The sequence below is a fragment of the Durotheca rogersii genome (genome assembly GCF_024521655.1).
Source record: "Durotheca rogersii strain YMJ 92031201 chromosome Unknown GGS23scaffold_5, whole genome shotgun sequence".
Lineage (NCBI taxonomy): Eukaryota > Fungi > Ascomycota > Sordariomycetes > Xylariales > Xylariaceae > Durotheca > Durotheca rogersii.
Window position 1 is genome coordinate 1,975,164 of NW_026251236.1, and position 125,967 is coordinate 2,101,130.

Genomic DNA, 125,967 nt, shown 5'->3' on the forward strand with positions numbered 1-125,967 from the left:
CGGGGGATGAATGGATGGATGAATGAATGAATGAGAGCACCCCCCGAGAGCGAGTGAGTTCCTCCCGCTGCCCCGAGATCTGAACCAGTCGCCATGTCGTGGTATCTGGCACAGCATATGGTAGTCCGTCCTTATGCTGTTCTTCCACACACCAAGATCCAGTTCCCGACAGAGTTCCACTGAGAGTCTCTCTTCCTCCCCCCCCCCCCCCCCCCCTTCTCTCTCCGTGTGTGTCTCTCTACCTCTCTCGTGTACCCGTAGGCGGTGGGAGGGTCGCACCGGACGCAGCAGCCGTCATAAAAAAAAACCCATCCCTTTAGTATGCAGGCTGCGTCCTCGTGCAACCCATCATGCAGTTGTCAGCTCTGAAGTCTCCTTCAACCTCTATTGGGCTCCCCCCTCCCTCTCCCTCTCCCCCCCCTCAAAAGGGGAGAGGGAGGGGGGAGGATCCAAGGTGCACCCATGCAACGGGAGTTGGTGGCTTTTCGAATCGGTACCGCGCGTTTCGCTACAGTAACTTGCATGCCATGTGTGTATTGTACATGCCTATGCTCTATACCCATACTGATACCCGTACCCGTACCCATCCATATCCATACCTATATACCTGTATGTACTTCTTTTCGAAATCGGGTTTGTTTTTTCCTTCTCTCTCGACGAGATAGATGCCCCTAGACTTAGCACGCGCTCTAGAGGCAAGGAAACACGATAGAGGTCAAGATTTTCCGATCTCGACCCGATTTGGACTTCTCTCAGCGGCCGAGTTGCTACGAACCGCCTTTTCCCTGTCTTGTTTGTTTGTTTATGTAACTGGATCCTTCTGTTCCCCTTTACCGCCCGCCCTGGCTGTTCAACCCGGGGGGAGATTAGGCGGTAGAGAGACCCCAGAGGCCTGAGTTTCTAGCTGACTGGACTGAATGAAGGAGTTCCCCATCATCGCACATACACATACCTACATACGCACGCACGCACGCACGCACGCGCACGCATGTATACCCTTTCTTTGCCCCCTTGCCCTCCCCCCGCCCTCCTCTCCTCCCTTGCTCAACTCCCGCCCCTTGCCCACCCCCCGTGCCGACGAGGTGCTGCCTGTTCTTGGGTGAACAGAACCCGCCGACCCGGAGAGGGCGCGCGAGGGGAGGATGCTGGCAAAAGGGGCAGAGAGGAGGATGGCATTGGGTCTTCGCGCGTCTACAATGTCGCATCGAGCGTCGCTCGAGCAGGGAGGGCCGTCTTTGTTAATTGCTAAAACGTGTTCGGGAAATTCTGAGTGGAACGAGATCTCTCCCAAATGAGATTTACCATCTATCGGCGTTACATTCCGATTTTAGGGGCAGAGGCCTCTTCTCGCTGCTACGACCTGGTCCGGTAAGGCAGAGAAAAGACACGCCGGCTCACGGTTGGTATACTGTAGCAGTAGTAGTAAGCCGGCGGGACGCTTTGCTTCGGTAAGTGTATCCTGCCCTTCTCGTTGAGCCGTCTTAGTCAACGATGCGCATCAGCAGTGAGCTCGTGCCTTACTACTCGTGAGCCTCAACATACGGACCCATGGGGTCTCGCAGAGACTAGACTTCGATTTGGAATGCAGATCGGCACCAATCCTCAAATAAGAGGCCCGTGAGGTATTTGCGTAGGTAAAGCATGTAGTAATCCGACTGGCTGTGCTATCGTCTGGGCATACCCCGAGAGAGGTCCAGAGACAGAGAGGCAGAGGGGGCGACGGGAGCAGCCGCCGCACGAATTTCGGAGAACTTCACGAGCTCGTTTTACTGTGCAGATTCGTGATAATGATGGGGCTCGAAGCTCGAATTACAGGTGATAATCTGCCTCAGTTTGACTAGGTGGTTTCTTCTATATACATGTAGTCGAGAGGTAAACGGGGGTCGCTGGCGAAGCGATAGAAAATACGTCAGAATATGCCATCTCTTGATCCCTCCTTTTCCTTCAGTTCCGTCGTCGTGTCTGCCATGCCCTCCTCCCAGTATGTATGTATATGTTCTTTTCTGAAGTCGTAAAATAAAACAAAATAAAACAGTCTGTACCCGCCAAATCGCCGCAATATCAAAACGCTCGACACTCCCAAAGCCTGGTCACACACACATCCACACCGACAAATGCAATGTAACAAGTAAACAGAGAAGAATAAAAAGTAAAACTAAAATGGGGTAGAATGGGGTAGAATGGGGTGGAATGGAATAAAATATATACAGTAGCACATGGTACTCTAAAAATAACCAGGAAAGGCAGAAGAAGAAGGGGGAGGAGAAGAGGAAGAAGAAGCAAAACTTGGGTATTGTTTTTTTTTTCCAAGAGGGGGCCTAGGGTTGAATGGGGAAAATCGCATAGCCTCTTCGACTTCGTCACCGTGGGAATTTTCTTAGTGACTAATGAGCCCTTGGCCACCAGTACACGCTCGAAATCATCTTCTTAAGCCGCGTGTCCGTAAGGCTGAGATGTTTGACCGGACGCGGGGTTGTGGCCGCCCTGCGAGAGGCCGAACGAGCTCCGCTTACGCTTCATGTTCGAGCCGGACGCACCCAGCCCCTCTTGCGAGTAGTCGTCGCTCCTTTCGCTAGACCCCTGTCCCTGGTTCATGCCCAAGGGGCTGCTGCTAAAACTGTCCCTCATAGGCGTCCGAGTGTTCGAACCGCCCATGTTGCTGTGTAATGCTTGGGTGAAGTCCTGGGGAGCCGCGATGGGCGCGCTCATCTGGGGAATCGGATACTCTTGAACCGAACTTCTGTTGATCCCCGATGCCCTGGAAAGCGGGAAATCGATGGGTGCCGTTAGCGGGGTGGTCGGAAAACTAGTAGTGTACGAAGATGACGGTCCGTAAGGGGCCGTGGCAGTGCTTCGGGGAGTGGAAGAATGGCTGGGAGACTGGAGGCTATGGCTAGAAGACATTGGTCGGTATTGGTGTCGTAGGTCGAGGCCGAGTGGGAGATTTGCAGAAGCTGCCCGAAGGCGTGATCGATTTTGCGAAGGCTGCTGCAAACTCGAATAGTTGATGTTGGGTGGAGAGGACTGGACACCTGAAGCTGTAAAAAAAAAATGAGTAACTAACTTAGAGGAGAGGAGGAGAGAGGGGAAAGAGGAACGCCTTACAGGTATAAGAGCCGGAATCGTAGCCTAGCGAACTACCAGAATTGCTTCCCATCTGCTCCGGCTGGTACATAGATCGGTGCCCTGCACCCATGGCAGGGCTGCCGCCTGCGCCGGGATATGTAGTGTAATCTATAGAATCCCCTTTCCACGACATGCTCGAGCGCAAAGGTGATTGCAAGCTTTCTGGCCGCGACCGTGCTATCGTCTCCCGGAGTTGAAGGGGTTGCAAGGGGCGGATATGCTGTCTATTTTGCGAATGCATCTGGACCCCAGAATCGAGGCTGCTTTGCCTCGCAAACGGGTTCGAGGTCCTATGAGGACCCCCGAGGGGGCCAGTCAAGTGGCTCGAGTAATACCCCCGGTCGTTTGAGGGCGGCGATGACAGCGGAGAGAGAAGATCGGAGCTGCCCATCGTGCCCGAGGGTGTGAAGCTAATGCCCCCGAACGCGGGACTCAGGCTGCTGGAGGATATATGATCGTCGCTATCCCCTCTCCGCATGGTGTCTACCATCAATGGTCGCATGATATGATCCGTGTACGAAGAAGTGCCGAAGTCGACAGGAGGAGTAATGGGGGCTCCCACTCCGTGGACCGCGCCGTATGGGGAATGCAATGCCTGGACATTGTCAAAGTCATCTGGCACGGCGCGCATCTTGATCATGCGATCTCGGTCATCGGCTGTAAGCCTCTTGATCTTGGCTCTCCTACGAAGCGTTTAGATATCGTCCCAAAACGAGATAACTTCGGGAGGTATTACCTGTTTTGAAACCAGACCTGAACCTGTCTAGGACTCAAGCCCGGGATCTCTCTAGAGAGCCGCTCTCGATGCGCAGCATCGGGATGGGGTTGCTTCGCAAACTCGCTCATCAAGAATCGCGTTTGCTGGTGGGTAAGCCTGCCTACTGTTAATATGGCTCCCCCTGGAATCGGGTCGTCGTCTCCTACCTAAAACGTTTCATTTTCCTCCGAGCTGCGGTACGCTCAGCTGCGGTCTGCGGTTGTGCGGACGTCTCTCCCTCTGCCTCCCCCATTTCGTCGTCTTCTAGTACCTCGTCCTCTTCATCTTTTCCTACGCCGGTCTCTTCGTTTCCGGCCGTGCTTGAGGTCGTCTCTTGCCCCTGCCCTGACGAAGGCCCTGACCCTGCCGTACTTGTCCCAAGCGGATGCCCTTGGATATCAGTAGAAGCGAGTGACTCCACGTGGGCAGTCTCTGCCTTGACAGCGTAACTCGGGCCCTGTACATCGGACGGCTCCTGCCCAGGAGATTCGGCCTTTGGCTGTCGTAGACCCAGGGGATCCAACGCCCGATGGTGACCCATAGGCGGGCTCAGACTGCTCTGTGTTGTCTGGTTTGCGCTCTCTAGAGTTCTGTTGTGCGCACTCGAGGAGCGCCTCTGGGAGGCTACTTCATTGCTGCTGTTGGATCCCGAAACTTGCTGGAAGGACTGCGCGAAGATACTGTTCTCCCCTGGCGGCAGAAACGAGTATTGCCCCTGCCAGTCGGGCTGTGTCGACAGATGACCGTCGTAGCTCGACATGCGTGGGCTTGTGGGCTTGGGGAACGCGGTCTCAAATTTACTGGACCAGTGGTTTTGCTCCGTATTGAGATGCCTGGTAACGAGCATTGGAAATGTTGTAGGGTTGGATGTCGGGGGGGGGGGATGGTATGATTCAGGAAGGTCTAGAGGATGCTTGCCGAAGTAAGCCGGTTGTTCAAGACCAGCCCCAAAGAGCGTCTTTTCGCGGGCAAGATTGAACGAAGTATCACCGATGACAGCGAAAAAAAAACAAGATTTTCTCCGACCCTTGGGTCAGCAGCGTTTCCAGCTCCCAGGAGTAGACGAGAGAATACAGCTCAAGACTTCGGTATCGGCGCAGCCTAACGTAATAGTAGTAATCGGTAGTTTCCAAGTGCTTGGATTTAGTGCCGGGAGCAATCGAGCATGCTTTCCATATAGCTACGAGATGACTGTCGGCGTTATGTTCTGGTATGTTTAACTGTTGACCCGTATCCTTCAAGGTTGGTCGTAGAGATATGTTGATGTCCGTTCTCGAAGCCCACAGGGCAGTCGTCGCTTTTCAGTAACCAGTACTTCGGGGTATATATCGAGTCGTCGTAAAAGAGCATGAGGCAACAGGAAGCTGTAGTGGTATACAAACCTGTTGTCGAGTCTGGTGGTTGCCAACTGAGCTGTACGGCAAGGGAGGTTGTAGGATATAGAGATGACGCCACCACGTGTATGCTGAGAAGGGAGAAAAGAGTTATCTTTTAAAAAAAAAACCCTTTCCCTAAAATCTGGGACGAGTCTGTGTATATAAATCGAGGATCCTCGAATGATGCTCTGGTGGGGTCGGCCGCCTCAAAACGTCTAGACACTGGCAGGCCTTGCGTTATGTATGTATTGGGCTTTGGAGGTCGTTCGTGGTCGCAACGAGGCACCTTCGAAGAAACCCCTGCTCCTCAGGATGGCAGAGGTGGGATTAATACCGAATGGTACTTCTCATCCTTACGGAGAAATGTCCAGGGGGGTCCGAGGAGAGCACAAGGGCCTGCACGGGCGAGAGAAGAAGGGTGCTCGCGCGAGGATTGGGTCAGCCTGGGACGGTACCTGGCCAGATACGGTAGAGATATTGGGAAAGGACCGGATGTACGTTTTAAGGCTTCGACGACGAGACAGAAACCCGCACGCTTGACGGGCCGGGTGTGGTGATAGGAAAATCCCCCAGCATGGTAAGTAGCTGCTGAGCCACACACCCTGCCTGTCATGGATGATAGTAGATGTAGCAACGTCTATATCGAGTGGGCCGTGACCATTGGGTTTCTCGGCTGAATGGCTAATGCCGTGTTATGGTGGCCTGCCCAAGGGCCAACAGACGGACCCTTGCCGTCGAAGGCCCCAACCGGAAACGTCAACACAAAGAGCAGTTACTGCGGGAAGACAGCCGCTAGACTGTTACTACGTAGTAGGTAGGGCATGGGTTGGAATCCGATTTAGAAAACCAGCTTCGAAGCTCTCCTAGCTCGACGGATTTTGTGGCCCATATAAAATGAAACGAGGGGAGATTTTAGGGCAGCGAAGCCTCTTCTATTTCTTCTTCAAACCCGTAGACACCGCCACGGCTGCCTCAAGTTCTTGAAATTTACCCCATGGTGAAAATGTAGGTAGAGCTCAGGTTCGGCACCGTAGCAGTGGTAACATTGGTAGTAGAAGTGGTAGACAGAGAGCTCCGTCTCTCTCTCCTCTCACCCACTCGCCCCCTTCACTCACTCCCACACGCTCCCCCCCCCCTTCTCTCTCGGAGAAGAGACAAGATAGGGAAGACGACAGAACATCTCGGCTGGGACGTCTGGGAGCTCGTAATTGGCTTTTTATCACATTAGCTCAGCGTAGACTTCGCGAGTGAACGCATGACCGTTGTTGAGACTAGTGGAGGTTTACGCCAATAGGAAGATCGACGCTTCTAGGAGGGTGTGGCTCTCGACGTCTGCGGGGGATGGCCTCAAGGGAACTTGGGGCCAGGGAGCCCAAGACCAGAGAGAGAGGAAGACGGCGAGAGAGAGAGAGAGAATGAGGGAAAGAGAGAGAGCGCGTGTGTGCCTGTGTACGTAGATACTTCCAGAGGGCACTGGGAGGATCACATCCGAATCGGTAGCGAAGTAAGCCTGCAAATAATGTGGGCCAGGCCGCGAGCAAGGGGTATCGATTTGTGATGCCTGACCCTGGCGGTGGCGACAGGGAGTCAAGGGGAGATCCTATAAGATCTTCCTTGCCGACGACCAGTACAATGCATGTACCTCATACAGACAGAGCAGGCATGTACATAATAGAGCAACCCGTTAATGTTCGCGTTTCGAGGTTTCTTAGCATCGCGGGCTAGCATCGATAGAGGGGGAATTGTGCCAAACATTCCCCGCGATAAAAAATAGAACACGATATACTATACACTCAACCTGAAGCTTCCATTAATAGAACCCTAGACGTTCGAGAAATCGAGGTTATCGGGAACGGGCGTATGCCGATACCGAGGTGATCTCCAGACAGGCTGGTCTCGACGAACGGTTGCTATTCACCACTACCGACTTGGGGTTGAGCGAACTAGACGCACAGGGAGCAAGAGAGGGCGGGCAGCAAGCGGGCAGACGGGACGGGCAGAGAGGAAAGGTACACAAGACTACAGGCACACAACAGCTCGAGCAAGATCCGCGGGGGCCGCCGCGAAAGACAAACAAGACAACGGGAGGCGCGTTGGCTGGTCGAACCTCGAAGGGCCCATCCGAGCGCCGATGGGGGGTTGTGGGAATCTGCGCCGAATGAGCCGTAGGCTGATAATGTGTTACCTACAAGAAATCGTGTGGGGCCTGGTGCAACGGTGCGTGAAGGTCAGGTAAGGCCAGGTAGTGTGAGGTAGCAACAACACGGTCTCTCGAGAGAGGGCGAGCTCCCAATGAGGAGCCGCCGCAGGAGAGCGAGAGCGAGCGAGAGCGAGAGAGACACACACAGGGAGAGAGAAGAGTTGCAAAATGGGGAATATGACGGGTGGAGACGGTCCCGGAGAGAGCGATTTCGACATTAGAATGGGAATCGACAGGGGTTATGTAAGGAAGGGTTTGGAAAGAGATCCCCCGTCGGGGAGCTTGGAAACGTTGGACGGTGCCCGGAATCTAGAATACCTTTCTCACCTAGACACTAGAATGTTTGCTGGCCAGCCTGTCTGTCTGTCTGGTGTACGGTAGGGAGGTACGGTGGGAACAGAACGGAGCACGCTTCTGGCGTGGGAGGGCTCTGCGACAAGGATATCAGCCCGTGGTTTCATCAGGGGGGGCTGGCTGGGCGACGACCAGGGCCCCTGACCTTCTCCCCCCCCTCCCCGCCAGGGACGTGAGGACGGCACGATCAGATTTGCATCTCTGCGACCAGACCGTCAGATATTGCTCGACGCCGACGAAAGAGATCCATCAAAGACGCGGCCAGCGCTAACGCCAAGACGGATTTCTCTGATGATGAGCGCAAATTTGGGGATCGGGACGTGGATCGAATTCGAGCAAGACGGATCCTGAGTGACTGAGGAAGTGGCGGCGGTGGAGCCGCACGAGAGCCCTTTCACTCCTCTGCGAGACCGTCCTCATGGAACCAGACTGTCTCATGCTAACGGGCTACGAAGAGCTGGTGGCGATAGACGCCTGACGGTACTGCGTAACCCGTCACGTCTATGGGCAGACCTCTGGCGAGAAACCCGAGGGAAAATCCAAGACCCGGCGCTGCGGGCGCGGCAAGGGTGACACATAGGACAGGAAGGGGATCGGTGCCGAAGAGGTTCACTGTGGCTGGACCGGAGGGGGGGGGGGGAGAGAGGGGAGGGGAGGTCCTAGCCTCGGTCTCCTGGTAGGCAGCGTGCCTCATTCGGCCTCGACGGGTGGAGAGGGGAGGGGGAGGTGAGGCCGTCAGGTGGCTGCTACTCGCTTACTTAGTCGACGGGGCGGTGAATGGGTACGACCGTGGTGGTGCTCACGCGCCTCCTGACGATGCGAGAAGAGAAGGCGAGCTCGCGGCACGGGTGCGCATAAGATGCCGGCATAGACAGAGAGAGATATGCGTAGGGAGGCAGGCAGATTAGCCGTGGGGCGGGGGCGTGGTGTGGTGTTTGCGAGGCCGAGTTCGAGCAGGTTGGCGGTGGTTGAGGGGTGAGAGCGGGCGCGAGAGACAGCGGGCGTGTTGATGGCGCGGATGGAGATCACATTTCGCACTTTGCCAGGATCGTCTCGCAGCTGGTAGATGTACCTGCATACCGGCGCGTCGGGTCGCCTCTCCGGAGGTACAAAGTACATGTGAACCACCCCATACCGCGTAGCGATGCGCCGACATGGTAATATTGGCATCTGTGACCACCTGCGATGATTGGCGCTGGCACCGGCTCGGGCGTCCTCTGCATTTTTTTTGGGGGCGTTTTCTGGCACAGACCTATGTACGCGATGTCTTGCAGCACGGGGACGGGGTGGCTGAGCATGGGCAACAATTCGACGACCTCAACGTCGATCTACATACAGCGCAGCTTGGGCGAATACCACCCTGAGGTTGGGTTGGTCGCCCGTTGCGGTCGACGATGCTACCCCTCCCGCCCTCTGGGACCGGAAATGCGATGCCCACCCCCAGAACCTGCCGCTGCGGGTGCTGCAGTCTACGGTGATACTAACTGCCTACCTCCTCTACCTCCTCTATGGTGGGTTGCGCGTAGGTATAGGTTAGGTAGGTTAGGTACTTTGTCGTCGCCCGTCCGCTGTACGGGCTCCGTGCTCCCTCCTACCCAAGGTGGCATGTAGGCGTGTTAGATACATTAGGTACCGCCCGAAAGGCACCAACCATGCCCACCTACCTCCTACTACGTACCTACCTAGGTACCTAACCTAGGTCACGACCGACCTGATGTGTGAGTAGGCATGTTAGTTCGGTATATGCATATGTGCCTCCTGATGAGTTGAAGAGGGAGGGCGTGGGAGCGCAAGTGAGGGGAACGTGGCTGTGACAGGGATAGCCCGTCCTCTTCCCGCTGTGTATCTTTCTGCCTGTTTATTTCTTCTCCCCCTGCACGCTTCTTCGACGTCAGTCAGTCGAGAGGCTCGCTCTGTTAAAAAAGCAACTGAAACGTTTGATCACGCGCATTGCACAAAGAAACTCTGAGACAGCGGCCCAGAACCAACGCGTTCCTGACTAGCAGTTAGAGCCTAGTCTAGTCGAGTTCCGACGGGATGGATCGCGGCGATGGGCCCAGCTTGTTTGGCTTGGGAATCCGCTGCATCGCCGTCTTCCCCTACGGGGATTCGGGAACTTCCGCTTCCAGCTCTCTACGGGCCAAACTCGCGCGGAGCACCAGCTGGCCAAATTTGCTCTCAATATACATCATACTATACTGCCTGCTCTCTGCGCAGGACGTCGATATCTGAGACGCTTCGCCGCAGCCCCCGCGAAGATGTGAGGGTGGGCGCGGGCTTCTCCTCGCAAAGTATCGCACGGTATTCGGCCTATGCTGCGTCCTGGATCGATGGTGGGCGCCTAGGTACATGAGCATTTGCACCGTGGTTATGTGGTAGGTAATGTGTGGTAGTGGTGGGTGGAGGGCGCAGAGCTGTAGGGCAGTGAAGGGCAGTGGGCATCGCAAACATTTACCTACCTCGACAATGCAACAGGTTGGATAACAGGTTGGATAGTGCCACACCGCGCGAAGGGGAGGCTAAAAAAGGATATGCCGCCTACACCTCTCCCTCTCTCACCAGAACGCGACTCGGCGGCGCATGATACCTCGCAGCCAGTCGCCTCTCCCACGACAGGGGGGGCCGACGCGCGGCGAGATGCCGAATATCACGTCCCATGCCTATGCAAATCAACGAAGAAGCAGGAGAGGAAGAAGAAGAAGAAGAAACAAAAGCCAGAGAGAAAACGGCCCCCACGAGGACGAGGTGCGCTCGGCGTAGGTAAGCAGGTAGCCGAGGGATCGGAAATTGTTGACTCTCGGGTATCAATCGTCTTTCTGCATAAGGTTATGCTGCAGTCCAGTCCGTCTACCCATTGGGTATCTTACCTTACCTATCTCCAGCCTATCCCGAATGCAAAGCCATCGATCACCACCAAGGCGCGCATTACCGGGGGGGGGGGAGGAGAGAAGATGTCCAGGCTGGGCGTGCGCGCACGTCTTTAGGTAGGTAGGTATCGTAGGTACCTGAGCTTGGCCCCGGCGTAAGCGCGCATCCGCATCCGTTCTGCTGAGCACGTAAAGTCACATGCTGTGTAGCTGTGACGCCCGCGCCGCCCATGAACTCGGTCGAGTCTTGGGCGCCTTCGCTCGCTCGCTTCCGTCCATCCTCCCTAATCAGAGACAGCCTCAGCCACGAAGGGGGGGCCGACGGACGATGGACGGTGCTTCAGGTTCTCTGGCAACGGGGTACCGCTAGAGCCTTTCCTCGTCACCTCGCCCGCTTCTGTTTTTATCTCTCTACCTGCGCAAACCGTCCCGAGCTTGCTGAGAGGGAGACGTCCATCCATCCGTCCATCCAGTTCATGCCTGAGCGGATTCGGCGTCGGCGAACTTGGGTCGCATTCGCATACCCACCCACACATGCCTCTCTCTGCACCACTTACACCAACCACCCGATGCACATAACCTAATAGCTTTCCCGCGATGTGTCGGTATTGGGTATCAGCGGGGTGACGGCCGTGTCGACGAATGGCAAGATGCCTATTGTAGGTGGACACCGCGGCCCCCTTGCCCTTTTTTTTCCCTCTCTTTTTTCCAACCGCCCCCACGTAAGAGAGACCCCATTATCATGCGAGCGGTGGCGCCGATTACGAAATCTGGCTGGTGGCCTGGCCTGAGCTGTATAATTAGCATCTCGATCGCCAGATTCCCGTCGGTTTGAAGAGAAACGAAACATCCCACCAGCAAAGAATCCCTGAGGCCTGTCCGCCGCAATGGTGTCCCCGGCTGGCTGAGATCGCGTACCTACCTAGGTATATTTGTGCTGAGCAAAGCAGAGCAGACCGCAGCCGTGCCAGCGCTTGCATAAGCATAGCTCCCAGCTTACCCGTGGGCCATGATGCGACGCGCCGGGGGCCGTTGCTTGTAAGTTGCTTGCCCGAAAGGGCATCGCCGCAGATCCTCTTCCCCCGCGTTTGCCTGCAATAGGTAGGCAACATTTGCCGCAAGATAAAAATAGGCAGATTGTCGGGCTACTTATATACGCGCTGAGGCATCGACGGTTTCAACGCCCGATGCGGGTTGCTTCGTCCACCTGCCGTCCCCGATTCCGTCGTTAAAGCGATGCCTATACATACCTACACCGATACAACGTAGCAGACGAACTTCTCCGCAATCCGCAAGACGCCCTCACTGCCGCGCGCCGTGCCCCAGGGTGAGGGCCTAACGTCTCGAGAGATATGACGCAAGGATTCCGGCAGTGGGCAACCTGAGAATTGGGCAATCTATCTCGCGGAGCCCACGACGGACGGATCTCGTCGGTGTTAGCCTCATGAGGCTCCCCACCCCTCCTCCTCCTCCCCAGACTTCGCCCGCGTCACGCGATCGCGCCGTATTAACAAGGTGGCGTTTACTGTCGCAAGACGTGATTCCGCTGAATTGGACGTTTTTTTTTTCTCTTGAGAAGGGGGGGGGGGGGGCTCTTGTTCTTGGGCTGACGGCACAGCACCCGGGGGGCGATTCGAGCCTGAAACTACGCGTCGCTAATAATATTACGGCCACGAGAGGGTCCGGCCAGCTTCTCGAGAAGGGCGTGTAGGAAGAGGTGAGACTACGTAACGTTGAATCTCTCCGTTACGCTGGTGCCTACACGCTATCAGATCTGTGAGAGATCGGAGCTCAGCCGCGTAACATCCGTCGGCTAAGGGTCTCTCACCAGACGGAGGCGTTCTTTTATTTTTATGGCCCTGCTCCTCGTCGCGGGCCACGGTGTCGGAGGCCGGATTCGGGCTGCGTGGTGACTTGCGCGAGAACGCCTGGCTAGCTGACCACGAACTACCGGCTGGTAAGGCAGTTAGAGTCAGGTAGGCTAGGCAGGTGTCTGGTACGGCTCTGGCTACCAGGACCGTCGTATGCAATGATACGCAAGGCGTTGGTCCGCACATCCGTGGCCTGCTGCATATCCTTCCTGTATGGCCTGTCTGGCCGTGTAGACGCGGTCTATACGCGGCTTGGTTGCATGCAACACCCCAACTTACATACGCACACACCGTGCCTACATACCTACCTCTCTACCTATCTCCTGTCTGTGGCCTGGCGCGTACCTGCCAGCAGACCCTGGGTTGGCAACCCCGATTCATTCCTCTCGTTAATCTAGGTAATATCCTGCAATTTAAACCGCGAAATACCAATACCACTAGCCAAGGTATGCCGTTAGCAAGTCACAGTGGTAGGGCTGAGCTGAAATGCAACGATACTTCGCTGAAGGGGATAGAAGCTAGGTACCTAATCCAAGGCCGTTAGCATGGTCGACCTCCCCAAGTCTCTCTCGTCCCTCGCAATTAAATAAATAAAAAATACCCCTAGAATGAAAAGTAGCGCCTAACGTGCACAGGAACCCGCGTTGCTTACCTCTTCTTGTCTTACTTGACTCTAGCAGACTTGGGAGGTTTCTCTACGTGTCTCTCGCCGGGGGAGTTGGCCGAGATGCAACAAGACTGGCCGGCCTGCACATACATACATACACATCTGCCTTATATAGCGGATTACATGTATTACCTACCTTAGGTACCTAATTGGACCGGCTACATACATGAGATGCACTTATTAGAGAGGGAGAGGCATAAAGAGGAAGAGGCAGAGAGAGAGGGAGAGAGAGAGAGAGAGAGAGAGAGAGAGAGAGAGAGAGAGAGAGAGAGATTATTGCTTAACACATCGTGGGAGGTTACGTACCTAGCCTCATTTCATATTCAAAAAGACGGTGTTATCAATCCCTCCCTCCCTTACCGACAGTCCATCTGTGCACATCTAACGTACGTTAGGTAGGTATGCGCGCATCACGATCACGGACCTCTGTTATTGCCTAGGTACGTTAGGTAATAGGTGCTGTGTGTTAGTAAGCTACCCGGGTAGGTACTTAGCTAGGGCTTCTCTTCCCTCCTCCCTCCGTCCCCCCCCTTCAATATCTCGGGTTGGCCTCCTCTCCGCCAACCATCCGCGGCCGTCCCTACTTACCTGCCTGCCTGTCCGTCCGTCTGTCTATCTGTCTGTCAGCCTCTTACCCCTGGCGGATCATCCATCCCCCTAATGATAGAAATATTGCCCTCTGTGTCATCTAAACGACGAAAAGTACGCAATCTCCCCCTTCGCAGACGGTACTCGCATCTCTTGATGCCTACCATTGCTCCACCGTCACGATCAGGGTTCCTCGTTGCACAAAAAAAGCCACCTCATTTTCACCTTAGCCTATTCTTGAGCGGTATCTATACAGTTCTGAGATCATCTACAGCACTGGGTCTCGAAAATTATGTATAGCGCCATGCAGGAAGCCGTCCCGGAGTTCCAGCATGTAATGACCGGGGCCCCGAGGTCAAGGCGTGGGAGGCGAGGCAGAGGACGGGAACCGACCTTCTCTCTCCCCCAGCTAAGTCGACCTGTTTTACCACTGGCCGGGAACACCCAGGCAAGAACGACGAGACCGCTGCCCGTGGCTCCCGACCTCCCCCCAGGTGACAACTCGTTGGCGTTGGTGTCTCGCCGCCATCCGCCCACGCCGAGCAGCCTGGGCAACCACCGCCTTCCCGACGTGTATACCTCGATGGCTAGAAAGACAGGAGGCGGTGGTGGCTGTCTGACAATCTACCACCCCGAACCTTTCCTCTGCTCTGCGACGTCTGACACCAGCCACTGGGGACTTCGGTCCCGGCCAGGGAGTTGTTCAAGCCTCTGGCCTGGTGTCGATGCCGTGAAGCTTCGGGTACGTAGGGCACATATACCAACACCGGCCTCCAAGGCATATCCCAGAGCCCCCTCTGGCCGTTTTCACTAGGTTGAACTGTCGAACTGGCGAGTGCAGGAGAAGAAAAAAAGCCTCATGGAGCCTACCGATTGGATAGACCACACGTCGGACATGATTGTTACACTACAAGCAAGATGTAGATTCTGAGTGATCGGCATTTTTTTTCCTTCTTGTCTTCCCGGCACGTATGGATTATCCTTACAGAAATGCAGCGGCATCTTTCCCCGAATTCGCAGACCATGTGGGATATATTCTCACGGCTCTGGCGGGTTCGGTGGTAATGGCGCAAACCTCACCAAGGCTTTCCAGCTTACGAACTCGACGCCCAATAACGAAAAGGAGGCCCCAAGATGCCTAAGCCGTCTCATCTTGCTCTGTGGCCCGGTTGCCGTAACGTAATTGGCTCTCTCCGTGCTAGCCGTCTCACTCCTTGTTGGTATTTCATCCTATGGCGTAGGTACATGGCGCAGCCTATGCTCGCTTGATGTGATGACACGCCGACAGCAAGGGAAGACAGCAGAGCCGACCTCCCAGCTTAGGATGCAGCAAGTCGCCAATGCTTGCTGCCTGCATTGGGTGGGTGGTCTCGCGTGGGGTGGTCTCCATGGGGCCGGATAAGCTGGCGACTGGTGGGTGTAATGCGTGCCCTCTCTCTCACAACATAACCTTCGGCATTGCCATCACCCAGACACGCCGTCGCGGCTAAACGCCCCGGAAAGCCTACTGGGCTGGCAACAGATACCCGATTTCGAATAGCACGTGCCGTCCGTATTGCTTCCCCGTCCACGCGTCGACGATTGATGTTTCTCTCTTGGAGCGGCATCCAGTGTCATGTAATCCGTCTCATATGGACGCCTTCTTGTTATCCGCGGCTGGCCTAGGGGCCATGTTTCTTCGCCAGGTTACCTAGCAATGAGCTCTCCGTGGGGCCTCACCCTAGATCAGATGTTACAACTCATAAAACCTGCCGTGGAACAAATGCACAAGTCAAGCCTGAGGAGTTGCCAAGGTAAACTCAACATCCTCAAGTTGCGGCTGCAGCCAGACTGCTATTGTCAACCCCGGGTCAAATCCGCCTTGCACAAACCTTGTTGGAAACATATCCGTTGCCCAATGAGATGGTTCTCGGGGCGTCATTACGGATCGATATCCACCCCAAGTATGGAAGTTCAGGTGAGCAGGCTGCTTGGCAACATGTATACCGTCCCGTGCTCAGAGACCTGCCTAGGTAGTTAAGACCTGCGGAAGTCTCCCTGATCCCCTCCCCCGTCGGCTTACATCGTGTCCCGATCGTGCGAGAATGGCCCCTCTACGACCGGGCAACTCGTCCTTTCAGTCTATTTGCATGGGCCAGAGGTGCATCGTTGCATGATGCTGCAGCACGTGGGCGTCGAGGACAATATCAGGACTCCAATTAGGACTACCACCTCAGTTACATCTCTCCGCCGTTACCACGGTCTGGCTTTGCTTTATTTACCTTTCTGCTTCCGGCAATGCGCCACCCCGGAACCTGAGCGAGCTAGGTTTAACATGCTAAGCATCGCGATCTGTCTTATCGACCGGGTGTATGTATTCTGCCCTATCCTTGCGCTTATCCCAGTCTCGGAATTCGAACGAGGGCCCTCCGCGACCCTAGATGGCGATCAACCGTATCAGCGGCCTCCTCCCAAAGTCCGGACGCCCGAATGCTTAGCATTTAGCCCTCTAGCGCGGAGATATGAGGCGGCAGTCAGCAACGGCTGACGATTTTGCTTGCGCTGGGTGGCAACGGGTGGTGAACGTCTGGTCCGCAAAGACAAACAGACCCTTCTAAAAGGGCTGTCAAGTGTGTGACGGTTCACGAGCCAAATCGACAGATGAACAAAAAGCGATAGAGAAAACCCCCGTACAGTGGGTTCCTGGTATCTCCTAGGTACCTATGCCGGATGGTCATCGGTCTGCGATTCTGTTATTCTTGATGGATAAACATGTCAAGCTGCTCTATTCGCTACCGAGGGTAGCCGTCCCGCAGGCATCGACCGTTTTGGGAAATACCGGACAGGGTTCTCGCCAAACGGCCTGAAGCTCCCTACATAGCACCGCCGGCTAATAAGCGCGGGTGGATTCCCTTTCCCTCCCCAAGGGGGGGAGAAAACGACTTGCCCAAGTTCAGTTACTGGGGTGAGCAGGCCTGGCGACATGGGCGTTGCTAGAGGGGAGGGGAGGGGAGGGGAGGCAGGGAGGGAGTGAGCAAGGGAGGACACTTCGTCTCTCTGTGTGCTCGATCCTTAATTCCCTACAGTCCTCGAAGGTCGAGCGCCGGACGCCTCCATTGGCCGCCAGATCCCACAGCATCGCACCCGCTGGTGCCTCTCGGAAGCAACGAGCCTCGAGAAGCCCGTCTCGCCTTCCGCGGGACCAGGTAGCCCGTTTTCCTTTCTCCCCTCCCCTCCCCTCCCCTCCCCCCCTCTCTTTCCTACCTGCCCGCGGGCCTGCGGGATGCGACAGGTCGCTCGCCAGGCACAAGCGAAGCGAGACCTATGCGGCTGTTCGTCCTGTTGGTGCGCCTGCGTGCGCCGTGCGTCGGGACTAAGTCTCGCCAGGCTCTCGTCGTGAGCCTGTACGTATGGAGGTACGCTGCTACGCGGACCGCCAGGGGGGGTTGTGTGCGTCCACTGCCACGGGACCCCGGCGTCGTCGCGCGGCTTTTGCAGCTGCACCGGTTCGGTGCCCTCGGCAGATGTTGTCCGCCGCGGCACGGGGAGGCGGCCATCTCCTTACCAAGCCTTAGAGCTGGACCTGACTGACAGGCGCGTAGGTAGGGGGGGTGGCTCCCGTGGAGTGGCGAGGACGAGGACGAGGAGCCCTTATACGCGTAGGCGGGAGAAGAAGCTGCAATCGCCTGGACCTTGCGCCGGCGTAGAGCAAGAGGCTCCGTTTTGGCCTTCCCAACTCAGCGGGATGTGACTGGCGCGAACGAGGCATGGCGGACGCGCGCCCCTTCGGTTGTCGTAACGGCAAGGAGCCGTCTCGGCCTCAGCCCGGGGTGCCCTCAGTGCCGGCGTCCAGCTGAGCTGCGCTCGCCCAGAACGTCTCCCGCCCCCTATACCCACCGCCCACCTGGCGTAGGGCGGCTCTCGGAGGGGCCGATGGGGGGACGGAGCGACGATACGCTCGGAGGCCCCCGAACTTCGAAGCTTGGGCAGCTTACGTGGCAATCTCGGCAGGTCGCGGCCCGGCACCGACACGTGTACCTCGCGAGCGGGAACGCCAGGAGTAGCCTCTCCCGCAGACGGTGTTACTCGCCAGAGAGCCAGCACACGCGCCGCCCTGGCCTGACGAGACCGCGCGGCCAACTAGTCGGCGTCGACGTTCCGGGCCCTACGGGCACATACGGGGAGACGGGGGGTTCGCCAGTCACCAACGAGATCGGTGGGACGGAAGAGGGAGGAGGGCGGAAGCTGTGGCACGTAAGGGGCGAGTCGATATGTCGAACTATGCGACCGTGAGTCGGAACCCGGAGGTCGTCGAGCGTTCTCCTACGCGGGGGGAGGGAGGGGGGCAGGCAGCGAAGAAGGCGACAGTCGACGTAATAGTTATCAGACCGCAGAACAACACCGAGCTAGCCTCTGTGTTAAATTCTCTCTCACGAGGTGACTAGGTTCCCGAGGCCCCTCTATCTCCTGACGCAAGCCCATCTCACCACCCGCCTAGCTCTTCTAGGGGGGCTTGCGTCAAAGGGAGTCACTACGTAAAATTAGGTAACGCTTCTCTAGCTAGAGTCCTCCTCTCCTCTGACTCTAGCTGAAAGAGCATTTAACAGTCACCGTTGCTGTACAATATAGGTATAATTAATTTTTAGTTTCATTCACGTTAACATTGCGTGGACTCATGCCGATATTTCAAGCATCGCCGCGCTAAAGCAACCCCCAACACCAGTAATCATGCAAGTATGCGGCCTCTTTATGACTAAACTCTCCTCCTCTGCTTCTTGAGATATAATGTGGTATAATAGACTCAAACTTCTTCCTTCGAGGCGCTCTCGACGTAAGCGCCAGCGGCCTTGTCGGTCATGCCAATGTCGGCAGCATATGTCGAGTGCGGCACCCATTTAGCTGAAGTCCGTGGGGTGGTCTCCTCAAGCATACGGTCAACCTGCTCCAGTGTCAAGCCCTTGGTCTCGGGAACCAAGAAGTATGCGTAAACGAAACAGCAAGTGCAGAGGGCACCCCAAATATAGAAAACTTTAGCTCCGAGGTTTCCCTTATCCTCGTCCACCATGTAGGGCGTGATAACGGCGATTATGCAGTTCCACAACCAGTTGCTAGCCGTCGAGAGGGCGACGCCGCGCGCGCGCATCGGTAGAGGGTAGATCTCGCCAATAACAACCCAGGCTCCGCTACAGGAGGTGTTAGTAGATCAAGTCAGGCTGTTAGGCGTTCAAGGACAAACTTACGGGCCCCAGGTGCTGGCAAAGAAGAAAATGTAGATGCAGATGAAGGCAATCATAGCCTTCACGGCGCCGTCGGCGCTGGTGACAGTGCCTGTAACGGCGACGATGAACTGGCAGATTACCATTCCCAAGGCTCCCCAGATGAGTAAGGGGCGACGTCCGACTCTCTCGATAGTCCAGAACGAGATTGGTGTCGAGCAAACGTTTACCAGAGTGGTAACGAGCGATATCAGGAACGGGTTCTGGATAGTACCAAGCTGCTTAAAGAAGGTGGTACCAAAATAAAAGACGAAGTTGACGCCGGTCCACTGCTGCATCATCTGGAGCGAGGTACCAAGGATGGTTCGGCGGACGTTGCTGCTGCCGTTGAACAGAGAGCCCCGGAAGCAATTAAACCACGTGCTCCAATAGCCGCCTTGAGGCGCGACGGACAGCTCATATTCGTGATTCGCAATAATCTCAGCTAGCTCGCCCTTGATGTAGTCAGACTCAGTAGGTTGGCCACGTAGACGACCCAGCACCTCGGCGGCCTCGTCGACTTTTCCCTTCTTGACGAAAAAACGGGGTGACTCGGGGAGCAGAAACAGGCCAACGGCAAGGATGAGCGCCCAGAGCATCTGGAGGGCAATAGGGATACGGTATGAGCCGCTATCCGTGCGGTTCTCGGTGCCGTAGTCGACAGCCGAAGCCAAGAGAAGACCAATGGTTACACAGAATTGGTATCCAGAGACCAGGGCACCGCGGACCTTGCGAGGCGCGATCTCGGACATGTATAAGATCAGGATAGCGGACACAGCGCCGACGCCAAACCCGGCGACGAGGCGTCCGGCAACGAGAAGGCCCAGACCGGCCGAGGCCGTCTGGAGAACGACACCGACGATGAAGACACCGCAGCCGCCGATGACGGTGGTCCGTCGCCCGATCCAGTCGGCAAGATCACCGGCTATGAGTGCTCCTACGGTAAAGGTCAGCACTACTCCAGGCCGAATCCCCGAGGGAGGCAGATGAGAAGGCGAGCGCGCTTACCGAAGAAGGTACCAGCAGATAGAATAGAGGTGATGAGAGACTTGTTTTCAGGTGTGATAACGGCGGCGTCGGGACCCTCGATCTGATGAATGAAATATTTCATTCCCATAACACCGTTGATGTAACCGCTGTCGTATCCGAAGAATATGCCACCAAAGGAGGCAAAAGCACACATAAGGTAGGCCTTGACGGAGACGGGGGCTTCGACCCTAGACGGGTCGGCCGAGCCGCGAATCGTGACGCCGCCAGGCATCTCGAGCGAGAATTATTCAAATCGAGGACGAGAGAGTATGTATGTAGGTGCCACGGCGAGGAGGGAGAGGTTGGAGACGGGACGTATCACCAATATCGATAGTGCGAGTGACGAGGCGAATAGATGAGGTGAATGATAGACGAGGTGTGGAAGAGGAAGAGGAAGAGGAAGAGCGAAAGGGTAGGAGGGAGGAGGTCGAAATAGAGATATATACCCTTCGACCTTGAGGATGAGGAGACAGAGTAGGCGCGACCCCAAACGCACAAGACGGATAATATATAGATAAAATAAAAATTATATTGTATTATATATTAGCCCTGGTATCCCGGGGAACAAGGTAGGTGGACCAGGCAAGTGCGTGATTCCCCAGGAGGGCGAGGAGGAGCACCCCTCCTTAAGTAGAGGTAGGTAGGTAGAGCGACTGGCTCGATGCCTACGGGCCACCTACCTACATCTGCCTTGCGCTCCGTCCTCTCCGCCCTCGCCGTCCTCGCCCTCGCCATGGCAGACGCATCCATTAGGTAAAGCAAATGGCAGGGCCGGCGTACCTGTATAATGGAGCTGTAGGTACACGTACCACGTCACGTCACGTATCGAGGTAAGCCGAGGCCGGCCGCCTCGAAGCACGGAATACAGACGCGATTCGGCAATGGGGAGAGAGGCGCGGGGCTGTATCGTTTTGCAGGTTTCGCATCCCTCCGGTGCCTGTCTCCTGACGTTATGCACCTGGGTAGGTACCTGTAGGGACGCATGTTCATACGATGTAAGCAGTTCGATCAGCTAGACCGACTCCGACATGGCGGGCGAGGCAGCCCGAGAGGGACCGCAGCTGCTCGGACGATCTTTGTCATCCCTTCGTCCTCTCCGGCTTGCTGGCGAGCCCGCGCAGAGACACTAGTAATAGGGAACGACGGGAAAACGCTGTGCGTATCCACCGCGCCCACATCGCCCCGCCGGACGCGTCCCCACGGGCACCCCTGTATTACCCGTGGGCAGCTCATGCACCCACGCGGCTAACCCGCAAAAGCAGCCTACTACCTACGTGGTAATATAGACGTGGGCCCAGATGTCCCCGGCCCCCTCCCCCCGGACTCCAGCTCCTCCTCGAGATGGCCATCCGCGCGCAACTGGCCACCGCGCGCCTGGAGAGACCTTCGGAGTCTAGCGCGTTGCACTTGTCACCGGATGCTGTCCGCGTCATGCATGGAAGGGACCCTGAGAAGCTATCCCGTCATTCGCGCCCCGTGTTGGTCCAGGTCGGTCGCGTCGCTTTCCCACGTCTTGTACGGGACGTCTCGACACGTAGGTGCATCGCGGTGCTATCTCTCTCTTCCCCCATTCACAAATCTGTCTTTCTATCTATCTGTCTCGAGATCGCTGGTCCCTTCTTTCGGATGGTTTTAATTGGGCACGTTGCGGGGGACTTGCCTGCACCCTAGGATATTCCTGCCCTCGAGGATCTATACATTATGCGGCCAGCTCGGCGGACCAGTTCGTCGCCCTGGTCTACCTGCCCGTCTACATACTTTTACCTACCTGCATACCCCTTCGTATTCCTCGGGCCAATTCCTCATCACCTGTGAACTATTCGGCCCATTTGCGTCTCTACCACATGCGGCGGATGGATATCCATCTAAATCCCCGACGTAAAACCGCCGTCCTTGACAGGCAGAGCGAGCCCACTGGCTAGGCCGGTTCTAGCTCCAAGGGACGGGGCACATGCAGTATGCAGTAAATGCCCGGTGTCAACTCCGAGGCGGAAATCATGGAAAGGTGCTGCCATCATCTCCGCCCTTTTCCCTTCCGTCCCCATCGTCGCCGATACGCCAAGGCCGAGCCATGATGTCTACTCATATCATGCACCCCACTCCCTACAGGCCCTCTGGGTATATGAGTATATCCTCCTCGCCTTTTCATCGTTCCAGAAAATAAGGAACTCTGTAGCGGAAGGGGCAGGAGTGCAACCCACCCCAAAAGCGCTTCGGGCGACCGTTGGCGCGGGATACATGGCGTGCATGTATGTGTATGTAGGTATGTACGATAGAGGAAACGTGAGAACCAAGCTACGTAGGAGAGCCGCATATGGTCTTCACTCGGTGCGTTCGGCTTCATTGTGGAGTGCGGTGATAGCGTCGGCCGTTTTGTCGTTGGCTCCAGCCCGAGCTTGGCCTCCCTTGTTCCTGACCAGAATTGCGGCTCTCACGGCAATTGGCTGGTTGGCATCTTGGCTGGAGATCATCCATTTTTCTCTCTCCCAGTCTCTCACTCTCGTCATATTTTTGGTATCAAAAAAGAAGAAAAAGAAATCATTCTTGTTTCGTATCTTTATCTTCCGTTATCTACCCCAGGCCTCTTCTCTTCATGAGCCTAGGGATCTGCTACGTGCCCCAGACAAGCGACCAAGCTCCCTGTACGAACAATTGACGATTCGCGCATGGCCTATATCTCTCAGGCGTCGGCGCATTTGTACCGTACCGAGGCAGCGGAAACCTGCTGCACGGGAGACCGGGGTTGGATCAGCTCGTTCTCCTCGCGCTCCGACCAGCTTCTTCCCCCCTTGATACAGATCCTGTCTGTAGGCGTGACCCGGCCTAGCCTTTTTTCGCCTTCTTTTTATTTAGCACCTCCGTCACGTTCTTCTCCTTCCTTCGACGTTATGACAGGCGATAAAAATCCTCACTCCTCACTCCTCGCCCCAGCCTCCAGCCACGAAACTGGCCGTCCAATAAAGCTTCCTCGCTATCCGCTTATTGCGAAAGAAGGTCCGATTCGGCCCGCGTAGGTCCATACCGTTAGTTTAGGTAGGAGGTAGTTCATACCGTACTCCGTTCCGTACAGGTAGGCAAGGTATTCATATCAGGTGCACAATCCGTATCTCCTATACGAACGGCCTTGGTTGATAGCACCGAGGACGCCGGGACTAAGAAATCGGCAGGTGATTGCTTTCGTGGCTATGTGCTGGCATCCTCGTCCTGGCCATCCGGTCAAATTTCGGCTGGGGCCTGGAAAGCCCTCTGCGCCCGACTCCTTTAATGATATGTTATCCAGGGTCTAGACTGATCCGACCGCCCGACACGCGAATAGCATATAAGCCCCTTCGGCTCTGCGGGAGGGGGCTTCCCCACGTCGGTGTGGGTTGTTGTATGTAGGTGGCGGCGCCATCGACAGCGCGGATGTCTTGGGGATTCGTTCAGCAGAGAACGCTAATAAAGCTGGCACGCCCTCCCGGTCGGTGGTGCGAGCGAAGATTATCGTCGTACGCACCTGGCGAAATTCAGGTCTGCGACGATATGCACCTAACGGAGTTGCGTTCAAGGTACTCGTGGCAGGTAAGAGGACGGAAGATATGGGGAGGAAGGAGAGGAGAGGGTGCGACGTGCGTACAGAGAGGGGGACAAGCGGGCATGGGCGTTGTTAGATCATCGCGACGGCCGCTGCGTCTCAAGAAAACTCATCTCTTTACAACATCCATCCCGCCACTCCTGCTCCTGGCAGTTCAGCATTCCGTGATGCTAAGCGACGTCTACGAAGCTTGGACTTGTTCTCGGCGCTTACCCATATCAGCGTCACACAATCCGCCAGCAGTAAGCAGTGATAGATAAAGCGAAAGTCGTACCACGCTCTCCTCCCCTCTTTGCACTCTGACACTTCATAATCGCTCAATCTTCGCGGCCTGCGACAGGTAGAAATTACAATTTTTCATTGAATCTGCCAAACTCGGTATGTACGATGCCCGGACATGAATATCCTGCCTAGACTACCTGGGGTATGTATCGGCCTGCTACCCGCCTAGCAAATGCCTCCCTGGCTAGGTCAGGTTAGAGGGGCGTAGTCGGTTTGGTAGCTCCTCTCCAACATGCAACGACATACTACACGTACATACACATACACGTCCATCCATCCATTCATATTCTTCTCTTTCGCCTCACATCTGCTAAATCTTGATGGGCACCGATACCGTTCGTTTCCGCCGGGCTAAACGGCGAACAAATCAATGGAAAAAAACGCCTTAAGTGCGAGTATGGACGAGCCGCGAAACCATTCCTTTCCTATCCGTTCCGTCCTCCTATCCGGGCCATGATCGAAGAAAAACAAAAAGGCAAAAAGAGGAGGGGAAAAAATCCACACCTATCAGGAATGGAGTTGATGGTGATGAATCATTTGACCGTTCTGTTCGTCCCTGTTCGAAACGTCACATGCGAAGGCAAAGAATATGCATCGCCTCGCGAGACACACTCTTCTTGCGGGAAAGGAGGCAAAAACAGAGGGGGGGAGACGCCGAGTTGGATGCAGCAAAGTGACGTAGTGGGAGGGGATGGATATCTGGGACTCTGACGACCCACCGCCGTCGTTACCCTTTCCCCCTTTTGGTGATGGTGGCTAGACCTCTGCTAGGAGTAGACTATCCTCTTCTCGCAGGAAAAGCAGTGAGGGTGGTTGAGCACCTACCCTTACTCAATTCGCCTATCCACATCAAGAGCATAGTGCTCCCAAGGGCATCTCAATAATCGACGTGGAACAGGCTATCGAGGGGGGGGTAAGAGAGGGGCGTCTTCGTCGGCGGAAGAGGCGGACGACTAGGGTCAGATGCAGACCCATTCTGCGAATACGCACCATCGCGCCGTTCGGTCCGCGAGCACCAGGCCTCGCCAGACCCCGCGCTCGGAACATTTTATGATGGTCTCCCATGTGCCGCCGTCGCTGACATCGTCCTCGCCATCGCCGCTCGACGCCGCGCTGCGTCCGCCCACGCCGATGCCCCTGCTACTGCCGCCGCGGTCCTCCTTGCGCATGAGCCGCAGGATCTTTCCTCCCGGCGTCTGAATCGCTAGTTTGGCTGGCTTCTTACCCGCGATACTGCCCGTTGCCGAACTCGGGATCGAGCCTGCTGCGCTGCTGCTTGTCATGCTGAGCGCGCTGCTCGGCCGCGCTAGGGACGGTACCGGACTGGCAGCGCCGGGATTGGCGCCGGCCGCTTGAGGGCTGGACGACGGGTGTTGCCGGATGGCGAACACGAAGGTGTTGTTGAGTGCGAGGCGTTGGCATTGAGGCTGCACGACGTAGATGTCGTGCCGCTGGGCATGCGGTGTCGGGTGGCGCGTAACAAACTCGTACGGCGGATTGTCACCGGTATGGATGATGGGGATTGCGAACGCGAGCGGATGGGGAATGTCTTTGACGCTGTGCATGAGCCCACGCTTGCCTGCGTACACCTTGAGCACGCCAGTCCCTTCGTCGCCCGGTAGCAGGGCCTTGACCGTATACCGCTTCGTGCCGCCGAACCAGTCCGCTTGCGCCAGCGCGCGCTTCCGCACCACCTCGCCGTTCTCGAAGAAGTCGCCGTCAGCGTCCCGCGTGAACCCGCGCACCTCAACTTCGGCCGCCACCTCGATGTCTGCGGGCACGTTGAACTTGATGTGCACCATCTCGAGGTCTTCAATCCGCGTCAGTGACGTGTTATAATCGACCATGGCGATCGCCTGCTTGAAGTACGGCGGGCATGCGCCCGGCAAGTTGAGGAGCGTCTCGTGCGCCACCGGCGGGCAGATGTGCTGCTGTCCGTGGTGTTCGGGGATGTGCGTCCAGCAGAGCTCGGTCGGCCGGGTGAGAAACCACCAGAACTCGGCGTTCGAGTTTCCGGCGCTCGAGTATAACCCCCGGCGAGGATTCGACGGGCTCGCGAGGCAACAATCCATCATGCGCCACTCGTTGTCAATAACAACGGCGTTCCACCAGTGGTTTGACCGCGGCATGATACCCGTCTCGGTGACCTCGCCCGGTGTCTTGAGGTAGCCGCAGATAACCTCGGAGTGTATCCCGATCGCAGCACACATCTCGTGTACTAGGGCGGCGCATTCTTCTGACGAGGCCCGCTTCGTCTGGATCACTCGCCGGGTATCGACTTCGCCCTCAAAGTCCTCCTCCCAATTGATCTTCTCTGCGACCCAGGTGAAGATGGCTCGGAGGCGCTGCACGTCGCTCTTGTACGGCCTGCACACGTACGTCGTGGCGAGAGTAACGGCTGTGGTCATCGGCGGGAGACCAGCAATGAAGCGCGAGTTTTTGTCCACCAGGCTCAGGTTGATGGTTTGGTAGTTGATTGGCTCGTGGACCGGTAGTCCGTCCGCGCCCTCGTCGCCCTCGATACTTTGGAAGAGCTCGTCGACGGGGTCTATGGCTGGGTGATCTAGCATCAGACAACGGTCTCGCCGCTCATTCCGCTCATTCTTGCTTAGGGTGTTGGATCGATTTACATCCCTCCGCACCTGGACCCAATCCACGCCGTTGGAGAGTCCCATGTCACGGGCCGCGTCGCGCATCAGGTTTGGGGTGCTAACCCCACCCGCGATCGCCGTGACCCCGTTAGGTCCCGAACGTTTAGTGGGAGAGGACTGCCCCGAGCCTGACCCGGCCGCGATGCTGCTCCGACCGCTGGCTACTCCCGTCTTGGTGGCTTCCAGGATTCTCTTTATAAAATTCTGCTTTTTCGGTTTCACAATCGCAGGCTGTACGAGACCTCCGATGGCAGCGATTCCCTCCTCGTGAAGTCCGGCCTGCGACGGAGGTCGCATAGCTGATGTGGAGTGGCTGGGATGGTATGATACTCCGGTGAAGGGTGTAGTCGGCCGGCTGGGGTCCCAATCCTCGTCACCGTCCCGGAAGCCTATTGCGCTTCGCGCTCGTTGGTTCTTCCTGGCTAGGCTACCAGCGCTCGTAGCACTGATACCCCCCGCAGAGATACCACTCATCAGGCTCCGGTGGGTTGATTGGGTGCTGTCAGTCGCAGTGCTTTGGTTTCCGGAAGAGGCATTTGTCGAAGTTGTCTTGGTTGTACTGGTCCTATCTAAAATTCCGACCTCGTAGGACGATTTCTGTTCGCGGATCGGCTTACGATCCGCGAGCGAAGACTTCGGCCTACCATATCGAGGGTTCTTAAGTGGTGGCAGCGGCGGCGGCGGAGTCGGCTCTCGGGTATCGATCATGCCTGCGCTAGAGCTCTGCTGGTGCATCCTTCGAAACTGGCTCTCCATTCTTTCCACATAATTATCCAGGTGCGGCAGTGGCTGCTCCTGACGGGTACTATTCTGCGACGAACCGGCGCCAAGGGATTCATACCCCGAATCCTGGAATGGAACGCCTATAGACGTCTGAGGTCTCGATTTCGATTGCGCTCTCCTCCTCGATCGGCGATGCACCAAATCGAAGGACTCTGGTGACCAAGGGTCCAAACGCGGCTCGGGGGATTCGGTCCCGCGTGGCGGCATGCCTAACGCGTCCAGCTGCTCGATTACGCCGTCCATCGCCTCCCTCAGGGGCGATGGAGTAAAGCCTTCGCCGATGGGGGACTGCGGAATCGGCGAGGGTTCCCTCGGCGTGTGATATCCCCCCTGGTGTAACCGACTATCATATGACGCATTTGAGTTGCCCCGGTTGAGGGCATGCCGGTGCGGTGGGGGTGCTGGAGGGGGTGGCGACTCGTGCTCTGCCCCGGGCCGGTACGGTTTGAAACTGAACGAGCCCGCCGGCGACGGCGTTCTTGAGCCGAAGTTGTGCGTCGGAGGTGGCGGGGCGGGAGAAGGGGTGCGCCGGTGGGCATACACCTGCGGCGGAGCCGGTGACGGGGTCCTAGAACCGTACGTATGTGGCGGAGGTGCGGGAGAGGCGGCTTTCGGGATAAACGAGTGCGCGGGCGGCGCGGGCGACGGGACCCTCGATTCACGTGCTCGGACCTCGGACGGCGAAGGGCGGCGGACCGTGCCCGGTGGCGCCGCGTTTCGAAACGAGTTGCTCGAGTTCTGCCTTAGCGGTGTGCTGGACGGCTGCCTTATAACTTCGGGCTGCTTTGCTGTTGTGTAATGGGGCGCTTTCGCGTAGGCCTCGAACGGCTTGCGGAAATTTCGCGACTTGGATTTCTGGGGGACACCACTAGGACTCGGGGTATTGCTCGTGGGTAACGGACTCGCCGATCGCGTAACAGGCCGGAAATCCTCAGGCAGCACCTCGACAAAATTGGACGGGAAGACGCCGACGGTCTTGTTGCGGCGCAACCTGCCTGTCCACCACGATCCGTCTCCAGCGTTCAGGCATTCTATCAACTCCCCCTCGACGAATCCGAGATCGTGCTGCGACTGGCACCAACGTTAGCAAAAAAACGAGTCGAGAAGAGAGCAGGTACCGTGGAGAATTGGCGAGATTCGATCACATACTTCTCCTCCCCAGGAATAGACCGCTCTGCACCAGCACGGGAAGCGCGTAGGCAGCGGCGGCGCTGACCCCATGACGCTCGTAGCTGGTGTTTGTCGGTTGGCAGCAGCGGCCGTGTATTCGCCAGGTTGGATTGCGCGCAACGTCGGGCGGGAAGTCGGTTAGTGATGGCAGAGAATTTGTCGACTCTGCTTCTCTGAGATCCCGAGATCGCGTACGGTTAGGCCGTTGCTGCAAGGCAATGGGGTAAATACGCCGCGGAAGGAATCGACGACCATCTGAGGCGGTGTATAGGCTTCGCGGCGTTCGGCGGGTATGCAGAGGGATGGATCAACAAGACGAGAGGCAATCAGTCAACAAGCCGAAGGAACTTATTGTGATTGTTATGACCTGCTGCTGCTTCAGCGGGCAAGCAAGCAATTGGGGGGGCGGAGGAGCGGGAATAGGGTGCTGTACGTGCTGGTTGCAGGGAAAGCAGTAGAGGGCCGCCAGCACATCAGGTCGAATCGATTGAGCGTGATTGGAGATTGGGAGGCATGGAAGCTGTCAATAACTGCGGTGCGATATTAGGAGCTTGGGCGACATTTGGGGGGGGGGGGGGATGATACATAGAGGTGGGTTGGGTAGCGCGGACAGGGTCAGAGGGCGTGGTTCGGATGCGCCCGCTTGGCACGGGTCATGGACCATCGCAGGAAAACAGAGGGGTGAGCGGCGGCGTAGGCGGGTTTCCTGGTTGCCCGGCGACGGCTAAGCTTCGGACCCGCAAAATTAGCAGATTGACAGGGAGGACCCGGGAGGCTTAGATAGGTACTTAATAGAGGTCGTAGCCCCTAGGAATGGGGCATATGTGCCTCAGGTTTCTCTCTCCCTGCTTCCGCTGCGAGGCGTGCACATGCCTAGGGAGCTGGCATGTTCGAGGTCGCTGAGCTCGCCCACGGACGGTCGATGTCCAGGTCGGCTACTCGGGCACCTGGGTAGGTCACCCAAGGGCGCGTCGTGTATGGGTGCGGCTGGGCTCTGGAGCGTGGGTATACAGGTATGTAGAGTACATACATAGGTATCTATCTATCCCTGTACGTACACGGAGGTAGGTATAAGTTTGAAAGATGCGGAAGAGAATCACGAGAGGCATGTTGTATCTGCCCAAACGGCGGCGTTGCTGGGTACCGGGCGGCGTCGCGTCGCGTTTCGTTTCGACAGCGGCTCCAGTGCGAAGGATAGGTACCTAGGTAGGTAGGTAGAGGTAGGTAGGTATGCATACTACCCAAATGTACATCGGGACGTTACCCGTACGCTCTCCCCAGGTTTGGCTGCTTACCTACCTACCTACCTACCTCCTCTACTCTATTTTCAGAATGCCTGTCTACATTCCCCCCCTCCCCCCTACCTGTTTCTCGCCTCCGTATTATAGAGATGTGAGCAACCCAGGTCGGCTAGCATTGGAGCGACGCAGCCTATAGGAGGGGCGTGTCGGCCGGGTTCAGCCCTTATAGGTGCTACTTACTAGTGCGGACTGATGATGGCTGACAGCCAGGTCCGTCCCACGCCGTCAGCAGGCGGGCGGGCTGCTAATGCAATGCGGTGCGGTGCAGTACATACCTACGTACATTAGGTTAGGTATACACAGGTTATGCCGACAAGAGGTGGTAAGGTACCTATTAGTCTGTCCCTTACGCAGTGCAGCCCGCTTGTTTACATCCACCATATATGCAGCCAGACGATAGCCCGATCCCAACTCCGTTTACGCCGCCCGCTTCCGAGAGTCGGGATGTCGCATATCGCCAGAATCGCGGGCGGTGTAGTATTTACTACGGGTACGCAAGCACCCACATACAAGAGGGACGGATAACACTAATGTGCGCATGTATCCAATGTATGTACGTATGTACGTAGGTATGCATGTATGTGTATGTGTGTTTATATGTAGGTACACAAGTAGGTATGCTCTACATATGTGTATGTACGTACATACATACATATGCAAGATGCATCCCTCCGCGATGGATTGAATCGGTAGGTAGGTAGGAGGTAGCCAGGGCAGCGCTCTAGAGAGAGAATCGCCGGCGTAGAAGTTACCACAGAAGGCCGCACTGCTATAGTGTTTACGCCGTGAGTGCTACGTAGTCCCATGCAGCGTCTCTCGCGAACCAGCAACCTGCCCTAATAAGCCTCTTCCCTCCCCCTCCTCCTCCTCCTCCTCTGCATCCCTCGTCTCGGGCTATATCGCTCGATACTAAAATATCCGATCGATCGAACATGGCAACGGCAAGCGACAGCAATAACAACAACAACAGCAACGATGGCTGGGCTGGCTGGCTGGCTAGGCCAGATACCGCCTAGGTAAGAGGTACCGGGTAGCATCTGCCATGTAACGTCAAGTACCTCTGGCTAAGTCCGGGACGTACCAGAGGTACCTGCCCAGAAGGGAAATCTGTTGTTGGCCATAGCTTCCTTTAAGCTTCCTCCCCGACAACCGAACCTTATCTGCCATGCCGTAGTCGCTCCTACCTTGTGTCTGTCTATTCACAACTCCCACCTTCCGCTGTCTTTCGTCCCACCTGCTGCCGTCCGACCCTGACCTGACTGGCTGTCGCATTGCCCTACGCCATAGGTACAAAGGTACTTGGTTCCGACACCGACTCGTCTGCCCAGACAGCCCAGAACATATTGTTGCCGTCTTCCTCTTCTTCCTCCGCCGCCTCCTCCTCCTCTTCTTGGTCTCTCTCCTCCACCCCCCTCTCCCTCCTCCGCCTCTCTGCCATCCCGTGGTGCATACACATACGCATACATACCTACATACGTACGCTCATTTGGGCATTTACTCGCAACCATAACTACTCCGGACCGGGCCTTGCCGTCCGCCCAGCCTCCGGCCGCCTCCCAGCCTCCACTTCCCAGTCTCCACCTCCCTCACTGCTGGGTTCGGCGCGAGAGGGCGTCGCCTTGCCGCCGGCATGGGGTCTGAGGCCATCGCGGACCACTATCAAGTCCTCGAGGAGCTTGGTCGTACGTGTTTCGCAACCCCTTATGCCCCATTGCGCCGTTTGGGGGGCGAGCGACGATGACTAACTCCATGATCTTTCCTCAGGGGGCAGCTTTGGAGTTGTGTACAAGGCCATTGAGAAGGCGACCGGCGAGGTCGTCGCCATCAAGCATGTGAGGAACCCGAGCCGCCAACGAACCCGGCGACCAAACGTCCCGAGGGCCCCCACTGACCCGGCTCGCCTGTCCAGATCGATCTCGAGTCGACCGACGACGACATCCAAGATATCCAAGCCGAGATCTCCGTCCTCAGCACATGCGCGAGCTCCTACGTAACGCAATACAAGGCCAGCTTCCTACGTGGCACGAAACTATGGATTGTAATGGAATATCTCGGAGGGGGTTCGTGTCTCGATCTGGTAACGTATCCCATCCAGGTCTAAGCCGCGCCCGGGTCTCGCAATCTAACTAGTCGCTCCCCACAGCTCAAACCCGAGCCCTGTACCTTCAACGAAGCGCATATCGCTATTATATGTCGCGAGCTGCTCCGCGGCCTCGAATACCTACACGCCGAGGGCAAGATACACAGAGATATCAAGGCCGCCAATGTCCTCCTCTCGGAGTTAGGTAGGGTCAAGCTGGCTGACTTTGGCGTGGCAGCTCAGCTTACGAATATCAAATCGCAACGAAACACCTTCGTCGGGACCCCCTTCTGGATGGCGCCAGAGGTGATACAACAAGCCGGATACGACTTCAAGGCCGATATATGGTCCTTGGGAATCACCGCCCTCGAGATGGCCAACGGCGAGCCGCCACACGCCAGCCTCCACCCCATGAAGGCTCTATTCCATATCCCGAAGAGCCCTCCTCCGAAGCTAGAAGGCATCTTCTCCAAAGACTTCAAGGATTTCGTCACCCAGTGCCTTATGAAGGACCCGGACCGAAGGCCGTCGGCGAGGGACTTGCTAAAGCATCGGTTCATCAGATCGTCGGGCAAGGTGGAGGCATTGCAGGAGCTGGTCGAACGGCGACGCACGTACGATGCTACGAAGAGCAAGAAAAAGGGCAGGTCGTTCTATCAGGAGACGCTGCAGGACCTATCGCCGAAGGATGAGTACGATGAATGGGTCTTCGACACCGTCAAATCCGTTGTCCACAAGAAGACGACGGTCAAATCCCGGAAACCATCATCAATTTTCTCCACCGAAGAAGCATTGCGGAGGTTGGACCTGAAGGACGCGCCACTGCAACCCTTATCACCCACCCCCACCACTATGCGCAAAGCTACCACGCGAAGACAATCATCCTTCGCGCAAACATCCCCTGCCGGATCCGTACGCGGGCCTCCGGCCCCCGCGTTGAGGCGGCCGCTCCAGCCAGACATGTCGTTTGGCAACTGCGGTTCGTCGCAGCGCCTATTTAGACGAGTGCCATCCGACGGTTCCGCTTCTAGTCAGGTCACGTCTGCCAATTTCATCGATATCGCCTCGGACGAGAATAAGCCCCCGGGTGCGGTGGAGGCGACCAGCAAGGAAGCCGTTCTCGGGCGTCGCCTTTACTTCAAGGCAGTGGAACCCACGTTGGCAGAACTACACGCCCAGACGTCGAATATGGCGAAGCGGGAGGCGCTGGCCAAATTGTCCGACGCCCTCGCTCTGCTCGACTCCGTGGACCCCGAAGGCGCCTATCACCTCGTGCGCAATCTCAATGCCACCATCACTCAAGATACAAAGTTATCGGACGCTTTCTTGCCCACTGCTACGGGTTATACCGGCTCCGTGAAGGGGTCCGATGGTGTAACGCCACAAGGCACGGTAGTCGTTAAGAGCCCGCCGGCCAAGCAGAACCAAGCCCCGTCGAAACTCGTTCTCGCCACCAACAGTCCACATCCCAAAGGTCACAGGCGACGCCAGGAGAGCGTGGCGTTCAATGGCGCGGGCAGCCCCGAGAAGACGGTCTACCGGGAGAGAGACTCCGAGAAGGTCACAATGCAAGCCAAGTACCCAGGGCGCGAGGCGTCACCCGGCATGGAGCATTGCAAACAGCTTTCCGACGTCCTGTACGGCCGCTGGGTGGACGGTCTACGCTTGCGGTGGCCTAACGCCTAGTTCGCAAAGGTTAGGAGAGAGAAACCAAAAGAGGGTTGTAAGATGATGTGCCGGGTTCGTGTACGAGTTTAGATGGTGAAGTTGCTTACAAGGATTACAGCCGAAACCCGGCAGAGAAGAAGCAACGGGAATTAATCGCACCCCCGGCCGTCTATTTCGAGGTCGGATACGTTTTCTGACCCACCCTCGACCGGGTTTGTTTGTACGGACCGAAGGGAATTGCAGGCGAAACTCATTCGATCCGGCATGAGGGATGATGGGTCGCTACGCACCTGCACGTCCTTCTCCCGTCGGCCACTACTAGCATCGCATAGGTGTTTTTTATCTGGATTCAACGTACAGCATTGTGAGAGGGGAATAAGGCGACCGGGGGGGAACTGCTGGGCAGTTGTACGTCGGCTGGGTGCAGAGAATACGAATGTGTATGTAATACAGACGTGTGATCCTCCTTCGAAGTAGAGGAGGTTTGGCACGATATTCAGTCTAGTAGATATGGATTACTAAGTGGCTGAGATGGGAGAGAGGAGGGGGACACATGTGGCGACGAGAGGAGTTTTAACAGTATGTCAACTTCTCAACTCCCCTCGGCCACATTCGCTACCGATACAGCTAAATTCATTGCTAATATCACTTACATCCCCCAGTCTACACATACCGAGCCAAGTAGGCTGGTACACACATAGGTACGACACATCATCATTGGTCACGTATTAGGCCCAGTTCATTGAACGAAGGAAGAGTGTTGATTTGGCTATGTAGGAGGCTGAGCAAGAATATACAACGAATGGTAGTCGAGCTAGCTAGTTGTGCTGGTCTATACTGGGGATCACCCAGTCAAGCGAAAGTGCTTCAAGCATCAATACAATGCCAGAGCCTCTTTTTTTTTTTCTGTGCTCTCTTTTTTTTTTGGTTGGTCAGTCAGAATTCCAGTCCGACTTGATCTGATCCCGGTAGAGGAAAATCCTGAAGGATTGCCAGTCCTCTACTGGGCGAGAGAGGAGGCGCCAGTTCCGTAGACGATGTTGTGGACGGGCTGGCTGGTCAGGGGCTCCTGGAGCCCGAGCTGGTGGGGGCAGACGGGCTGGTTGCCCTGGTCGGGGGACGGCAGGACGCAGGTCTCGTCGAGGCCCCAGGTGCAGATGGGGTTGAGGATGTTGTAGAGGGCGCTGTGCTGGGCGACCCAGGAGTCGGCGGGGCAGGAGGCGATGAAGTTCATGCTGTTGGCGGCGGAGAAGGCGAGGCGGGCGCCGGGCTCGTTGGCGAGGAGGCCGGCGGCGACGCAGTCGGCCACGGGCACGTCCTCCCAGACGGCGTCGATGCCGCCGCCCTGGGTCGGGGCGTCGCGCGCGGACTGCCCGGTGGCGAGGTAGTTCCACGCGTCGTACGAGATGTCGTACGCGCCGCCGGACTGGTCGACGCGCAGCAGGTGCACGCTGCGCCCGTTGGCGCTGACCTTGGCGCAGAGGTTGTCGCAGTCCGGCGCCAGCGGCCAGTACGCCACCCGGTTCACGTCGATCTTGCAGCCCAGCACCCCGATCGACGACGAGTACTTGTCGTGCGGCGTCACCGAGATGGAGCCGCCGCGCTTGGCGTGGCGAGCGCCGGCGGCGGCGGCAGGCAGCGCCGCGGCAGACACGGAGGCCGCGGCCGAAGCAAGGAGCGTGAAGGTGCTGCTGAAGAGCATGGTGGCTGATTTCCTCAGGGTTAAAGAGAGAATGTAGTGATAGAAGTTGTAGTAGAAGTAGCAGTAGTAAAGAATGTCACTGTCCGACTTGCTGAAGAGTCAACCGAAGTTCGAGGCGTTGAGAGCGAGTATGTATAGAGAGTGTGAACAGACGGGCTGTGCGTCTGCCAAAGAGAGAGTATGTGTCTGCAACAGACAAGATCGGAGGGAGAGAATAGAGTTGTGTAAGAGAGTGTACGCCTGTACGGAAGACAGAGCGAATGTACGGGTATGGAAAAAGAGAGAGAGTATAGCTCTCTGTTACAGAAGTTGTAAAAAGATAGTCTGAAGGAGTGTCTTAAAGGAGAGAGACACGGATGCCGATGCTACCAACGAAACCCCATCCATGAACGAGGCTGTTCGAGGAGATATATATAGGTTTGAGGGCCTGCATATTACTTTGTCTATACCCCGGCCTACTCCTAGGGCTAGTTACCCGCGGGTTGAAGGGTATGAAACATCTCACTGACTCGTGGCACTACGTCCAGCGTGTGGGATTCATTGTTATCCTTGCCTCCTTGCCGCTTGCTCGTACTACCTACTTGGCGATCTAGCTAGTGGGTAGGGCTCGTGGTTCCGACGTTTCGCTCTAACTAGCTTGTCTACAAAGCACTCACTAGCAACGGAAGGGTCCCGTACTCCAACTCCAGTTTGTAACAAAGACCGCCTGGACCGAGGACTCGGTCGAGTGAGTTTCGGATAGCTAACAAAGGGAAGGTAGCAGCAGCAGCAGTGGCGGATACGCACACGCGGCAGTGACCCACGGAGAAGGGCAAGCCAAAGGATCCCATGTGGAATAAAAAAATTTTTGTCTATAAGCCCGATCGACCGGCCCCACCCCACATGGGTGTGCCCTGTCCCGATCCCCATCAAAGGCCCTCAAAGCATGAACGGCGGATAGGGGGCGCCGGGAGGTCGACGCTAGCTAGCCAGCCAGCAACTAACCCGGGGCTAAACCAAGCCGGGCGCCGTACCGGCGACTCACGCGACGGAAGCGGCTAAGCAAGGGCCCGGCGCCGCGGGCAGGGCTTTGTTGGGCCGCCCTCGCCGGCGGCGAAAGGGGTCGCCCGCATGGGCCGGACAAGACGTGGCGCGCGCGCTTCCCCCGCCCGAGCGAAGGTCTCGACCCTGCTGGCGGCTCGCCACAGCGGCAGGCTGGGACCGGGCACTGCTGCCGTCTCGGAAGCGGCCGGGAACGTCCAGATGCGGACTAGACCCTCGACTTGCCGGCCTCGCGGGCTCTTGGCCAGCGTGAGGGGGGGGGGGGGGGGGGCGGCTAAGGGGTTCGGAAGAGGTCGGGGACCTTTGCTCGGGACCCTAGACTAAGGAGAGCGACTGGATCGGTAGGAGATGCGGTACCGAGCGCGGAGGGACGGCCGTGACAAAGGCGAACCCCGCTGCCTACGCAGGCGCGCAGCTGCGAGTCGTCCCTGTCGTCTGCGCCGAGGACGCTGAGGTCTGCGTCCCGTAGGTAGGTACGGTATGTCAGGTCCTGTGGAGTTGCGCGGTCTACGCAGCTGAAGAGGTCACGTCGACGTGCGCCGGGGCGGTGACGTATCAGGTAGACGAGCCGAACCCTCGACCTGCCTCTCGTTGACCGAGCGGCCGCAAACATAGGTACGCAGATGTAGGCATATACACAAACACGCGCACACTACAGGCGTATAACATGCCTGGGTAGATACAAGCTAGTTCGCCGCGAGACCACGCGGGCGCTCTCTCGGGCCGCGTCGGCGTCGGCGGTTCGAAGAGATACGAGGGGGAGGCGGTAGGCTATATGAGTAGGCTGCCGTCTCCACGGGACGGCCTGTCGCAGGGGTTGGGGACGGAAATAGATCCGTTTTCCTCTGCCTCAGATGATGATGGTTCGTTAGCTAGGTACATCGGATCTGCCAGGGCCCCTGTCGCACGCAGATTGACGTGCAAGCCCTGCACAGGCGGGTAGATACCCGTGCTGAGGAGGAGGGGGGAGAGGGTGAACGATTCAGTGTCGAGCACGTTTAAGGTAGATGAGAATCCGGCGTGGGGCGGGATGGTCGAACTGCTGCCCTTCACGTGGGCGACGGCTACATCGGAGCGGTGCACCCCGACTATTTGCAGAGACGGGCAGCTACATTATTCATTGGCCGGGGCGCGCGAGTTATCGATAACTGAGGTAAGTATGTACTCATACGTGCCTAATAGCCTATAGCATGTACTTACACGTAACCGCAGCGGGCGCCGGCTGCGTACAGCCGTAGTCTGCGTCAACTTGCCGCCGGCTTGGGATTCTCTGGAACCGCCCCCCGGATACTCTCCTTAGCGCATAGCTGTGGCGGGTAGATGCATCGATTTCCGCGTCCTTATCCCGATTCCGACTACCTACGTCCTCTAGCCTCTCCATACCACACGCGCTCCGTACACATCCATCCTCCATACCACTCCATACAACTCCGTACATGCTCCATGCTCCATGCTCCCCGCCTCCTAACACTAGGCTGCCCACAGTACCTATGTGATCGGTGGACTTACATTACGAAGCATTAGCCGGTTCGGCTACCGCGAACCAGTCTTCTTTCGCCTCCGACTATGTGGTTCTTCTGCTTCCTCTTCCTTCTCGCCTCTCCACATCCCGCCTGTCTGGCCCCTGTACCTACGTCTGTCGAAGGCTCTTCTTCGATCTAGACCCGGCCCGCCAGGAGTACGGGACCCCGCTCGGCAGATCGCTCGTCCCCACGGTGCATTGCTGCGAACGTGGTAGGCAGATAGACGTCGACACGCGACCCTCCCGCACGCCATGGGACCGTCGCCAGGGGTCGTCTCCATACGCAGTATGTCGTCGCCCGGGGCCCCAGCACCGTATGGCGCCAGCAGGCACTTTCCTGCCGTAGGTTGGCCGCGGGGTCGAGGACACATGACCTCGCATCCTTAGACCTCCCAGGTGTCTCGACTGATTTCGCCTCCGTAGCCCTCCTCCCTACCCGCGCGTGGCCCCGATGACGCTATGCCTTCAGGGGGTGTTCTTTCTTTGCCTTCTCCTTCAACTGGTCTTCGACCTCCCGGCTCGCCTCGCCGTCGTCGGCGATGCCGTTATCCGCCGGGTACTGGAGGAAGCCTTTCTGTTCTACCTCGCGGATCTTTTCCAGGAAGATGTCTCCCATCATGAAGTAGCCCTCGTCGGTAGGGTGGATTCGGTCGTTTCCGATGTCCTCCGGTCGCGGCCGGCGCGGGAGGCCTTGGTCGAAGTGCATCTCCGCCAGCGCGACCGGCTTCTTCTCGCGCATCAGATCCGTCGCCGCCTGCCGGATCTGCGCGTTCGCGCTCCGCATGCAGGGCTCGAACTCGAGATTGGGCGTCGTCAGGACGGTCGACATGATGACCGTCGCTCGCGGGGACGCCTCCAGCAGGTACTCGACCAGGTCGCGCATCCGCGCCAGGATGTTGATCGGGTCGTCCTTCTGAAAGCAGTCGCTGGTGCCGACTTGGATCAGGACCAGGTTCGGCTGCAGGTACGGCACGGCCTGCGCGGCGTGTGCCCGGAGCTGTCGGATTCGGTTTGCGCCGTAGCCCTCGACGTCGTTGTCGGCGAAGTCACCGAAGCGGTTGAAGCCTACACAGTTAACCGGGTTGCCCAGCGCCGTGAGGTTGTCGCGGATGTATTTCCTATACCCTCTGTCGCCGGTCGAGACCTCACCCCGCGTAACCGACGCCCCCATGAACATGATGCGCAGGGGCATACCGCCGGCTACCGAACCGCTGGGCGAGGTCCCGGTTCGGCTCTGAGCGAAACGGTTCCATTGGTACTTGACGTCGACCGTGTTGGTGAAGAAGAGAACTAGTGGAATTCTATGCGTCAGCCTCCTGCCCCCTCGTTCCCAAATACCTGATGTATTCCATCCTATACGGCTCACGACCTACTTATCACCGCCAACGCTACTGCAGACACGCCTGCTAGCCTATAAATGTTGGGCATCGTTGCAGACTCAAGGAGACGACCGGCTATGGCTGCGTTAGCTCGATCGATCTAGAGTCGGGTTTCTTTCGGTTCATATTATAACTCAGCATCAGCGAAGGCTAAATTTTGCCAGGCTAGGCCTCCGTAAGCGATTCTTATCCTTTTGGTCTCAATCATCGAGCGGTCTACTCGCTGTTCCAGGGATCTGATCCTCCTTTGACCAGAGCCTAGGACGGTACCGGCAAAGACGGCAGGCACCGTGCTTCGATTCGCTGCCTGCATTGTCCTGCCGTCACGCCAGCCAGCATAGCCCTACCGTCTTGGCAGGACTGGCACGAACCATACGAACGAACAACGTGACGCCGCCAGGGTTGATTACCGGCAACAACAAGAAATTAGCCAGCACGTTTTGCTGCCTGCGGCTTGTATGTGGCGGGGTTACGGCTAGTGCTACCGCTTCCTCCTAAGCATCGAGCCAACGACGACGTCTTCCCGGCTTATTTGTGTTTCGCAGGATCGAACACTCGCATTGACCCAGGGTTCCGTGATGACCTCGCTATGCTTGGTTCTTTTTCCGCAGATTGCGAGGCTGATCTTCCCTCAAACAATCCACGTAGTATCACCGTTCGCATAGGAATCCGCTTGTCGCCATGCGGCGCGAATTGCGGACGGGTCATTTCCCGGATTGGACCCGAACGGTCTCATTGGTATCTTTCGTTAGTATTTGTCGTGGTAGATACTTCGCCATCCCTGACTCTACGCAGATACTGGAATGGAGACACAGCTGGTCCCCAAAACACCGCCATCAGGAACTGATTATGTGCCTGGGGAATCCTAAAGAGTTACAGCCTCGCTCTTCGTCTTCCTGACAAGCTACTACCCGCAATTATAAACCATCGGCACAAGGGAGCCTCGGCGTCTTAGACAGCACACGAGCTTAGAGAGAGGAAGTGGAGTCTTCGCCGCGGGGGGGGGGGGGGGATTTTCAAAAAAAAAAAAAACTCACCGCGTGCGCCGGTGGAAACCGGCGTCCAGCAGTCCGGAACATGGCATGTGTTGATACCTACTAGGCGCCGGCTGAAAGCCGCCCTGCCCGACGTTGCTGGCCGTATACCGGCGGAGGTATGTGTACTGACGACGGTCTTTATAATATTGGCTGAGAGTATGAAGCCCTCCATATCCGCCCACAGGACAGCACCGGTATCGCTTACCACCACATCAGAATGGCGCCTTGTGCAAATAGTTTTGGATGTTATTCAGGCAATGGGACTGTCTCTTGCTTTCTCTCGAGGACCAAGCCAATACCTAGGGCGAGATACTTCGTTCTTTGTCTGCTCCCACTTAATATACGCACGGCTTATCCGATGTAATGGTAGCCCGGTACTTCCTCGTATTCGTATGGACTCCGGCCGCATCCGAGACAGATACCGTGGGTAAAATAAGGAATTAGTTATTGTTGATAGTTGCATATTCATGTGACGTCAACACATACTACCTACCTACATACCTACTAGCCAATCATGGGAAAGGACGACAACCTACCTACCTACCCGTATAAGGGTATGCACCTACCGAATCGAGGTAACCTGGGTACCTAGGTATATAGGTACTTACCTAGGTATCCACCACTACTACCTCTATCCACCTCTAATACAATAGTTACAGGTACCCTAGGTACCTAAGTCTGGCTGGTAATTCCGATATTCCCTTGGAAACATACCTACATCCAGAGCTACTAGCCGTCTCGAATGCGAGCCCAGCCCAAGGAACAAGCCGTCAAACATAGATCGCCTTGGCTTAGAGACATCCTATGTCTTGCCGTTTTCTGCATTGATTTTACCACCGCGCCAGCTGGGACGCGTCCTCGCCTATCTCGTGGCAGCGCGTGCCACACCGGCGGCTCAACCCGATCTCGCCAGCGTCCGCCTCACCCCCATGAGCCCGGCCGTCCGCCCGTCCAAGCATGGAGAGCTTTCTGCGCGAGTGGAGGCAAGACGCCTTGAATAAGGCCCAGTACGAGTCCGCCATATTCGTCGGGGACAAGCTCTTGGCCTTGACGAGTGAGTCGGCTGCCGACCGCCATCCGCGTTGCTATGTTTTTATGCCGTGCCGCCTCGCGCTAACCTCGTCCCGCCAGACGACGACAACGATGCTTTCTGGTTGGCCCAGGTCCACTTCGCTACTGGCAACTATACCAGGGCCCAGGCTTTCTTGTCCAAGCAGGACCTCATCGCCCGGAACCCGTCTTGTCGGTACCTGGCCGGTCACTGCTTCATCAAGCAGTCCCGCTTCGAAGAGGCCCTCGCTGTACTGGGCGAGCGGAATCCCACCCACCTGATCTCGAACCCGCAGCACAAGCGCAAGGCCCAGCACTCGAGCGGCCGCGCCGGCGCGCACCACGGGAGAGGCGCCTCCAAGGCCCACAACCGGGAAGAGGAGCCGTCCGCGGAGGAGGCGGCTAACAGGCGCTTCGAGGCCGCCATGTGCTTCCTCAGGGGCATCTGCTACGCGAAGCAGAATGCCTTCGACCGTGCCAAGGAGTGCTACAAGGATGCCGTGCGCATCGACGTCCAGTGCTTCGAAGCCTTCCAGCAGCTGATGAAGAATTCGCTCATGTCACCCGACGAGGAATGGCAGTTTCTCGATTCGCTCGAGTTCGATTCCATCACCGTCTCCGGCGACCCCTCGTCCTCGCAGGAGGCCGCCGAGTTCACCAAGATGCTCTACACTACTCGGCTTTCCAAGTACCGGAACCCGGCGTCCTTCACGACCGCGTGCGAGACCCTCTCCACCCACTACAACCTCGCCTCGAATCCGGACCTGCTGCTCGCTCGGGCGGACCTACTATACACGCAGTGCAGGTATAAGGATGCGCTGGCCATCACCGACTCCGTACTCCGGGAAGACAAGTACAACTTCGCCATCTACCCCCTGCACCTCGCCTGCCTCTTCGAGCTGCAGATGAAGAACGTGCTCTTCCTGATTGCCCACGACCTGGCCGACACGCACCCCGAGGAGCCGTGCACGTGGCTCGCCGTGGGCATCTACTACTTTGCGATCGACAAGATCGCCGAGGCGCGGCGGTACTTCAGCAAGGCGAGCATGATGGACCCGCACTTTGGGCCGGCGTGGATCGGGTTCGCGCACACGTTCGCGGCCGAGGGGGAGCACGACCAGGCCATCTCGGCGTACTCGACGGCGGCGCGGCTGTTCATGGGCACGCACCTGCCGCAGGTGTTCCTGGGGATGCAGAACCACGCACTCAACAACATGACGCTGGCGGACGAGTTCCTGAAGACGGCGTACGGGCTGTGCAAGACGGACCCGCTGCTGCTCAACGAGATGGGCGTCGTGTACTACCACCAGGACCGGCCGCAGGACGCGGCGACGCTGTTCGCGCGGGCGCTCGAGGTGGCGGACGACATCGACTCGGACCCGCTGGCGTGGCTGCCGGCGCGGACGAACCTCGCGCACGCGTACCGGCGCGCGCGGCGGTTCGACGACGCGCTCGACCAGTTCGACGAGGTGCTCCGGCTCGGCGGCAAGGACCCGGCCGTGTTCGCGGCCAAGGGCCTCGTCTACATGGAGCAGGGCGGCGCCGCGCGGCTCGACCGCGCCATCGAGGTCCTGCACCAGGCCCTCGCCATCCACCCGCAGGACCCGATCGCCACCGAGCTGCTCAACAAGGCGCTCGAGGAGACGGCCGGCGAACTGCCGTAATGGGAAGGCGGAGAACTAGCCGAGGGGAGCGTCTCGGGGGGTTTGGCATCCGAGCCTGACCTTGGTCTCAGCCCCGGTCTCAAGGCCTGATGGGGAGAGGAAGAAGACAGTGGGGCGGGAGGGAGGAAGGGAGAGGATTGTGACAGGTCAGCTTAGGTCACGTCAGGTCCAGGACAGACCGGGTGCGAAGCGAAATAAGCCTGTACGTACGCGAATACGCTCTCTCTTCGCCTACGAGCCGGGAACACGAACACGACACGCAGCAGTCGTGAGGAGTGCAGAAATATATATACATTATCACACAAGCGCGGCAGGGAAGCATGCGCTGAATTGCCATAGAATCGCGATTGCTAACTCTCTACCTACATATTGCTGCTGAACGCGATAGTTCCTCTGTGTTTCTTAACGACGGGATAGGGCCCGCGTACGCGCACCCAGGCCCGATATGTAAGTCGACAACCCTTGGCCCGACACTCTTGACTGCGAAAATCACGTCTTTCTGGTTCGATAGTAACACATGCTCCCGGTGCACACGCCGGCGGAAAGGTTGGCGAGGTAACAAGCCACACCCAGGGATGTGTGGGCTATCTAGACTCAGCTTGGAGACGGGTCGCCGACCGCTCGCCGACTATCCCCCATTCTTTTTTCTCTCTTCTTGTCTTTTTACTTTTTGAGCTGAGTGATCCGGGCCGATATATCTACACTATTGCTCGACTACGAAGACGGGATAGCTCTCGGCCGACGCGAGGGAAGGACAGTAGCGTATAGGAGAAGCTAAGCCTACTCCTCCCCGGCGTTCGTCGGCGATGCTAGCCAGCCCGGCGTTTGCGCTACGTCGCCGCTCGAACATAGGCGCATGCGCACGTACGTCAAAACCACCTATTTTTTTTCGGGGGCGGAGGGGGGGTTTACTAGAAGCGATTCGCGCATTGGCGGCGCATCGCCATACTTCTAGAACGTTCTCTTTTTTTTCTTCAGCTTCGGGCGAGGAGAGAGGGAGAAGGAAACAAAAAAAAAAAAGAGGCGTGTGCTCTCTCTTGGCTTGGGGCACGTATCCACTCGCGCGCTCTCCCCGTCTCCCGCCGTCATACGTACACTCTAGAGCCTCCCGACCGATCCACGTATTTGCGTGCAAATTATCCCCCTTGCTTACCCCTTCGGTGGGTCTTCTAGAACGGTGAGATACCGCACGGGAATATTACCAGACCCGTCCGTACCACAGATGCGGGCGGACGGGATAGAAGAAGGCGAAGAAAGTCGGGAAGCAGAGGAGAAGAAGTAAATAAAATTGGGCACCGCGGGTCTTGCCCCCCCCTCCCCTTTCTCCTCTCCTAGGGATGGCGGGTATGACATGGGCGGAGGAGGAGAGGGGCGGCAAGCAGGAGGCGAGAGGCCCCAAAAAGCGGTCAAGGTCAAGGTCAACAATAACAATAACAATAACAATAACAACAATAGCAGCAGCAGCCACAGTAGTAAACTTGATATACCTACCTGCCTACCCGCCTACACGCGGACATAGCTCGAGGGCGAAAACCGCGTATACATGCGCCCAGGTTAGGGAACCGCGTAAACATTCCTGGCTAGCTAGCCAGCTGCCTGCCTGCCTGCCTACCTAGGTAGATAGATAGATAGCGCGGTGACTGACCGAAGGACCGATTGGTTGACCGACGGACGGGCCGGCCGAGCTGGTGGATTGGGGGGGGGGGGGGCATGGCTGGGCGTGTGCATATGTGCGCGTATGGATGTAAAATGCCGATGGGCTTATACGGGGCGAGAAAGGGGGGCGAAGAGGTGAGGGGCGGCGAAAAGGGGGGCGACTTTTCACACACACATACACACACACCCATACCGCACTTACACACGCACACATATACGAGCGCACGCAACAATTCGGCTATAGTCTTGGCAGTCCGGCGAGACAGTGCACATATGCGTATGTATGTATGAGGTATGCGCCTGAGACGGCGAGGACACGAGAGACATGCGATCCGATCCACACACGCACACACACACACACCAGATAGGTGCGCGTGTCTACCTAACTTAACGTATACACATACCTACCTACCTACCTCCCTACCTGCCCACCACCGACACTCCCCCCCGGCTCCGCCGGTACCGCCGCCCTGCGCTCCAGCCCGACCCGACGCGAGCTCTGGTCCTCGCGCCCGATCGGCGGCCGCCCTACCGCACCGCACCTCGCCGGGCCCTCCCTGTCTCGGCCCCCCTCCGCGTCTGCCGCCCCGCACCATACCGCAGCGCGCGCTCTCAGGCCCGTCCCCTACAGCCGCCAACCCGTAAAGTGTGGTTGTGGTAAGTGCGCTACGCATGCGCGCCCATGGGTGCGATGGGGTCGCCCGGGGGGGAGGGGGGGGCCTAACCCGGAGCCGTGGCTTTGGTTCTGCCTGGCCTTCCTTCGTCTCCCCCCCCCCCCCCCCCCCCGGTAGGTAGGTAGGTAGGTAGGTAGGTATAGGAGAAGCTGTCCGGCCCTGCTCTGCATGTGCGTCTGGACGTAATACCTATCTCTCTCCCTTGGGTACACATGCCTGAGGTGCCTTGGCGGCCCTGGTACTGGGCTACGGGGACGGGGGGGGGGGGGGGGGGGGGAGAAGAGGTTGCGAATTGACGTCGGGTGTTTATGAGGCAGGTGTTGTAGTATGTAGACACGGGAAGGGAGGGCAGCGATGAGGAGGCGACGAGGGAGCGATTCCTTCGCGCTGGTCCTAGGTTTTCTTTCCTGTCGGTTCCCAGGAGGTAGAAACTGGCACAGGGCCCTAGTGCGCCCTCCCCTGCCCCCTCTCTTACGATTGCGGTTTAGGATGGGGAGTCGAGGGCAGGCAGAAGCGCATGTGCGGGTTGGGCGACGGAGAGGGGAGCGCAGGTAGGGAGAGGAGGAGCAAGGATGAGGAGGGAGGAGGGAGGAAAGGAAGGAACATGGATGGTGGGTTGGAGCACCCGGTCCTTAGCCGGCCGGTATATGGCGTTGTCTTGGGGATCGGCTGTGTGTGTGTGTGTGTGTGCAGGTAGGTTGGGCGGTTGGGTGGAGAGACAGATGGGAATGCTGCGGCGGTCGTGAAGCGGAGGGGAACGCATGGTATCACACGCTGCTACCGTGCGGGAGGACTGCCCTATCGTGGCTACTACTGCTGCGATGTGTTGCTGCCCCTACTACGGTTGCTGCTGTTGGGACCGTATCGCCGCGCCCCCCGCCGCTCCGTGCCGCGCCGCGGCGCAGCACGTAGGAGCCCCGGCGGGGCGTTGTCGGGCTTCTGGGCTCTTGGTCGGTTCGATCGGTCGATTTTCTCTCCCTCGCTTTCGATCCTCCTGATGCAACCTCGCCGGCTTACACCAGGCTGGCCTGACCTCTGAGCACAATACATGCGCCCGTCCTCAGAGGGTCTGTAGCAGCGGTAACGGCTGCTTCGCACGCCTACTTGCTGGCCTGAGTCTCGCGTAAGGCACGGAGGCACATGCGCGTGGCTAATCTGGGTGTTCGTCTACCCAATGTTTCTTCCTGTCTGTGTGTGCGCACACGCTCCACGGCTCACAAGTTGGGCCTGGCGACGGGCGCCGCTTTGACGCCCTCTCGTTCACATATGCGCACGCTCCTACAATATAGGTCGGCGATGATACATAGCTGAGGTGCCGATGCCTGTGTTAGGCCTCCCGCGGCAAGGGGTTCGACGCCCTCCGGGGCCAGCGGGTGGGACCCCCGTCCCATCGGCCGCCACCCCGAGGCAAGGAAGAGGAGAGGGGATGGACTATGTGATGTATGGATGTACATTATTGCCCGAGCGTGTAACCCGATCTTAGATAGGATAGACACTGGGAGGGGGGGGGGGGGGGCTGTGAGAGTACCCGAGCACCTCTCGTATAGACGCATGCATACACATGCTTTGTATGTTATACCTACCGAGCAGCTTCTGGGGGTAGAGGTGGCAGGCAGTTGGGTTTCGTATATCGGGTCGGCTGCTGTATACCTACATACATAGAAATAATGCATGTGTGCGTCGTCAAGAAGAGGACGGCCCACAAGGAGATAGCTGTACGGAGACACACAACTGCGGAAAAGGGGCGTTACGTGCCTGAAATCGCTCGTCCGTGGAGGCTTCTGTCGCCTCCCCTTCTCTATTCCGGAAAGTTTCTAGAACGAGGCTGGGATCGTCGGGAGGCGGTCCTCTGAGATATCGATCGGCACCGCGGACGTCCTGGAGCGGTTGTCACTTCTTCATTACGACATCAGACCTCGCGTACGTGTATAGTATGTTACATGCCACGGAGTGTGCACCGTGGGTATGTGTGTGAGAGGATGTATGTATGTGCATAGGTAGGTACCTACGCATTCGAGATCTGGTGTGGATGGCTGGTTCACTTGGTGAGTGTGGGCTTACACCGCGAATTTGAAACCCGGCTCTCCTTCGATGCCAATACCTGCGAACAGACTTACACGCACGCCTCACGGCTGGACCTATCCCCATAGAATTGTTCTCTTCTATGGGGATTCGACGAGGTAGGTACATATGCGCACACAGACAACACGTACATACGTGTATGCAGGTATATACCGACTAGTTGCGGGATAATGGAGCTGGCGGGACGGGTCCGTGGCGGATGCTGTGGGGTGAGTTGTTCTCGTCCACCACGTTCGCGCTGACCGATTCCTCTTATGAGGGTCCTCGACTTTGTCCTGGGCTCACGACCAGAGGATCGGCCCGTGGCGTAGCTAAATGTCACAAAAACCCTCTAACTGGACTATGTATACTCTCACGTATACTCGCTCACGTATGTGCGTGTGTGCATGGCGGCAGGCAATAGACGGGGCTTGGTAATGCACGGGGTATCACGTATCCAGTTAATAGTCGTTGGGCTCTCATCGCGTTTTTGGGTGTGGTGATATGCACCTGGTGCGGGATTTGCCGCTTTGGTTGAGGATAGGATGGCTTCTCGCCATGGGTTGCTCGCCATCCGCAGACGGGACAGCCTGTCTATGTCTCTCGGCCATACTCTATCTCGCAGCTTGCATCTAGACCCTACGAGCACCGCATCGGCTCAGCCTGTATGTAGTCATACGGTCGGCATAAGATTGATTATCGGTGCACGATTCCAACCTGCCAAATGCGGGTGCCACACAAGACGACGAGACTGCTGCCGTGAGTTTCTCGTCCGAGACCACGAAACCGCGACGGGCCGATTCCGTAGATGGCTTTACACGCCAATCTGTTAGATTTATTCTTCTTTCATGCCATCACTTGCAGTTTCATACTGGTCGCGATTACATTGTATACACATACCGGGGCAAGGGGAAGAGAAAAAAAAATTTTTTTTTTTTTCTTTCTTCAAAATGACTAGAGCCGAGATGCTGTTTGTGGCAGCGACTGCGCTCCATCGGCGTGTAGTTGACGTCTGGATGGTTGCGGTGCTGATGTGTGCATGATCCTTATGCAGGGAGTCCAAGTCCTCACGGAATTGCCACTATATCGGTGAGAGGACACTGCTGCTGGCCTCATCCACCGCTGGACGAAGACGGCGTATGTGCATACGTGCAGTGAGCGAAGACTACAAGGGATTCAAGCGAGAAGATGGAGAGAGCCGAGTACGAAGAGAGAAATAGTAAGGCAATTAAATCCGCAGTGCGGCGCAGTCTTCGTTGCAGCGGTTGACGACACGTACATACTGCAGGCTTTACTTTTCCCGGCATCTCGACGTTGCAACGAGCTGAGCGCTACGCTACCATCACTGTCGTCTATACATATCCTGAGACTTCACACGGCCATCGAAGGGAGTCTTGCTGATCTTGCTGACTTAGGCGAACTCGAATAGCCCAGCGTGTCCGAGGCATAAAGAAGTACATCTTGCACGAGCCTCCTCCGCTCGAACGCGCGGCTCTGCTAGTCATAAGCAATGCATATACCTAGCTGCAGCCACGAACAGGCGGATCCGTCGGGGAGATCCAGAGTTGGGATTGGTAGGCGTCGCTTCGTCCTATTTATTTCCAAGCAACTAGGCACGCGAAAGCCATGGGTTATTAGATACCTACCTATATCTAACTTGTCTATATAGGATACCTACGTAATGCGCGTATACATGCGTACAGATATAGGTATAACAGCATCTATATCCGTCCTTTATGAGTAGGAATGGACGGGTATCAACCACCCACCCACGCTTTACCTGCGCACTTACGTATGGTGAGACGATTCCCGATTTCGGGGACCGAAGCAAAACCCGGTCCCCTGTAGATTTCGGTCAGTTGATCATATATTATACACGGACGCATCGATCTTAGACTAACATCGTATGCCGCCTGTACACGCACGGAGGTGCTAAGAGGTGTGATGTTGAGGCAATATGACACCTGTGTAGGTACATCATACGGACATAGACCTACCTACTTGATAGTACATGCACACATACTACATACATACATACATCCCACACGGTAAAAAGGGGAAGACGGGTGGGAGACAGAAATAAAGAAAAATAACCAAAAACCCCCCTCACAAATTTGCGGACAAGATCGTCGTCATCTAACCTTCTCCGTGTCATCCGGATTGGGTGGTGGGGTTCCCCCTTTTTCTTTCTTCATCAGAAGTGCGGGGACCCGAAATGGTCTGAACAGTTCGCAATGTTGGCCTCTACCCCTGATCCTTGCCGGGATCGTCGCATAGTATCCAAGATGTCGGTTATCTCCCCATGTCTCGAAGAGGTAGGAGTGTATGAGTACGAGTATTGGCGGATGACTAATTTTCCCGTCGCCTGTTCTCTTCTTCTCCCCATTCTTTCTCTTCCGGTATAGGGAGTTGGTTTACCCTGGGGAGTTTCGCTGGTTTTTTTTCTTCTGTTGTTGTGTGTAGTATGCAACTCCTTCCTGTGTGCGTGCATATATGTAGGTATATCACCACCTGATCCGATTGACGCTGCTGAGGTACCGCGAATATCGCAATACACACCTACATATCTCATCCTAACGTGGTAGATGACTTACCTGTCTGCTGGCCGTGCATGTATTGGTACCATGGGTGGTGAAGGTGTGTGTGTGTGTGTGTGTGCACATATAAGAAGAGCCGGGAATTCAGGGCGTGCTTATGAGTTCGAGATGGTACGGCCTTCTAGAACCACGGAAGAATATGTGTATCAGCGTATGTCTAATACCTGTCTGTATGCGCATACCCTACGGACATACATGCTAAGTAATGCGTGTGTGGATGCTTCTCGCCAAGCTTCTGCAGTCGATAGACTTCCGCGCGGTTGGCTTATCCACTTGAGCAACTCTCCCTGCCTTGGATCGTGGTGCATTCTGGCGTGGGTTCATGGGTGGGTTTTATCACAGCACCATCCATAACACAACACCCGCGTTGCAATGCATGCACGCACATCCTGAGATGTGTAGAGAGAGAGAGGGAGAGGGAGAGGGAGAGACAGGGACAGGGAGACATATATACACACAAATATACGCAAATACTACTACATAACGTACACCACGCGCACACTCTGTCATGTGAACATATATGCACGTACGTAGGTACACATTATACAGGTACAACACAGCTGTCTCGGGCACCTGATGCGATGGAATGTATACACCGGGTATGCGTACCTGGTATATAGTGTGCACATCCTTTGACAGTATTAGGTTAGGTGCTGGAAAAGGGATGCCACGGAACCTGATCCGCCCACCTTTTGCCAGCCTAGCAGCGTATCTGCGCGACACATGGGCATCCAAACTAGTTGCGTCAAGCTGATTGACGGACCGTCCAATAGCGACCGGATTCCCCTGCGCTGGCATGCTGGCCCGCTGTCAAGACGAGGTCAAAGCGTACAGACTGTCGCGAACGCAGAAATATGGCTTGCCTGGAAAGGGTGATTCCGTCGGCGAAGACAACGCGAAAATCCGGCCCTCTTCGAGTTCGGATGGCGACACCGATGCTCGCCCTCTCTCACCTCTCACCTCTTACTCCTCCCACCACGGCCGCCCATTCTTTGTCCATGTATAGGCATGAGACGTAATAGGGGCTACTAGGAGAGGGGAGGGGGGGGGGAGGGACTTGGAGAGGGAATGGGTTTTCTTGTTCTCGTTAGTGCCGTGGCCGCGTCTCATGCGGCCGCCATCGTGGTCGGCCTCAACCTACATTAGATGGTCCACGGCATTGTGATAGGAGGAAAGTAGCGGTGGATGACTTCCCCCTTTTGCTTCGCCGGGAACTTTGGCGTGCCCGTCGAGACTATTGGCGGTTTACGTCAATATGTCCTATATATATATTCATTCACACGTTAGTCCGGGAAGACAGCCTCCACATTCGTTCTCGTATAACAGATTATCATCCGAACGGAGGAGTGGTGGCCGCAGAATTTCCGGGGAGGAGAGGAACCAGCTAAGCGCGACATTGGCAAGCCGGCCGGTAGAGGCTCCCGAGATGACTGGGATACCACGAGCTGTGACGAGGAAAGCGACGCTAAGAGGAGAAGCAACCGCAACAGTAACGATAAGAGACGGGCTCAGGTGTTCTCATTGTCCTCTCCGAGCACCTCCTACCTTAGGCACCTAAGGCAATGGCAATGTATCTACGACGATACGCACAGTAGTCTGCCCATCCGTCCGCCGTCCCTTCGGCCTATGTACGTACGCGGAATAGTCAACCCATCGCGCCCCTCTCTGGAACGACAAACTGTCGTCGTCGACGAATTGCCGCACATCTGGTTTATCTTTAATAGTGCCTGTCGCCGGCCTGCCCAGTACGCTAAGCTGGGTAACTATGACTTATTCGGTTGACCTGGGGGAAACAAGGCTGCGTACCCTGTCTGGGCTGTCTACCAATCGAGCCTGTCGCCGGGACCTTGTGCCCTGTCCCAGCGGTCCCTCCTCGATTCTGAAACTGTCTAGTCCTCTGCTAAATTCCAACACGCGAGATGCGATTGGGGTTTCTTGGGCGCCGTCACCGTTACCGCGACGCGGATAGTGAGCACTAATAAGCGAAGCCTCGGCTGAGGTGATCGAGTTGAGTGAGTATATACCATCGTGTAAGACGAGCACGCGCATTCATACTACACGTGCACACATGCATACATGCGTTCGGAAATCCAGGGAAACGCGGATGTGGCTTTGCGAACTGCTCAACCGTTACACACAAACGGTCCATAGCATGGCCATAGGCTTTTACATGCGACGTGCAGATGTGTGTCCGTACATACGTACGCAGGTAGGGATGTAGGGAGGGATGTAGGGGTGAAGGCATGTAGCCATTTACACCTGATACATACCTCTACAGACCTACAGAGGCCCCCCCTCCCCTCCCTATCCCCCCCGTTCAGCTCACGGGACCCGGCCCGGAGATAACGTCTCTCTCTCTATCTGCCTTGTCTACCTATATATCAGGTTGTGTCTGTCGGTAGGTACTTTCCTCCTGGACCGAGGTCCCATCTCCCCTGGCCTACGTCCCCGGCCTACGTCGCACTTGGGCAGGAGACCGCAGAGGCCGTCCGGAATTATCCATAGTAGCACTCAATATACCCTCATACGGCGAGAGCAGCGCACCCCGGTCGCGTCAGGCCGGCTGGTATCGGGAGACATGCCCATCTTATGCCGGGGCATATGCCTGACGATTTGGGGTTGGGGGTGTATCAGACGCCCAGGAATGCAACTTGCAAATTGTCTCGAGTTATTTGTCGACATTTCCCAGGTACTGGCTGTCTTGGGTGCCTACCCGCGCATGCAGCTACCTGTCCAAGAGGCAACGAATGGACGGATCACCACCGTAGTAATCACCATATCGCACATATCTACCACGTATATATCTTGCAGATCTGAGCAGGTTGATTGCTTGAGTAGTATATCTGCACGTACATATAGCCATATAGGTAAATATAGGTCCCAAAGCAGGCCTGTCGGGTATGCATACATGGATCGGTACCTGAAGTAGGTGAGAGAGGATACAGTGACAATTGGTAGCATCTCTCCCCCCTCCCTCCCCCAACGAACTCCCAGCACAGCCAGCACAACCTAGACGCTGTACATACCTACATACGATATATCACATAAGTGCCCGCGGCATGGCTTATTCGGATGACACGCATTGCCTAAGAATAACCATAATCGTTACCTATCTGGGTTGCCAAATGCCCTCTTGCATAGTTGTATGGTCGATAGGAGGTGTCTGAGGTTATGGGGGGGAGGGGTTATTTGCATGCCTGTATCGCCAGGTCGTCTGTCTTCTCTGCCGTAACCCTGTCCTGGGGTACCTTCTCTAGATGCTGTACATCCTGCAGTCAGTAGGTTAGGTACCTCGTAGTGGACCTGGGCGTATATACAGCTGGAGAGGGACCTGTAGAGGTACCTGCTATACCGCGGGTGCCGGGGCGAGGAGATGGATGTACATGCCTGACTTGTACGCAGGAGGTGTGAGTATACTATACGTAGGAGGTACTGTCCATCCATTACACACATTTATATGTACATACAGGTAACGTGCATATGCATGTATGTACATGGGTGCGGGTGGGTGTGCAGGTACCTCCCATCCGTAGGTACCTCTGTACAAGCCTCCTTTCCCGCATGCGCCTTGTCCAGGTGGTGCGGGTTGCTGCTGTCCCCTAGCGCCGTCTTGTCCGCTCTTAGTAGGCTCAGTGACGGCGCTGCTCCATCATTCATTACTCGTTCGTTCGTCCTGCTCGCCCTCCCTCCTGACCAACGCCCTTTAACTTGCCACCCCATCCGTCGACCCGGTTGGCCCTGTCTCTCCTCTGTATATCTCGTCACCAATGGCCAATTGAGGACCACGATCTGAGGAGAGGGAAAAAAAAAAGAGGAAGCCCAGGAGAAGATCCTCAAGTACCGCCGGCAAGGCCCGTCTCTCCCCCTCTCTCTCTTTTTATTTCTCATTCTCCTGTCTTGGGCTTCGCCTCTTATTACTTCCGTGAGACGGCGTCTTCTGCCTTGCTCGCCTGTCTTGGCCCTATTACCGCCTTTCAAATATGCCGCTTTAATATTTAATGAACGAAGCCGATTCTCCTTCTGATCTGCCGCCAGCTCTGCGCCGTCCGACAGGCTCAGCAGCAGCAGACTCCCACCATATCCCCCAGTCCACGCCGTAGCGACGACGACACTTTCCGTCCTCGAATATGGAGGGTACCCTGCTCGTCCCCCCGGATCGGGGTACTATCATCGGGAGAGCTGCTTGGAAGGTAGGCCTCTCTACTGTCGGACGCGGAACCCTGTCTCGCACGTTCTTCGTTTGCTAACAGGTGGATTCTTCTATAGCCACGCTACCTCGTCGTCGGTCCGCAGAGAGATGCCTCGCAATCGAACCTCAGCTTCTCCCAAGTCCTGTCCGCTGCCCGTATCAAAGACCCTATCAACCGCCCGAAGCCGCAGCCGAGGGTGCTATCGGACGCCGTCTACCTCTCGATATACAAGGCGAAGGTAGGAGGTTCTTGCAACATGCCGGCTACACCGTGTTCGAAATGCTTATCGCGCTCTAGGATGATTGGGAGCTGGTCCAGCAGCACTCGATCACGTCCGTAACCGAATGCCAGGTCCAGACGGTCTCCCACCGGAAGCAAGGACCGGCGGTCCCGACCCTCGCCGTCCAGGTCTTGCCAGATCCTGCCACCGACAAGCTACGAAAACGCCGATCTAGTCGGACGGCCGGCTTGACCACGACCAAGGAATCGGGTCCGACGACGTTATGGTTTCGTCTCGGTGATGACCGCACGTACACGTTAGAGGACTGGGCCCGATGCATAAAGCTGCTGATACATCCCGAAGGACAACTTGACCTCAACAGCAGACAACCCATGAGTCCCATTAGCCCGGTCTCTCCAACATTTATAAACCCTTTCGCTCCCTCTCCATCTCGAGATGCGAACGACTCTTTTGCTGGCGCGTCGAGTGGCAGTTCGGCCAAGACGAGAGCGAAGATGCCGGGGCGGCCTCCGAGTCACGCGCATGCACCGAGCCGAGACGGCAACGCCACCTTCACCACTGGAACCCCCAGTATACGCTCCCAGCGGAGCGACATGTCGTCTTCGCACGCTAGTTCGATGGTCCCTCTATCCACCGGACATGCGACGCAGCAACACGCCGCCGTTCGGTCCTCGGACCTTCCGTCCCCTGCGACCACGATTGCTGAGTATCAGGACCAATTTATCGAAGGGTGGACGTCAGCACAGGGTCGCGCATCAACTCTGAGCTCGCCGATAAGGCTGAGGGAGAGCACCAGCTCTGCCCAAGGTCAGTATCTGCCGAGTATCAGCTCGAACTCGCCCCCCGCACCCCGAGAAACGATTCTGGACAGGGCCTTCCAACTGCGATGCATCCCCGGCTCGGACCGTGAAGTGCCCGGAGAAGAAAAGCTCAGCTCTCTAGCCAGGTTTGAGGCGCTGATGCGAGAAGTCGAAGAGCGCCAGAAGGACCTTGACAAGGACAAGATGAAGACGATTAGTAAGGAGCCGCTGAAAAGCACATGGGAAGAAGAAAGCGATGAAGAGGACCAGGTTGACGAAGATGATGACAGCGATGCAGACGAATTCGAGCACGACATAGGCACCGATGAGATCGCACCCTCTACGCAGAGGGCGCTTCAGTTCATCGCTAATCGTCACAGTTCCACGAAGCTGCAGTGGTCGCAGGGTAACAGCAACGAACCACTCCCCAACTATCAAGACAGGGGTGCATCCATTCTCCGACCACATACCGCCAATTCGAGATCGAGGCCCACCGCCCAGCGGACCAGCAGCCAGCCGTATATTCCTTCGGGGTCGCTCGAGATGCCCCCTCCACCTCCCCCTTCCTCCCGAGTCATTGAGGAGGCGACCCCGCGGCGGAACCACGAGAAGCGCCACTCTACGTCGGATGTTAAACGTCTTAGCTTCAACGAGTTTACCAAGCGGCTGAGTGGCACTAGCAGCCTCTTGCTCGTTCAGACGAATGCGAGCAACGGCGGTGGCCGGGGGAGCGGCGATGTCGATGGGACCTCTCTGCAGGCGACGCCACCGCGAGGCGGGCCTTTCTCACCGAACGAGCGAGATGAGCGCTGTCGATGGCGGGGGAGTGTTGGCGTGTTCGGCACCGACCAAAGTGGTTTCCTATAAAACACCAATCTCTTTTTCGTTACGTATTTGATTCCCGAGGTCCGCTCCGTCGGCGACAGGACCCGGCCGGCGAGGTACGGCCTCATCCTTGTATTTTGATACCACCTTTCGCATGTTACGACCCGTCACGACGATCCCTCACGTGCCCGCTCAGCAGCACGACGCTATGATCTCCAGACGTACGGAACACGACAGCCCTATGCATATCGGCGCGCTCAGTGATTTGGAGGGGGTTTGAATTACGCGGCGAAGTTTGAAGACATTTATTCTTGGACGAGGATCTGGTCACGATTCTAGGCTGTGAAGGCGAATCTACTGATATCCATCGATGTTTTTATTAGCAAGTAAAAGGACAAAGAGAGGGAGAGAGCATTTGTTTTTTTTTTTTCCCCAGAACCGCGATACCCTTGGACATACGAATATAAATCTTTCGTGCATATGTCCGAGCCTGGAATGTTGTCCCTCCCCACCGCATCGTTTCGTGATGTCCCGCCTCGTCTATTCTCACATCCCCTTACTAATTGTCAGCATAGGGAGAGGCTGCGCATACACAAATTCCCTAGAATCACTGTCGCTTGCCTGACCTCCCGGGCAGGCGAAAACTGATGGGTAGATCCCTGGTTGTCTAATTCGCAATATCTTCTTTATCGATGACATAGCATTGCGAACATGCATACCCACGTCGGCTTCCAGCCATCGTCCCCCTTTGCCGTCTCCCTCGCTCCCGGTCTTGACGCAAACGTGGGGTGGAAATATAGGGGATGACGATGTGACCCTTCGGGCCGGTCATGTTCAGATTTTTTACCCGGCCGATAGCGCCATGCCTATAATTGCCCCCGTTCTCCCGTTGCGTCTAGGATCTAGGGCCGGCAGCCGTACCTATCTATACGTAGCTACGACGGATAGGGGTAGTATACAGCAAGCCGTCCGGCTGGTGATTAACCGGGTTGAGTATGTACGCCTATCCCGGAAACTGGGCGGCTTGGGGGGGGGGATACTGGCTCACTCCTATACCGACCCCTCCCCGGTCACATTATTACCACTACTATTATTATTATCATTATGACGAATATTGCCGTGGCCCAGGGTCTCCGTACCAGCGGCGGCCATGCGGAGGTGAAATACGGCTGCCCGTATGAGGCTGTGGTCTACTACGGCCGCTCCAGCGAATCATGTTACCTACCTGTCGCGTACGCTCAAGGCGATATTACCTGGCGGCCGACGGAGATACCGCTTGGCTCCCGTATTGGCCGGGTGGGACGCCTCAGGCAACTTGGAGGCCGGTGAGAGACCTCACATCTGACGCCTTGCAAGCCACGTACCTCCCTACCCTAGGCCAAGTATGGGAACGCTTACAGAACATGAAGATAGAGTTCCTCTCCCGCTCCGCCTCTCTCTCTCTCTCTCTCCTCGTCCAGTCTCGTCTTCTCGGAGATATCATCGCGGCTTTGCTGATTGGGCAGTCCCTTGCCTAAATTTAGCCTAGATAGCTCCTCTCACATACCCTGTAATATTAGTAGGCAGGTATGCATGAGGCATGATCTTATGCGGCGTGCCGCCGTGGATGACATATGCTTACGGGCAGGCGGCCACGCCTTGAACGGCGGCCCTAGGGCTGTGCCATGTGGGAAAGGGGAGCTGATGGTTGGCCGGGCTAATTACCTACCTAGGTACCTTAGGTACTTAAGGCAGGTTAGGTAGTACCTTTGGGCTTGGGCAGGTTAATTACCCTAGGTTAGGTACCTGCCTAGGTATGTACCTCCTAACTTATAGGTACCTACACCTATGCTAACCCGTCCGGGATCAATAACCCAAGTACCTACCTCTGCCCTAGGAGGGTACCTGGATAGCATCCGGCAGCGTCGAAAGCAGACGCGATGCGCCGCCCAGAGTGAATCCAGATCCGAGGTAGGGTTCCCAAGCAGGGGGACTCCTTCGGGCTGTGCTTACCTGCCTGTATATTTTATATTTGCCCAGCTTCTTCTGCTGCCCTTGTCAGCACCCAAGTACCATCGCCCATGTGCTCCACGGGGGAATAGGTGTTGAGATACTTCACCTCAACTCCTCTTCTCGTCTACCTTGTACATCCTGTCCCCTCGTCCCCTGTTGCTAGCCTCGCCCTCTCCTCACTCCTCTTCTCCCGCGCAAACACCCGGATCCTGCCAACATCGTCATCGCTTGCCGCCGTGCTCGATCCCGGATAGCCGATCAACTCTCTTACATCTCCCTCAGTCTCGCCCTCAAGCTCCGTCCTGTCGCCGGGCCCTTTGGCTCAGCTCCAGGTCCCAACATATAACAGGGTGCCCGTCGAGCTGCAGCCCGGATGATGCCGGGCCTCCGAGCGCGGCGTTCCGGCCTGGCACTACATCCCGCCTTCTACATCGCGTAAGACCCTCCCTGCGACGTAGTAGCGAACTGACCGCCGAGCGTGTGGGTTGCTAAGCCGCTGCCGTGAGGTAGGAGCTGGATCTTCTTCTCGAACATCACCATCCTCTTCAATAAATGGCTGATCGACGACGCCGGCTTCCGTGAGCACTCCCCTATACACTCTGCGTTGCAGCAGGCTTCTACACGGGCTGCCTCGCTGACCATCCCTTCTCAGGCTACCGCAAGTCCTATCCGCGAACTCGATGTGTCGCACGCGCCTCTCTCTAACCTCGATCAATAGCTGTGATACTGACATGGTGGCACATGACCTTCGCCACTATGGCGACCCAGGTGCTGGCCCGGACCACGAGCCTCCTAGATGGCCGCCATAAGGTCAAGATGACCTCGAGGTTATATGTGCGGGTTATTGTTCCCATCGGCCTCCTGTACTGCGGCAGCCTGGTCTCCAGCACTCTGGTCTATCTCTACCTGAGTGTACCCTTCATACAGATGTTGAAGGTTAGTCGGTGACGGTGCTCTTCCCGCTTCGTTGATATTTCGAAATAACCATACTAAATATGCCGTGCAACCCACGTATAGGCTGCGGCACCGGTAGTTACCCTCCTAGTCGGCTGGCTCTGGGGCGTTGAACACCCGACTTTGGCGACGTTCGGTAAAGTCTTGCTGATCGTCGTGGGCGTCGTGATGGCGAGTGCAGGCGAAATCCACTTCTCCTGGCCGGGCTTCTTCTACCAGGTCGCTGGCATCCTGTTTGAATCACTCCGCGTTATCATGATACAGACCCTGGTGTCGGGGGAGGGGCTCAATATGGACCCTCTTGTCAGTCTCTATTACTACGCCCCAGTTTGCGCCGTCGCCAATTCCGTTCTCGCTCTCGTCTCCGGGTGGGACTCGTTTGAATGGTCGCATGTTGTCGAGGTTGGGTTCGGGGTGCTGTTGCTGAACGCTCTTGTGGCATTCCTGCTAAACGTCTCGAGCGTTCTTCTGGTAGGTCACTGGGGATTCATTTCTACGGACGGACGCTGATTGGGTACTAGATTGGTAAGACGTCTGGTCTTGTCCTCGTGCTGACGGGGATTTTTAAAAACATCCTCCTTGTCGTTGTCGCAGTCGTGATATGGGGAACACCGGTAACCCCCCTCCAGATGCTCGGCTACGGTATCGCGCTCTTTGGCCTGCTCCTCTACCAGTCAGGCTGGCAGGACATAAACCAATCTTTGCGAGCCGGTATCACATGGGCAGGGGGGTTCTCTCGATTTAAGCTACTCGCGCAGAAACCCCTGCTTGTTGTGGCATCATTGCTCATAGCGTTATTGCTAGTCTATGTGTGGTCTATGAGGGAGCAACTACACGCGAGCTCACCGCACGCCACGGGGCCTGTTCGCGAAGCAGACCATCTCTCTGACAGTTGGTTGACGTGGCTACACGCGAATGGTCAACTTCGCAGTGGACGGGAGGCCGGGGCTGGTAGATGAGGGCCCGGGTAGCTGTGAAGACTTCAACGCTCCCTTGGTTGCGCTGTCATATTTCTGCGCCCTGCACGAGAGAAGATGATCTGGTATACCTACTGATGTTGTAGCCCCATAACGCCAGTTCGTGAGTTGAATGAACGCTTTCGTTTCCGCAGGTGTACGTACGTCCTCGTACGGGTGCACGTCACAGCTTCGCCTTCACGGCGGCCGCTCTCGCCTCCTCGGCCCTCTTCCTCTTGCGCTGGAAGCCCTCTATCTTATTAACCACCATTCCGGTCCAAATCTCGAGCCAGCTGTCGTCGAAGGGCGGCAGGACACGGCCCGTAGTCCCCGCGGCCGGCTCGCCGGCGATCCCACGCAGGAACTCGAAGAACTCCTTGTAATTGGGCGCGATCGAGTAATAGTCCTTGCCGCCGCCGCGCTCAGCGACGCGCTTCCGCTCCCACTCGAGCTGCTCCGGGATCGACGGTAGCGCTTTCGCCCGTCCCGCGAGGTGCCGTGCCACCGCGACGGCCTGCCACTCGTACACGCGGAAAGTGAACCCGCCCCCGAGCTACAGAGAATCGAGCAAAATTGGGCGATGGGTTAGCGAATGGTGATGGGCAGGGTTGATGGGGTAAGAAAGTAAAGAAACGCACCATTCCGACGAAGGTCAGGGTGGGATCCTCGATATCCCAGGTGTGCTGGTAGACACCGGGCAGGCGGCGGTAAGCGTTGCGAATGCGGTTCTGGACGTGGGGTAGGTAGGGCAGGCTGAAGGTGTAGCCGGTGCCGAAGACGATGTGATCAACGCCGTCAAGGGAGGAGCCGTCGGCGAAGTGAACGCGGCCCGTCTCCGGGTCAAGTTTCGAGATCTGCTTCTTCACCACGATGTCCGGGTGCAGGAACGGCTCCCACCCGAACGCCGGGATCGGATCCCCGCGCAGCGACGCATACACGGGCGACTCGGCGAATCCTATGATCTCGTGCACGACCTCGTGCGCCGAGATCGAGCCCCCAACGACGACGACGCGCTGCTCGAGCAGATTAGCGAAACTCTGGCGCCGGAGAGACCGACGAGATCGTGCAAGCTCCACTCACCTTCCCCTTGAACTTCGACGCCGTGCGGAAGTGCTTGCTGTGCAGGATCCGGCCGGGGAACTTTTGGTCGTACTCGACGAGCCCCGGAACGCTGGGGAACCAGGGGATGTTGTAATGGCCGCTGGCGACGACGACGGCGTCGAACGTCTCGCGCCACCAGAGGTTGCGGCCCTGCGACTCCTTGCGCAGCGTTAGGACCCATTCGCCGGCAACCTTCTCGGCGCGTTCGACGGTGGTCCCGAGCTCGACGAGCTTGTCGTGGCCGCCGCGCGCGAAGATGCCCTCGACCCACTCGCGGATGACGGCGTGGTGGCGGAAGGGGGCGCCGGGGCCGTGGTCGGCGAGCGTCCGGGCCGAGAGCCTGTCGGGGAAGGGCTCTTGGGTGTAGCTCATGAGCGCAGGCGTAATGTTGCTGTGCAAGTGCTCATGTAGGGGAGTGTCGGAGAACCGGTGCTGGTGCCCGTTGATCTCCTCGGACGCCGGAGTGACGGCCGGGAGCACGGGTGGTACCGGCACGGTAACGTCGGCGTCGCCCGAGACCAGGTCGCCAAGGGACGGGATCGCCGCGGGTAGGTGTGGTGTGTAGATCCAGGTGCCGCCAACGCCGGGCCGCCGCTCGAACACGCGGATGGTGTCGAAGGCCTGCTCCTTGACTAGTGCGTCCGTGGCGATGGCGCCTGACGGACCCGCGCCAATGACGGCCACACGCCGGGCCTTTGCCGTCATAGCGATGTCTTCTGCTGACGCCTCGATTGCCTAGGGATAGGATGCGCACACGGACGCGAGCACAGATACACACGCACACACGCCACGAAGCACTCTTGGCGTCGCGGGGAGCTATTAAGTTTATCCTCGCAACACGGCTTGGGCTGGAAAGTAAGAACAGGGGCGGTCGAGCTTGGTCAACCAACAGCGACTTTCAGGTAGTCGTTGGAGCTTTTAAGGATCTCTCTCCTCCCCCCTCCGCTCTCGAGGAGAAGGGGGAATAAGGTGTCCGTACACCGTTAAGACTGCTGCATTGCGTGACACATGCCGCGATTGCGTCTGCGTTGGACCTGATCACGCCAAAGAGGTGGTCGTGCCAGAGGGTGCAGCGGTAGGGATCATTGATAAGGCGCGGTGGAGAAACTCCCGCTGCCACCGATGCCTCCTCAGTTACTCCTCTTTTCTGCCCTGGGTATCCTCGTAGGTATCTTATCCTGCCCGCAGCCGGAACTGAAAATGCTTATGTCCACGCATGTATGCACCTTGAAGAGGACGAGAAAACATGCCACGGGGTGTTGTGGTCTTTATCTAGGCGGAAGCGGCGTAATGCCGCGAGACCTTTTCTATCTAGAGGCGCTGGGACTAACGAGAGACGAGACGATGGCTCACCAACAACCTTCGACTTGGCATTTCCTCGAGGAACGTTATTTAATAGGTATGTTCTATTCGGCAGGGCCACACCGAGAGCGGGACCCCCCCGGCAACGAGCCCGCGGCTTCGTGAACGAGGGCGGCGACGGGATAGGACGGCAATGGCGCCATTCTTCACTATCTGCACGCAAGCGGGCAAGTGGATGTGCGAACTCGCCGGCTTCTCGACTATCCCTCGCATCGGCAGAGCTTCCGACCATGCGTTCTACGCAAGGGGCGAGAGGTAGCGGAGCGTGCGTTTAAGAATGGCGACCCGTCCCTATCATGCCGTGCCAATGCCATTAGACGAAGAATGGGACCAGGCCTCTCTCTCTGCATGTGCGCCCCTGTCTTACATAGGTATTACTTCCCCGCCTGCTGTGCTCTCCCACACTGACCCGAGTGGAATATTTCCGGACCCGGCACACCTGTACTCCTCCTTGCATGAGGATCACTGTGGGAGCCGTCCAGCGATTCCCTACCTAAATAATTAATACCGGGCCCCTGCGCGCATACCTACCAACCAAGTTCACTCCATAAATAAGCAAGTCCGCTATGCCGTCCGCCGTCGAGCCCTCTCCGTCCGCCTCCGGGCCGCGCCCGCTGCCGGTCTACTTCATCGGCCACGCCGGGGTGGGCCTGCTGTTTGACGAGTCGCCGCGGAACCACGTCGTCCAGGACAACCTGCGCGCCATCGGCGAGGAGATCCGCGCCATCACGCCGCGCCCCAAGGCCATTCTCACCTTCAGCGGGCACTTTGAGGCCAGCGAAATCCACGGACCGGGCGTCATAGAAGGTGATAGATGCCCACCTCCCTTAGCCCCGGGGAGGAGATGGTCCCGAACTAACCTGACTTACGACTCGGTAGTCAACGTGAAAAAGGGGACGCACATCCAGGTGAGTTCTAGGAGGCGCGCTCTCCCATCCGCGCACCTCGTGAACCCGCTAACCTCTTGCGCGCGTCGCGCAGCACGACTTCGTCAACGACTTCCACGACTCGCGGCCGTCGGTGTACGAGTACGAGTGGCCGCACACGGACGCGCCCGAGCTTGCTGTCGAGGTGTGGCGGCACCTCGGCCGCGCCGGCATCAAGGCGAAGCGCGTCGAGCGCGGCGTCGACCACGGCGTCTGGGTCCCCTTCAAGCTCATGTTCCCCGCCGAGGGAGAAGACGCGGCACCTCTCGACGTGCCCATCGTCCAGGTATCGACATTCCACGGCTACGACCTCGCCGCGCAGATCCGCCTCGGTGAGGCCGTCGCGGCGTTGCGGTAAGCTATGCCTTTTCTTGGGGGGGGGGGTTTCTTTTCTTCGTCTCGTTCCCCTTTTCACCTTTCTCTCCACATGAAACGACTCCCTGTGCGTCCTGCTAAACACCCCGACGCTGAGGGGCAACACAGCAACGAGGGCTACCTCATCGTGGCCTCGGGCATGGCGGTGCACTCGTTCGAGGCGATCGCGTCGATCCGGGACGCGGCGACCGACGCGGAGCGCGAGCGCGTGCGGGACCTCGTCCTGGCCGAGTCGCGCGCCTTCGACGCGGCGCTGCGCGCGGCGCTGGCGGCCAAGGGCGCCCGCGCGCGCGAGCAGGCCCTGCTGCGGCTCGCCGCCGACGGCCCCGCCCTCCGCCGCTGCCACCCCACCGTCGAGCACTTCACGCCGCTGCTCGTCGCCGCCGGCGCCGCCACCGACGCCGACGAGGCCGTACCCCTCGGCGTCAACGTAGTCGAGCCCGGAATGTCGTACTTGAATGTGCGGTTCGCGTAGGGGTAGAGATGGGGGGATGGATAGGGCAGGGTGGTATACGTATATTTAAGGAGAGAGTGGGGAGGGGGGAAGGGGAGTGGTAATGATGGTTTCTAGATCGCTATGATGCTTGTACCTATCTAGTTAGGGGAGTTTCTTCGTGAGTGTAGGCGAGTAGCAAGAAGGTATGTGCGCGGTCCTATGAGGCATATGCCTATGTTTCCTATACACGGAGCCTGAGCGTAAATGGCCCTTGGTCTTGTCTGGTGGTGCGAGCTTTTGAGGTTGGGATTTTGTATATATATCAAATTACGGGGCGACAGAACTTAGTGCTGCGCTCAAAAACACCGAGAAAGCGAAGCCGCGCGAGTTCCGTCTAATTCGTATCTGCCCTTCGTCTCCCCTCCTCCCCGAGAAATCCTGCGTAAATACAACCACCGCCTGCTCCACGGCTCCTATTTCCTCTCTGCCTACCGCCTGCGACCCATCGTCTCCGCGCCCCCCTCCCAGCAGGAAGACCGCCAGCCGGCGGGGTGCCCTACCAGTAGTACCGGTGCTTGCGGCCGTGGCGGTCGGTGTACAGGGCGTCGCGTTCGAGGGCGGCGGGGTCGTCGGCGGCGCGCACGGCGGCGGCGAAGCGCCGGTTGAACCACTTGAACAGCGCCGTCTGGACGATCAGCGTGGCGAGCCAGACGGAGCCCAGCGCGAGGCAGGCGCTCCAGGCGCGGCGGTACAGGGGCGCGTCGGACTGGCGGGGGTTAGAGGGGAATTAAGGGGTGGGGGAGGGGGGAGGGCTTACCCCGCGGAATACCTGGTTGCCGTACGTGCCGCCCAGGTTGGAGCAGCCGACTAGGAGGGTCAGAGAGATGCGGCGGTGCGGGCGCGGGCGGAGGAGGGACTTACTGTAGACGGCGTAGGCGATGGCGCGCTTCTGCGGCGTCTGCGAGTTGAGCGAGAGCCAGGTCACGTTGAGCGGCTGCCAGCTCCTGGGGAGGGGGGTCAGCGCGGGACCGATCCTGGTAAAGGGAAGGGAGGCTGTGGGGGGGGCTGTCTTACGGCGCGGAGACGGTGACGACGTAGGCGGCGTAGAAGGACCACGAGGCGTGGGTGGTGACGGGGAGATGCTGGGCGGGGTCAGCTAGGCTACCCGGAGGCCATGGGAGCAGCACGAAGGAAGAAGGGGGGGGATGGGGTGCGTACGTAGAGGGCGATGAGCCCGACCATGGTCCAGGCGGCGACGAAGCCGATGGTGTAGCCGAAGCGCTTGTACCGGTCGACGAGCGAGGACAGGCCGAGGCCGAGGAAGGAGGCGATGATGGGCGCGGGCGCGTTGAGCAGGTTCGCGCGGATGCTCGTGAACCCGAGCGACTGGATGATGGTCGCGCCCCACGTCGACAGGCCGCCGACGGACTGCAGCCCGCTGAGGCAGATGATGAGGTACGGCCACGTCGTCCAGCTGAAGAGCACGTCGGTTCTGGGCAGGCAGCGCGCGTTAGTTCCGCGGGACACTTCCCCCGCTTCCGCGCAGCTTCAGACGGCCGCGGGACGGGCTGGTTCTGCCTTACATGTCTTTGAACTTGATGCTCATGGTCGAGGACTGGCCCTTCTTCGGGTCCGCGCGGATGATCCGCGCCACGTACACGTCCGCCTCGCGCTCCGAGAGCCACCCGCTCCACGGGACGAGCCCGCCGAGGAGGCGCCCCGTGTGGTGCGGGGACTCCGGGACCAGCGTGAAGGCCAGGATGCCGGTAGCTAGAACCGGAGAAGCCGCCGTCAGCGGCCGCAGCAGCAGAGTATGCGTAGGGTCAGCCGTGCTTACCTATCGTCGAAACGCCGCAGATGAGGAAGATCCTGCGGCAGGCCCCGAATGTCGTCAGCAGCAGATCTAGCAAGCCGAGAGGGGACGAGTCCCCCTAAAAGCGGATTCGTAGAAAAGAAAAAAAAAAAACTAACCACTGCCAGCCGAAGAGCCCCCCGGCGCCCTCGATGCGCAGGGCGCCGGCGGAGATGAGCGAGCCGAAGGCGGCGGAGATGGACGGGCCGAAGAAGAAGATGGTGGTGCGGCTCGCGAGCTCGTCCTGGGTGTACCAGCGCGAGAGGACGTAGAGGCTGCCGGGGATGAAGCCGCTCTCGCCGAGGCCGAGGAAGAGGCGCGCGGCGTACCAGCCGCTGGCGTTGCGGACGAACATCTGCAGCACCTCGATCACGCCCCAGACCACGACCTGCAGCGGGATCCAGTAGTGCGGGCCGATGCGGTGCAGGACGATCTGTACAGGGGGGGGGCAGGAGGAAGACGTTAGACGTCGAGGTTCAAGCTCTCTCGCGCAGGCAGCGCGCGCGCGCGTGCTGGGGGTGGAATGGTTTCCTTACGTTGGACGGGATCTCGAGCAGCACGATGCCGAACCACAGCAGCGAGACGCCCGTGTTCGCCTGGTCCCGCGTCATGCCCGTGTCCCGGAGGAAGGTCGACGTGAGGACGCCCGACACGTTCGTGCGGTCGATGGCCATCCACGTGAACATGAGCTGTTGCAATGTTAGCCGCGGCTTATTCCCGCTCGATACGGCCACCGTCGCAGCCATCCTGCTAAGGCGTGGTCGAGGGAGACCCCGGGTGTGGATCACATACGGCAAATATGGGGAGGAACAGGTAGTCGGCCTTGCGCACGACGCGCCTCTCCTCCTCCTTCGTCCAGCTGATCAGGACCTGTTGGCCGTCCTTCACGATGTGCTGGTGGAAGTATTGGCCGTCGTCTTCCGAGGGGTCGCCGGACAGGGTCGACGTCCCGACCTCCGCTTCCTTGCTATTTGCGTTTTCCGTGTCGTTCTTTCCGCTGCCGGATCGGACAGTAGCCAACGGTGCTGCCGCGTCCGGCGAAACCGCCGTGGAGGCGGCGACCGCCAGCGATTCTGTGATCTGGGATGCCATGTTTCGAGATTCCAGACGGCGGCTTGTCCAACGCGCTCGTCCCAACGTGTCGACTAGCTACTCGGACATATAAATAGGAGGAGTACTTGGTCGGCGTGGTGGGCCGCGTCTACCTTATATATCTACCTTAACTCGTGCCTAGTAAGTCGTACCAGGTCCGCCATTTACGGGATCGCTCGGTTCGACAGCAGAGTGTCCCTGGTCCCACGCCGGGAGGCCAGGTCCGACGCAATGGGACTGGTGTATGATACCGCACTTAGTGTGCGTACCAATCATCTCCCCGGCTGGTTCGGGGCTCGACCTAGGGGGAGTGAATAATAGATGCTCCCGAGGTCGCACTCACCAACAGGAGCTACCGTGTTTTGGTGTAGAGGCTGCTCTCCTATTCGGAAGGCTGGCCGATTCTACCATTCTAGCTTCTATGTTGCGATAGAAGATAGCGATAACGTTACGGCTTGTGGTCTCGGCAGCGATAATGCGAAAAGGGCGAACGTTGATTGCGACGCGAGCCGCTCTGGCTCGATGGGTGGTGATGTCGTCTTCGGGCCTGGGGATATCGTGATCGGGGTGGGGTCGGTGCGTTGAGCTGAATGACCAGGGGGGGGGGAGGACCTTTACTGCGAACTCCCTCAAATAGAACCGCTGCTATTGGCGCTATGATGCCCCGATGTTGAGCTCGAATACAACGCGAGATGGCCCAATCTCGTAGAACTCGGGATCTGGGGACCGATAGCTCCTGGCGAATACACGCCCGTCCGGCCTAGCGCGACAGGGGCTTACCTGTCCGCCATCACACTGTCAGCAGATGCAAGGCATTACGGGATCGATCAGCACGAAAACCACGTGGAATGGCACTTGAGCTATGCTAGTCTCGCGTCTCCGCCAGAGAGGATCGTCACCGGGTTCGGACATGGTTCCGGCCCTTCTACGATTCGCCGCCTCATTTTGTACATATGATACATCAGCATCGATAACACGTCTAGCGGCGGCGATGGATACCGCGAATCCTCCGGCTGTACTTCCATAAGGACCTGTACTTCGGCTTCGCCCTCTTCGCTTCCCAGCCCCTCAGCTTCTTCTCTCCCTTGAGGGAGTAGACTCTCTTGAACTTGAATTCGATATTCGCGCCAGGCACGCCGGCCCTCTCCATGACGGCAGCCGTGTTCTCGTCCCAGACGGTTCTGAAGATGTTGAAGCCGACGGGGGTGAGACCGAACTTGTCCCGGTAGCTCTTCAAACTAAACCCGTCCCGGCCCGAGTACAGTTCGCGGAGTTGGGCAATATCCAGGACCTGCCCGGGCTTCTGTTCCAGCACGAATACGGACAGTCTATGGTACGGCGCGCCCTTGTGCGAAAAAGCCGGCAGCCACCGCACGGCTAGTTGAGTGTCCTTATTGGCCTTGCCGAGCGGCAACGAAGGCTGGTTAGGGGAGATGGGCACATTCGCCGAGAGATAGTGGCATCGCCTTTCGAACATGTCCGTCTCGGGGTTGGGCACGTCCGAGTCCATGACAACTACCGAGACGAGACGCTCGCCGGCGTTGAAGACCTGGACTTTCAAGCGAGGCGGCACTTCCGTGACGGCCGAATTCAGAATCTCGCCGGGCTCGACTTTGAGTCGCCGGAAAAATAGCTGAACTTCCACGACGGGCTCGAACTTTGGTAGTACGTCTGGGACAATATGGAGCTGCTCGATACGCTGTTTAATCATGAGGTACGATAGTCCGCGCCGCCATTTGCGCTCAGCGTAGTATCGATAAATTGGCTTGTCCATATCCCCTGCATAGCTGTTAAATCGGGGTTCAATTTTTCAATAACAAACGGCAAATGAAAAAAAGAAAAACAAATAAGCAAAATAGAGAAATAAGAGGAGAAACCCCCTAGAAAAGGACTTGAAGGAAAAAAAGAAAAAAAAACATACAACACCGGGGATTCGCTGGTCGTCACCGACCCAACTACTAATCCGGCGGTATCTGGCTTATCTATGGGAGAGCGGACGGGATCCCGAGTTTTCCAGATCCTATGGTCGTATGTGCTAGACAGCTTTGCTATTCTGGCTTATAACCCAGACCTTGACACAAACCCACTCCCATATAAATCATGAGCAGCCCATTTCCGACTGGATCCGCTCGCTCATCAACCGCCCCCGCACGAGGACCTAGTCGTACACGAGGCGATGCGCAACTTGTAGGAACACCAGTTGTCGATCTCTTCGACTGATATCATGGCCCAAGAACAAAAACCAAAAAAAAAGGAAATAGAAAAGGGTCGCGTGAATCAAGGCAGTCAAACATGAACCGCACTCACCCATGCCATCCTCGAATCTCCGCTTCACGAGCGGGTCGTTGACGTCGGCGAGGATCTTGAGCTCCTCGAGGTACTTGCGCATGCTCTCGAGGCGCCGGGTCTTCTTGGCCTCGCCGCCGGGGAGCTGGTCGGCGGGGGTGTCCTCGAGGCGCTTGATCTTGGCCAGCTCGTCGGCGATGGCCTGGAGCTTCTGGCGGCGGTCCTCCTGCAGCACCCGGCGCGCCTCCTGGAAGCACTGGTACGGCAGCTGCTCGAACGGCACGTTGTCCGACGTGCGCAGCGCCGCGCGCCGCCGCCGCGACCCGATCGGCGGCGTGCCCAGCCGCGCCAGCTTCCCCTCCGCCCAGTGCGCCGTCGTCGTCTCCCGGTCCATCAGCCGGTCCTGCATGCGGAGCTTGCCCGTCTCGCCCGCCGCCGACGCCGCCTCGAGCTGCTCTATCGAGCTCTTCGGCGGCGCCGGCGGCGCGGGCTTGCTGTCGCCGGTGGTGGCAGTGGTGGTGGTGGTGGTGGTGGTATCGGTAGGCCCCTCCTCTCGTCGCGGTGCCGTCCTCGAGAAGGGCCGCGATATGCGCGAGGCGCCGTTCTGCAGTAGAAAGTGCTCGGGTCGGAGCGAGCGCACGACAGGTCTTGCGACCCTCCGGCAGCTCGACATGACTACGCTGCGTCGAGCGTGATGAGGCCGCCCTGCGAAAGAGGAAGAGCGAAATTGTGTATGGCTTCGCTATCGAATATTGAATTGAACGGAATTGCAACTTTTTGAAGCTCCCGTTCCGATCCACTAAAATTTTGGTAGAGAGCGATTGCGTAGTGCCATGTACCTAGATAGGTACCTACCTAACGCTGTACGCGGAATGTGGTACTCTGTACCTCCCTAGTTTAGGTATCGATAAGAGCAGGATGTGCCCGGCCAGCGGGCTATGCCTACACCTGAACCAATTTACCCCGTTTCTATTCGTCTTCTTTTTTTCGCCATTTCGCAATTGAGGCTTCGTCTATCGCCAAAAAGTGAGGGATCCCCCCAATTGACGCTGCCGCCGAACGGCCCGCACATAACCGCAATCTCGGATTGCCCGGGGCCTCTTCGACCCAAGTCCCTCTCGCCTCGGGGGAAGGGGGCCCGCGAAGCTATGGCGACAAGTAAGGGCGTGCTCTACCTCAACGAGGCCTTGCGGAGCCTGAGCCTATCCTCACACACATGCAGAGCAGCGACCTCGGTACGTCGAGCAGAATCTCTACCGAGCACCCAGGAGGGACATGGTCGCTAATACGCTATAGCTTCCTATATTATCAGCGTCGAAATTCACGCGGCCAATATCCTCGCAGGCTCCCCTCACTCCGACTATTGGTATCTCCCCTCCGACGGAGCCCAGACAAGAAACCACCACCACCAACTATTGGAGACCAGGTACGCCCGCCTTCGCCTGCACGCGCGCCCCGCGGCGACACACGCTGAGCAGGCTGCTAACGTGAACGGGGCCAGTGCCGACCGTCCCCCTGACCATCTTCGAGTTCCCTTCGTTCGAGCCGTGGCGGCTCGAGTCGTGGTCGTCGGAGCACCTGCACCTGCCGCTGCGGCGCGACATCCTGCACCTGGCGGTGGTGTACGAGGGCGACAACACGCGGCAGGGCACGGCGAGCTCCAAGACGCGGTTCGACGTGGCCGGCTCGCACCGCAAGATCCGGCCGCAGAAGGGCTCCGGCAACGCGCGTCTCGGCACGCGCCAGTCGCCCATGCTGCGCGGCGGCGGCAAGGTCTTCGGCCCCAAGCCCCGCGACTTCGGCACCAAGATGACCCGCAAGGCCTACGACCTCGCCTGGCGCACCGCCCTCAGCTACCGCTACCGCCGCGGCGAGCTCATCGTCTGCCGCGACGGCATGGACCTGCCCCTGCCGCCCCAGTTCGCCGCCCTCGTCGCCGCCGGCCAGCTCGACGACGAGCTGCAGACCAGCTTCCGCTCCAAGTGGGCGCGCCAGGTGCTCGACACCAACGACTGGGGCCGCCAAGCCGGCCGCAGCACCTTCATCACCACGACGCGCCGCGACGACCTGTTCGACTCGCTCAGCCACGTGCCCACCTCGGGGCGCGCCCTCGAGGTCGACGACGTCGACGTCAAGGACCTCCTCGAGACGGGACGCCTGGTCGTCGAGCGGGCCGCGCTCCGGGAGATGCTCGAGAGGCACCAGAGCGACCTCGTCAAGAAGGTGTTCACCAGCGCCGAGACGGTGTCGATGACGCCCGAGTGCGGGGTAGTGCTGGTGGAGTAGCGCGCGGGCGGAGGTCGCGAGCTTGGCTATCATCGATCAAGTTATTTTGTCTATGGGGAGAGGTCTGGGCGTCGTACGTATGCTAGGTATGTATCTACGTGCCGTTGTACGTTTATCACCCGTCTCCGGGCCCTGTAGGACTCCTATAGCAGCAACGAGAACGGCACATGCCGCGCGTCCAAAGCACTGCAGCGAGGCTTTCCCACGGGCCCCAAGCGAGGCCTACGAGAAATCGCAGTGTCCCCCTCCAACTAGCCCACCCCGCCCTTCTATGCCACCACCCCCTCCCACTAGTAAACCTATGCGACAAACCACGGGGGTCCGGATCGAGGGGAGCTAGGGAGAAGGAGACATCCTCGAGTTCCCCGGTCAAGGGACTCCAGGCGCCCGGGGAGTCGACACCCGAAGAGTTGTTCGCGAATAGCATTGTCGCATCAAGGGTGGTTTTTGTTAGCTCCCCCCAAATAACGAAAAAAAGCCGCAGCGGAGGAAAAGATCACCAGCAATGTCTTCTCTTTGCTGTCAAAGCCCAAGAGCAGCTGACACGACCCTGTTGTTCTTGCTGTTGTCGTTCGGCGCCTTGGTTGCGAGTAACGTGTGCGCCTTGCCGCTACTCCTACGACTACCTACATGCTAACGCTTCTTGCCGCCGGCACCCCTATGTATATGTACGCGGTGGAGCCAGGTAGCACTGCATTTCTTCCCCACCCCTCTCCTTTCCGCGCCAGCACGATCCCGCAAGTTCTGATGGTGCTTGACCGCGCCTGTTCTCTCAGGGCCGGCGTCTCGAGGCGGCGGACGGCGCGCTCTCCCTGGAGCTCGTCGCGGCCTCTTTTCTCTCGCATTCCACCCCGAGATTTGACGACCTACGTTACGGCTGGGCGTCGGAGGAGGATATGAAAACGAAATTCCGGCCGTCTCTCACTCTTCTCTCTCGTCCCTCTTCTGTTGCGATGTAATTTTCCTGTATATTCCAAAGATCCACACGCCGTCAACTCGCCTTTCTCCTAAATTATCGCTGGAGGGAGGGTATAGGTAGAACAAATTAGCCTTTCAAAAAATCATTTTCGTATTCTCCCACACGCGGGTCCGTGTATCGGAAACCCCAAATGACGCCTCGTATACACTGTATACCGCTGGGCACCTTGTGTGTTGCGGTCTGCGGATATCGTCGGATACTAGCCACTAGAACGTGCGAAAACGGAATCTAACTCGGAGTGGTAGCAAAGGTGTTGCTGTGGGGGGGGTGGGGGGAGGGGGGCCGCGGAACATGAATACGTGCGGATGGAGCCTACGCGCTCTCACGTACGAGGTAGATATAACGTATGTCGTGTCGTGAGGAGGTAAGGAGGGGAAAGGGGAGAGAGAAAGGTGAGTACTTAGTCCCCAGGGTTGAATCGGGGAGGAAAAGAACTATCAGCCTTTAGTAACCGCGGAGTCGTGAAATACGCCTTCGGCCATGTGCATGGCATCGAAGTGGGCGCCATCTTCGTGCATGTGGCCCCCCATCGGGCCCGTCGGGTAGGCCTCGTCCATGACAACGGAGGCTGTGCCGTCGGGCATGTTCGGCGCCAGGTCCGAGCGGTAGAAGACGGGCGAGTTCCCCACCATCGTCTCGGGGAAGAACGATATGCTGCCGCGCTGGGACGGTGTCACCGGACTGATGAGCCCCGAGCCCGGGGCCGCCGCGAACCCAGAGGCGGAGGACATGCTATCCTGTCGGGTAACCATCCCAGGTGCGACACCCATGGTAGCCAGCGTCTGATCGTACCGCTCGCTGGCCCCCAGGACGAACCGCTTGGCCTCGTTCTCGATCCATTTATCGATGTTGGGGTCGTTGCAGCTAGCGTGCTCCATGAGTTGCGACTTGATATGGCTGATCTCGTTCCTCAGGCTGCTATACTCCATCTGAAGCTGGGTGTTCTGGCTTTCTAGGCCGAATCTCGTCTCCTCGAGGTCCGACACCCACTCCTTTTTCTTCTGACGGCACTTGGTGGCGGCCACGCGATTTCTCTCCAGAAATCGGTTTCGCTTGGTAGTCTCGATCTCCGAGTCGACGCCAGGTTTCGCCTGCGCCTTCCGCTGTCTCCTCTTTTTCGCGACGGGGGGGCCCGACAACGGCACGTCGTGGTTTCCGAGAGCATCCTGGGCGTTATTGTCGGCATGGGTCGGCGCATCCTCCTCCGTGGTCTGCCGCGACGAGTGCGATTCTGGAGTTTCCGACGAACCACTCGACAGCCCCGGAAGCTCAGCCTTGACCGGGTCGTGGTGGAGCGGTTCCAGTTGGCTTATCGCAATGTGATCTGCGGGTTTCATAGGCGCCCGAGCGGATAGCGAGTCCATGAGCGGAGGAGTCGGCAGGCGGGTTTGGGCCGACGACGACAGGTTGATAGAGGGCGCGTCTAGGTCAGCATGAAACGAGGTGTCTTGGCCGTCCCCGTCTGGGTCTTTCACGTCCTGTCCGTCGAAGAAATCGTAGCCGCCGTCTTCGTCGTCTGGGATGCTGTTGCGGAAGAAATTTGGTGAGCCGTCCATGTCTACGTCTGCTACGGGACTGCGCGTAAGCGTTGACGGGAAAGGGGGATCGAGGAGGGAGGTAGCTGGCGATTTGAACATGGGAGAGGTCGATGATAACCAGTGAAATTCTGGGCGCTTATCCTCCCGTTGCACGGGACATGTGACGATACCGAAGAAGGAGGGGGGAAAGGGGAGGGGGTTGGGGTTAGCCATACGAAAGACGAGAGTCTGGTTGCGAGGAGACAGGCAGCCCGCAGCGAGCACCCGGTCAGAGGGGAGGCGGCGCCCAATCCAAAAAAACACGAAGAGCAAATGACTCGCTCAAGCTTGGTCGATGCTGCCTCAGGAGGTGGGAGCTCTAAGCTCTGAGATTGGTAATCATGGGGGAGCTTGCGGGCGAGGAGACGCTAGCGCCTCTTGCGTGGCTGGCGGAGCTCCGAGGAGAGGGCACTAGAGGCGAATAGCCGTGATGGTGGTGGTGGCCCCGGCAGTCCTGGCGGCGGCGGCTGTGGTAGTAGTAGTAGTAGTAGTAGTAGTAGTAGTAGTAGTAGTAGTAGTAGTAGTAGTAGTAGTAGTAGTAGTAGTGGTTATTGTCGTCGTCGTCGTAGTAACGGTAGTAACGGTAGTGACGGTGGCATGGCGGCGGCGCCAGCAGTGGTAGCAGCAGCGGTGGTAGTAATAGGTAGTGGTGATGGTGGTGGTGGATGGGAGACGAGGCCGGCGATTCATGGGCTTCGCTGGCGGGGAAGAGACGACAGGGAAATGCCATCGCCCTTAGCTCTGGCCAACCTCTGGGCGGTGTTTCCCTGCCACGGCCCTGCCACGGCTCCGCGCCTTCCTGGCCCCTCTAGCCGGGTGGCCACTGCCTGTTCGAGGCTCGTCTTAGCTTCCCTCTTGTCGGGCCAACCCAGGCAGCTCCTTCCCCCTCTAGCTCAAGCTGCCCGCGGCAGCTGCGAGCATGGGTGCTGCTGCCAGTCCAGTCTTGGTCTGGTTTCGCTGCCTCCTCGTTGGAAACTCTCCCCTCTGCCTGGCCCCTCAACGCCTCCCACCTTTGCCATTCTCCTGCCTCTCCGAGCTGCACCATCATGGCGGGGTCGTTCGATTCCTCGAGCCAGAAAGTCTCTCTGGCCAGCCGCCGGCTTCGAGGCTCGCGCTCGCGACGCATTATCGCTCCAGGCTCTGTTGTGCTAGGCCTAATCCACGCTGAGCAGGCTACAAGCTAAGCTACCCTCCACGACTAACGCCCATCCCAACTAAGAGCCATAGCGCCCCGCGGCCACAGCTATGGAACCTAGCGGGGCTGCGAGGCCGAGGGGGAGACAGGACTGTATAGTAACTAGGTAGGTATATGAGCATAATACCTACGCCGTCGGTTCGTTCTCGAGGCGTCGTCGTCGCTGCTCCCCCAACCCGTTGCTTCCGTGCGGCCGAGGGGGACGAGGTAGCTCCTCCATCGATGGCAGCATCCAGCTCGAGTCCAGGCTGCGTGGCGCGACGAGTGGGATGCGTGCGGGTGTCGGAGAACTGCCAACGCGGGCAGATAAGCCAAGCTAACACGCTCTCAGACTGGGTCCGCCGGCATGCAGAATTAGCACCAGCTCTAAGCGTCTGCTTGGCTGCCTCCAAAGAGGGCGATCCCACCTCGCCAAGGGAGACCCCTGGATATGCTGGGACGCGTGTCGCCTCGTTTGGCCTCGCGAACAGGTAGGTATTATTTACCTCAACTGATTACGAGCTTCCCGTCCAGCTCTCGGGCGGAGGCGCACGAAGGTTGCGGCTAAGGTTGGATAACATTTACCCTCGAGGGAGTGCTCGCTAGGCGTTAAGCTCGCGGGACTCGCCTGCTTGCTCGAGAGACGCCATCGGCCCCTCTCTCGAGTTACAGGGTAATAGGGCTATAAGGTTCTGACTAGCCAGTGCCGACGAGTGCCCAGGTGTGCGACCCTCTCTCCTCTCCCCGAGCGAGATCGCCTGCATCATGCTGTAGCGATGATAGAGATCTATGATTGCAGAGTCCCGTTGTCCCCACGATCCGGAAAGTCATCACCGCTGATTGGTTCGCGAGGGGTGAGACTAGCTGAGACGCCGCCTGCATAGAGTCTAGTATCCCCACGCCGGGCGGAATACTCTGGGACTCGTCTCCTCGCGGCGACGTCCCTCTGGGGACCAAGACGGCACAAGCCGCGGAAGAAGACCAAGGCATCGAAGGGCGAACTCTAAGTGAACTGACGAAGAGTGTATCTTGTCAGCGCCTCAACGCTACCGGAATCGACACTGTACCTAATCTCTTCACCGTCCCGACAGTGAACGGGCGCTTTGCCGCTAGACGTCTCTCATCAGGGTCAAGCTTTTCCGAGAAAATGCCCGTGCCAACTTAGCTGCGATATCGTCTTTAGCGCAGCGTCAAGCATCCAGGAGGCTGGGTTCCCGTCTCTCCCTACTCGAGCCGGTTGCTGGCGGGTGACAACTCGCTTCTTATCGAAACCACTCGTCTGGGAATCTCGCAGAGAGCCAACTACGGCCGCGATCCTCCCGCTGGCCCGAGTCCACATCGTTGCCCTTGGTTTTTTTTTTCGCTACTAATAAGGCGAACAGTTGCCAGATTGGCGGTCTTCGGAATAGGATTCGAGGGAGAGGAAGCAAACCACGGTAGTGCGAGCTTCAGCCTCCCTTGCGACTCAGTGCCTCGAAAAACTGAGGCTCGCGCAAAACTCTGATGCGGGACGGAGTAATATTAGATTAGCCTCCTTTGCCAATTTTTTGCCATGGCAGACATACACTACCGAAGTGAAAATTTCCTTATAGACTGGCTGTCATCGAGATTTGCAAGCCTGATCAGAATGGACGATTGCCGGATACTTCCGGAGTGCCTGGCTCGGATACTTTTCATGCTGTAAGACGAGATGACTTACCGTCATTTTATGTGGTTCTTGGAGGCGCGCGGCTTCACCAAACGTCAACCTCGGGCGAAATCCCGCCGAGCTTTTGCGCCTATGCTGCTGAGCCGTACGCTTGCCTGTCGCACGATAGTCATGTGCGACAGTCGTATAGGACCTCGAGGCACACTTATGGCATCGCCGAAAAACGCCGGGCGCATCGACGCCCGCAGCTAGTAGGTATGCCGGAACCACCTACCTACCTAGCCTGCTTATCCTAGAGGCATTACCTAGCGTCTGCCTCCGAGTCAAGCTGGCCGCGGCGTAACTCGTCTTCTTCCTTAACTATGCCTATCTGCCTACGAGTACCTAGCTATCACCCAATCCCGCAGTGGCTTGTCCGGGATCTGCGTCGACACCGGCATCTTCTTATGCCTAGCGAGAACGGTATCCTGCAGTGTCGTGTACCTCACATATGCGCAGCCGACATAGGACCTGGCGATGCACGCCACCCTCAATCTCGCATACCGGGTGGTGCGTGCCGTGGTGTTGGGCACGTAGGTAACGGAGGATATGTCTATGTAGAGATATATACGAACGCTGGGCCGGGGTTTGGTGGAGACCGGTCCGGGTCCGCCGTTGGTTCCCCGCGAGGAGTGACGAGGCATTTTTAGGTATTGTCCCTGCGAAGATTTGTCGATGCATGCATGTGGCGACAGTTTCAAAGCTGACTCGGGTCGGGTCTGCCATCCGAACCCGGCCCTTGTGCTTCCGTTAACGACGGTGTGGTCCTCCGTCGCGTCCGGTTTTTACTGCGCAGCATGTTATTTTTTACTTTACTTCACTTTTGTTCTTACTTTTATTTTTAGTTTTCGGTTTAATTTTGTTTTTAGTTTTCGGTTTGATTTTATTTTTAGACCCCTGCATTTGTATTCTTCTTGTTTCGCGATGGGTGAATGGCGAGAGGACCGTTATGGCGCCCCAGCTATAAACGTGGCGGTCTTAGAGATGTTTTCCCCCTCCCGATGTACCTAATCCTATAGCAGGGCAGGGCAAGGTACTTCGTTTTCAGCGAGCTACGCTCGACGCGCACGTAACGGTCGGCTCTTCCCGTGACATACGCGCGTCGCGCTTCGGTTTTTCCTCCTCAGCCCGATCCAACTTTGCCCTTCGCCCTCGCCTTCTCTCACTTTTTCGTTTCATCTCTCCGTTCCCCGCGCGTTTCGGTCCCTCGTTGCCAGACGACAGACGACAGTAACCTAGTAGCTTTGCCGAATTGATTCTGCGTGCACGTCAGATCTCTAGTGTGTTCCTCTCTGCTGAGTTTGGCTTCCTCTCAAAGATGGAGCAGACTTCGACACCCCGCGTTTCCGCCGCCCTCATCGACTCCTTCGTCGGCCAAAACGTCATCATCGTGGGCAAGGTGCTGCAGCTGCGAGGCGACACGGCCTTCATCGAATCCGATGGCCAGATCCAAGCGAGTCTGAACCGGGTAAGCCAGCATCCATGCGCTTCTCCATATCCCGATCCCACGTGCGGGCTTCGCTGCACTCCCACGCTACTTACCCAAACCCGGCTAGGGACTCCTCTCGCCCCAGCTCCTCACCACCAAGGCGTGGACGTAATCTGAGCTAACGATGATGGTACTATGCGCAGGAATGCCATCTCATGGTTGGAAATGGCGCCCAGATCATTGGCAAAGTGAACTCGGACCTGTCTGTCAAGGTGCTAAGTGCCATGGATCTCGGCGACAACGTTGGTATGTTAACGCCCGCCTATCTCCCCTGCCCGTCCGCGCAAGACTCGAGCCGTACTCGGGCTGTACTCGGGAGTCCGTCTCCCTCGTGACCCATTTCCCTATATCGTATCTTCTTAGCGCAATAGCGCTAGGGAAGGGATAGATAGGCGGTTTTGCGGTCTCTTTCTTGCCTCTGCTTGGTTTCTCTCGTCTGCCCCTCTTATCACTAGGACCTCCATGATCCCGTCTTCGTCTAGCCGATATATCTAACCCCCGATATCTCAGACTTCCAAATCTGCCAGAACGTCGTCGACGTCACACATCATTTCAAGGACATATTCGTGTATCAGGACCGAGGTGGCATGAACTGACGCCGGGCACATGGGCGCGTATCTTTGGGGTGGTCAGCTGGTTCATACCGACAGTCGCAGTATCATTCTCGTTCTCAGTCACAGTCTCAATATCAGCCTCAAATTCCAATCCAATCTTCGTCTGAACAGCCAACCGTTGTCGGAATAGCCAATGCTGCCTCTGCCACTCCTGTTGCTACACGCTCCGAGGTCCGGCCGGTCTCGCCCCCGACTAACCAGCTATCGCAATTAACCATCCAAGAGACTTCGCAGCCCTCGCAATCCACTCACCTGACAGAACTCTCCCAACCCTCGCAACTTAGCACCCAAGAAACTCAAGACACGCAATATACGGAAATCTCGGCTACTAGCTCGCTGAAAAAGAGCCCGGCGCCTCGGTCCCTTCGTCCGCAGACAATTTCCCATGGCAGCAGCAGCAGCGGCAATAGCAGCGGCAGCCAGAAGAAGCCCACCGGGCCGCCGGCGATTACGCCCCCAGCTCTCTTAGATCTAACGTCTTCATCTTCATCTTCCTCCTCGCACTCGTCCCCTTCGTCTCCTCCTCTGTCGTCTCCCCTACTGTCTCCTGCCCCAACATTTGTGCCTCCGCCATCCTCGTCCCCCCCGCCATCCTCACCTCCCCCGCAACCCTCGCTCCCGCCACAACCTTCAGCGCAACAAGCACAACCCCTACCCCTACCCCTACCCCCGCCTCCATCCCTACCGCAACCCCTGCCGCAGCCGTCGCCGGCTCCGCCGGTACCCCCTAGGCGGCGCGGCCGCCTGTTTCGCACGCGGTCGGGCAACTTGGTAAGCGCGGCGGAGATGCGGCGGCGCAGGGAGGCGGAGCGCCACGCCGCGGAGCTGCTGGACGTGGTGCTCGAGGGCATAGCCGCCGCCGCCGGCGACGACGACGGCGACGGCGACGAGGCCGGAGGCAAGGCCGTCGTCACCTTCGCCATGGACGACGCCGGCCGCTGGCGCATCGTGCGGCGAGACCCCGCCGAGGTCGAGGTGTACCAGGACAAGGGCGCGTCCTAGCGACGCGGGCCTAATTTAAGTGAAATTCTGATTTCCTTCTTTTTTTTTGTTTTTGCCCTTGCTAGCGTCCGCCTTCCCCGCGCGCCCGCACGCGTATGTGTGTGATGAAGTTCCCAACCCTGCCGCCGATGTGACGCGGTGATGGCGTCGTGTGCGGCCGGGCATTCTAGCTATCCGTCCGGTCGTCGCAGCTAGCGTAAGACCTAGCCTACCATAGGCTTGGGGACTGCATGTTCTAGTTCTGTCCTGAGCCCGCCAAAGCCAGCATCGATCGAGAGCACAGGTGGTCCAGCCTCCCGCATCCCCTGTGTGTAGATCCCCGAGCACGTAGGAGCAACCGCCCAACCCCTCTCTCCCCCTCTCTCCCTAGGTGCGATATAACGGCTTAAGCGCAGATACGCAAGCAGCGCGCGAGCATAATCGATACCCTACAGTCTAGTTCACCGTAGTCCCAAAGTTTTTTTTTTTTGTTTCGTTTTCCAATGCACAGGGTCTGCAGGTAAATCCCGGGTTGCCGCAGACTAGCTAGCCATTGTGGATTGAGTGGACATCACGGGGGTCATAAGGCCGGGGGCATAATACTAGTAGCAAATAGTATTGAGGAGGGGAAAAAAAAACCTAGCAACGACGATATGTACAACCTCTCCCCCCTCCTCGTCCCGCCCGAGCCGGGGACGCGCCCGAGATGCGTCGCCGCGCGCGCGCGTTCGCCGAAGGAAGGGTGCGCGACGAGGGGGGGGGGTCCGACGTCGCCGTCTTGCCACACAGACAGGAGGCAGCCAAGAATGCGATAGGCTTTGTAGGCAGGTAGCGCGGCGCGGGGAGACGAGACGGACAGACCGTCCGCGAGCGCCGCCGGGGTGGTCCGTCCGGCGTGCGCGTAGTTATGAGTAGATACAAAATACAACAGGTGGGAAAGAAAGGAGGAAAAAGAAGGGAAAAAAAAAACAGATTCCGACTCCGGGGGTATCATCGTCTCGCAGGCTTTGCCTCTCGCCCTCCCTTCTTCTTCTATCTCCCTCTCCTCCCTGTCGGCCTCGGCACTCGGTCCCGTCGCGAAGCCTCCTCACTTTTACAACCCTTTTCCTTCCCTGTACTTGCGTCTCGTGTTCTTTGTGTGTGTGTGTGTGTACGTGTGTGTGTACGTGTATGTGTACGTGTGCGTGTACGTGTGTGTGTACGTGTGTGTGTACGTGTGTGTGTAAGAGTGTGTGTAAGAGTGTGTAGGTTTCATCACCTCAAAATCCAGAGCCTTTCGCGATCCGAGAGAGACCACGGGGTCGAGGGCGTGCAGGCCAAGAGACGAAGACGCGCCAAGCAAGCGCGGGTATCTCAAAACGCACTCCTCTCTCTCTATATGCCTGGGAGGAAAAACAACCAACGAGACTCGGAACAAAACAAGATCGTATCGTGTCCACGTTACCGAAGCTCTCTCTCCTGCCTCTCCCTCTCTCCGCGCCCAAGGCGCCTCTAATCGTAGAAGTAGTAGTAGTACCGCGGTATACAAGCCCGAGTACATTCGTAATCCGTGGAAAGTATGAAAAAAAAGAAGGGGGCTTATAACCTCACCCGAGGCGTATACTCCTAATGGAGACAGTCCGCGTGTAGATGTTTTATAGGTGTCCGGGGTTCACGCTCGTCTCGTCGTCGTATGCGAAGGAGTGGCCAAAACTCAGGGTGTCGCCTCGGCCGTGTAGGGCAGAGGGCGGACTAGACGGCATCGCGTTGTCATCGAGGAAGTCAAAGTCAAAGTGGTCGCCGCCGACGATCGGTAGGTGGCTCAGGTCCAGCCCGAAACCTCGCGGCGACGTCGGCATAGGGTACTGCCCCGTCGCCGACAGCATCTGGCTCAGGGACCTGGTCAGCGGCGTGTCAGGAAGCTGGTCTCCGAACAGCTGGGAGGGGAGGACGTCGTCCGGCGAGTGGCGCTTAGCCGCGCTCGACCGAGGCGTCTTCGCGGTCGCTCTAGTCGGAGTCTGATCTATCAGAAGCTGGCTCGGGGACGTGATTGGCCCGCCCGAGCGCATGGATCGCGTCACACTTCTAGTGATGGGTCGATGGCTGGGTGTGGGATGCGTCGGGGTCTTGAAAGGACCACCGCTGCCCATCTTCGGGGGAGGCGTAGAGGGTCTGATAGGAGTGCCAAATATGCTAGCGGACTCGTCGTCATCTATCATGTCTTGTCCAAAAGCTGCCGAGCTTCCATTTTCCTTATCCCACGCGTGCTGTCCTTCTTTGGTGCTCTGAAATCCGGGAGATGTCTGCACGATATTGACGGCCACATCTCCCAGAATTCTCTGCTCGCCAGCCTTTCGTGGAGAGGGGAAAAGGAGCCGTCGAATGCCGTCTAGGTCGTCATCGATCGCGATGGGACTACCGGGGGTACCACTTCCTCTAGAGTGGGTAGATCCCCGAGAGCGCGTCAAGCCCTGGAAATTAGCGCCCAAGTCGGTCTTCTCGCATCCCTTGCCCGCGTCCTCGTCGACGGCAACGCCGAGTTGCTGTACTTGGCTAGTCGGCTTCGCTATGGACTCCTTCGGCGACAGTGATCCATCCGGCGGTCCGGCAGGGTCCGTCGGCAAACAAGCTTCTGATGTCAAGTTGGTCTGGGCATCACCCTTTGCTCGGGCTTTCTTGGAACGGGGTAGACCAGCTCCGTTGGCTCGCTTCTTGCGCGTTTGGGATAGCCTTTGCTCGTCCTTTTCCCACTTCTCCGCCGGCCTATGGTCCTTGAATTTACTAAACCAAATCCCGCATGCTTGGGATCGTTAGTGGGGGGGCTCATGTGATCTATCGCCTCGACCGACACTTACGGTTACAGAGCAACACCTCTTCCCAATCGCTCTTGCTATCGTTCGGCCCCAGAGATTTCTTGAGGACTTCGTACAGCTTCGGTGTTCCTTCTTCGTCTCGCTGGAGAATCTTGATCGCGGTGACATGGCCAGGCTTCTCCGAGTATTCGTGATATGTCGGGACACCTTTGTGCTCTTGCCTCCATATCTTTCGCCACGTGGGCGTTTGAAGAGCAGCGCAATTTCGGCAGTACGATGGCATTTGACCCATGTTTATGGCATCGTCCAATTTCTGCTTAATCGTCTGCTTTTTGACGTAGTTCTTGTTTGACTTCTCGTCCATGGTTTCAATAGCATCGGTTTGCGGGTATGGTGGCTCGGATAGAGGCATCGGGAGAGTTAGCTGCGGAAGAACAGGGTCACTTGCTGGTATTGTCGGCAGCTCTGGCTGTGCCGGGGGGGCTTGATCTAGCTTGGGGAGTGATGGTGGTTCCGTCTGGGTGCTCGTCTGCTCCACAACTGGCTGCACCTCGTCACATCGCGGCGAATCATCCGCTGCCGGGGTAGTAAAGGAGGGATTGCCGGGATAAAGGGGGCCCGGATTTTGCTGGTGCAGATTGTTCATGAGATCCTCTGTGAATGCCGTCTCCGCGGTTGTAATGTTGCCTTGGACGCCTGCCTCCTCCTGCGACAATGAATTCTCAGGGGACTGGCTGTCGACAGGGCCTAGCTCTGTAGCCCCTGACTGCATCTGACCCGCCGCTGGCAGACTTGGAGGTCCAGACACTGCTGGAGCCTTGTTGTTCTCTCCATTCTTTCGGTTAAAATGAGGTGGGTTGTACAACGAAGTCTGAGGAAGCAGCTCGGGTGGACCAGGCGTTTCCGTGTGTATGACCAGATCTTGCTGAGCCTTGGCCGGTACTGTCTTCTTTGCGCGACTGCGACGAGGCTTCGGTTTCGACTTCGGGTCGGCAATCGCCTGCGACGTCGCATCAGCGGGCGCCTTATTAGCAGTCTCTTCTTCCAATCCTCCGCTCATGAATCCAGAATCGGGTTGGGGTATCGGTATCGGTAACGGAGGTAAGATCGGGCTTGAAGGAGCCGGACTAGATTGGATACTATACAATGTAGTTCGCGGGACCGGGGGAGACGACCCGATATCAGCGGGACTGGGTTCGTCAGTATAGGCCCGAGAAGGCGACCGCGCGGCGGAATCTGCAGGAGATCGAGTATCTTGGCCGAAAGATGCCGATCGGCTAAGCTCCAAGTAGGACGAGGCAAAAGAGCCGTCTGGCCCCATAGCCCCGTTTAATTCGCGATTCAGGTTGCTCGGGGCTATAGGACGCGCATGAAAGCCAGAAAAACGCGAGTCGGGAATTGGCGTAGGAGCTCTGGGGATTTCTGAGCCGGGATTGCCTACAGGCGCGTCCCCTGCGATGCTGATCGGACGGAAGTTTCGGAGAGATCCTGAAGTGCTCGCAGCGACTCGAAGAGAGTCGGGCGCCGAGCCAAATACAGCGGTGTTACTGCGTTCTACTTTCGTCGTGGATGCCCTCTTCCTGCTTCGTGGCGGTCCGTCGTCTGCATCAGTGCCGTCTTCGTAGCCAGATGTGCTGCCTTCGACTGGGAGAGGCCGCTTACGCGGCCGACCCCTAGGTCGTCCTGAGGGGGCGCGGTTGGACGCTCGCGAACCGGGTCTGGATTGGGGTTTTCCCGTTCGGTTGGGAGCTGGCGCCACAGCCTGTTCCTCAGCAGCCACAGGTTGCTTCTCGGGAACACTCAGGTCTGGAGGTGGAGCCGAGTGGTGTGGCTCGCCTGCACCCGGGCCAACAGAAGAAGGACGGCTTCTAGGCGCCAGCTGCGGCCCCCGGCTGCTTGATGCGGCCACGTCGCTTCGGGCCTCATAGTTTGAGTTGAAGGGCTTGACAGGCTCCGGAGCGATGGGCACGAGATGAGAAGAGGCAACATTGGTCCCCGCAGACTGACCGAGGCTCGAGGTCGATTGACGAAAGGAATTCCACTCCGAATTCTCTGATGGAGCCGGCGTTGCCGACGCTCGCCGAATCAAGGTGGACTCTGGGGTAGTATTCGCAGGGGGCGCCGGAATGCTTCGGGCAATCCTGGGAACGGCGGTGAGCTTCAGTTTGACCTCGAGGGTCTCCTTTATACCATTGCCGAAAATGGCCAGCAAATTCTTCGTGACGCGTCCGATGACAACCTTGGCCTGATCGGGAGAGCCAGCTGGCTCGTCAATGGCTCGGGAGAGCATCCCCTGGCCGACCAGGGGAATATCAGGTTCAGAGTAATCGACGGCATACACCGTATAGTCCTGCTCGGGATGGCCAACTAGCTCCGGGCTGCAATCGACAACAGCTTGGAGACAAGTCTTCAATTCGACAACACCAATCGTATTTTGCTCGTCCATCGGGATCGTCCGAACATGAAGTATCTGAGGCCATCGTGCGAGGCAGCGCTCTTGGCCTTCTCGGTCGAATGTATAATGGACCTTCACTAAATGGTATCGGTTAGCCCTCGAAGCGCTATGCGGAGGACCGGCAACACGTACGCCCCATGGGTCTCATCTGTATACCATACTCGTCACCTCCAGCGGGGTTGGCGCCCCAGGAGGCATTGTCGTTACTGGCCATGTCCGCAGTCACGAAGGGGCAAGGCCGCAAAAAAGGGAATTTCGCATGCAGCCGACTGGGTAGTCGGCAGGGATATCTGATAACAATTGAAAGGAAATGAAAAGGGCGGTGTTTTCGGATCTGATTCGCGAGAGTGCGTTATAACCGATGTGACATGGTCGGGAGGCGTGTTTCGCGATCTCGATACAATCGCAGGGCCCGACACGCAAGGAGAGGTGCAGCTCACGCGAGAGTGCACGGGAAAGGAAGGATAGAAATGATGGCGACAGATACGTAGATACGCAGACGACGAGCGGGCTTGAGGTGGCGGATGGAAAGCGGCCAAGCGTCGCACGTCGGCCGAAGAGGAGGATTGGAGGTGCTGGGTGTTGGACAAGTCCCGAAGGGCGGAGGAGGAGGTTTCGAAGACGAAATGGAGGAAGAGGAGGGATGGACGGCAGGTCGAGAGAGAGGTGTGTTGTGGAATGAATGGTTCGAGGTACTGGGTACAAGTACAGGTACAAGGGGGGTGGGGCAGGATGTCGGGGCGCGCCAAAGTACCACCAGGTAACGCGTTGAAGCCGCGATAGCGATGCGCGCTAACAGCTCTGGCAGCGCGTTGGCGAAATGCTGGCTCAGACGTCAACGGTCGGGGTGGCTGGTCGGCGCGCACGGGCCACCTGCAGACAATCTGCCGTCTTACGTGGGGCCGGCGTGCACAGACCAACTTGCCGGCCTGGCCTGATATTGCTCTGGTTCTGTTCTGCCTCGCAGCCGGCGCAGTCTGAAGAAGCACACTGGGTTCCGTCTCTCCACAGCCGCCAGGGAAAAAAAAAAAGATGTTTTGGTGAAGCTGCAGCAGGCGCCGGTCGCCGAGGGGGAATTCCGTGTAGTATTTATTCCTGTCCCCCGCGTTTTGCCGCCCAACACCGCCCTTCCGCGCCTCTGATGACTCAGACGATAAGGCAAGGGCGGAGGAATTGCACCAGCAACCTCGGAGCCATTTAACACCGACGTGCGAGTGACGGAATCCCTACCAGAGATGAGGTGCCCCCATCTCGCCATGTTGGCGATGAGAGCCTCTCCTCTTCACCGTGCAGGTTGCTGGAGACGACCTCCTCGTCGCCCCCTTTTACGCCCCTTTTCGCAACCCCCCCTTCCCCTCTCCATGCGTCAAGTATCCACCTGCCACGTTATACCCTGGGTAATGTGCACGTGGAGGTATATTCGCACCGCGTGACGGCAACGAGTTTATTACCCAAGCTCATCATTCCGATTTTGACAATTCATTCCGGCCTGGTGCTGGCCTTCTCTCTGCTGCCTATTTATAACCACCTACTAACTAGGTATACACAAACACCAAGCGCATCCTCGTGACCTATCACGGATTACTATCGTTCCACACCGCCTTGCCTGCCTCGTCCACCCAAGTTTTGCGCGCCAGGATCTCATCCACGATGACGCTGATGCCTTGCCTGCCTTGTTTCAGCTTGTTGAAATGTTGGCGCACCTCCTTGCGAGTCCGTCCGCCTACCCTCACCACCATCTCCACATCCAACTCCGTAGGCACGCCGAAGGACTGGTAAGGATAGTCGGGATAGTCCCGGTCCGTCACTAGCTTCAGTTCCAAGTCCGGGGTCCTTTGGAAGAACGGGCCCGCGATATCGCTACCTGGTACGATAGCTTCCAGGGAAGCCGGCTCCCATTTCGGCGTCGGCTTGGGGTCTTCCTTCGAAAGTTGCGCCTGCACGCCTTGGACAAAGTCGGGGTGCGCCATGAATTTGGCAGCTATTTGATACTCGCGCGAGAAAGTTTCCGCGATAGTCCACCTGCGTCCCTCCTTCATTTGCCTGAGGGCCACGTGGACCGAAGTTGGCGACCGTTTGTGGAGGGTCTCTAGCGTCTTCTGTGCCCAATCCTTAGTAGGCTCCCCCTCTTGCTCGAGCGCGGCTATGATTTCTTCCACGGAATTCCGACCAAAGCACCGGTCGATGGCGTCCCGGAGCTGGCCTCCCAGAAGCAACGGCTCTCCGTGCGGTAGGCCGGTCGCGTATTCTTCGATAGTCGTTTCGATGATAGCTAGGCGTTCCTCCATACTATCGTAGTCCTTGAAACGCAATTCGGCCAGCCGCGACTCCAAGCCAGGTAAGCTTGTCGAATGCAGGTAATGCGTAGCGATACCCGAGTAGAACACGTTTACGCCTCTCACCCGCTCACTCGTCAGAGCCAGGTAGGTGCCGATAGCGCCGGCCATCCGCGGCAGGAAGAAGGAAGCGCCGACGTCAGGGAAGAAACCGATGGTGGTCTCGGGCATCGCGAAGATCGTCCTCTCGGTGGCGATTCGGAACGGGGCGTGCATGCTGAGTCCTACGCCACCACCCAGGGTGTAGCCATCCATAAATGCGATATACGGCTTCTGATAGGTCGCAATGTAGTGATCCAGTTGGTATTCTAGGGCGAAGTAATCTACCGACTGGCGCTGGCCGTCGGGGCCCAGGAGGTTTTGGTCGGCGAGTACGTCCACGTCGCCCCCTGCGCAGAATGCCTTGTCGCCGGCGCCCTTGATGACGATGACATTTGCCAAGTCTGACTTCTCCCACTCGACTAAGCGCGGGAATATCTTGCGGATCATGGAGCCGTTAAGAGCGTTGTACTTTAGGGGGCGGTTCAGCTCGATGGTCCGCAGCCCGTATAAGTTGCTGAAAACGACATCACGCGGTTCATCCGTCGGCAGCTCCTTTGGGACCCCTTGGACGCCGTTCGTAGACATCTGCCACCGGGGATTAGCCGGACATCCGTTCAAGATAGACAGGTCGCCAGTCATACTTGTGCCCTCGGCGCCGCTAGAGGGGCTAGCATCTTAGCTCTCAACGGCATCGTCAGACCAGCTCTCCGGCACGGAGAAGCAGCAATGGCAGCTGCTGATCCCACTCTCCCCACAAGGGTCCTCAACGACATCTAGCCTGTTGTTTTGTCGACGCGCAACCTCAAGCTACATGCGCGATTGGGGAAACCGAGTTGCCAGAGGTTCAACGGGGCAGAAGTCGAGCGAGCGGCGACGGACTGCTCCTGAGCGGTACGGTTAGGGATGGGGACCCTCGGCCCCAAAATCTTTTGCCGATCCAAAGACGGAGGTACCTGGGTACGTACATTGATTCCGATGTGCTGCTACCCCACGAAAACGGGACCCTGCATAGGTAGGTTGATAAGAGGTTAGGTATATGTACATACCTAAATCGAGGCTGGTAGTTACATAAGCATCACTACTGTGTTTTTTTTCTAGTTATCGCGTTAACGGGGCTCGACAACCCATCAAATACAAGCCCAATCCAATCTATCTGCCCTCAGTCCAGATCCGACGAAACACTCCCAGCCTTGCATCTGTCCAACCCTCACCGGCTTGTTTCAATCGGACTCGAACGCTATTCCGAATCCACGAGACCACCTGGACAACCCGATCTAGCCAACCCAGTCACGTCGTCATGGCGGACGCAAAGATTCAGTAAGCCCGTCGGGAGCACGCGGTCTCGCCTACAAGTTGCGGCCAGCTAGCTAACCAGTCCGTCTGCACGCAGGGAGCTTCTCACGAAGCCGCGCAACGAGCTAACGTAGGTGGCCCTGCCCTACCCCGTCCTCCCCGTCGTCTGCCGACCACCTCCCTGCCGCCGCTCTTCTCTCCTCTCCTCTGCCGACCCGACCGCCCCCCCGGTTCTAACGTGCGTGGCAGGGAATACGAGATCTCGCTCCTCGAGGAGCACGAGTTCAGCGCCGGCCCCCTCTCCATCCTGCAGACCGCCGTCCGCAGCCACGCGCAGGTCCTCATCTCGTGCCGCAACAACCGCAAGCTCCTCGCCCGCGTCAAGGCCTTCGACCGCCACTGCAATATGGTGCTGGAGAACGTCAAGGAGATGTGGACCGAGACCCCGAGGCTGTCCAGCGGCAAGAAGGGCCGGCCCGTCAACAAGGACCGCTTCATCAGCAAGATGTACGTTACGCCACTTCCCCATCCTAGTCTTGTCTGTCCTGTGGTGCGGCATGATGGAGTCACGGCCGACGAAGCTAATACGATTCCCCCTTCCGCAGGTTCTTAAGAGGGGATTCGGTTATTCTGGTCCTGCTCAGCTAGAGGAGCAGCGTGGGGATTCGGTTATACTCGCAGCCAGCCAAGCCTCCGCGGCATACCCATCGCCATACGCATGTCTAAGCCCGAGCTAGGCGGAATGGTGAAAGTAACCAGAGGTCAAAAAGAAGACGGCACGCCAATTTGACAGCATATTTGTTTGTCACATTACTTGTGTGCTCATCACGGTAATAGTAGTTGAAGAAGGAGAAGGTAAACTACTTATGAGAACGGATTGAGCGCCGAAAGAAAGCCGTGGCCGCCGGAGAAAGGAGATAGAAAACAGATACCTACCATTAAACATGACTTTTTTGTTGCTACTTTTTAGTGTTGCCACCTCTTTTCCCTCCCCGAACGCTCGCTACTGCTGCATCTCATCCTACGATACAAGATCTGTGAAGGAATCCCAACTACACCGTCTCCCAGCCCTCCTCGTAAGGTTTTATGCCGGCGAGGCCGAGGAAGAAGGTGGCGAGGCCCCAGGCGCCGGGGTCGGGCACCTGCTCGAAGCCGGAGCCGCCGACGTAGACGGCGCGGCCGAGGCTCGCGCGCATGCCCTTGGTGCCCTCGGCGGCGCGCCTCGACGCCTCGGCGGCCTTGCGGACGTCGCCGGTCTTGCCGAGCACCTCGACGAAGGGGTAGAGGGCGTCGACGAGGGTGCGGTCGCCGGGGCGCGCCGGCGTGTAGCGCGACAGGGCGTCGCAGCTCTGCTTCAGCGCGCCGGCCCACACCTGGGTCGTCGCGTCGCCCGGCGCCAGCACGCGCAGCGAGTGCACGAGCGCGTTGAGGAAGATGGCGAACAGCGCCCCCGACGTGCCGTCCATCACGTTCTCCACCACCGTCACCAGCTGCGCCACGTCCACCACCGCGTCGCCCGTCGGCGGGCTCTCCTTCAGGTGCTTGAGGATCGCTGCTCCGCGTTAGCTTCTCGGTCTGGCCTCTCCGCGCTTCTCCCGCGCCAGCTTGAGCGGGGTCGCCCGGTCTGCCTTACCTTCGGCGCCGCGCCGCAGCCCGATGCCGCAGTCGCCGTCTCCGACCACGGTGTCGTACCTCGTCACCTCCGGCTCGACCGCCACGACGGCCTGGAGCCCCGACGTCAGGGTGCTGACGAACGTGGTGGGGTCCGCCTTGAGGCCGCTCGGTTTGACGCCCTGGTCGGATCCTGTCGTGTCTCCCCGGGTAGCGACGTTCTTTGCCTCCCAAGTGTTCTTCGAGATTGGTGCTGCCCACCCGGTCGCTTCGCAGGGGTAGTCTAAAAGCTGGATCATGCTCGGCCCGCCGATTTCCGTGTTGACCACATTAAGTAACGTGATGCTGAATCCCAGTCCGTTTAGGCTCGTCACTATAATATTCATCGTTAGTAAGCATAGTTGCGGGAGGGGGAACGTTTCCCATTTGTGAACTCAGCGGGACAGGAGTATAACTTCACTCCCAGGGTAATAATAGAGGTAAGAAGCATAGTAAATTATACTCACTATAGGACCCGGTCAAGATTCTTACGGGCTGGATACCCCAGGAACCTAGCTGCTTGACGACCTCAGCGGTGATGCCTCCCAGCTCGAGGATGCTGACTCCGCCAAGGTTGTTTACGAGCAGGACGACTTCGTTGGAGTTGACATTGAGGAAAGCACGGTCGGCGTCGTTTTTGTCGAGGAGCTGCGATAGCATCGTGCTCACGAGCTGGGGGAGCTCGACGCGGGCGCGGCCGGATCCGGCCTCGTTGTGGATGCCCATGCCGATCTCCACCTCGCCGAGGGCCAGGCCGTCGGCCGATTTCGGGTCTGCGGCCGCGCGACCGGGCACGTGGACGTGCTCGAGACTCGCACCGACGCTGACCAGGTTCTCGGCGGTGAGGCGGGCGACCTTGTAGACCTGGTCGAGAGTGGCACCCTGGGCGGCGAGGGCGCCGGCGATCTTGTGGACGAGGACGGTGCCGGCGATGCCGCGGCGGCCGACCTTGCCGCCCTTCGCGCGGCCGACGCCGACGTCGTCGCCGACCACGAGCATCTCTACGCGGAGACCGGCGGCCTTGGCCTTCTCGACAGCCATGCCGAAGTTGAGCACGTCGCCGGTGTAGTTCATGACGGTGACGAGCACGCCGCGCTCGGTGTCGACGCGCGACGTGATGGCGCGACGCACCTGCTCGGCACTCGGCGACGCGAAGATGGTGCCGGCGACGGCGGCAGACAGCAGGCCGGCGCCGACGAAAGCGCCGAAGCTCGGCTCGTGGCCGCTGCCGCCACCGCTGATGACGGAGACTTGGGACGGCCCGGACTCAGTGGGTCGGCGGTAGACGATTTTGTTTTCGGCGTCCAGGGCCACGGAGGGGTTGGTAAGGGTGAGGCTCTGGAGGGCCGAGTTCACCAGGAGGGCGGGGTCGTTGATGAAATGCTTGGCTGACATCTTGACGGACTGACGGACGGGGGCGCTGCGACGACTGGGATGGGTTCACTGGTGGCAGGTCGGGGACATGCGTAGGTCACCGTTGGGAGCTAGAGTACAGGATGAGATCAACGGGCCTAGGTGAGACCAGGGAGGTGGGAATATATATATATATGCGTGCGTATACCCTGGGCACGTCAAAGCCGCCCAGAACCAGACAGCAAGCCCTCTCACATCGAACCAGCTAGCGCGAGATAAATTCATTAGGTCGACATGACGCTGTCCCCCCTCTCTCTCTCTTCGACCGGTCTACGCAGAGAATAATAGTAGGCCTCGTTGGGCTGGCTCTGGTGGCGCGGGGTCGTGTTCTTGGGGATTTTTACGAGCCTAAGTTAGCGTCGGATACGGACGCGGTTAAGCAGAGGTCGGGCTGGTTCGGCATATGACGTTGGCCATTACGAGATACCTGCCGAGCTACCGCAGCTCCCTCTCCTGCTACTTGCTCTGGCCGCCGTCCGTCGACTCGCTCTCGGGTACCTGGTAAGTACTCCTATCAGACCTGCGCGCAACGCATCCTCGATGTACGTAAAACTCAGCTGAGCTGCCGCCTGAAGAGGCGACGTACGCTCTCGCTCTTCAAAGGCCTAGACGGACCTTGATACATACCTACATCGCCATGGGGGGCTGGCGGAAGTGCGTGGGGGAGGCGAAGCATCCCCGTGGGGGTCATGCTTCCCAGCTACCTGCTCCCTCTTACCTAGAATGCTGGCAATAATAGGAAGTCATATAGGAATAACGAGACGACGATGTCCACCCGGGATCTTTTCAAGATTGTGTTGGGATCCTACCTAGCTACCTAGCTATGCCTGTATGTGTCAACATGGGTGAGTTGCCTCAGGTGCCTGTTCCCACTATGTATCTAATCTGCCTACGTTATTGTAAAAAGGGGGCTTGGTTGCATAGGAGGTAGTGTGAATACCAACCTAGGTAGGTATGCCGTCAACATACTACGTACAGCGCATACAACACGTAGCACCTATATAATGCCAGCAGGCTCCACGTCTCCTATCCTTATCTACCTATCTCCTCTTCTCTCCTACCTGTGTTTCTTTACTGGACCTACCGTTTTCTTATCTTCACCTGTCCTTTGACCTAGTCGATTCGTCTAGCAATGGACGCGCTTCCAATAGAAATTCTTAAAGCGAGGCCTACGGTATTCGACGTAGGTGGCGAGAACCAGCGCTCTCGGGAATCCCCCTTGGGCGTAGAGCTCGACGTCGATACTGAAGCGCCTTCAGGAGAGAAATGCATTGTCGGGGCCAAATTCTCAGGTCTTGCTCGGTGAAGCGAGCGCGAAAGGCCCGCCGGCCGGATTGGTAGTCGCCCTAATCCGCGTTTATTCAATCCCTTTTCCTTGTCGATGCGGCTCGAGTTATCCCTAGAATGCCGGTTCTAACGCGATTCCAATGGGCTTTTCACTAGGTAGGGGCAGCACGTAAGGGCAGCATGTAGGGGCGGCATCTGTAGGATACTATGCCCCAGGTTGGGCCATTGGCCAGGGCGATATTATACGCCTAGTCGTACACGATCTTCTCGAATCGGCTGTGGCCACGGGCGCTCGGTGATACTGCTGGATCTGTTCTTACGTCGTGAAGAGGCAAATGCTTCGCCATCGGACTGGAGGCAGCGTCCATAGTCCACGGGGATCGTGGAAGAAGCAGGACATCGAGTTTTGGTGTCGGACGGAGCATGGAGGAGCACCCGGATCTGGGATGATCTGGGATTGGATCGAAGTGGTACCTACACCTAGGTAGGTAGGTATGTAGGGAGTAAAGAGCAATATGCGATTAATAGGGTAGGACAGTACTAATGTGCTTCCCGACTGGTCCGCTTCCTGTAATCCCACAACACCAGTTAGTACCTAAGTAACTAGTGTTAGAATCTTGGGAGGCTGAACCTGATGCCGTTGAGCTATCAAGATAACAACTAGAAGCTAGAACTACTAGTAGAAGAGCTTATTTATATCAACTGGATTCAGATGAATACTGCCGATTACGGTGAATACGGCTTCCCTCAACAGGGCAGTCAATAAGATCCACTAGCCCTCTGCGTTTATGCAATTGGACATTTATGGGTGGGGCAGACAGGTACCTAAGTACCTGACACAATGAGGTTGCCCCTCGACAAGGGCCCCTTAAAAAGATCCCACCACAAGTCTTTGCACCCCGCGTTGTGGGGTGACTCAGTTCTCTGTTCTAAGCGCGTTCAGAGGTTATCGGAGAGGCACCGAGGGCGGGAGAGCCTTTATCGTCTTGCTGCCATCTGCAAGCAGTTGGGGTGTTGTCGTCTCCCTCAATTCTCTCTGTCATTGGGTGAAACATCTACGTGCGCCAACAGCATCTACGTGCGCCAACAGCATATTCCATCTGGCACAGCGCTGCCTATACCCAACCGCGGCAACCTCCTACCTAGCATCGTGGGTTCTATCCAGTTCAAATCGTCTAGGACGGGAGTGTCGCCATGGCATCAACCCCGAATGGGTCTCCTCCGGAGGCCGATCCGAAACCGGTTGGGAAGCCGCCAGAAGAGCCTAAGGCACCTCCCCAAAACGAAAAGAACGCGAAAACTGAGGCCGCCGAGACATCGAAACCGAAGCTCTCTGGCGCAGAACTAAAGGCAAAAGCCAAGGCGGAAAAGATGGCAAGGAGAGCCCAAGCGAAAGTGTCAAAAGATGCCGCGAAGGGAGAAGGCGTCGCACCGTCAACAGCTGCGCAGTCAGGTCCACCGGGTGAAGCAAAGGGCAGCAAAGCAAAGGGGAAGCAGGATAGCGCCGGGACAGCTGGGCCCGGGGGGGCAGGGAAGTCGGCAGGGTCTAAGGGGGCTCCCCTCGTTCCCGCCGAGCCGAAGCTCTCCGTTCCCGAGTGTTTCAGTCACCTCTCCATGGCCAAAAGAATACCCATAACACAGGCAGATAAGGACGTCCACCCGACCGTTCTGGCGCTGGGTCAGCAGATGGCGACGTTTACAATCGATGAGGGAATCGCCCGGCTGAAAGCCACCCTCTTGGCCTTCAAAAAGGTACCTCGAGCCAACAAGATGGAGGTCCTAAAAAGTATGCATACCCACGCTGATACCGTGCTAGGTCATCGACTCATATACTACACCTCCGGGGAACACTCTTGCGAGGCACCTGACGCCTCACGTCTTGAATCCTCAGATCGACTACCTCACCGCGTGCCGACCGATGTGCTTCTCGATGGGAAATGCAATCCGTTGGCTCAAACTCCAAGTCAGTAAGATCGACCCGGATGTCCCCGAATTGGATGCCAAGAAGCAGCTCTGTAGCAGCATAGATGTCTTCATCCAGGAGCGAATCACCATCGCCAACCTCGTCATCACCGAGAAGGCTGCCGAGAGGATCCAGGATGGCGATACCGTATTGGTCTTTGGGCGGACCACCCTCGTCGAACACGCCCTTATCCATGCACACTTAGTCGCTCAAAAGAAATTCTCGGTCATCGTCGTTGATGACCCGTATGAGAGAAAAGGCCAGACCCTGGCCACGAACCTCACTGCCGAGGGGATCCGGGTGTCATACAGCGGGGATTTCGGGGGGCTGAGATGGCACCTACACCACGCAACCAGAGTGCTGGTCTCTGCCGAGTCCATGTTCAACAACGGATCCATGTACGCGCGATCGGGAACCTGCGATCTCGCCATCGCCGCTAAAGGACTGGACATACCCGTCCTCGTCCTCTCCGAGACCGTCAACATCACCGAGCGAGTTTCTACGGACTCTCTCACGTACAACGAGATCGACCCCGAGCGGTGCACAGGCGCATCTTTCAGGTTGCTCTACGACACGACTCCGGACAGGTATTTGTCGTTGGTCATCACGGAGCTGGGGACGGTGCAGCCCACGTCAGTGCCGGATTTACTACGGAAGCTTGAAGAGTCCAACTAGAAAGGGGGCTCCAGACGAGCCGGAGTATTCGGACTACTAGATAGCTAGCTAGCTAGTCAGGTCACTGTGTCAGCCGAGGTTGAATATTCGGGCAACGCGCCAGAACATTGATAACAGATGTTGTAGCTTCAGATATAGCCCTCTCCGTGATAGGTCGGCGATTGTAGGCGCCGCGACTACCTAAAAGTCTACCCGCCATAGACGCAAGTAAACATTGCCGACTTGGCCTCATTGACTTTCAACGTCTTTTTTTTTTTTGAATTGGCCTCGCGTAGAGCCTCACCTGTATGTATGTACACTGAACCGGTGCGGATGGAGGGAGCGGGATATGCTTCACGCGGCCGCGGCCGCTCTCTCAGCCTCTCTCGCCGCCTTCCTCGCCCGCTTCTCGAGTATGATCTGCTTTCGCTCCTCCAGCACCGCTTGTTGCCTCTCGTTGACCCCTTGCAGCCAGTAGCCAAAGCTCGCGCCGACGCCGGCGAAGACGGGGTACGCCCACAGGGAACCGCGGTTGAAGAGCGGTCGCATTTCGAGGCCGAGTTGCCAGAATCGGACGGCGATGCCTGCGGCAGACGGGTTAGTCGCGTCGCGGCCCACGAGGACGAGGACAGGGTAGCAGTAGAGGGAGGGAGAAGAGGGGAGGGAGGGCAGAGAGAGGCAGAGATGGGTGACAGGGCGGAGGTAGTACCGAAGCCGCTCCAGAAGAGGACCCTGTGCACCATGGTGGGATGTTGGAGGACGCGGGCTCGGGCCTCGTGTTCTCGTTGATTTTTCTTCTTGCTGCGGTTGATCTCGTGGCCGTCCTTCGTACGCTACAGCTGCTGCAGCTACCTGACGGAATCCTAGTCGGCTGTCGACGTGGCCGCGAATGGTGGGCGGGTTTCGAAGTTGGGCAGTCGAGCGGGAGAAGAGGGAGTGGTGGATAAGTGGGTTAGTGATGATGATACTAGCCCGTTACCTGCGTCCAAGAAAAGAGGTACTTGCTAGCGAGCCGGTGTGGCTTGTTGCTGAGCTGGACGTTGCACAAGTTATGACCTGGGGCTACGAGGGCTAATTATGCTGATCTTCTATGCAGATCTGCTATGCAAGTTTTTTTATACAAGCCCATCTGCGAGGTATAGTAGAGGCGGCATTGACGATCCGAGCTCCATAGGTACCTACCTTTTACGTACATATGTACAAGCATTAGGTACACAGGTATTTAGGTATACGTACATACTAGGAGGTATCCGGGCGTGTACGTACAGGCACTCGAGCCTTACATATAGGCTTGTACGCACCAGCCAGGCGCCAAAACGCGTAAATTCGCATAGACTATATCTCATAGTAATGTCTTTTTTACCTACATACATCCATCTTATGTACGTACCTACCCTATATTGAACATATAGAGGTACCTAATCATACACCGCGGGTACCTGACCCTATCGCTGCAATCCGTCAACCTTCACAACTTCCATAAAATCTTCCCTTCTCCCGTCCGCTCCATCCTCTCCTGCCCTGCCCTCTCCCTCTCCTCCAGCCCGTAATTCCCCCGGGCTGTCTGGACTTGAGTATTTGTTTCTGCGGGTGGTTCGGTTTCGAAGCTTACATGACAATTCCCTCGCTCGAGTGGACGTTTCGCTGCCGGCCGGATGGCCTCCTCGGCCGTGACCATGGCCTCTACAGAGCAAACGCCCATCACCGCCTCCGGAGCAGCGCCTCTCGTGCCCCGGAAGTTCAAGGCGTCGGATCTGCCCCTGACCTCTGCTACGAGGTCCGCCATTGAGGGTCTGGCACATAGCTTCAAGAAGAAGGGTGGCTATGATGCCATTCGCAAGCAAGTCTGGGAGAGGTTTGAGCAGAGTGTGAGTAGTTCCCACCCTCGGCCCGCAGTGCGGGCGCGATAGGAATTAGCTAATTGGCGTCTGTATTTCCTTAGGACTACGAGGCCCAAGTTACCACGTCCATTCTCGAAGTTGCCGAGCGAGAGGTCGAGCGCAACCCTTCCCAGCTCTTATCCATAGACCGCCGGAAGGCTGCGGCTCTGATTGATGGCGCCCTCGACCGGTCCGGAGTGTACCAAGGGGCGGAAGAGGTTCTCGACCAGCTTATCGATGTGCAAGCTATCGAGACACGCATGCGCGAGCTACGCCAAGCCGAAATCGGCGTCGAAGCAGCCAATGAGGAGCAGATACGTGGCTCGAAAACCGATGCAGAATATGCTGCCGAGTCGGCCCGTAGCCTGGAGGAGCGAGAACGCATTCGACGCGAGCTGAGGGCAAAAGAAGAGGAGATCCTCGAGGAGAAACGCAAGATTGAGCGAGAGGAGAGGAAGAAACGGGAACGCGAGAGGGAGCATGAGCTAGAAAAAGCCGAGGCGAAACGAAAGGAAGAGCGAGATGCCCGAAGACGCGAACGCGAGAAGAAGGAAGCCGAACGCGAGCGCGAAAGAGACAAGGAGAGAGAGGAGCGTCGACGGGCTAGGGAGCGGGACCGGAATAAGGAGCACGACCGGGACGGTCAACGTCGGTCCAGGACAAGGTCGAGACATAAGTCGAGAGACCGCTCGCGCCATCGCGAGCGAGACCGAGAACGGGATCGGGACCGCGACCGGGACCGCGATCGGGACCGTAGTCGTCGCCGCGATAGTAGAGAACGGCGGCGACGCGACCGATCCCCCAGAGGTGAAAGAGACAATGGCAAGCCTGAAGAACTCAAGAAGGAACTCACAAAGGAGGACCATGAAAGGCTTGAGCGTGAGGCGCTTGAGGACCTCCTGCGGGAAAGTAAAAAGAACACCACCAAACAGCCTGAGCTTGAGATTGATGAGGCTCTCGTGCCGCCTCCTCGAAGAACCAAACCCGCCTCTGCCATCCAACCCATACGTCGCGACTCGATGAAGAACCAAGATCCCAAGAAGACTCCCGAACTCGCAAAGCCTGAGTCTAGAGATGTAGCGAGAGACGTCAAGGACGCTAAAGATGCGAAGGACGCGAAGGATGTGAGGGAAGCCAAGCCATCCAAGGATTCTAAAGAGCTCCCGGAGCCAAAAGAGACCAAGGACCCTAAGGACTCTAGAGACACCAAAGCTAGAGACGAACGACGAGCCAGCCCAGCTTCTTCCCGTCCCCACCGTGACCGTTCACGGGGTACGGAAGATGGCCGAAGAAACCGCGACCGTGATCGTGATCGTGCACGAGAACGTAGCCGCTCTCACGCCAGACCTGATAGGAGGGATCGGAGCAGATCAAGACACCGAGCTGACCCCCGAGAACGCAGCCGCTCTCGAGATCGTGACCGGAATCCGGAGAGAGATAGGGACGTTTACCGACCCGGTCAGCGGGAGAAAAGCCGCTCTCGGGTGCGATCCCATCGGGATAGGCATGAGAGAAGCCGTTCGCGAGACCGATACAAGCCCGACCGTCGGGAGCGAAGTCGTTCCCGGGTCAGGGATGATCGAGACAGACGTGACCATAGTCGCCTACGAGTACGGTCCGATCGACGGGATGATCGGCGCGACAGATCTCGCTCTCCCCGGCCTCGAACTGAGAGGCGAGACCGCAGCCGCTCGAACTTGCGATCCGACCATCGGGCACGTAGCAAGTCTACCAAGCGTGCACGCAGTCGAGACGCGGAAAAGGAGCGCGGGAGAGGACAAGATAAGGAGCGGGTCCGGAGAAGTCGATCTCGCTCACGGCCCACTACTACAGCTAGCAAGCCCGAGCTCACCGACGCCGAGGCGTGGAAGCAAGGAGAAATCAAGAAACGCGAACAGGAAGCCAAGGCCTATTTAGCTGCACAGCGCGAAGCTCGCGAGAAAGGGCTGCCCATCCCAGGAGTCGATGACAAGCGTAGCACGGGCGACCGCTCGCCCGAGATCAAGAGATCACGCGCCCCTGACGAGATCGACCGGTACAGGCCCGGAGATCGCGAAAGAGAGAGGGCCGACAAGTACCGAGATCGGGATCGAGATCGAGAGCGGGACCGGGACCGGGACCGGGATGAGCGGCGAGACAGGCGGCGCAGTCGGACGAGAAGCCGCAGCCGCCGTCGGGATCGGGATCGGGATCGGGATCGGGATCGGGATCGTGACCGCGAGCGTGACCGTTATCGTGGGGAGGGAGCTCGGGACAGGGATCTTGATCGGGAGCGCGATCGCGACAAGGACCGAGACAGGGATAGACGCAGCCGCCGTGACAGAAGTACCGAGTCACGACGAGAGCGCAGGGACCGAAGCGTCGATTCTAGAAGAGAACGACGGGACAGAAGCCGCAGTCGCAGGCGAAGCAGAAGCCCCCGCTAGGGTCGGCATCTGCTGCGGCCGGCCAGCCAGCAACATGGCCTAGTATCGTGCGGGCCGCACTCGGAGCCTCCCCATAGCTGGGGTAAGGGCTTGGGTGCATGGCCTCGCCATGACATGTAAATTACTGTAATAGGCGGTGGTCTTTGGGACGGGCCGGCGTGACTGGCGTTATCAAAAGGATGCATCGACCTCGGGCTTTCGCGACCTAAGCTGAATACGTGCCCATCACGGGCTAGTAGGTCGTACCTTAAATTTGCGGGTGTCTACAGGTTGCTCTCTCTCTCAAGATAATTAAAAGGGAATACTGAGATTACGGCACCCCGTTGCTACATGTGTAGGGGGGGGAGTGGATTGTTACGGTTCGCGCTCGTGATGCAGGCGGGCATCGAACACCTAACCTAAGCTGTCAGTAACTACCTACCTACCTAAGATAGATGAGGCACGGCATGTACATTAGGGAGCTAATCTTCACGATCTCTTCACCTTCATCGGTAGGCATAAACGTGCACGTGCATATACGATACACGATGCACGATAAAGGGTTTTGAGAGCACCCGGACACCACCCTACTGAGCGAACCATCCGTTATCTCACTATATATAGACACTGGGCGGCCAAGGACGTGACATGGGTCGACGTGCGGGAGCACTTACAATCGGGTGCGATTTAGCAATTGGCGACCGAGGCGTGAAGGGCCGAGTCGGTATGCGAAGTGTGCAATAGGGTCGTGTACCTATGCATTGTATATGAGAGGTATGTTGTCGGGAGAGAGGACGAGGGGAAAAGAAGGGAGAGGCTGGTACCTGAACCCGGGTGACGATGATACCGAAGTGATCTAGGTTACAGCGCTCGTATCCCACTCGCTTGAAACCGCTCTGAAGGTGACGTATCTCCTTTTATCGTCAGACGCCGAATCGAAGAATACATACCCGCTAAACTAGGACGCCTATTCAACATCGCGTTATCCAGAGCAAAGCCTCGACGTTGAAGGAGGATCATTTTGGTTCTACGAGCTGGTTGATGTCGTTAGTAAGGCAATAGACGATCAGCGTCCTTGGAATCGACTACCTTAGGTACATAACTGCAGGCGGGCAGTAGAAGCTATCTTTTTGCACCAAGCCGGAGCTTCATCTGTGACCCGGTTTTATCAGGTCAGGAATAGGTACCTCAGGCACCTACCTAGGTATGTTACGGGGGATCCCAGTAGGCATGTCATGTGACACGAATGCTACCAGTCGCCGTTGGAGAGCGTTACTCCAGGCAGTCTGCTGGTCGGCCGATTCCACACCGTGGAGTCAGCCACAACAGCCCTGTATCTCGACACACAGACGTATAGGTATATTCGCAACCATCATTCTTGAGCTTACGCGCGTGCTACCCTCTAGAGTCATAGGCTCGGATATCCACAGGCAGGTCTCGGTCGTGGAAGGTAGGTAGAGAGATGGACGACAAACCTAACCCGCCAGAGCCTCACCCAGCCTGTTCTGTGACCAACGAATCTCCCCTTCGCGAGTGGGGACTGTCCTTGGGCATGATGCAGACGATTTCAGTGTGCACTTGCTATCGTCTGACGCAAAAACAATATCGACAGCACCGACTGGTTCCCCGTAAGCTTGTCGTCGACTTCCGCACGTCTCCTTGGAACCATCCGCCAGAGGATGTGAGGGCAGGCAAGGCATGATGTTATCCCAACCTGCCCGTCAAATCAATTGCCCAGCTACGTTATCATTTGGCAGAACAGGGACGAGATGGTTATGACGCTGGCAAAGGTCAACGAAGGAAGCTTACGTGGATTCGTATAACGGGATCCAAGACGGCTCCTCGACGTGAATATATACCTAGGTATATCGGATCGGGACCCTTCCTAACGTGAGCCATCTCGGTGATTTTCAGGCTGGCTTAGAAATCGAACAAGACGCTACTTTTGGAAAGTACCTCTCTAGAGAGCTGAACGGATCGTATACATGATAGGTACCACCATCGCCTTGCCTCGCGTCGCCCCGTACGGCGCATGGCGGAAGATGTTAGGGGCTCGTATTAGGAGCCAGACCTCAGGTGGAGGGGTACCTACTTTCAGACGACTCCGCCCAGGTACTTAGGTACCTAGGGTAGGCATGTACCCGTCCACGCGGACGCTAGTAGGGATGGTACCTGCCCCTGTGACGTGGAACAAGAAGAGCTAACCTCGGAGTGAGGTCCAGCCAAGATGCGTGCACCTAAATGCAGGTGTCAGCGGCAGGTCTGCAGCTGCTGCCCCTGCTTCCCCCGTCATACGTGGTAGGCAGGCTGTAGGTGCGTACCTGGTACACAGCGCCAGGGGCACGTATGGGGGGGGAAGGGGTCTGGGAATGCGTACCTCTACCCGGCACCTCTGACCCATCATCTCCAACACGCCGAGCCCTTACCTCCAGGTCCCCCCCCCCCCATCGACGTGAGGAAGACGGCATCAATCCGCAGACCTTAGTTCGGTATCCAAATTAATGCGTTACATGACTTGCCTCTGGCAACCCGAAATAGATGCCTCTATGGTGTCGTCGTCCGAGAGCGTCAATGTTCCGTAACGGGGCCGAACGCTGTTGCGATGCTACGTAGATGCATGCTGTCGATATCTGCTCGGGCTCAGGTACGTAAACCCAACCAGGCCACCCTTCGCAGCCTATCTGGGGGGGTCCCACATTCTCCCGTTCCCATCCACTTGCCTTCCTTCTCTCTCCCTCTCTCCAATCTCGTCTCCTCCTCGTCCACCTCCTCTCTCTCTCCTTCTCACCCAGCACGATTCCTCTCTCTCTCTATATTGTAAAAACTTGACGTACCTGCGAGGCGGGCTCTTCTTCTCTTTTCCTTTTCCCTGTCCCTTCTTTGCGAGATTCTTCTTCGGTTAACCTGCTCCCTTTCCTTGCCCGCCCAGGCCAGGGTACTCTCGGTTTCGCCAGTCCGCCCGGCTCGGTGCGCTCGAACGCATGCGCTGCTATTGACGCCAGTCACAGCACCAAGACACAAGCTAGACCGGGTATCTTGCGACCAGTGCATACGCATCCAGCGACACACGACACACGACAACATTTGGCATCCGATAACTCGCCAATCCAATAATCCGCCCGCCAATATTCCCTCCCTCTCGTCGTTCCTCCTCCCCTCTCTCCCTAGCCGGTCAACGCCCTCCCTATCGTTTCCGTTGCGTCAATCGACAGTCCACGTTCAAAGCTCCGCGCCTTGCCGCCACCTATCGATCAGCACAATTCCGTTCCTTCGCCTATCGTCTGCCTCTCTCATTTGTCTTTCCCCTCTCCGACCTTTTCTTTTTTTTTATTGCCTTTATTACCTCGTTCTCTCCTCGCTTCAAACAACCGCACCGGCACCGATATAGCGTCCCGAATGCTCGAGATTCCACGGTGACTGACGGAAACGTCCCCCCCAGTCGAATTCTATAAAACCCCCCCCCCAGCGCCACACCAAAACTGATCACTGCACCACCCGATATTTTTTCCCGCACCGAACCCAACATGACGAACCTCGACGGCATCGTGATAGGGATTTTATCGTCCTTTGGCTCCGCCATCCTCATAGCTCTAATCTTCCTCGTCGTCTACTTTTTCCGGTACACAACCTCCGGTCGCATCTTCCTCGATCGGATCGGTCGGCCTGGCGAATATGACGATGAGCAAGCATTTGCCAGGGAGGAGGCGGAGGCGCTGGAGTCGATGGATGACTTGCAACGGACAGAATACCTAAGAGCAAAAGGTACGATAACCACTTCCACTGTCCTATGCGTTGACGCATCCCGCCGAAATTTCGTAGCCGGCCTCGATTATATATAGCAGTGCATTGACGGAATCGTAGCATTCATTCAGGCCAACCCTCCCGAGTCCCTCCAAACGGATATTTCCTTGTCGCAATACCTAGCCATACAGGAGAAGGGCGTGTCGGCATGGCAATTTGAGCCCGAACTAGAAATCGCCAACTGTTTCGTCGAAGGCAGAACCGAAATCGAGTTCTTCGACTCCGAATGCACCGTCATGAGCAACTTGCCTGTCCCGAAACAGAACGAGGTGTACTACTGGGAGGCCAAGATCTATGACAAACCCGAAACTACGCTGCTGAGCATCGGCATGAGTACGAAGCCGTACCCGTTATTTCGCCTTCCAGGTATGTCGTCGATGCTCAGTTGAGCCTCTAAATCGAGTTGAGACTGACTTTTTTGGTCGCGCCAGGGTACCACAAGTATTCCATAGCGTACACTTCTGTAGGCGCTCGCCGATACAACCAGCCTTTTTCGGCAACGCCCTACGGGCCGCAATACGTCCAGGGCGACGTCGTCGGCGTCGGTTATCGTCCCCGAACAGGCACAATCTTCTTCACTCGCAACGGAAAGCGGTTAGACGACGTGGCCCACGGTCTGAAATCCCAAAATTTCTTTCCGTCTGTCGGCGCGAATGGACCCTGCGCTGTACATGTCAACTTTGGTCAGGCCGGGTTCGTGTTCATCGAGGCGAACGTGAAGAAATGGGGCTTAGCACCGATGACCGGCAGTCTAGCACCGCCGCCCCCTTACGGAAGTGAACAGGGAAGTATCTTGCTCGAATCGGGACGAAGGAAGGACGAGTATTCCGGGTCATCATCCGGAGGTCAGGGTTTTACTCAATCCGTTCAGAGGTTCGCTCGCACCGGCCCAGCTTTAGAACCGGGACACTCGCGGACGAGAAGTGGAAGCTATAGAGTAGTCCCCCCGACGAGTCCGGGGCCGCAGCGCAGTCCTACCGACATCTCCCTTGCGCAGCTAGTCCCTTCAGATGAAGTGGGCGAAGCCAGCAGTAGTGTACATGCCACCGATGCTTCCGGGGACCACGTTGTAGATGTCGTCGGCTTAGGTCTCCAGGAAGCGGCTCACCCCCCGCCCGAATACACCAGCCCGGAACATTCGGACGAGGAAGGCTCAGGTAGCGGTTCGGAGAGCGATCGAACCCCGCTCATCAGGTCGGGTCGCAGTCGCGGAGCATCCGCAGCTACTCTACGGCCGAACAACCCGCCGATTCCCAGTTATAGTGACGCTGTTCGACAAGGCGCTGGTAGGGACAGGAGTCGTAGTGACAGCGCCATGCCGAGAGAAAATGGCGACTGAAGGGACTCAACCAGCCGCTTTGTTAATCAGCCAACCGGATACCGAGTTGCGTGAGCTGCTGTCAACGGTCCATATGCAGTTCACAGGCAACAGATCATCATTTACTATAACCATGGCACGGGGAGTTTACGGTCAGGAAAGGACAGCTTATTTCTCTCGTCGGTGTTTTTCTCAGGCTACGACAACATGGCATCGGGTCAGGCGACATACTTACATGATACCTTTATAAGTCCTTGCATTGTTTAGCGGTATGGGATAGGGGCGGCGGCTTAGGTTTTTGTTCGTCAGAGGGATCCCCCCCTAGAAAAGTCGAGGCAAACAGGGCTGGACTGCTCCCGGTATGAATTGGAGATACCTGGTATGCGACATATACACACCTCGCTCTCGGTCGATAGAAACATTTATTTATCGACCACCTATACTAGACACGCCGTGGTGACTACTGGTGCCAAGCTCGTTTTGGACCTGGCTGGAGGAAATACCTAGCTAGTGAAAGTGGTTGGTGATAGAGGTCGCTAGAGACAAAAAAAGCTATGTAAGCAAGTATGGGCAAGGGAGCAGATAGAAGGGAGCTCTTCTCGAGAAGCCGGGTAGACATGGTTCGTAATACCCGAACCCCAACATGTTGGTTCTCGGGTGACCTGTCGATATAGTGGTGCGTATGACAGCGACTACAGGTGCAACCAAACGAGTTTTCGTGTTTGTCATTGTTGGCTTCTGCGGAAGCAGATCCCAAATACGCGAGGAATCTAGATGACTTTGAATACGGCCTAACCCGGTTTTAACTGAAGGTCATGCTAGCACAACAACGCCCCAGAGCCTGAGGCCAACCTTGACTCGTACTCAGATATAAGTCGTTTAGGCCTCCTCCAACCCGTCTCGGGGCTCCAGAGCGCCCCAAAGACCCCGATTTGTACGTGGCCCCGACTTTCCTGTTGTGCACATCCTCTCGGTAGGGCGGTATCGACAGTCTTCTCTCTCCTTAAAGGCGCGCCGGCTATTTGCTTGGGGGGATCCAGAAGTCTAAGGTGAGTTATACATCAGGTTTGTTACTAGGTAGTTACCTAGTCACAATATCATACCAACTATTCACAGGAGCTCGCATGCTCCGTCCTGCGAACATGCGAACGAGGTAGCAGGCTGTCTCAAAGAGAAGCAGACAGCAGAGTGCATGGCCATCTGAATCGTACGAAGGCGCAAGACATGTACCAGCCACATTGGACGACATCAAAGTCTAACCCTAACTCCTATTATTAATCATTTCATGCTAGCCGAAATACGCATAGTTTATCAACTGATCCCAAACGTCAAGCGTCTATAGACACGTCAAGAAGTTGCCCAGCTTCCTCAGCACGACGGCCTGCTTCTCGGCCGGCGCCGTCGTCTTGTCCGTGGCATCGCCGACGCTGATGGAGGCGAAGCAGCCGTCGGAGTTGATGACCTCGTTCTCGGTGGGCAGGCGGTCGTCGCCGCAGGTCTCGACGTCGGGGGCGGAGATGATGCCGGGGTTGATGCGGCTGAGGACCCAGCGGAAGTCGGCGGCGGCGGCGCACTGTGCGGTGAGGCGGGGGAAGTTGACATTGAGGAAGACGTCGTCGGGGAGGTAGGGGGCGCCGGCGTCGAGGACCTTGTTGGTGAGGATGGTGGCGAGCTCGGCGTAGACGGCGCTGCGGGCGGGAACGGGCGACGTGTCCCAGCGCAGGGTGCCGGAGTCGGCGCCGGAGAAGGCGATGGCGGGGATGCGCTGGTTGCGGGCGGCCTCGACGGCGGCGCCGACGGTGCCGGAGAAGGGCACGGCGAGCCACACGTTCGAGCCCACGTTGGGGCCCGTCACCACGAGGTCGGGCCCCTCCTCGTCGCCCCACACCTGCGGCCCGAACGTCGACAGCCCGTACTTGACCGCCGTCACCGGGAACGAGTTGACCCAGTTCAGCCGCGGGTCCGTCGCGTTGCTGCCCACCGGCCCGCCGTTCGCCGGGCAGCTGTCGTACTGGCAGGGGCTCGTGCGGGGCTCGGGCTCCCGATCGCTCGAACCTAGGCGCTCGCGCGCGCGCGTTAGCGATGGACATCGCGAATCCGCGGCGGGCCGGGCTTACTGGAGCCGGACTTGTTCTCGGCGGGGGCGGAGAGGACCACGTCGTGGCCGGCGCCTCGCAGCGCGTCGTGCAGGGACCGGACGTAGAGCTCGGCCCACCCGTCGTCGTTGGACTGGAGGATGCGCGCTCCCCGGGCGGCGCCCAGGATGGAGAGCAGCGGCAGGACAGACTGGGTGCGCATGGTGGTTGCGTTCGTCGGCGATCGGCTGGTAAATTCGTAAGGCGGGAGCGACAGTGAGGTGTAGATAGACAGATGGAAAGACGGAAAGATGGACACACAGCTATAATGAAAAAACACTCAAGTCCCCCCCGGTAGCGGGCGACGTTCGTTTTATAACGACGCGAAACGCACCCACGCACCCCATCTATTCGTGGACCGGCCGTCCCCTTATGGAGATCTCCCCTAGCGATACCACCCCTACCACCCCTAAACCCTCCCCCCCCGGACCCCTGCCATCCCCTTGATCTCGGCTTCGCCATGGGCGACAAGCTGCGGGAGCCAATGGAGCGCTCAAGTCAGTTCGGGCGGTTTCCTGAACAGGCCAATTGCAACCCGAAACGGGGGCTCTACGGGGGATCGCCAAGCGCGTCAGGGCACATATTGTCCGGGCAGTCTCCCGGCAGCGACACGCACACACACCCCCTCCCCGGACGAGGCCGCCCAGCACGAAACTCCACAGCACGTGTGCCAAACAGTTGGCCGCGAAGTTCGACGCCTTTTAGCTACCTTCCTAGCGAGGCAGGTGGCCGCAGCTTGCTAGCAAGCTGCCGGTGCCGCTAGGTATGGGTATCGGCTAGTAATGCCTACCTGGGTCGGGCATTGCCGCACGACGATGCGCCGACTCGCTTGGGTCTCAGAAGTCTCCACGGCTTAACATCAAACCGCATGGCTATTTGCGGTAGCGACAGTCACGCCCCGTGTATGAGTAGGCATGGTTTGCCTTAGGCTCGGTGTCGAACGTCCCCATTCGAAGAGGGCGTGGCCACGTCCGCTCTCGAGCCTTCTGGCCCCTATTCGCCTGCGGGTGGGGAGGATCGCCTTGCTAGTTGCCTGCCTCGGTGAGCACGAGGAAGTGCGATTTCGGCGCCGGCGCGTCCTGGTAGACTAGTAGGCGCGACACCTTCGCCGAACCGGACCGCGCAAATAAGCTACCTTTTATCGATAGGCCCCCGCCTCGAGGCTCGCAAGTCTCGACCGAACAGCGCGACGGACCGGCTTCCGTCGGGAAATGCGAGGAGCGCCGTCCCAGTCGCCAGTCACCCTCCCCGTCCGCAATGGTCAGACAGACATTCCTCGCCCCCGCGACCTCTTCGTCCGCGGCGAAATCCCGCTCGGGGGTCGCGCGGCCGCCAACACCGCGCGGAGAGGCCAGCCTCGACCAGAGTGAGAGCTCGGCATCCGTAGGCGCGCCGCTGCTCCTCCTCCCCGACGGCTCCGAAGTCGAGCTCGACCCGCTAGGCGGCGCGCCGGTGCAAGGGCCGCGACGGGGTGCGTCGCGAGCCGCGCCTCGACGTCTGGCGGTCCCGCGGCCCAGAACGGGCACCCAACGTATCATGCAGCGGGAGGGCACCAGCCATCCATCGGCTGCCGGACCTCGGCCCACACGCGCGGCTCATTTGCCTCCCCCCCCCTTTTTTTTCCCGGCCGTGTGCAGCAGAGAGACAGGGAGGGGTATTCTAGGGAGCAGTGCGCATCACGCGGCGATGCTTCCGGGGTGTCGCGAGACCTGAATGCTGAAAAGGACGGGTGCAGGGGCTCTGTAGGGATCGACAAGGTCTCGGCGCATGTGGGGATCGCGGAGTCTCTCAACGAAGAGGAAGTATGTGGGTGTGTGGCAGGAGTTAATAACACCCAACTGGAGACTCCGGCTAATTGCCATTATATCGCTATGACTCGCTCGAGTTTCGCTGCACCTTGTGTCCGTCGTCGTTCCGCTGGAAACTACCAGCTTACGCCTAGCCAAAGACTGATTTTAGATGGGTTACGATCATTTGCCATGCCTCCTGCTGCTGCTCCAGTCCCAAGCTAGTATAGTAATGTGTTTGGCACTACGTGTCTCAGCATGTAGGCCTTGCTTATCCGGCAAGATGAGACCGGTGCGTCCTCGCTATAGCCGCAGCTATCGTTCTCTTGGGAAGTTGTGCGAAGAACGCATCAATACTAGTCGAGGGTCTATATTTACAGTTAAACTCGTTCCTCTGTTCATTATTCTGGAACTCGGGTTGTTGGTACCAGCAGCACTTACCATAGGCCGCGACCCATCCAACGGCTAATATGTCTTGGATAACTAACAACGCCTTGAGGCCATTTTTAGACCGTGTCGACTTCACGTGTTTCTCAATAGCACCCACTAGCAACTATCTTTAAAATAAAGAGGATCATTACAGCTTAAAATGCTCCCCGAATATTGCTCCTAGTCGTTTCTATCTTTGTAAGCGGCGTGGTGGTGCGGAGAGACACGTCTCCTTAGAGGCTCGCGTGTCGTTAGTACTTCCTCATATTCATTTTACCTAGGCCTATCCTTCCCTGTTCCTGTTCATAGATTTCCTCTTAACAACCTTGCGACGCGGATAGCAATAGACCCCTCATCATCTTCACCATACTAGCCTGCATGGATCCGTCCCCGTGAGACTGAACTCGGCATATCGTCTTCCATCTTAAACCATCTGACGGGCGTATCCTTATAACTCAAGTGCGCGTTACGAACCGGAAATTTCCTTAGCTTATTAGGCTGCGGTATATTTTCGCTACAGGAACCTACTGGGGCCGTATGGGGCCCCATTAATGTATTTCGTCTCTGGAGATCTCGGTTATTACCTCTCATCTATATTAATATTCCTTATGTTGCTTTCCACTGAACAAAGCTACTGAAGACGTATACCTACGTAATACACCCCTTAATTAGACTAGCGAGAGCGAATCTAATTGCCATCATATGCTCGCGATAGTTATTTAAAGCATTCCGCCTTGTTTACAGCAAGGTTAATATCCAGCTTCGGAGTAGACGATAAGAAAGGCGTCCCGATAGTGCTTATAACTCCGGTGAACTACGAGCTTGATAATATGTAGATTGGGTTCGTGTTAGAAGGAGTCTCCATCTCCATGTTAGCCAAGAGAGCATAAGACGAACTTACTTAAACCATATGCTGGTGTACACGTTTTTCTTTTCTTCTCGAGGAGGGGCCGGGGTCAATAAAACTCTCTTCAACTCAGACAGCATCACTTACTCCTGAGCACCCTTTCATTCTTTGTCCCCCCTCGCGTTACTCCTCCCCAAGCTAGTTGATAGTAACAGGATTGGTTCGCACATATGATAGATTGGCCTTGTTTCGCTCTCTGTGGGTTAGCCCATGATGTCAAAAGACGGGTTCAGTCCAGGCTAAGTTGAGTCAAGTCAAGTATAGCCGATCAACTTCTCGAATGGTACTGCCAATGAAACATCACAGGTCGGGTCACTGTTGGCTTAAGAGTAGGCCTGTGGGAATACCATCCCGAATGGCAAGACGTATTACCCCTCTACCAATCTAGGATAAGGTATAATGCGGTTGGCTCGGTGCGATGGTGGCGCAGCACATGTTCCTCGAGTGTCCCGAAATAGTCAGGTCGAGATGAAACGCGCCTGTCAAGGCCCTGCGGCCCTGGTAGACTACCCCATCATCACTAGTTCAACCTGTCCCGAGAACGAATCCGGAAACATATCATATATGCGACCACAGCTTCGACCGTTGTTATCAACCAACACACCTTGCGTAGCTAATAAACGGTCGTATCTCCCAATGGATACCCATGTCTGGAAACTGGCAAAAACCCTCGACGGCGGGTCGCTGTCTCGGCCACATATGTAGGTCTTTGCGGGAATAATTCTTCTGGGTGTTCGACATCACGTTGTAATACACCCATGCCTCTGGTTCCCTCATATAACCGCGCGCCTCCAGTACCACTATTCCGTCCGCTACCCCAGGAACGGGTATCGGCTCGTCAGCGCGAGTGAAGCCGCCAAACCATCTGCCAGCCTCTCTTTCTACTATATATACCAAACACACCGGAGTCTGGCAGTACTGGGAGACTGGTTTCTGCAACAACTCATCCATTTATCCGACAAACCGCAGACAACATGGCCGATGCCGCACGCAGGTTCGTGCAGGGTATCTCCAAGGAGCATGGCTACCTTGGCGAGGAGGTGTATGCGAGAATGGATTCGGAAACTCGCCGCCAGGTCGAAGAGGCTCTCCTTAAGAAAGACGAAATGATAGGCGCAAGCGTCACTACGTATGTCCACCCTTTCTCCGTACATATAAAACGAATACACGACTGACCTGAAGCTAGATTGGCCAAGAATCTATATTCTAAGGATGTGCGATTCTTGTTTGAGCTATTGCAAAATGCAGACGACAACAACTTTTCCCATGCGACGGCAGCCAATCATGCCCCATACGTATCCTTTCGTGTTTACAAGGATCGTATTGTCGTTGACTGCAACGAGGACGGGTTCACCAAAGCAAATATCCAAGCTATATGCAACGTCGGCCAGAGCTCCAAGACGGGGGCTCAAGGCTATATCGGAGAGAAGGGGATCGGGTTCAAATCGGTATTTAAAGTCGCTTGGAAGGTCCATATACAGTCTGGCCATTATTCGTTCACATTCACACACCGGAAAGGAGACTCTGGAATGGGCATGATTTCCCCAGAGTGGTACGAGACAACGGAAAGACTAGCACAGCCGTTGACTAGGACGACCCTATACCTGCACGAAAGCAACGGTACTGGCAACAATGATACACAACGGCAAAGTATTCTACATCAGCTCCATACTCTTCAACCTGCGATGCTACTCTTCTTAAATAAGTTGAAGAGTATTCATGTGCATATCCACGACCAGGATGGAGAAGGGACATCATCGTTTATTCTGTCCAAGGACGCCCCTATTATCAACAAGGCTGACCTTAGCAAAGTCTACATCGATGGTGATGGAAAGACGACGCATACGAACCAAGCCTATCGTGTCGTAAGGGGGATTGCACGTAACCTCCCTCGGAACGAAAACAGGGAGTACACTACCCAGGAAGAGCGTTCGAAAGCATACGGCGACGCGCCAGTTGTCCTCGCATTCCCTCTCACGAATACCGGCCAGCCGGTGATTGAACCTCAAGAAGTCTTTGCATTCTTGCCCGTTCGGCGAGTCGGGTTTAACGTAAGGTGGAATAACCTACATAGAATCGGCATGAGGCTGACTCGAGATTCTAGTTTTTGATCCACAGCGACTTTGTCACCCAAGCGAACCGAGAGGATATCGTAACTACTTCACCCCGGAATTGTCAGCTGCTAGATACTTTGGCAGAGACATTTATTATCGGGATGAGAGAGTTCTGTCAAGACGCGATTCTGAAGTATCACTGGATGAGATACCTTCCAAAGTTGTCAGACTATCCCTGGGATCCGTTCTGGAGGAAGCTTGTCGACAAGATCAAGGATCGTATCACCGATGAAGACATCCTATTACTGCGTGACGGCACAACCCTAAGAAAGATATCCCGGGCCGAGCGACTTTACTCCACATACTGTGATCAGCTCGGTTTGCCTTTATTCGACGATCTTTCGGGCAATTTAGCCCGTTATCTTTCGCAGTCCTATGGTTGGAAGGACCTGGATCTTTTGAGCGATTATGGTCTTGATTATATGGCTCAAGACCAGTTCATCGCAAGGGTACGAAACGATTTATCGAGTCCAACGTCCAGAATGCGTTCCCCTTCGTCTAGTGATGATTGGCACGAACGCGCAGCCCGATGCCTTAGCTTATCATTCCGAAAGGGGTGGACCAACAGAATAGCCGAGACTAAAGAGTTGAAGCTCATCCCGTTGATCGATGGATCTTGGGTTGATTCGAGACATGACGTATATTTCGCGGTGACGTCAAACTGTCTGAAAATTCCTACGGATCTTGGACTCAGCCTCGTTCACCCCGATGCAGCAAAATTGGCCGATCGAAAACAGTTATTCCGGAACCTTGGCGTGAAGTACGCCTCCGTTGAGGATATCCGCACCCGTATCTTTCAGAGATATAAGCCCGGGATCGAAATCAGTATCGATACTTCACGCTCTCACCTCGAGTTTCTGTATCGGACGTGCGATAGCAAATCCTTTTTATTTTTTCCTGGGATGTTTTTGTATAACACGCTCGGGGTGTGTCTTCCGACAGAGGGTAACGTATTCTACTTGGTAGACAATGCTCGGTACGGCCTCTGGGAATTGCATCTTAAAGTCGATGAGAACAAACGCCCTCGCTGGCCTGGGATTCATTTTCTATCCGAGAAGTATTTCGAAAACCCACCGAATGAAGAACGTTTACCTTGGAAAGCTTGGCTGCATTTGTACCTAGGGGTCCGCAAAGTCCCACGACTCGTGGTCCCGCACACTGCAGAGCTCTCGGAGGAATGCCTGTTCGTCGCGGAGCACCTGTCTTCCGAGCTTCTAGGATTCCTCAGATATAGTTGGAGTCATCGGGATTTTTCCGTGACACCTGAGCATATGGATATGTTGAAAGCTCTGGAGGTTCCTTGCCTAGGCGGCCAACTCGAGATCCTCTCCAAGACATATCTCCCCTCGACCGCAATATTCAAACGACATAACGAGTTCATGCGACTCGGAGAATTCTTCCCAATTCTCGATATCCGCGACGACTTCGACACATTATCGCAAGATGATTTCTTGCGCGAGATTGGGGTGAAAGATATTAGTCCCGATCTAGACTTCTATCTTGATGTTCTTTACTATATCAAGCTGAGCCATCCAGAGCCGTCCGACCTCGTCGACTCTTCGCGTATCCTGCGCTTATATCTACGCATCCTAGCGGAGTGTTTAGATCCCAGCGATGAACATACGCGAGAAGAGAGAAAAACTAGAGTAATGTACGTATGCGTCATCTCCTAAATCTGAGCTTAGTTCGGAGCTGACATACTGACGTTTACACTAGAAAATTCTTCGAGGAGGAAGAGCTCATTTTCGTGCCGTCCTGGGGGGATAGAACCCCTGAATGGGCTTCACCAGATGATTGTCTTCTTGATGGCCCGATTGGTATGAGATTTAGGCATTCGATCTTCCCGTTATACCATGAATGCTTTGTGAAGTCAGGCCTCGACTTTCAAAACTTGAAGAAATTCCTGAGTAGTATTTTGGCCATCAGACGGACCGAGTTGGGAAACATTATGAGTGAGCTTGGGCTTCTCAAAGCATTCGACCCCGAGCAATCAGAAGTCTTGGAGCTGTACAAGTATCTCGACAAAATGCGCTGTTCGGATGAAGCCTGGAAGTCTATCAAGTAAGCGCGCTAGCCTCCTAAGAAAGCTACGGAAACTAACGGGCACACAGTAGTGAGGGTGTATTTGAAAATGAGGCTCTGATTTTTGCGGACAGTGGCCTTCAAAAGTGGTATAAGCTGTCTCAATGTCTATGGTCTGCTCCGGCCTCGATCCGAGGCAAAATAAATTTGAGCACCGTGTACGACGATGGTATGAAGGGCTTTTTTGTTAACAAGCTTGGTGTACGCATGCTGGACGCCAATATCGTCTACAACGAATTGATGGGGTTGGAACCAGACGAAGCCGCGGTCGAGCGTGTCAAAGATCTCCTTTGGACCCTCAACTCACAGCTTGAGTTCGGGCCTCCAGAAGGTTCGGCCGATATCTTGTTACAACATCATATCTTGCCAATCCGACATGTCGGCGGTAGTGTAAGCCTAGATTCATCGAGGGCGGAGTTCGCCATTGTCGACCGAAAGACACTTGACGACATCTTCGGTCGGAGACTAAAGGTTCTGGATTTCACCGCTAATGAAATTCACAAACTGGAAAACTTCCTGAAGTGGGCTGGCCTCGAGAGTCGTTATCTGTCGCGATTAGTCAAAGAGTCATCGGTGCTGGATTCGAGCGACAAGCTACCAATCTCAGACCCCACGCAAGACATTTGTAAGAGGGCTTATGGGCTTCTCCGGTACGATAACATATCTATCCAACCCCCTATGAGAGCCCCTGAACTAACGTATTCTTAACAGCATCGCAGTTCATTTCAATAGTTCTCTCGTTAAAGGAGACGGCCAAGAGCTTTACGATTTGCTTCGAAATCTACGAACCTGGGAGACACAGCGAATATCCACAACACTAAGCGTCTCGCTTGGTGGACAAACCGTAATCGAGGAGATCGACAAAGGCGAGGTCCATATTGACGACAGTGACGGCCTAGAAATATATGTACCGCATGACGAGACGCGACGAGAGGATGCCTATATTTCCAGTCTCCCGAATCGTCTGGCGAAATGGATGGAGATTGGCCCTGAAACACGCACACATGCGGCGTCGCTCATCCATGGCGTCTTACTCGTCAAGGTGTCACAGGTTAACCGGTACCTCAATGGTCATGGTATTATCGAAGTTACCGTTCCCGAACAAGTAGAACAGAATGGTGTCACTGGAGTTTATCAGTCCACTTTCACCCTTCCTTCTACTCCAGCATCTGCGAAGATATCTACTTCTCGAAGAGAAGTCTCACCTTTATCAGAGCCAAGAACGCCCCTTTCCGACGGCGAAGAAACCTGCTTTGGACAAACACCTCCGTCCGCCGATCTTTATACTCCTAGCCTGGGCCCGGGCAGAACTCGCTCTCCACTCGTACGAAAGAACTCACCGCCTGATCCGTATATTACGCAGCTATTTACGAGAGAAACACCCAAGTCCCAAGAGTACCGCGCGCTTTTGTTACAAGTAGCATCGATCGCGAGGAGAAGCCGACTTCTAGACGGGACAATGAATCTTTCCGGACTCCTGGATGGACTCGTTGAGGATCCTACCGTTGGAGGTAGATCCTTCAATAAGTATGATCTATTCGGCGATGAGCCCCAATTCGAATGTAATAAGAAAGTCGGCGCCGCAGGAGAACTATTCGTAAGTTTTGTGAACAAGCACCGTCTCGCCAAAGATTCTAACCACGTTTCTTAGGTATTTGAGCTTCTTTCATCCATGAACCCGTCTCTTGGGGGATTCGGCCGAGCGAATTGGACGAGCACTATCCGAAAGTATGCGACGGCTCATCCGGAGTACGCGGATATGGATAGCTGGAGGGGGATCGAAACCTCCGACCTTCAGTATCAAGACGATGACGGCACACTAACCAACGCTCTCATAAGCAGGGGGTATCTACAGAGAAAGTGGAAGAATACTCGGCCGCGATTTTACATCGAAGTGAAGACGACGGCAGGACCTTGGGATACCCCTTTCTATATGAGCAATGCCCAATGGACTAAGCTGAAGGATCTATCTAGGGATGGCTCTGTGTGTGTCATATTCCGCGTCTACAACCTATATAGTAGTCGGATTGGCCTAAGCATCTACGCCGACCCGGCCCGGCTTGCCGAGGAAGGACGTCTAGTGTTCACAGCCGATAGGTGGACAGTCAAACCCACCACCACATGATCGTCAACATCAATACGAGCGAGACCTCATCTTCCCAATGTATTGTCATTGCAATGTACCCAGTCCTCGCGCGAGATCAAAGTGGAGTAGGACGGGGATCTATTTAGCCGCGATCGAATACGCGCGAATTCGATCGAGTTAGCTGTGATAGTATGACGCTCTCAAAGCTGTATTATTATATACCCATTCGTTACATTCCCGCAATTCAGCCCACGTAAACTCGTTCCGATTTATTCGTGTATAGTATAGGACTTCTCCCTTTAAATCCATCACCGCCCAAGGTACTGGCAGGATTCTATACTCTGTCGTATTTTCCTTGAGAATACTAAGGACGTCGAGGCTCGCCGACTTACGGGGAAACAGTTGTGACGACGAATGAAGGGATTCGTCTTCACCAAATATTTATAATATTTATTTTAAAAAAAAATAAATCACAGGAGTATAAGAGGCGCTATTCGCGATACGAAATGCGGTATATTACAGACATGGTCGTGCCGCATGTTCGATATTACTTCACGGCCCCGTCATGCGCCATGTGTGGCAGTAGCGTTTGGTATTTCCACGCAAATGTGTTACCTACCCAAAGGCATGTACGGAGTCTTCAGTGCCAACATCCAGTCGCTCTTCAACGACGAACATTGCGGTGGATCCGTTTCCGACCATGTCTTGTTTTGGTATTGAGGGTTTGGAACACAGGGGCTCATTGAAAAGAAACTCAAGAGCAAGGAGAACTACGTCGCGCAGATCAGAGAGGCATTCGGGAAGATGGTGTATACGCTCAGGTGACAACGCGGAGTGCAAGGAGGGATCAACAGTCTGTGCCGCCAGAGGCGTTTAAGGGTGGGTATTTTCATTGCAGAGAGATGCTTGGTGAGTGGATGGCTAGCACAGTGAATGATGCTGGTAATCTATCAGATCAAGCTCTGCGGCCAAGTTCAAAGTTCTCGCAATCTTCTCACCTATTCGAATTTCTCCCCATAATGAGACCTTTGAACGAGGCCTACCTTCGCAAGCGAATAGTAGAACATGTTTCACGTTTGGGTTAGCGGATCGTATACTCTAGGCCTTACTGGATACGTTGATCAATAGTTTTCAGCGTTGCATACTATCTGTCTGGATTCAGAAGAATCACTTCGTAATCATTAAAGCTTACATCTCGATCAAAGCCTTACGCAGTTTAAGGTAAAGATGCTATATTGTAATAAAATGGCAAGAGTAAAAGAACTGGTGCCTAAGCGTAAATTAATATACTATCAGAATAGGTATGGATCTGTAAGCATTCACACCACTACAGCCAAGGCTGAGGAATCAACCATAATGAAGCCATTGTGAACAATATTAAGCTAATGTTAATTTAAGGTGCCTTAATCGTGTTCCTTCTCGCCTACGTTCCCCTGCTACCTCTGCGCGGAACCTATACTACCATACGTCGCTCGAGTCAGCTGCGTGACAATAGAGTTTACAGGAGATCGGCCTAAAGGAAGAAGACCAAGGGTTTCCTTTTTAGCCGGCTTAACAGCTACCCTAGTTCTCGCAACCATTCCTCCAACAGCCAAGCGGAGCCGTAAGGGCATTCCCACTTTCTGTGATACATACGTGGTTCCTGCGGTCGTGACAGACCGGAACCCTGCAGACAGGTGCCCCGAGAAAACCTCCCTGGCCGTCAACGCTAGATATTAAACTTAATGGTCCCTTATCCGGGTTATCTAATAAGCCTATACGGTAAACGTAAGAAGTTCGTCGTTAGAATATCGATTCTCTAGGTCCACAGTTAGTCAATAAAAATTCCGAGGGATTAGAAAAGCTCATTAATAGCCTTGATAATGCCTTTACAACGGCTAATTGTATCTTAGTAGTCTTCTATACACCTGCCCGTGTTCACACCCCTTTAACCTAATATCAACTGAACGACGAACCCGTTTGGACCTTCGTCCGCCTTGGCCCATTCGCTGAAACCTCCGGGAAGACGGGCAGGTTAAGCGCCTCGTTGTCCCGGTTAAGCACCTACTACCGTCTGTCGTGCCCTTCATCTCTCCTCGCGATGGGGACTGGGAGGCAGATCCACGCTAGCCGGTAGGGTGACAGCAAAACTCTACTTAATGGTTTTGTATATCTTTAGGGCTCCAGCGGCAAGGATTACCGCGAGCATGGATAACATTAGCTGGACGACGAGAAGCTGGTCGGGTATGTTCTCACACAAGATGTCTGTGATCTAAATTTCATGGACTTATCTTCCGGAAATTATATAGAAACATGACGTGCAACATGGAATAGTGGCAGAAAAGAGAACCCTTGCATTGGCTTCAACGTCCGGGTCGCCCAAAACAACTCCCTGTCAAAACCCTCGCGAAGAGCCGACAGTTATGTTTTCATCCTCTCAGCTGCGAAGCACCGCCAACTTAACTAAACCATATTCATGGCGCACAAAAAAAAAACTCACCCTACTTAGTGTCTGTTCAGGCGATAGGTCATCTGCGGCTCTAGGAGGGCAATATTCTGGGAGCATTATAGGCATATTCTGACCCGTTAAGTTCTACTTGTTCAATGTTAATACTAGGAAGATAACTCTACCGGCTCAGCTCTACGGCATTGCATACATATAGACGACTAGCAGCCGGAAGTTGAATCCGATGGCTTTAACGAAGCTATTTTATGCTAAGGGTTAAAATCGCCCCAGGCTTCCGTGCTTATAGGTATTCTATTAGCCCGCGTATTAGCCTGTTGGCGATGCCGAAAGGTGACTATTAGGGCAACTCGGCCGCCAAACCCCCTTCATATATAACCATTAGAAGACTTCTCAACCTATCAACCCTAATACTTTGAGATTTACAACAGCGTAGGGTACGAATTCTTCTCCCATTGACCCGGAAACTAACAGAGGGCCGCGGCTAAGGAGCTCGATTCCATGTGTCCATAAGAGGCAGTAGTCTCCGTCATTCGACGGGACCCGCCTATTTTATGCCGCTAATGTCGACGTTCGCCTCATCCGCGTCTTCCGGCGCATCGACGGCTCGTGGCCGGCAGTGCGTGCGTGCATGGCGGAACGCCACGACAGCATGCTGTTATCCCTGCTGAAGGTAGGTAACCTCGACGCCTAGTCCTCGGCGACGCTTCCCGACGAATCTGAGTGGGTGAGGCGCGGGCGTGTGCTAGATCCGCCCACATTACAACTAGGGCCTAGAGATGAATAGGGGACTGCGCCGTCGATGCCCGGCGAGACCTCGCGGGAGAGTAGTAATATCTAGGCGCATGCTGGATGGACGGCTAGCCAGAGAGTGTGTGTGAATTGCATGTGACAGAACCGGTCTAGAACGTGTTGGCAGGCAAGCTGTCCCGAAAGGGACACGCCTACAGTACCCTATTCGGGAATATGGACTTAATATACCGCTCCCTACGATATCACATACTCAGTGGCTTCCTGACAGCGATATCCGTCTCGCTCTCGCTCCCGGGAGCGAGTGCCTAGCTAGTGGCTCGGGCCTCCTGAAGTTACCTCTTTTCTCTCTCTCTCTCTCTCTCTCCGAGCCCACCGAACTCCCGTCTTACTGCACGGGGGAGAAAGGAAAAAAAAAACCGTAGTAATGCCGCGCACTTGGCTGTAGATATCACAGCCATGCGTACACACGTGAATACGCAACATGTCGACGAAACGGGTGATGGGGCTTGGCCTGTCCACTGTGGCGGACAATCTCGATGCGAGGTGAGATGGGATGGGGATCCGAATCCTTCCGCTGACAGGATCTGCGCCTACCGCGGAGCCCGCGGCATGCTCGGTACTTGCCGGCGTACCTACAACGTGGGCGCAGGACGAGGGGGGAGCAGGATCTGGCCTGCGCTGCGTCGGCGTGTCGCGTCCTGCGCAGCAGTTAATATCTAGGCATGCATGCGTGCACGTATTATGGGCGCAGATAGGTTATGTAATACGGATCATAATATGCTGCTTCTTTTCCAATATTTGCACGTCAGCGAACATGTCCTCTAGACGAAATCGCATGGGGATTGGAGAGCGGGAGAGAGGCACTTCGCGTCTGGCTTCCCCCAAATCGAGGGAACCGACAGGTGGCTTGGCTTATGGGGGATTGCAAGAATAGGAGGCATGCCTCGTAAGAAGGCCCAACGGCGACTGGCTTATAACGCGACGAGCCCTCCCGCCGCCGTCATTAAAAAAAAAGTCAGCTCACTCGCGTCCTCACTCCGTTCCTCGCGGGAGAAGCGATCGTCGGCGCGCCCCCAATACCCCGTCGTTCTCCTCGCTGCCGCATTGTCGCTTTTGTTGTTGTTGTTATTGTTGGGGGAGGAGGGAGGTACTCGCGTAGAGGCAGCCCTGATTGGATTCCCACCCACCCACTCGCGAACCGGGATGACATAGCAATGCCTCCCCCCTTTCGGGTCCGCGCGCTGCCTCTCGGACGAAGATACGCGTCCCTACCTGCTATCGATGTACTGGGCACGCTTCCCAAGGACCCCGAACAAGTGCTTGGACTCGCCGACTAGGCAGGCAGCGCAGAACAGGGAACGGGGGGAGGTTACATACCCACGTAAGACGGTGAGGCTTAGACTCGTGGTCGGGCAGGCAATAATACTGGTCAGACAGCGGGCAGAGTGGTGGTATATGCTAACTACCACAACTCCGACGACTCCGACGACTGCAACTACATAGATATGTACGGCTGCTACGTGGATAGGGAGTTGGGTATGTATCGACCTAGTAGGCTATTAGCATCCCCCCGTTTCGCGTCGCTCACTCGCTCACTCGCGCCAGGTGGTGGCCGAATATTACTGCTCATGTAGTATACTTACTATATTCGCTTGCATGCCTAGGCGGCACGGGGTTATTCGCCCTCCCTCACCGGCGATGCCTTTTGCCTGCCTCGAAGCGCAGTTCGGCGTCGGCAGGCATCGGCGGACCCAAGACCGCGCGCAATTCGCCAGCGATCGTCCAGGCAGTGCAGCCGCCCGATCCGGCAATCTGGAGGTGAGAAGCCTAGACTCTCTCCCTCCCCCCCTCCACGCCCCAAGCCCGCCGCCAATCAAGCCCTTGGGGGAGGGGAGGAGGCCTTGTTTCGGTCGTCCGCTCTCGCCCGGGTCTTGGATTATGCGCGCCCCTACCTACCTACCTACCTACCTACCTACCTACCTACCTAGATCACCGCCGTTCAGGGATCCGCCATCCCACATGCGCCGAGAGCACTGCAGCAACCTTCCGCCCTCCTGGTAGGGCTGAGGACCGAGTCGCCGCCGAGCTAGCGACGCTGCGAATCCACATCGTGTGACGTGCTCTCCTGACATAGGTAGACGTCTGTGCGCATACCAGGACATGTGTCCGCGTCTGTGTCTGTGGGCCGAGGGCGACCTTGACGGGACTTGCCGTCGGGGAGAAGGGGGGGGGGGGGGGGCTCGGATTGATACAACGTAGCAGATGATGGCGGTGATGATGACTACGATGATGGCAAGGTGGAGGAGGAGTAAGGAGGAGTAAGAAGAAGAGCTCGACGGGGGGGGGGGGGTTGAGGGAGGGGCCCATTCGGCTATCTGCCTACGCGATCCACCGAGGCGAATCTCGGCCCCAAGGACGGGGACCCGGGATGAAACGGCCTATCACCCCCCTCCAGGTGCCGGCCAAGTCCCCAACGCGCAAGGCCAGAAACAGCAAACACTAGGAGGGTTGGTTGACCCGAATCTACCTACATAATATTGCAGGATGCTAGGACTACAATGCATAAGGCTAACCGCATGAACGTGCTAACACCCCCTTTCCCTTTCTGCGGGAACAGCCACCTACATCCAGCTCATGCAGTCTAATACCAGTGTTCCGATCGATTTGGTTCCGGGGCATATCCTCCTCGATACCTCGGCATCGAGGAGCATCTAGGCACAATGCTCTAGCACAGTTGACTTCAGGTTCCTATACATCGTCGAGCAGACTATTACTTAGCTACCCAGTTGACTGGTTGCCCCAAGGGGTTAGCCGCAGACTCTGGATGTGTAGCAACCTCTCAGCGCCCATAGCTGGATGGGTTTCATCGGCAGACCCGAAGGGGACGGCTTGTGGCTATGGGATGGTCGTATATCCTTCTAATTTTCTTTGTCTTCTCATGTTACCGCACCTATCCCGACTACGTGATGTGGTTTAGCACAGTTTTGCCACAGTGTGACATCAGGCTTGACAACTTTGGCTGAAGCTAACTGCAGAGGAGAGCCGGAATAGGCCATGGCTCGGCCAAATTACTTGGAGACTGTGAAGCTACTTTCTCTGCCGCAGCAGCTCTAGAGGTCCTACCTCGGAGTATTTGCCCGGTCTTATCTGGGGTTGAGGGCGGTCGGGTTAGGAGTTTTATCGTCCACTCTCAAACCATGAGCCAAGTATGGGAAGGGCTGAGGTTCACAGGGTGTCCGGTACCCAAACGTAAACTTTCGATCTTTGTTTAGGCTTGTTCAGGGTCATCGTGATGTAATGTAGCAGGTTTGTTCACAAAGCCCATCCCCTCGGAGGCTGTGTGGATTTAGGCAGTAGAAAGCTTACCTTCACCCCTACTACGTAAGTTAGTTGCTCCTTAAGGTATACCTAAACAATAATGAGTTAGGCAGAAATCAAGTAACTTAGATAGAAGGGACTGCCCTGCGTACCAGAATAGAAACGTCTCTTTTACTTCGCCAATACTGCAAGCCCTAACGGTGGCGATCTCGGTTCAAGGCGGCTTATGACTTCACAAGTTTGTAGGATCACGCGAGGCCGGTTTGAAGAAGATAATCTTTTTATTGTTCATTGCTTCGACGATGTTCAAAATGGCATGAGGCGCCGCATATAGTTGCTCTAGTTGGTTTTCCTATATATATTATTATATCCCGATTTAGGTGAGGAGATAGTCTCTAGCACCAGCGTATCTATAATCGAGGTGTGTAGAGAGCGTGATAGTCGCCCACAGCTTCTGTAATACGGATACCCTAGACTACCTACTATTCACATTTTCCGAAGTAGGTAATTTTGTAGGTGAGTCGGTGCCACGACAGTGAATCACCTCTACAGCTTACTGTGAGGGTCGGTCGGGGGCATTATAGATTCCCAAGTAATATAGGTTCGAATCACCACCTACAATTATCCTAATGCCCTTTTTTTTTTAATCCTTGATCTCTCACGATAAATATTTTGACTTTCTTAGCCTCTCTCCCGACTTTTCTCATGTCTTGTGATATATGGGCATGTACCAAGCCGCCACAACATGATATGTCACGGCTTACCAAATGTACCGCATCTGGATGCTCACGAGACTTAGAAGCACCGCTTATCGTGGGAGTGCTCCTGTAGTGGTCCCCTGTGTCCCTATCGCAAGACGAGCATTGGGTGTTGGTTACACGTCGGGACCCGAACGGGCGTATATCACCCACTTAGACGTCCCGGTTTCCAACGAGGGTAGAAATGCCCAACCCGAGCCGGGTCGTAATAGTATATGAGCCTTACTTCGAACCTTGAATGAGGCGGTAAGAAGTAGCACAGGAATTGCCGTCGTGGCACCGTTTCTTTTACGACGGTGGTGTTGAGTGATCTTGGCGCGCCTACAGGTAAGTGTGAAGATCATGGCGGGTGAGATTTTGCTAGCCGGAGAAAAAAAAAGAAGAGAGAAAGAAAACACTTAGAACATCGACACAGCGCAGCTCGGGAAGGGAGAGGAATGTTGGCCAGAGGAATGAATGTGTCGGGTTTAGAACCCAGGCTGGTGGACGTCGCCGACCACGTCTAGTCCTGGTTCTTGTGACTCCGAGGCGGCGTGGGTATCTGCAGGATCCCTTTGGGAAGGGGAGCGGAGGGCAGCCAGTGATCACTCTCTCAGCGGCGGAGGAAGTTGATTGCGTCCCTGCAGTTATCAGGAATCCAAAGGCCTCAAAGACAACGCAGCGCTAACCGGACGCGCGCTCGCGCTCGCGCATGAGGCAGACCGAGAAGGGAAGGACTGCGCTGACGCCGCCCAGCCAACTCGCCCCCCTACTTGCTCCCTTCGAGGCAGTGCATCCGTTATTATTGTTGTTTCACGGCCGACGTAGCCCTTCTGCAGCGAGGCGAAAGGACTGCAGCACATCCAAGAGCAGCCGGCGTTGATCAAGAACCCCCAAATGCTCGTAGGCGTCCAACCGCGGCCGATTTGGCCATAGGGTACCGCCAAATGCTGCGCGACCGTACGAACCTGCCGGTTGAGATTACTTGGATCGTTTGTCGGTCAGAGGGATCTAGCCTATCGACTTGCGTAAGGGCTGAATATAGCGACTCCGCAGGGAGGTCTATCGCATCGCACAGCATCCCATGCAGCTGCGCCGTGGAATCTGGGTGAGCCTCGCATTAGGTAGGTGGGTAGAAAGACAGGTCAAGGAGGGTTAGGTAGGGTATGTAGGACTGAAGGGACGCCTAGCTTGCTCCTTTTCGTCCCCATTTCCTCGATTGAGAAATATAGGGGGGGGGGGATGAGGGACGGAGGATGGGGGGAGTAGACGCAGTAGACCCAGCTGGTGGAGCGCTGGTGTACGTGGTAAACGCGAATTTCCTGAAAATCTCGATCGGTGTTTTATTTACGATGTCTTTTTTTTTTCTTTCATAAATATTATGTTTTAGATTTTCTCCCTTCCCTCGGCCCCTTCTCGACGGAAGCAATAGGCAAGAAAACCCAACAGAAGAAAAACAAAGAAACAGAAGCCGAGCCGACGGACGTATGGGAAAATAATTGTGAAAACAGCCTGTGCCGAGGCCCCAAATGCCGTTAGCTAAAGCACGGCGTAAATCCCTCGTCCTCTTCCTCCCTCCCGCCTCCCCCTCCTCCATGCTTGAAAGGGATTCGTGCCCGAGCTGGTGACAGAATGCGTGGGTGGGTTACCGTACGGGTCAGGCAGCCTCGAATGAGACGGAAGCGTCCAACATAGCTCAACGAAAGCTTGCAAAATCTATCTCTCTAGCTAACCTATTCATGCCGGCGTCG

General features: G+C 56.7%; 31 protein-coding genes across 31 annotated transcripts; 14 read left to right on the forward strand and 17 right to left on the reverse strand.

Moving 5' to 3' along the window:
* Positions 1-1,782: 1,782 nt before the first annotated feature.
* Positions 1,783-5,114, reverse strand: GGS23DRAFT_428788 (uncharacterized protein). Its single transcript, XM_051513832.1, has 4 exons — positions 4,051-5,114; positions 3,863-4,000; positions 3,106-3,809; positions 1,783-3,038 (listed from the first exon to the last, which is right to left on the reverse strand). Exons 1-4 carry the CDS (start codon positions 4,728-4,730, stop codon positions 2,428-2,430), a joined length of 2,133 nt encoding a protein of 710 aa, XP_051374184.1. The 5' UTR covers positions 4,731-5,114; the 3' UTR covers positions 1,783-2,427.
* A 1,247-nt stretch (positions 5,115-6,361) lies between these two features.
* On the reverse strand, positions 6,362-8,464 carry GGS23DRAFT_559384 (uncharacterized protein; the record flags this gene model as incomplete). The annotated part of the gene is made up of 1 exon (XM_051515816.1): positions 6,362-8,464. A coding segment is annotated over exon 1 (233 nt), but the record flags the coding sequence as incomplete, so codon positions are not given.
* A 3,794-nt stretch (positions 8,465-12,258) lies between these two features.
* GGS23DRAFT_559390 (uncharacterized protein) lies at positions 12,259-13,478 on the reverse strand. Its single transcript, XM_051515817.1, has one exon. The coding sequence runs from the start codon at positions 12,735-12,737 to the stop codon at positions 12,345-12,347; it is 393 nt and encodes a 130-aa protein (XP_051374186.1). The 5' UTR covers positions 12,738-13,478; the 3' UTR covers positions 12,259-12,344.
* A 283-nt stretch (positions 13,479-13,761) lies between these two features.
* On the forward strand, positions 13,762-15,120 carry GGS23DRAFT_428903 (uncharacterized protein). The gene is made up of 3 exons (XM_051513834.1): positions 13,762-13,920; positions 14,081-14,548; positions 14,648-15,120. Exons 1-3 carry the CDS (start codon positions 13,879-13,881, stop codon positions 14,735-14,737), a joined length of 600 nt encoding a protein of 199 aa, XP_051374187.1. The 5' UTR covers positions 13,762-13,878; the 3' UTR covers positions 14,738-15,120.
* A 3,275-nt stretch (positions 15,121-18,395) lies between these two features.
* GGS23DRAFT_428865 (general substrate transporter) lies at positions 18,396-20,456 on the reverse strand. The gene is made up of 3 exons (XM_051513833.1): positions 20,049-20,456; positions 19,026-19,977; positions 18,396-18,968 (listed from the first exon to the last, which is right to left on the reverse strand). The coding sequence occupies exons 1-3, from the start codon at positions 20,299-20,301 to the stop codon at positions 18,587-18,589; spliced, it is 1,587 nt and encodes a 528-aa protein (XP_051374188.1). The 5' UTR covers positions 20,302-20,456; the 3' UTR covers positions 18,396-18,586.
* Positions 20,457-24,760: 4,304 nt separating this feature from the next.
* On the reverse strand, positions 24,761-28,700 carry GGS23DRAFT_428952 (uncharacterized protein). Its single transcript, XM_051513835.1, has 2 exons — positions 28,509-28,700; positions 24,761-28,430 (listed from the first exon to the last, which is right to left on the reverse strand). Exons 1-2 carry the CDS (start codon positions 28,578-28,580, stop codon positions 24,885-24,887), a joined length of 3,618 nt encoding a protein of 1,205 aa, XP_051374189.1. The 5' UTR covers positions 28,581-28,700; the 3' UTR covers positions 24,761-24,884.
* Positions 28,701-31,460: 2,760 nt separating this feature from the next.
* Positions 31,461-33,596, forward strand: GGS23DRAFT_604002 (Pkinase-domain-containing protein; the record flags this gene model as incomplete). Its single annotated transcript, XM_051519550.1, has 4 exons — positions 31,461-31,512; positions 31,595-31,701; positions 31,740-31,907; positions 31,974-33,596. The coding sequence occupies 4 exons, from the start codon at positions 31,461-31,463 to the stop codon at positions 33,594-33,596; spliced, it is 1,950 nt and encodes a 649-aa protein (XP_051374190.1).
* Positions 33,597-34,320: 724 nt separating this feature from the next.
* GGS23DRAFT_618531 (uncharacterized protein) lies at positions 34,321-35,280 on the reverse strand (the record flags this gene model as incomplete). The annotated part of the gene is made up of 1 exon (XM_051520947.1): positions 34,321-35,280. One exon carries the CDS (start codon positions 35,278-35,280, stop codon positions 34,579-34,581), a length of 702 nt encoding a protein of 233 aa, XP_051374191.1. The 3' UTR covers positions 34,321-34,578.
* A 2,749-nt stretch (positions 35,281-38,029) lies between these two features.
* GGS23DRAFT_429132 (carbohydrate esterase family 3 protein) lies at positions 38,030-39,708 on the reverse strand. The gene is made up of 3 exons (XM_051513836.1): positions 39,633-39,708; positions 39,217-39,297; positions 38,030-39,133 (listed from the first exon to the last, which is right to left on the reverse strand). Exons 2-3 carry the CDS (start codon positions 39,269-39,271, stop codon positions 38,301-38,303), a joined length of 888 nt encoding a protein of 295 aa, XP_051374192.1. The 5' UTR covers positions 39,272-39,297; positions 39,633-39,708; the 3' UTR covers positions 38,030-38,300.
* Positions 39,709-40,972: 1,264 nt separating this feature from the next.
* GGS23DRAFT_429191 (TPR-like protein) lies at positions 40,973-43,418 on the forward strand. The gene is made up of 3 exons (XM_051513837.1): positions 40,973-41,313; positions 41,391-43,175; positions 43,362-43,418. Exons 1-2 carry the CDS (start codon positions 41,217-41,219, stop codon positions 42,971-42,973), a joined length of 1,680 nt encoding a protein of 559 aa, XP_051374193.1. The 5' UTR covers positions 40,973-41,216; the 3' UTR covers positions 42,974-43,175; positions 43,362-43,418.
* Positions 43,419-54,088: 10,670 nt separating this feature from the next.
* On the forward strand, positions 54,089-56,059 carry GGS23DRAFT_595005 (uncharacterized protein; the record flags this gene model as incomplete). Its single annotated transcript, XM_051518242.1, has 3 exons — positions 54,089-54,151; positions 54,228-54,389; positions 54,449-56,059. 3 exons carry the CDS (start codon positions 54,089-54,091, stop codon positions 56,057-56,059), a joined length of 1,836 nt encoding a protein of 611 aa, XP_051374194.1.
* A 2,185-nt stretch (positions 56,060-58,244) lies between these two features.
* Positions 58,245-60,132, forward strand: GGS23DRAFT_429326 (TPT-domain-containing protein). Its single transcript, XM_051513839.1, has 5 exons — positions 58,245-58,444; positions 58,520-58,587; positions 58,728-58,945; positions 59,027-59,434; positions 59,485-60,132. The coding sequence occupies exons 1-5, from the start codon at positions 58,383-58,385 to the stop codon at positions 59,920-59,922; spliced, it is 1,194 nt and encodes a 397-aa protein (XP_051374195.1). The 5' UTR covers positions 58,245-58,382; the 3' UTR covers positions 59,923-60,132.
* GGS23DRAFT_429321 (FAD/NAD(P)-binding domain-containing protein) lies at positions 60,061-61,982 on the reverse strand. The gene is made up of 3 exons (XM_051513838.1): positions 61,000-61,982; positions 60,558-60,932; positions 60,061-60,472 (listed from the first exon to the last, which is right to left on the reverse strand). The coding sequence occupies exons 1-3, from the start codon at positions 61,723-61,725 to the stop codon at positions 60,104-60,106; spliced, it is 1,470 nt and encodes a 489-aa protein (XP_051374196.1). The 5' UTR covers positions 61,726-61,982; the 3' UTR covers positions 60,061-60,103.
* On the reverse strand, positions 61,822-62,762 carry GGS23DRAFT_429353 (uncharacterized protein). Its single transcript, XM_051513840.1, has 2 exons — positions 62,239-62,762; positions 61,822-62,184 (listed from the first exon to the last, which is right to left on the reverse strand). Exons 1-2 carry the CDS (start codon positions 62,612-62,614, stop codon positions 61,919-61,921), a joined length of 642 nt encoding a protein of 213 aa, XP_051374197.1. The 5' UTR covers positions 62,615-62,762; the 3' UTR covers positions 61,822-61,918.
* A 186-nt stretch (positions 62,763-62,948) lies between these two features.
* On the forward strand, positions 62,949-64,892 carry GGS23DRAFT_618547 (Extradiol ring-cleavage dioxygenase, class III enzyme, subunit B; the record flags this gene model as incomplete). The annotated part of the gene is made up of 4 exons (XM_051520948.1): positions 62,949-63,189; positions 63,262-63,290; positions 63,364-63,662; positions 63,792-64,892. 4 exons carry the CDS (start codon positions 62,949-62,951, stop codon positions 64,156-64,158), a joined length of 936 nt encoding a protein of 311 aa, XP_051374198.1. The 3' UTR covers positions 64,159-64,892.
* Positions 64,459-67,232, reverse strand: GGS23DRAFT_429387 (MFS general substrate transporter). The gene is made up of 10 exons (XM_051513841.1): positions 66,764-67,232; positions 66,508-66,660; positions 66,091-66,404; positions 65,957-65,988; positions 65,703-65,889; positions 65,338-65,611; positions 65,194-65,261; positions 65,041-65,123; positions 64,937-64,986; positions 64,459-64,885 (listed from the first exon to the last, which is right to left on the reverse strand). The coding sequence occupies exons 1-10, from the start codon at positions 67,061-67,063 to the stop codon at positions 64,676-64,678; spliced, it is 1,671 nt and encodes a 556-aa protein (XP_051374199.1). The 5' UTR covers positions 67,064-67,232; the 3' UTR covers positions 64,459-64,675.
* Positions 67,233-67,702: 470 nt separating this feature from the next.
* GGS23DRAFT_559468 (phosphatidylethanolamine-binding protein) lies at positions 67,703-69,885 on the reverse strand. Its single transcript, XM_051515818.1, has 2 exons — positions 69,371-69,885; positions 67,703-68,842 (listed from the first exon to the last, which is right to left on the reverse strand). The coding sequence occupies exons 1-2, from the start codon at positions 69,756-69,758 to the stop codon at positions 68,043-68,045; spliced, it is 1,188 nt and encodes a 395-aa protein (XP_051374200.1). The 5' UTR covers positions 69,759-69,885; the 3' UTR covers positions 67,703-68,042.
* Positions 69,886-70,497: 612 nt separating this feature from the next.
* Positions 70,498-71,635, forward strand: GGS23DRAFT_595011 (ribosomal protein L4; the record flags this gene model as incomplete). The annotated part of the gene is made up of 3 exons (XM_051518243.1): positions 70,498-70,584; positions 70,646-70,775; positions 70,851-71,635. The coding sequence occupies 3 exons, from the start codon at positions 70,498-70,500 to the stop codon at positions 71,633-71,635; spliced, it is 1,002 nt and encodes a 333-aa protein (XP_051374201.1).
* A 1,416-nt stretch (positions 71,636-73,051) lies between these two features.
* GGS23DRAFT_595012 (uncharacterized protein) lies at positions 73,052-74,170 on the reverse strand (the record flags this gene model as incomplete). Its single annotated transcript, XM_051518244.1, has 1 exon — positions 73,052-74,170. One exon carries the CDS (start codon positions 74,168-74,170, stop codon positions 73,052-73,054), a length of 1,119 nt encoding a protein of 372 aa, XP_051374202.1.
* Positions 74,171-78,370: 4,200 nt separating this feature from the next.
* On the forward strand, positions 78,371-80,157 carry GGS23DRAFT_595013 (replication factor A protein 3-domain-containing protein; the record flags this gene model as incomplete). Its single annotated transcript, XM_051518245.1, has 4 exons — positions 78,371-78,520; positions 78,685-78,787; positions 79,052-79,107; positions 79,192-80,157. The coding sequence occupies 4 exons, from the start codon at positions 78,371-78,373 to the stop codon at positions 80,155-80,157; spliced, it is 1,275 nt and encodes a 424-aa protein (XP_051374203.1).
* Positions 80,158-81,700: 1,543 nt separating this feature from the next.
* GGS23DRAFT_429464 (uncharacterized protein) lies at positions 81,701-85,752 on the reverse strand. Its single transcript, XM_051513842.1, has 3 exons — positions 85,516-85,752; positions 82,971-85,460; positions 81,701-82,915 (listed from the first exon to the last, which is right to left on the reverse strand). The coding sequence occupies exons 1-3, from the start codon at positions 85,595-85,597 to the stop codon at positions 81,771-81,773; spliced, it is 3,717 nt and encodes a 1,238-aa protein (XP_051374204.1). The 5' UTR covers positions 85,598-85,752; the 3' UTR covers positions 81,701-81,770.
* Positions 85,753-86,775: 1,023 nt separating this feature from the next.
* Positions 86,776-88,753, reverse strand: GGS23DRAFT_559495 (ClpP/crotonase). Its single transcript, XM_051515819.1, has 2 exons — positions 88,403-88,753; positions 86,776-88,346 (listed from the first exon to the last, which is right to left on the reverse strand). Exons 1-2 carry the CDS (start codon positions 88,532-88,534, stop codon positions 86,958-86,960), a joined length of 1,521 nt encoding a protein of 506 aa, XP_051374205.1. The 5' UTR covers positions 88,535-88,753; the 3' UTR covers positions 86,776-86,957.
* A 305-nt stretch (positions 88,754-89,058) lies between these two features.
* On the forward strand, positions 89,059-89,702 carry GGS23DRAFT_595016 (small nuclear ribonucleoprotein Sm D2; the record flags this gene model as incomplete). Its single annotated transcript, XM_051518246.1, has 4 exons — positions 89,059-89,078; positions 89,152-89,184; positions 89,304-89,561; positions 89,660-89,702. 4 exons carry the CDS (start codon positions 89,059-89,061, stop codon positions 89,700-89,702), a joined length of 354 nt encoding a protein of 117 aa, XP_051374206.1.
* A 157-nt stretch (positions 89,703-89,859) lies between these two features.
* GGS23DRAFT_429700 (dihydroxyacetone kinase) lies at positions 89,860-92,674 on the reverse strand. The gene is made up of 3 exons (XM_051513843.1): positions 91,172-92,674; positions 90,688-91,038; positions 89,860-90,606 (listed from the first exon to the last, which is right to left on the reverse strand). The coding sequence occupies exons 1-3, from the start codon at positions 92,097-92,099 to the stop codon at positions 90,107-90,109; spliced, it is 1,779 nt and encodes a 592-aa protein (XP_051374207.1). The 5' UTR covers positions 92,100-92,674; the 3' UTR covers positions 89,860-90,106.
* A 1,924-nt stretch (positions 92,675-94,598) lies between these two features.
* GGS23DRAFT_595018 (nagb/rpia/CoA transferase-like protein) lies at positions 94,599-96,042 on the forward strand (the record flags this gene model as incomplete). Its single annotated transcript, XM_051518247.1, has 2 exons — positions 94,599-95,156; positions 95,221-96,042. The coding sequence occupies 2 exons, from the start codon at positions 94,599-94,601 to the stop codon at positions 96,040-96,042; spliced, it is 1,380 nt and encodes a 459-aa protein (XP_051374208.1).
* On the reverse strand, positions 95,978-97,032 carry GGS23DRAFT_429753 (NADH-ubiquinone oxidoreductase). Its single transcript, XM_051513844.1, has 3 exons — positions 96,731-97,032; positions 96,326-96,605; positions 95,978-96,094 (listed from the first exon to the last, which is right to left on the reverse strand). Exons 1-2 carry the CDS (start codon positions 96,762-96,764, stop codon positions 96,376-96,378), a joined length of 264 nt encoding a protein of 87 aa, XP_051374209.1. The 5' UTR covers positions 96,765-97,032; the 3' UTR covers positions 95,978-96,094; positions 96,326-96,375.
* A 321-nt stretch (positions 97,033-97,353) lies between these two features.
* Positions 97,354-101,002, forward strand: GGS23DRAFT_559505 (complex proteins associated with Set1p component shg1-domain-containing protein). The gene is made up of 4 exons (XM_051515820.1): positions 97,354-97,889; positions 97,964-100,720; positions 100,780-100,893; positions 100,981-101,002. Exons 1-2 carry the CDS (start codon positions 97,677-97,679, stop codon positions 100,325-100,327), a joined length of 2,577 nt encoding a protein of 858 aa, XP_051374210.1. The 5' UTR covers positions 97,354-97,676; the 3' UTR covers positions 100,328-100,720; positions 100,780-100,893; positions 100,981-101,002.
* Positions 101,003-102,809: 1,807 nt separating this feature from the next.
* Positions 102,810-103,964, forward strand: GGS23DRAFT_429843 (uncharacterized protein). Its single transcript, XM_051513845.1, has 2 exons — positions 102,810-102,950; positions 103,236-103,964. The coding sequence occupies exons 1-2, from the start codon at positions 102,909-102,911 to the stop codon at positions 103,692-103,694; spliced, it is 501 nt and encodes a 166-aa protein (XP_051374211.1). The 5' UTR covers positions 102,810-102,908; the 3' UTR covers positions 103,695-103,964.
* Positions 103,831-105,446, forward strand: GGS23DRAFT_595021 (SPRY-domain-containing protein; the record flags this gene model as incomplete). The annotated part of the gene is made up of 3 exons (XM_051518248.1): positions 103,831-104,068; positions 104,168-104,473; positions 104,539-105,446. 3 exons carry the CDS (start codon positions 103,831-103,833, stop codon positions 105,444-105,446), a joined length of 1,452 nt encoding a protein of 483 aa, XP_051374212.1.
* A 1,315-nt stretch (positions 105,447-106,761) lies between these two features.
* Positions 106,762-107,723, reverse strand: GGS23DRAFT_595022 (survival protein sure-likephosphatase/nucleotidase-like protein; the record flags this gene model as incomplete). The annotated part of the gene is made up of 2 exons (XM_051518249.1): positions 106,762-107,480; positions 107,543-107,723. 2 exons carry the CDS (start codon positions 107,721-107,723, stop codon positions 106,762-106,764), a joined length of 900 nt encoding a protein of 299 aa, XP_051374213.1.
* A 3,503-nt stretch (positions 107,724-111,226) lies between these two features.
* Positions 111,227-117,212, forward strand: GGS23DRAFT_559520 (uncharacterized protein). Its single transcript, XM_051515821.1, has 7 exons — positions 111,227-111,812; positions 111,870-112,734; positions 112,788-114,448; positions 114,514-114,858; positions 114,909-115,529; positions 115,591-116,476; positions 116,531-117,212. The coding sequence occupies exons 1-7, from the start codon at positions 111,658-111,660 to the stop codon at positions 117,002-117,004; spliced, it is 5,007 nt and encodes a 1,668-aa protein (XP_051374214.1). The 5' UTR covers positions 111,227-111,657; the 3' UTR covers positions 117,005-117,212.
* The last annotated feature ends 8,755 nt before the right edge of the window (positions 117,213-125,967 follow it).

Excerpts from the sequence above, each read along its gene's own strand:
- GGS23DRAFT_428788 (XM_051513832.1), bottom strand. The coding sequence starts at position 4,730 with ATGCTCGTTACCAGGCATCTCAATACGGAGCAAAACCACTGGTCCAGT. Across the intron at positions 4,001-4,050 it reads AGGAAAATGAAACGTTTTAG|GCTTACCCACCAGCAAACGC; the intron begins GTAGGAGACGAC and ends AACAGTAGGCAG. Across the intron at positions 3,039-3,105 it reads CGATTCCGGCTCTTATACCT|CTTCAGGTGTCCAGTCCTCT; the intron begins GTAAGGCGTTCC and ends TTTTTTTTACAG.
- GGS23DRAFT_559390 (XM_051515817.1), bottom strand. The coding sequence starts at position 12,737 with ATGTGCGGACCAACGCCTTGCGTATCATTGCATACGACGGTCCTGGTA.
- GGS23DRAFT_428903 (XM_051513834.1), top strand. The coding sequence starts at position 13,879 with ATGATAGAAATATTGCCCTCTGTGTCATCTAAACGACGAAAA. Across the intron at positions 13,921-14,080 it reads TGTCATCTAAACGACGAAAA|CACTGGGTCTCGAAAATTAT; the intron begins GTACGCAATCTC and ends GATCATCTACAG. Across the intron at positions 14,549-14,647 it reads TCGATGCCGTGAAGCTTCGG|GAGAAGAAAAAAAGCCTCAT; the intron begins GTACGTAGGGCA and ends TGGCGAGTGCAG.
- GGS23DRAFT_428865 (XM_051513833.1), bottom strand. The coding sequence starts at position 20,301 with ATGCCTGGCGGCGTCACGATTCGCGGCTCGGCCGACCCGTCTAGGGTC. Across the intron at positions 19,978-20,048 it reads ATCTGCTGGTACCTTCTTCG|GAGCACTCATAGCCGGTGAT; the intron begins GTAAGCGCGCTC and ends CCTTTACCGTAG. Across the intron at positions 18,969-19,025 it reads TTTGCCAGCACCTGGGGCCC|CGGAGCCTGGGTTGTTATTG; the intron begins GTAAGTTTGTCC and ends CACCTCCTGTAG.
- GGS23DRAFT_428952 (XM_051513835.1), bottom strand. The coding sequence starts at position 28,580 with ATGGGGTCAGCGCCGCCGCTGCCTACGCGCTTCCCGTGCTGGTGCAGA. Across the intron at positions 28,431-28,508 it reads TCTATTCCTGGGGAGGAGAA|TCGCAGCACGATCTCGGATT; the intron begins GTATGTGATCGA and ends CGTTGGTGCCAG.
- GGS23DRAFT_429132 (XM_051513836.1), bottom strand. The coding sequence starts at position 39,271 with ATGCCCAACATTTATAGGCTAGCAGGCGTGTCTGCAGTAGCGTTGGCG. Across the intron at positions 39,134-39,216 it reads AGTAGCGTTGGCGGTGATAA|TTCTCTTCTTCACCAACACG; the intron begins GTAGGTCGTGAG and ends GAATTCCACTAG.
- GGS23DRAFT_429191 (XM_051513837.1), top strand. The coding sequence starts at position 41,217 with ATGGAGAGCTTTCTGCGCGAGTGGAGGCAAGACGCCTTGAATAAGGCC. Across the intron at positions 41,314-41,390 it reads CAAGCTCTTGGCCTTGACGA|ACGACGACAACGATGCTTTC; the intron begins GTGAGTCGGCTG and ends TCGTCCCGCCAG.
- GGS23DRAFT_429326 (XM_051513839.1), top strand. The coding sequence starts at position 58,383 with ATGATGCCGGGCCTCCGAGCGCGGCGTTCCGGCCTGGCACTACATCCC. Across the intron at positions 58,445-58,519 it reads CATCCCGCCTTCTACATCGC|GAGCTGGATCTTCTTCTCGA; the intron begins GTAAGACCCTCC and ends GCCGTGAGGTAG. Across the intron at positions 59,435-59,484 it reads ACGTCTCGAGCGTTCTTCTG|ATTGGTAAGACGTCTGGTCT; the intron begins GTAGGTCACTGG and ends ATTGGGTACTAG.
- GGS23DRAFT_429321 (XM_051513838.1), bottom strand. The coding sequence starts at position 61,725 with ATGACGGCAAAGGCCCGGCGTGTGGCCGTCATTGGCGCGGGTCCGTCA. Across the intron at positions 60,933-60,999 it reads CGTCGAAGTTCAAGGGGAAG|CGCGTCGTCGTCGTTGGGGG; the intron begins GTGAGTGGAGCT and ends CTGCTCGAGCAG. Across the intron at positions 60,473-60,557 it reads CCCTGACCTTCGTCGGAATG|CTCGGGGGCGGGTTCACTTT; the intron begins GTGCGTTTCTTT and ends GATTCTCTGTAG.
- GGS23DRAFT_429353 (XM_051513840.1), bottom strand. The coding sequence starts at position 62,614 with ATGGTCGGAAGCTCTGCCGATGCGAGGGATAGTCGAGAAGCCGGCGAG. Across the intron at positions 62,185-62,238 it reads GTCCTCTTCAAGGTGCATAC|GAGGATACCCAGGGCAGAAA; the intron begins ATGCGTGGACAT and ends TAAGATACCTAC.
- GGS23DRAFT_429387 (XM_051513841.1), bottom strand. The coding sequence starts at position 67,063 with ATGGCATCCCAGATCACAGAATCGCTGGCGGTCGCCGCCTCCACGGCG. Across the intron at positions 66,405-66,507 it reads TGCTCGAGATCCCGTCCAAC|ATCGTCCTGCACCGCATCGG; the intron begins GTAAGGAAACCA and ends CCCCCTGTACAG. Across the intron at positions 65,989-66,090 it reads GGGCTCTTCGGCTGGCAGTG|GATCTTCCTCATCTGCGGCG; the intron begins GTTAGTTTTTTT and ends GGCCTGCCGCAG.
- GGS23DRAFT_559468 (XM_051515818.1), bottom strand. The coding sequence starts at position 69,758 with ATGCAGGACCGGCTGATGGACCGGGAGACGACGACGGCGCACTGGGCG. Across the intron at positions 68,843-69,370 it reads GAGATTCGAGGATGGCATGG|GGGATATGGACAAGCCAATT; the intron begins GTGAGTGCGGTT and ends ACAGCTATGCAG.
- GGS23DRAFT_429464 (XM_051513842.1), bottom strand. The coding sequence starts at position 85,597 with ATGGCCAGTAACGACAATGCCTCCTGGGGCGCCAACCCCGCTGGAGGT. Across the intron at positions 85,461-85,515 it reads ACAGATGAGACCCATGGGGC|TGAAGGTCCATTATACATTC; the intron begins GTACGTGTTGCC and ends GATACCATTTAG. Across the intron at positions 82,916-82,970 it reads AGAGGTGTTGCTCTGTAACC|CATGCGGGATTTGGTTTAGT; the intron begins GTAAGTGTCGGT and ends AACGATCCCAAG.
- GGS23DRAFT_559495 (XM_051515819.1), bottom strand. The coding sequence starts at position 88,534 with ATGTCGTTGAGGACCCTTGTGGGGAGAGTGGGATCAGCAGCTGCCATT. Across the intron at positions 88,347-88,402 it reads TAGCGGCGCCGAGGGCACAA|ATGTCTACGAACGGCGTCCA; the intron begins GTATGACTGGCG and ends CCCCGGTGGCAG.
- GGS23DRAFT_429700 (XM_051513843.1), bottom strand. The coding sequence starts at position 92,099 with ATGTCAGCCAAGCATTTCATCAACGACCCCGCCCTCCTGGTGAACTCG. Across the intron at positions 91,039-91,171 it reads AATCTTGACCGGGTCCTATA|TGACGAGCCTAAACGGACTG; the intron begins GTGAGTATAATT and ends TGAATATTATAG. Across the intron at positions 90,607-90,687 it reads GCTGCGGCGCGGCGCCGAAG|CGATCCTCAAGCACCTGAAG; the intron begins GTAAGGCAGACC and ends AACGCGGAGCAG.
- GGS23DRAFT_429753 (XM_051513844.1), bottom strand. The coding sequence starts at position 96,764 with ATGGTGCACAGGGTCCTCTTCTGGAGCGGCTTCG. Across the intron at positions 96,606-96,730 it reads CCTCTTCTGGAGCGGCTTCG|GCATCGCCGTCCGATTCTGG; the intron begins GTACTACCTCCG and ends CGTCTGCCGCAG.
- GGS23DRAFT_559505 (XM_051515820.1), top strand. The coding sequence starts at position 97,677 with ATGGCCTCCTCGGCCGTGACCATGGCCTCTACAGAGCAAACGCCCATC. Across the intron at positions 97,890-97,963 it reads GGGAGAGGTTTGAGCAGAGT|GACTACGAGGCCCAAGTTAC; the intron begins GTGAGTAGTTCC and ends GTATTTCCTTAG.
- GGS23DRAFT_429843 (XM_051513845.1), top strand. The coding sequence starts at position 102,909 with ATGCTACGTAGATGCATGCTGTCGATATCTGCTCGGGCTCAG. Across the intron at positions 102,951-103,235 it reads CGATATCTGCTCGGGCTCAG|GCCAGGGTACTCTCGGTTTC; the intron begins GTACGTAAACCC and ends TTGCCCGCCCAG.
- GGS23DRAFT_559520 (XM_051515821.1), top strand. The coding sequence starts at position 111,658 with ATGGCCGATGCCGCACGCAGGTTCGTGCAGGGTATCTCCAAGGAGCAT. Across the intron at positions 111,813-111,869 it reads ATAGGCGCAAGCGTCACTAC|ATTGGCCAAGAATCTATATT; the intron begins GTATGTCCACCC and ends ACCTGAAGCTAG. Across the intron at positions 112,735-112,787 it reads TTCGGCGAGTCGGGTTTAAC|TTTTTGATCCACAGCGACTT; the intron begins GTAAGGTGGAAT and ends TCGAGATTCTAG.